The sequence below is a fragment of the Oncorhynchus tshawytscha genome, linkage group LG34 (genome assembly GCF_018296145.1).
Source record: "Oncorhynchus tshawytscha isolate Ot180627B linkage group LG34, Otsh_v2.0, whole genome shotgun sequence".
NCBI lineage: Eukaryota > Metazoa > Chordata > Actinopteri > Salmoniformes > Salmonidae > Oncorhynchus > Oncorhynchus tshawytscha.
In genome coordinates this window covers 12,171,831-12,316,009 of record NC_056462.1, presented here as the reverse complement: position 1 = coordinate 12,316,009, position 144,179 = coordinate 12,171,831, and the positions used below count along the sequence as shown (strand labels likewise).

Below are 144,179 nucleotides of genomic sequence, written 5' to 3'. Positions count from 1 at the left end.
GGGTTTTAGGCTGGGTTTCTGTATAAGCACTGTGTGACATCTGCTGATCTAAAAAGGGCTTTATAAATACATTTCATTTGATTGACACCGATCAGAGATCACAGAGAGTGACGCAGATGAAGCCCGTTGAGATTGTTGGGACTGAGCCATCATCTATATGCTTTCTTATCATTACAGCACGTTGAGTTTCAAACCGACACAGGGCTGATGAACCCCTTTTCAATGAAATGGTAATGGTCTACTGATTAAAACAAGTTGCATGGATTTCATTTGTTAATTCATGAATCATAATGCCGTGACATGACATGATGATAGAATACAACACACTTGACAGATGCTAGAAGCGTATACTGTGGGAAACACACACACACACACACACACACACACACACACACACACACACACCCCACACACACACACACCCCCCACACACACACACACACACACACACACCCCACACACACACACCCCACACACACACCCCCCACACACACACACACCACACACACACACATCACTGTATTCATTAGTGGAGAACCCTGCCTGAAACAGAGCAATCAATCAATTAGCCATTCTACTGTTACCAGCTGCATTAAAATCAGTTAAATGTAACTAAATGTAATTGAAAATGTAATCCATGTAATCCCCACCCCTCCCTTGCTGCGCTACGATGTAAGGATTCCAGACATGTGCTTTGTCAGGGTTCACTGTGACATAGGGTTCAGCCAAGGAGTTGATAGACAGTCAGATGAGCGAATGAAATGGTAGGAGGGACATCCCATCTTCAAGTGGTTTCAGATTTCACATCCTGTGTCACACAGGCTCACAGATCGATCCATAAGCAGAAATATTGGTGGGAACCGGTACCAGAACCACGCAGGTCCCTTAAACAGGGGACATTACATCTAAGAGTTTGATTAATTAAGAGTCGTAGTGCCCTTACTCCATTTCTGCTCTCACACAACACTAAACCACCAGAAGCTCTCTTCTCTTCCAAGATCACAGGCATGGAACATGTATTATAGATGAATGTCAAATAGACAGGGAGTATTATTCCCAAAGTCTCAGCGGGTGGATGGGGAGGGAAGCCAGCCAAGGCATCAACAATAAGCCATTTTGGGCACAGGTCGGAGTTGGTGAGCTGCTCTTTCTGTCTTCTCAGCCAAGCTCTTTAACAGTGTGATACATTTCTGTGGCACCCCCCCCTCCCTGAACAGCTTGCAAAATTCAGAGCAATGCAATGTGAGTGAGGAAGAAAGTAGGGAGAAGTGGCTGAGCACATGTGAGCGTTAGTGTGAGAGACACAAGGGCTTTTGTCAGCCAGGAGAAATGGGATTACCAGCCAACAGTATGGTCCCACTGGAGAGAGAGAGAGGAGCTCCAGAGAGAGAGAGAGAGCTGCTGTGTGTTTGTCTGAGTGAAAGAGAGTGAAGTGAGTGAGAGAGTGAAGAGTGTGAGCAAGACTCCCTATGCATAAAATATAGGTCAGAGATTACCTATAAGAGAGAGAGAGATTGTTCAGCATGATACAATATCATGCCAAGCAGTAGTCATATGCTTAATTATCCGGAGTGCAATTATAGTACTTAGCTTTAAAGTGGGGTAGGGGGAAGGGAGAGAGATGGGGGTGAGATGTAGCAGGAGAGGAAGTGAAGGAGAGGGATAAAGAAAAACAGGGAGATAGGGAATGGGGAAGAAAGTGAACACTGAGCGATTGAGAGAAAGGGAGGTGGTGTGAGGACTCCCAGTAGAAGGGATAGAACCAGAGAACCAGAGGGGAGAAATTGAAAATGTCTGGAGATTTCACTCAACCCTGGCGCTCCCTAATATGATTCCACATGAGCTGACGTGTGCAGAGATGAGGAGGAGAAGAAGTGACTGGACTCCTGAAAAGCAGCAGACTCACTCACCCTCCACTGCTGACTAACACGTCTCGATCACTGAAAACAGACTAACACCTCCAGATCACTGACAACAGACTAACACCTCCAGATCACTGACAACAGACTAACACCTCCAGATCACTGACAACAGACTGACACCTCCAGATTACTGAAAACAGACTAACACGTCCAGATCACTGACAACAGAGTGACACCTCCAGATCACTGACAACAGACTAACACCTCCAGATCACTGACAACAGACTAACACCTCCAGATCACTGACAACAGACTGACACCTCCAGATTACTGAAAACAGACTAACACGTCCAGATCACTGACAACAGAGTGACACCTCCAGATCACTGACAACAGACTAACACCTCCAGATCACTGACAACAGACTAACACATCCAGATCACTGAAAACAGACTAACACCTCCAGATTACTGACAACAGACTAACACATCCAGATCACTGAAAACAGAATAAATCATCAAATCAAATCAAATTTTATTTGTCACATACACATGGTTAGCAGATGTTAATGCGAGTGTAGCGAAATGCTTGTGCTTCTAGTTCCGACAATGCAGTAATAACCAACCAGTAATCTAACTAACAATTCCAAAACTACTGTCTTATACACAGTGTAAGGGGATAAAGAATATGTACATAAGGATATATGAATGAGTGATGGTACAGAGCAGCATAGGCAAGATACAGTAGATGGTATCGAGTACAGTATATACATATGAGATGAGTATGTAAACAAAGTGGCATAGTTAAAGTGGCTAGTGATACATGTATTACATAAGGATGCAGTCGATGATATAGAGTACAGTATGTACGTATGCATATGAGATGAATAATGTAGGGTAAGTAACATTATATAAGGTAGCATTGTTTAAAGTGGCTAGTGATATATTTACAACATTTCCCATCAATTCCCACTATTAAAGTGGCTGGAGTTGAGTCAGTGTCAGTGTCAGTGTGTTGGCAGCAGCCACTCAATGTTAGTGGTGGCTGTTTAACAGTCTGATGGCCTTGAGATAGAAGCTGTTTTTCCGTCTCTCGGTCCCAGCTTTGATGCACCTGTACTGACCTCGCCTTCTGGATGATAGCGGGGTGAACAGGCAGTGGCTCGGGTGGTTGATGTCCTTGATGATCTTTATGGCCTTCCTGTAACATCGGGTGGTGTAGGTGTCCTGGAGGGCAGGTAGTTTGCCCCGGTGATGCGTTGTGCAGACCTCACTACCCTCTGGAGAGCCTTACGGTTGTGGGCGGAGCAGTTGCCGTACCAGGCGGTGATACAGCCCGCCAGGATGCTCTCGATTGTGCATCTGTAGAAGTTTGTGAGTGCTTTTGGTGACAAGCCGACTTCAGCCTCCTGAGGTTGAAGAGGCGCTGCTGCGCCTTCTTCACGATGCTGTCTGTGTGAGTGGACCAATTCAGTTTGTCTGTGATGTGTATGCCGAGGAACTTAAAACTTGCTACCCTCTCCACTACTGTTCCATCGATGTGGATAGGGGGGTGTTCCCTCTGCTGTTTCCTGAAGTCCACAATCATCTCCTTAGTTTTGTTGACGTTGAGTGTGAGGTTATTTTCCTGACACCACACTCCGAGGGCCCTCACCTCCTCCCTGTAGGCCGTCTCGTCGTTGTCGGTAATCAAGCCTACCACTGTTCTGTCGTCCGCAAACTTGATGATTGAGTTGGAGGCGTGCATGGCCACGCAGTCGTGGGTGAACAGGGAGTACAGGAGAGGGCTCAGAACACACCCTTGTGGGGCCCCAGTGTTGAGGATCAGCGGGGTGGAGATGTTGTTTCCTACCCTCACCACCTGGGGGCGGCCCGTACAGGAAGTCCAGTACCCAGTTGCACAGGGCGGGGTCGAGACCCAGGGTCTCGAGCTTGATGACGAGCTTGGAGGGTACTATGGTGTTGAATGCCGAGCTGTAGTCGATGAACAGCATTCTCACATAGGTATTCCTCTTGTCCAGATGGGTTAGGGCAGTGTGCTGTGTGGTTGAGATTGCATCGTCTGTGGACCTATTTGGGCGGTAAACAAATTGGAGTGGGTCTAGGGTGTCAGGTAGGGTGGAGGTGATATGGTCCTTGACTAGTCTCTCAAAGCACTTCATGATGACAGAAGTGAGTGCTACGGGGCGGTAGTCGTTTAGCTCAGTTACCTTAGCTTTCTTGGGAACAGGAACAATGGTGGCCCTCTTGAAGCATGTGGGAACAGCAGACTGGTATAGGGATTGATTGAATATGTCCGTAAACACACCGGCCAGCTGGTCAGCGCATGCTCTGAGGGCGCGGCTGGGGATGCCGTCTGGGCCTGCAGCCTTGCGAGGGTTAGCACGTTTAAATGTCTTACTCACCTCGGCTGCAGTGAAGGAGAGTCCGCATGTTTTCGTTGCAGGCCGTGTCAGTGGCACTGTATTGTCCTCAAAGCGGGCAAAAAAGTTATTTAGTCTGCCTGGGAGCAAGACATCCTGGTCCGTGACTGGGCTGGATTTCTTCTTGTAGTCCGTGATTGACTGTAGACCCTGCCACATGCCTCTTGTGTCTGAGCCGTTGAATTGAGATTCTACTTTGTCTTTGTACTGACGCTTAGCTTGTTTGATAGCCTTGCGGAGGGAATAGCTGCACTGTTTGTATTCGGTCATGTTACCAGTCACCTTGCCCTGATTAAAAGCAGTGGTTCGCGCTTTCAGTTTCACGCGAATGCTGCCATCAATCCACGGTTTCTGGTTAGGGAATGTTTTAATCATTGCTATGGGAACGACATCTTCATAAATAACACCTCCAACACCTCCAGATCACTGACAACAGACTAACACGTCCAGATCACTGACAACAGACTAACACGTCCAGATCACTGACAACAGACTAACACGTCCAGATCACTGACAACAGACTAACACGTCCAGATCACTGACAACAGACTAACACCTCCAGATTACTGACAACAGGCTAACACGTCCAGATCACTGACAACAGACGAACACCTCCAGATCGCTGACAACAGGGGCGACAGCAAAATGCATGTCTCATCCAATACAGTCTCGAGTCAATTTGTGAGTTTAATAAAGGTCTCTCTCTCTCTGAGTTGAGGGTGGCCTATTTTCAATGTCATTATTCAGGTTAATTCAATCTCCACACAAATATGTGTGTGTGAACGTGGGAGAGAATGTGCATGCACCCTTTGCCATCCTTTCTCCTAGATAGCAGAGTGTCACATGGGCCTCAAGTTAATCTAATCAGCCAATAGGAGCACAGATGGGGCCGGGCACCCGATAGAAATGAGAATGACTGCATCTTGGTTTGCAGAGCTGGGAGACATGAAGCGCTCATCATTACTACTGAGCTACAGCTCAGCTGCCGGTGGTAGCTAGCTTTCCACCAAAGCTATTCTTCATGGTGCACAGCAATACATTTCTCTCTGTCTCATCAGAGCATTACACACAGCAATACATTTCTCTCTGTCTCATCAGAGCATTACACACAGCATACATGCTCTTTCAACAATCCATCTTGGGTAGGTATCAGCTCCAAGGCATACGGCATTTGAAGCAGCCCTTTGAAATAAACTGCTATTTTCTTGAGACTTTCTGAGAACTGGTTTTCTTAGAACTTTCCAATGAAATTCTCGCCTGAAAAAGGTCTTCAAACTCCAGCAGCCAATGTAATGTAAGGGATATAGGACCCAAAGTTGACATAATCAATCTGGGACAGACACATTACAAGGCCAGTTAGATGAGTCTTCTTTAAAATCCTGTGAGGAAAACATTTGACCTTTACCCAGCACCGGTCAAACCTGACCATCCACGACCAACTGAGCCGTAACTGATCCCAAATGGAGACATTTTCCTCTAAAACCCCACTGTGAAAGGTGTAATAGAGAGGTCACAGAGCCCGATCATGGAGCTGATGACAGCTACCAACCAACCGGCTGACATTCTCAACAATGATATACTAGGGAAGACAGTTACTCCATTCCAAATGTGTGTGTGTGTGTGTGTGTGTGTGTGTGTGTGTGTGTGTGTGTGTGTGTGTGTGTGTGTGTGTGTGTGTTGTGATAAGTATGTGATTTCCATTATTATAACAAATGTAATTGCATTGTCATAGTTTTGGCACATGGAACAAACAACGTTCCTTTATTCTGTGTAGAGCAGACACGTTCTGCCTAGGCACCAGGTAAGCACTAGACAACTTCCACATAGTCTAGAGGTCTTATTAACCAACTCTGGGACAACAGGAGAAAGCATGTCTCACACATTCAGTCTGAAACCACAGCCCCCAGCTGAGGAAAGAACAAAGAGAGAGAGAGAGAGAGAGAGAGAGAGAGAGAGAGAGAGAGAGTGTGTGAGTGAGTTAGTGAATGAGTGAGTGTGTGTGTTTCACTTTAATATGATTATGACCCATTAATAACAGGGCAATGGAAATAACAGGGAAAACATTACGTATAATAGCAAATCTGGAGACCTGAAAAGGGAATTGAGTTGTAATCCTATGTATCTTTCATAAGCCGGGGCAAACTTCCAGATTTTGACAGGGAGGCATTCAACAACTGAGCCTTGTGTTATTTATAATAAATGATAGAATCATATTTATAGCTGCTCTCTCTCTCCCCCCCTCTCCCTTCTTTATTCTTGGGTTATTCAAAGTGCTTGCATAATAAATGGCGGAGTCTTGATCTTTTAAAAAATTCAAATGGCCGATGTAAGATGCATTTCACAACCTCCGAAAACCACATGCGATTTGAAACAAGGCCTGCCAACGGAGAGACCGATGCCTTCACATCAAAGCAGCGAGAACAATCAGGGTGGGCCTCTCTGCCTTTTGCTCATTACCCATGATCAGAAAGCAACACGGACAGGATAGAGCTCTTGAAAGGGAGAAACGGGTCTAGTGAGAAAATGAATTATAATAGATTCTACATTAAACATATTCACATTTGAGAGTGTTGTGTTGTTCTCTTTAGACTAAGAATATAATATCTAGATTACATTACAATCAAGCCACATGTATCGAGACATGAGTAGAGGATGGTTGGAACTCACCAGGGATGCTGGGAAATGGCACCATTTTGTAAGTTCAATAGAGTTATCTGGCTAAAATGGTTATGTTATATTTCACAGATCAATAGGATTGGAATGAGCTAATTTGTCTCTTCCGTTGGTCTTGCCATTGTTCAACCCGATGTTTTCACAATCCAAGGAGGTGATTGTAATGGAAGTGCCTTTAAACACACAACACTACTGCCACCCACAAATGTATTTGATGCAATTTCTCGTGTCTGTTTGCCACATTAAATCAAATCAAGACGTAGAGAGGTGAAGTTGACTATAGAGACAGCAAAGACGCAAGCAAAAGAACATTTCCCCCTCACTAGGGCCTCACGAACGGTTTCCATGGATATACCCTCACCTGCTCTGTTTATTAAAACAAATGATTCTGATTGAAACCGTTGTTACCACACCTGCCATATCTCCTCTAGTAACAAACAGCAATTACCTCCAGAGGCTAGAATCGTTTACAAAACCTGTCAATAGGGAATGGGGAAACTGAATGCATTTATCCGAAATGTGTCTTCCGCATTTAACCCAACCCCTCTACAATATGTTATGGTTAGAGATAACTGTTATTGGTTCCCTCCCTGATTACGAGACGACGGGTAGGCTACATTGGATTATATGGAGCAGATCCCAGGTGGTACCAGGTGTTAGCCTTATCAGGCTTGTCACCAAAGATTACTTTCCCGTTTCCTCATATTCGGGATGAGCACATATGTTTGGCCAAGCAGGGAGTGGAGATGGTGTACAATACGCAATGTGTCATAACAGGATATCTGTTTATTTGAAGTTTTGCAGGATGAAATCTCTTGTTTTCAAGAGTGTAAATAAAACATGTTAATCGAAAATCAACAAGAATAATATAGTGATGGGTTCTGACCTATAAACGTCAAACATCCTTAATCATGTCGCAGAGGGAGAGAGAGGAAAGCAGGACGTGTAAATACTGCCAGAACATGTTATTGTTCGACGTCAGGGACCCTATGGGTGAGGAGTGAGGAATGTGGGGCTGAGGTCAGGTCAGATGACGTGAGAAAGAACAGTTATCACTAAAGTTCTGGATAGCAACAGAGGTGTGTTGGCTGTTCAGATGTGTGAGGGGCTCAATATAGGAGAAAGGGTTAAATACCCGTGCTTGTTTGAATATGTTCCTTGTCTTATGCAGCTGAATGACCCAGCAGGGTCTGGGCTTGGTTTAAGCTTTAATAAGCGTCCGTGAGTTTTTTACTCTATTTATTTACAACCTAACAATGGTAACTACTATCTTATAATTATATTAATAATAATAAAAATGACATAATAATAATACAAAAAGAAAATGTACATTAACAGTATAAAAAACTACTAATAGTCCTACAACTAATACAAACTATTGCTGCAACTACTAATACAACTAATAGAACTACTGCTAGAACTACTAATACAACTAATATAACTACTGCTAGAACTACTAATACAACTAATATAATTACTGCTAGAACTACTAATACAACTAATATAACTACTGCTAGAACTACTAATACAACTAATATAACTACTGCTAGAACTACTAATACAACTAATATAATTACTGCTAGAACTACTAATACAACTAATATAACTACTGCTACAACTACTAATACAACTAATATAATTACTGCTAGAACTACTAATACAACTGATAAAAAATACTGCCACAACTACTAATACAACTAATATAACTACTGCTAGAACTACTAATACAACTAATATAATTACTGCTAGAACTACTAATACAACTAATATAACTACTGCTACAACTACTAATACAACTAATATAATTACTGCTAGAACTACTAATACAACTGATAAAAAATACTGCCACAACTACTAATACAACTAATAAAATCAACTGTTACAACTACTAATATAACTAATACAAAATACAGCTACAACTACTAATGCAACTAATAAAGACTACTACTACAACCATTCAAGTTGGAAGTACAGAATCGTCTAGAATGTCATTGTATGCTGTAGTGTTAAGATTTCTCTTCACTGGAACTAAGGGGCCCGAACCACGGAAAACAGCCCCAGACCATTATTCCTACTCCACCAAACTTTACTTCTGGCAATATGCAATGGGGCAGGTAGCGCTCTCCTGGCGTTCACCAAACCCAGATTCGTCCGTCGGACTGCCAGATGGTGAAGCATGATTCATCGTTTCCACTGCCCCAGAGTCCAATGAAGGTGAGATTTACACCATTCCAGCTTATGCTTGGATTTGCGCATGGTGATCTTAGGCTTGTGTGCGGCTGCTCGGCCATGGAAACAATGACATTCCTTCCAGAGGCAGTTTGGAACTCGGTAGTGAGGACAGGGGTCCTGTTCTATGAGCGTGTGTGGCCTACCACTTCACGGCTGAGCTGTTAGAGCTCTTAGATTTTTTTCACTTCACAATAACAACACTTACAGTTGACTGGGGCATCTCCTAGCAGGGCAGAAATTTGAGGAACTGACTCGATGGAAAGTTGGCATCCTATGACGGTGCCACGTTGAAAGTCACTGAGCAGTCTTCCATCAAGGCATTTGCATTTGGAGTCACACATGTTGTCCTCTGTCCGCTGCTCTGGCTGTGTGCTGCTGTTGTGGGTGTCTGGAGTGATCAGTGGTGACCCGTCATTCAGATTAGCATGAATGAATACGTGTCACATATCAGTTTGCAAACATGCAGGTATTTCAGGCTAGCTCAGTGCTATCTGTGGTGGTAGGGCAGTCAATGGAAAATACAGAGTGTAGGGGTTGGTAATGTTCTCTAGTTTCACCGTAATTGGCTCTGTGTTCTGTCACTCATGAGTACACTACGCCACCAAAAACTCTACAGGGAAAGCTCAAAAATTCAAGCCTCTTGGGTGCTGCCATAGATTTACATTAGAAGTGCCCATCCAAGAAGGCTCATGGTCATTGGCCACAGATAAAATGACGTCAAACTGGGAAAATACGTTTTGAACGGTCATCCAACTGGGAATTCCAAGTCGGGGAACTCGGGCCTCTTTCTAGAGCTCCGACCTGAAGAACACTGACGTCATGATTCAACCTTGTTTTTTTACGAGTTCCCAGTTGTATTGAAAGCACCATAAATCCAGAAAATGCCAGACTTCAATGACAAAGTTTCATGACAAAATTTGCCCACCAGAAGGACCGAGAAGGACCACCCACAAGAAGGACCACCCACAAGAAGGACCACCCACAAGAAGGACCACCCACAAGAAGGACCACCTTCCTGTTCAAGTGAGCACAGCACAACAAGGTGAGTCCAATAATGTCTTGTATGCTGCTGCATAAAGGATGTAATATGCCAGGGAGAAATGTATACTGTAGCTAAGAAAGTAATGTTAAGTGTATATTGTGTAGTAAGCTGTAAGTAGCCCATGTGCCTCACCCTAATAATTGGCTTCCCTTTCCCCCCCTCATAACTTAGCCTACTGTTCTGACTTGGTGGTGCACATGTAGCCTACAGCCTGTTTTAAAGAAATGCAATCATCGAATACTGTAAGAGCTTTCATTGTCTGCTTATATGACCCTTTTATTTATCCTACAGTTCTGACTTGATGTAGTGCCGAACAAATAGTTAAATTGACTACGTCCGTCTTAACGCGCTCATTAATGTCTTAATCAAAATTACAGATGGCCTCTTATCCGCTCATCGTTCCCTTATGCCATAGTTTGTACATCTCAGTTGTCAGTAGAAACCACATTATTTTAAGCAAGTCAGCCATAGCAGCTATGTTTTTCATTTAAGGCAGTAAATGAGGCTGAATGAATAACCAGGTGTAGCAGTGGTAAGGGTTCACTCCATGGTGCAGAAAAGAAAGCTCTGCTGTTGGGACAGCTCTATGTTGGCCCTAACAGTTTGTGGGCCCTGCTCACCATTATAGTGCAATTCATTTATTGTTTATTTTTGTGTAGTGGCTTTGCTGGCATGCATACACATGTTTTTTTTTTTTTTTGGGGGGGGGTTATCCCCAAGAGCTACATGCTAAAAATGCTCTCCATGGGGCAGGGGTTGAGTATATGTGTTAGTGCTGGGGATGTTGGGTGTGTGGTTGGCAATGCAGGGTGTGTCAGTGGTATGTATGATGTTTGTATGATTGTTAGTGTCAGGAATGGTGTGTGTTTTGGAGAGGTTGTTGGTTTGTGTGCCAGTAGTGTGTGTGTGTGTGTGTGGATGTCTGTCTTCAGGGTGGAGAGGACGATGGTCCTCATCTCCTCCAGCTGTCTCTCCAGGGACTGGCTGTAGTGCTCTCTCCTGAAGAATTCCTCCTTCATGCGGTTCATCTCCATCCGCAGATCCTGGTTTGCCTCTTTAACCTGCCTTACAGCACAGCACGACTGTTGTATCTGTGCTGTTAGCTGGATGCAGGTCAGTGGGTCAGGTTTGGTCTGTTTGCTGGAGACGCTGCAGAAGGCCTTTTCATTAAAGACGGTGTAGTCTCCCTGTTTTATCTGTTCCTATGTCCATACTGGTGTAGCACTGAGAAATAACAAAGTATGGGCATGCATTCTAAGTGATACACTGCTGTGGATTTCTGAATGATTGTGGACTACAGGCGGGCCGAACAGGCCACCATTAAAATCGACGGGGCTGTACTGGAGCGGGTCGAGAGTTTCAAGTTCCTTGGTGTCCACGTCACCAACAAACTATCATGGTCCAAACATACCAAGACAGTCGTGAAGAGGGCACGACAAAACCTTTTCCCCCCAGGAGACTGAAAAGATTTGGCATGGGTCCTCAGATCTTCTAAATGTTCTGCAGCTGCACCATCGAAAGCATCACCGCCTGGTATGGCAACTGCTCAGCATCTAACCACAAGGCGCTACAGCGGGTAGTGCGAATGGCCCAGTACATCACTGGGGCCAAGCTCCCTGCCATCCAGGACCTATATAATAGGCGGTGTCAGAGACTCCAGTCACCCAAGTTATAGACTGTTTTCTCTGCTACCACACGGCAAGCGGTGCCGGAGCGCCAAGTCTAGGACCAAAAGGCTCCTCAACAGCTTCTACCCCCAATGCCATAAGACTGCTGAACAATTCATAAAATCACCACCGGACAATTTACATTGACCCCCCCTCCCTTTTGTACACTGCTGCTACTCCCTGTTTGTTTGTTACCTATACATGGTCACTTCGCCCCCACCTACATGTATAGATTACCTCAACTAGCCTGTACCCCGCACACTGACTCGGTCCTTCTCCTTCTTCTTGAACTGCACTGTTGGTCAAGGGCTTGTAAAGTAAGCATTTCACTCTAAAGTCTATACTTGTTGTATTCGGCGCATGTGACAAATAAAGTTTGATTTGATTTGATTTAGAGTATATGTTTTATTTTCTAGTCAATTATTCAGCACCTGGGATTGAGAGAATCATTGCTGAGTGGCAAAGTTCAATAAAACGAGTGGTAATGAAAACAGTAGACCTGAAACCAATAACAACAATATCCATACACCTGCAAGAATCCCCTTCCCAGACTGAACGGTTGGATGGATTAATAAAAACACAGCCCTCAGGGTCGAAACACTGCACATGGAACCGCCGGAACATTCAACACTGTGTGGTTACCTTTCTTACTGTAATGAAAATATAAACCTTGGACCAAAGGGATGGTGATGGTCACTGCATTGTCTCTGATTTCCTCCTCTCCCATTGGTGAACGGACTTTGGCCTTGCTACCCCACAGCACAGCATCAGCGATATATCTAATGAATGGCAGTCTGTATGACAACATGGGAATTAGCCCAGACTGGTGACCAATAGTAGCCGACTGAATGGTCAATTGATCCTAAATAGAGAGATGGACAGAAGCATGTGCACGCGCTCGTGTGCATGCGCACACGCACACTGATCCACATCAATTATTGGCCATTCCATTATGCCACAGCATGGAGACGCACTGAGCCCGTTACGCCCATCTGGGCGTTTATCTAGCATCCTATTGGATGTCGTCTTAAGCATCTCAGCAAACGGGGTGTGTAATAGGGCAGTGTGTTGGAGTGTGTTATAGTGGAGTGTGTTGGAGTATGTAATATGGCAGTGTGTTGGAGTGTGTTATAGGGGAGGTTTTTGGTCGGTAGACTGGACTGGCATTATCATGTCCACTGCACTGTATACTGAGAGATTCCGTGGAATTTAATTGTGTAGACTAGATGGAATTAAGTCAATCAAGGGAATGAGGATACAAGGGAGGATTGGGCTGACTCCCCACACATCTGATGACTTATTATCATCCTCCAATTAGTCAAATGTTATTCCATAACATTCTGACATTAAAAACATTCTACTGCAATAGATAACCATTAAGTTTCTGTGTCTGTGTGTGTGTGTAAGTTTGTCTCTGTCTCAGTGTGTGTGTCAGTGTGTATGTGGTCCTAGGCAGGGTGTCATGTCTGCTTGTGATTCCTGACACGCACCCGCCGCGATGCCTTAAGTGTGGCTGAGAGATTCTTATCCCTAGAGCTACCTCTTCTCTTCATCCCTTCTTCTCTTTCCCTCTCTCACCTCTTTAGTTCTCATCACACTCTCCTCCTTTAGGGGAGAGAAGGAGAGAGGGAGATGAAGAGAGCAAAAGAGAGAGAGAGAGCCTGATAAAGAATGGATAGGATATACAGTATATCAGCAGGATAGGCCCCTTTATGCCTTAGGAATGGTAAAATGAGAAATGGCAACCCACTGCCTGTACAATGGGCCAGTAAACTGGTCCCTAACAGGTCCTACTGGCCCAAAGCCAGATCCTCTGATCTTCTGATCCTACATCAGACTTGAATTTTTCAACGGTTGTCGAAGCCCAGAGAATAAAACAGAGAGTCGGCAATTTACGGCCTGATATTTCTGTTGTTAATCACTACCAAAGAGCTTGTTTCATGTCCAAATAGATGGATATTAGCAATGTAATGACCAGAAGCTAAGTTCACCATGGCGGCTTCGCCTTTGCTTTGTCTTTCTTTTTTAACCTGTCTAGGTCAGCACGTTCCCTCTGTTAGCCTATAGGTTTAGCAGTTCATTTAATCTGAGCTGACTTTCTTCCCCTTTAGGGACTCTTGCCTGATTTATGAGTGGAAGGTAATAGTCTATCCGCTTCCTTAATGTGTTCCGCTGTTAGACGGGTCATGGATTTAGCCTTGTGCCTTTGTCCCTATAGCAATAACCTGATGTTATTATGGAGTCGGACAAAATGTCATTTTCACCTTGATAAAATGTCGACATATAGCTAGCTACATTAGATCCTGTTCTGCGCTAGCATATGGTGATATTATATTGGAAGTTATCCCCCACAAGAAAATGTATGTACTAAACCTGCTGATTTCCAAAGGATTAATCCAAATTTGAAAACTATAAAATGTGGGAGATTTCAAATGCTTGCGGATACCTGGCTAGAGTAAACATGTAGGATTTAGCTGTGGGAGTCTGTCAGTTCCATATGCTTGACAGCATTATGTTCACTGTTACAGAGTGAGAACTATAGCCGTGAGTGGAGGTAGAGCCTCGCGTGTCTTTCTGACTATGGTATATGTACAATATCAATGCATTAATATACAGTACAGCATAGATGTGATGTATCTAACCAGTGGCGCGGCTAAAAGCATTGTTGGAGGGAGGAAGTAAACGTGGGATAGCAGGAAGCCTATATGGCTGTAATAAGAAGTGGCATTTTGACTCTGTGATGTTCCTCTCTCCTGTGTTTGACTCACGCACTTCGTGCAGTCAGGCAGCAGGAGAATCTAGGTCGCTTTAAAATACTATTTGTTTCAAATGCTTCGTTTCTCCCTCTGAAGATCTGATGTGCGACTTGAAAAAGTTAGAACTCGTCGGGAACTTCTCAACCTACATTCTTTCAGATCATTTTTTTGGAGGGTGCTTTCAAATCTCAACTATTTGATTATTAATTGAATCGTCTATGGTAACGGGCATCTGCTGCTGTAAGGTCAATTTGAGGGGTTTTCTAGACAAAGTCCATGATTCTGCATACCAGCAGAGAACATAAGCAACTCATTACCGACGAACAGAAATAGTCCCAAATTTAAAACAACCTGCTAACAAGTCATTACAAAACATGAAACAAACAACCCAGTCATAAACTCAACATGAAACCGTACGGACTACACAGCTTAGCGACACAGGAACACAGCAGGAGAGGAGGATGAGAGACAAAGCTGAGGCAGTGCCACTGCAGACTAATGATCTGCTCAGGGATTTTCATCTGCAGCTTCAACAGGCTCTGGGAGAGAGAGAGAGAGAGAGAGAGAGAGAAGAGGAGGAGATGACAGGAGGAGGGGGAGGAGGGGACCTCCCATGGGACCAACCACCTCCAACCCTCCTCTCTTTCTAACCCCCTTTGTTTGTTGCTCACTCATTCCCACTCGAGCACTGCGGTATGAGGAGAGAAGGGATAGAATATCCCCCTCTCTTGTAGAGGAGGGAGGGTTATTGAGAGTTCCATATAGAAAAGCTCTGGGATAATTTCATTTTGGAAATTCATAAGGTTGTGAGAGAAAGGTAGAGAGATAGTGACAGGTGTATACAGAAAGTGATTTCAGAAAGTATTCATGCCCCTTGACCACATGTTGTTGCTCTACAGCCTGAATTCAAAATGTATTCAATATTTTAAAAATTCTCACCCATCTACACACAATACCCCATAGCGACAAAGTGAGAACATGTTTTTAGAAGTGTTTGCAAATGTAATGAAATAATATAGAAATATCTCATTTCTAAACAGTACCAGTCAAAACTTTGGACACACCTACTCATCCAGGGTTTTTCTTTATTTGTACTATAAGACATCAAAACTATGAAATAACATATGGAATCAACTAGCAACCAAAAAAGTGTTTAACAAACCAACCATAGATTTGAGATTTGTGATTCTTCAAAGTAGCCACTCTTTCCACACTCTTGGCATTCTCTCAACAAGCTTCATGAGGTACTGTAGTCACCTGGAAGGCATTTCATTTAACAGGTTTTCCTTGTTAAAAGTTAATTGTGGAATTTCTGTCCTTTTTAATGCGTTCGAGCCAGTCAGTTGTGAGTTGACAAGGTATACAGAAGATAGCTCTATTTGGTAAAAGTCCATATTATGGCAAGAACAGCTCAAATAAGCAAAGAGAAACGACAGTTCATCATTACTTTAAGACATGAAGGTCAGTCAATGCCTTAATGACAGCTTTGCAAACTCTTGGCATTGTCTCATCTAGCTTCACCTGGAATGCTTTTCCAACAGTCTTGAAGGAGTTCTCACATATGCTGAGCACTTGTTGGCTGCCTTTCCTTCACTCTGCGGTCCAACTCATCCCAACACCATCTCAATTGGGTTGAGGTCAGGTCTTCTGATGCACTACTCCATCACTCTCCTTCTTGATCAAATAGCCCTTACACAGCCTGGAGGTGTGTTGGGTCATTGTTTTTTATTTCTCTATTTGGTTAGGTCAGGGTGTGATTTGGGGTGGGCATTCTATGTTGTGTATTTCTATGTTGGCCTGATATGGTTCCCAATCAGAGATAGCTGTTTATCGTTGTCTCTGATTGGGGATCATATTTAGGCAGCCCTTTTTCCCACTTTCTGGTGTGGGATCTTGTCTACATTTAGTTGCCTGAGTGCACAGCAGTAGCTTAATGTTTCGTTTGGTTGTTTGTTGTTTTTGTTCAGTGAGTTTCGGTTTATTAAAATTATGTGGAACTCTACTCACGCTGCGTCTTGGTATCATTACTATGAACGTGACACTGTATGTGTTGGGTACAAAGAATAAGTAGTCATTGAGTACTTTGACTCAAGACATTTCAGCTTTTCATTTTTGTATTAATTAGCACAAATGTCTACATTTCATAATCTCACTTTAACATTATGGGGCATTGTGTGTGGGCCAGTGACAATTGAATCCATTGTAAATTCAGGCTATAACACAACAACATGTGGAAAAAGTCAAGTGTGTAGCACCTGTATATGCAGATGCCATGCTTAAGAAGAGGTGTGTATCCGTGCCAATGAGTGCGCATGTGTGTATGCAAGTGTGTGTATGCAAGTATGTGTACAGTATGTGTGTGTGTGTGTGTGCCATCCCCTGTGATTTTCATGAAGGATGGGTCTCAGAGTTGTGTGAAAGTATGGACAGATCTGACCACATTAAAACACACACAGGAAGCTATTAGGTCTCCAGAGATCCTCAGGGATATTTCTGCTAAGTAAATCACATACTGTACGGTATAGTACGGTACATCCGTTAGCAAAAGGCCAAGGGGGATCTTACGTGATAATAATGTTCTATGTGTTTTATTAACAAGGCCATTAACGTCAGACCCAGAATGAAAGTATTTTAGAAAGAAGGCAATAGTTGTGTAAAATCAACATTGATACTCAATAAATACGTAGAAAAGGCTTCTATGCCTCAATCAAATTTGCGTACATAATTATAAACAAAGTGTAGGGTCAAAACTCATACACAGATTGCATCATAAAAACTCCTGTTTGACGAGTTTATGAAAAGTAATTAATGCAGAATGAAAACAAGGTCTCTCTCTCCTTCTCTCGCTCTCTCCCTCTTCTAAGTGAGTTCACAAATGATGATTATTTGGCAATTTTCTGTGTCAGTTCACCCCGTTCACCCGTTCACTGTGTCGGTTCACCCCGTTCACTGTGTCGGTTCACCCCGTTCTCTGTGTCGGTTCACCCCGTTCACTGTGTCGGTTCACCCCGTTCTCTGTGTCGGTTCACCCCGTTCACTGTGTCGGTTCACCGGTTCACCCCGGTCACTGTGTCGGTTCACCCGGTCACTGTGTCGGTTCACCCGGTCACTGTGTCGGTTCACCCCGGTCACTGTGTCGGTTCACCCCGGTCACTGTGTCGGTTCACCCCGGTCACTGTGTCGGTTCACCCCGGTCACTGTGTCGGTTGTCGTCACTGTGTCGGTTCACCCCATTCACTGTGTCGGTTCACCCCATTCACTGTGTCGGTTCACCCCGGTCACTGTGTCGGTTCGGTCACTGTGTCGGTTCACCCCATTCACTGTGTCGGTTCACCCCATTCACTGTGTCAGTTCACCCCGGTCACTGTGTCGGTTCACCCGGTCACTGTGTCGGTTCACCCCATTCACTGTGTCAGTTCACCCCATTCACTGTGTCAGTTCACCTCATTCACTGTGTCAGTTCACCCCATTCACTGTGTCGGTTCTCCGTTCACCAGTTCATTCACTGTGTCAGTTCACCCCATTCACTGTGTCAGTTCACCCCGGTCACCGGTCACTGTGTTCACTGTGTCGGTTCACCCCATTCACTGTGTCAGTTCACCCCATTCACTGTGTCGGTTCACCCCGGTCACTGTGTCACTGTGTCGGTTCACCCCATTCACCAGTTCACCCCATTCACTGTGTCGGTTCACCCATTCATTCACTGTGTCGGTTCACCCCATTCACTGTGTCGGTTCACCCCATTCACTGTGTCGGTTCACCCCATTCACTGTGTCAGTTCACCCCATTCACTGTGTCAGTTCACCCCCATTCACTGTGTCAGTTCACCCCATTCACTGTGTCAGTTCACCCCATTCACTGTGTCAGTTCACCCCATTCACTGTGTCAGTTCACCCCATTCACTGTGTCAGTTCACCCCATTCACTGTGTCAGTTCACCCCATTCACTGTGTCAGTTCACCCCATTCACTGTGTCAGTTCACCCCATTCACTGTGTCAGTTCACCCCATTCACTGTGTCGGTTCAGTTCACCCCATTCACTGTGTCAGTTCACCCCATTCACTGTGTCAGTTCACCCCATTCACTGTGTCAGTTCACCCCATTCACTGTGTCAGTTCACCCCATTCACTGTGTCAGTTCACCCCGTTCACTGTGTCAGTTCATTCACTGTGTCGGTTGTTCACTGTGTCGGTTCACCCCGTTCACTGTGTCGGTTTACTCCGTTCTCGGTCTGTGTCGGTTCACCCCGTTCACTGTGTCGGTTTACTCCGTTCACTGTGTCGGTCCGTTCACTGTGTCGGTTTACTCCGTTCTCTGTGTCGGTTCACCCGTTCTCTGTGTCGGTTCACCCCGGTCACTGTGTCGGTTCACCCCGTTCCCGTTCTCTGTGTCGGTTCACCGGTCACTGTGTCGGTTCACCCCGGTCACTGTGTCGGTTCACCCCGGTCACTGTGTCGGTTCACTGTCACTGTGTCGGTCACGGTTCACCCCATTCACTGTGTCAGTTCACCCCATTCACTGTGTCAGTTCACCCCATTCATTGTGTCAGTTTACTCCATTCACTGTGTCAGTTCACCCCATTCACTGTGTCACTGTCCAGTTCACTGTGTCGGTTCACCCCATTCACTGTGTCAGTTCACCCCATTCACTGTGTCAGTTCACCCCATTCACTGTGTCAGTTCACCTCATTCACTGTGTCAGTTCACCCCATTCACTGTGTCAGTTCACCCCATTCACTGTGTCAGTTCACCCCATTCACTGTGTCAGTTCACCCCATTCACTGTGTCAGTTCACCCCATTCACTGTGTCAGTTCACCCCATTCACTGTGTCAGTTCACCCCATTCACTGTGTCAGTTCACCCCATTCACTGTGTCACCCCAGTTCACCATTCACTGTGTCAGTTCACCCCATTCACTGTGTCAGTTCACCCCATTCACTGTGTCAGTTCACCCCATTCACTGTGTCAGTTCACCCCATTCACTGTGTCAGTTCACCCCATTCACTGTGTCAGTTCACCCCATTCACTGTGTCAGTTCACCCCATTCACTGTTCACCCCATTCACTGTGTCAGTTCACCCCATTCACTGTGTCAGTTCACCCCATTCCTGTGTCAGTTCACCCCACTGTGTCAGTTCACCCCATTCACTGTTTCAGTTCACCCCATTCACTGTGTCAGTTCACCCCATTCACTGTGTCAGTTCACCCCATTCACTGTGTCAGTTCACCCCATTCACTGTGTCAGTTCACCCCATTCACTGTGTCAGTTCACCCCATTCACTGTGTCAGTTCACCCCATTCACTGTTCACCCATTCACTGTTCAGTTCACCCCATTCACTGTGTCAGTTCACCCCATTCACTGTGTCAGTTCACCCCATTCACTGTGTCAGTTCACCCCATTCACTGTGTCAGTTCACCCCATTCACTGTGTCAGTTCATTCACCCATTCACTGTGTCAGTTCACCCCATTCACTGTGTCAGTTCACCCCATTCACTGTGTCAGTTCACCCCATTCACTGTTCACCCCAGTTCACCCCACTGTGTCAGTTCACCCCATTCACTGTGTCAGTTCACCCCATTCACTGTGTCAGTTCACCCCATTCACTGTGTCAGTTCACCCCATTCACTGTGTCAGTTCACCCCATTCACTGTGTCAGTTCACCCCATTCACTGTCAGTTCACCCCAGTTCACCCCAGTTCACCCCACTGTGTCGGTTCTCCCCATTCACTGTGTCAGTTCACCCCATTCACTGTGTCAGTTCACCCCATTCACTGTGTCAGTTCACCCCATTCACTGTGTCAGTTCACCCCATTCACTGTGTCAGTTCACCTCATTCACTGTGTCAGTTCACCCCATTCAGTTTTCCACACTACTTTACCATTACACAAAAAAAGTTTAATGTCAAAATAGTTTTTTAAGTCAACCCTTTGTCTTACCTTGAAAACTATTGAGAAACCCAATTACGGAAATGTCAAGGCGTATCTCTTACGCTTGTCAAGTACATCCCTGGCCCATTAATAATTTAACATGCAGCCCTTTATAACATGGCTCTTGCATTTGCAGAGGATGAGATTTCTTCAAAACAAGCACAACACCTCCCTTCTTTAAACACAAGAAGACAAGAGCAGTGTAGTGGAGGCAGAGCTGTGTAAGACAAACAAAGTCAATTGGGAAGCCAATCATGCAGCCAGATTTTTCCCGGTGCATCCAAGATAACAAGACTGTTAGAGGAATGGAGTGTAAAGACAAAAACAAACGCCTCACATATCTTGTCCAACTTGTTTAAGAAGAGGACTTTGTTTCTTAACCTTGGGTACCTGGCCTTGCCACACGGGGTACTTGGAAAACCCCATAAGTTCACAAGCCTAATGATCAGTTGCACATGAGCGGGGACAGGGTGTATAGTGACCAAAACAACTTGAGAACCACTGCTCTACGCTGTACCATCTGCCTCTGAGCCGGCCATTTTCCGGCCCAGTCTCTCCCATCTGCCCTCTCTATCTTCTGGCAGGAACAGTCCTGCTGAGCTGAGCGAGGAACAAACTGCGACTGGCAACGAGTCACTCTGAGAGACTCCAAGCCTCTGGAGGGTTGAAAGACCGTTTGTTCATCGGCTCCCGTGACTCCCCTCTCAAAACAGAAAAGCATCTGAGTCATGCAAATGTCGCTATGTGGAACTTCCTTTTGCTGAGTCTCTGATTCACGGGGGCACGCTTGCTTTTCTGTGAAGTCAAACTGCACTCCTCTCTCCGGATCAGAGTCACGCAAAGGGGATAGTAGAGCATTGGATGGAGAGCATAGTAAGCAAAAAGGACAGTAATGCAAAAGAAAAAGAGAGGACGTTGGTTCATAAGGGAGGTTGAGCTCAGAGGGGAATATGGCTTGAAAGGCGCAGCAGAGTGGATGGGAGGAAGGGGTGTACTTGAAATTATTACTAGCGTCATTTTTCATTTTGGGGGGTATCTGTATTTTACTTTACTATTCATATTTTTGTACTACTTTTACTTCCCTAGATTTTACTTCACTACATAATTATGTCGTTTTTACTCCATACATTTTCCCTGACACTCAAAAGTACTCGTTAGATTTTGAATGGCTAGCCGGATATGACATCTCTGGTCATCCCTATTGCCTCTGATCTGGCGGACTAAATGATGTTTGAGTGTTGGAGCCCCTGGCTATCGGTACATTTAAAGAGAAAAGAAAATGGTACTGCCTGGTTTGCTTCATATTAGGAATTTGAAAACGTGTATACTTTTACTTTTGAATACTTAAGTATATTTGAGCAATTACACTTAGTTTTGATACTTAAGTATATTTAAAACCAAATACTTTTAGACTTTTACTCAAGTAGTATTTTACTAGGTGAATTTCACTTTTACTTGAGTCATTTTCTATTAATTCTATTAAGGTATCTATACTTTTACTCAAGTATGAGAATTGAGTACATTTTCCACAACTGGATGACGGGAGGGAGGATGGAGGAATGGAGAATGAGATGAAGGTGAAGGAGACAGAGGTCTGAGGCACTGCATCTCAGTGATAGAGGCGTCACTACAGACACCCTGGTTTGATTCCAGGCTGTATCTCAACCAGCCGTGATTGGGAGTCCCATAGGGCGGCACACAATTGGCCCAGCGTTGTCCGGGTTTAGCTGTTGTAGGCCGTCATTGTAAATAAGAATCTGTTCTTAACTGACTTGCCTACTTCAAAAAAGGTTATAGAATTTATTTTTTATTTGAATAATTTTTACAACAAAAAAACGGTATTGATCCCAACAGCCCTGTTGATCAAAGATCAAAAACTGCAATTCTACAGTATATACCCCAACAATGAAAATAACATTTTTTTAACAAAAAAACAACTAATGGAATGAAAAGTAACTTCATCCCTAGGTCTGACGATATTGATAAATTATATAAATTGTGCTTGGTACTCCCAACCTTTTAGTTAATGATTCATAAAGGTGTTCTCAGTCTCCATACAGCATTAAAATTTATAATGTCTACTTTTTTAACCTTTAATCAGGCCAGAATTACCTTATTTAGCCTTTTACTTAATTTAAATCAAATCAAATATTAATTGGTCACATACACATGCTTAGCATATGTTATTGCGAGGGTAGCGAAATGCTTGTGCTTCTAGTTCCGACAGTGCAGCAACATCTAACAAGTAATCAAACAATTCCACAACAGCTACCTAATACACACAAATCTAAGTAAAGGAATGGAATAAGAATATATACATATATATATATGGATGAGCAATGAACGAGTGGAATAGGCAAGATGCAACAGATGGTATAAAATACAATATATACTGTTGAAGTCGGAAGTTTACATACACCTTCGCCAAGTAAATTTAACCTCAGTTTTTCACAATTTCGCCACAACTTTGGAAGTATACTTGGGGTCATTGTCCATTTGGAAGACCCATTTGCGACCAAGCTTTAACTTCCTGACTGATGTCTTGAGATGTTGCTTCAATATATCCACATAATTTCCCCACCTCATGATGCCATCTATTTTGTGAAGTGCACCAGTCCCTCCTGCAGCAAAGCACCCCCACAACATCAAGCTGCCACCCCTGTGCTTCACAGTTGGGATGGTTTTCTTCGGCTTGCAAGCCTCCCCATTTTTCCTCCAAACATAACAATGGTCATTATGCCCAAACAGTTCTATTTTTGTTTCATCAGACCAGAGAACATTTCTCCAAAAAGTACGATCTTTGTCCCCATGTGCAGTTGCAATCCGTAGTCTGGCTTTTATATGGCTGTTTTGGAGCAGTGGCTTCTTCCTTGCTGAGCGGCCTTTCAAGTTATGTCGATATAGGACTCGTTTTACTGTGGATATAGATACTTTTGTACCTGTTTCCTCCAGCATCTTCACAAGGTCCTTTGCTGTTGTTCTGGGATTGATTTGCACTTTTCGCACCAAAGTACGTTCATCACTAGGAGACAGAACGTGTCTCCTTCCTGTGCGGTATGACGGCTGCGTGGTCCCATGGTGTTTATACTTGCGTACTATTGTTTGTACAGATGAACGTGGTATCTTCAGGCATTTGGAATTTGCTCCCAAGGATGAACCAGACTTGTGGAGGTCTACAATTTTTTTTCTGAGGTCTTGGCTGATTTCTTTTCATTTTCCCATGATGTCAAGGCACTGAGTTTGAAGGTAGGCCTTGAAGTACATCCACAGGTACATCTCCAATTGACTCAAATTATGTCAATTAGCCAATCGGAAGCTTCTAAAGCCATGATATAATTTTCTGGGATTTTCCAAGCTGTTTAAAGGCACAGTCAACTTAGTGTATGTAAACATCTGACCCACTGGAATTGTAATACAGTGAAATATAAGTGAAATAATCTGTCTGTAAACAATTGCTGGAAAAAGTACTTGCGTCATCGCCAAAGTAGATGTCCTAACTAACTTGCCAAAACTATAGTTTGTTAAACAAGAAATTTGTGGAGTGGTTGAAAAAGGAGTTTTAATGACTCCAACCTATGTGTATGTTAACTTCCAACTTCAACTGAACATATGAGATGAGTAATGCAAGATATGTAAACATTCTTAAAGTGGCATTTGTTATGTATAACTATTGTATTATATTTCATTTGATTAGGTGTCATTATATTTACAATTTCTGTATTATTTTAACCTAATGTAGTCTTCTATTTTTGATGTCCTAAGTGTAGAAGGAGTCTAAGTGATGAGGTCACCCCTGGGATGTGTTAAACTGCCAAACTGCGCTGCAGAGGACAACTTAACAGTTATGACCGTAGTCAGCCATTTGTTTATCTATCGCTTAATAATAACTTGATGTAAAATGTATGCTCTGTTTCATGTATCTCAACATTTACTTTATGTGAAGCAGATTTACTGCTACTAGATATATCTCAACATTTACTTCTACATCAGAAAATGGATTCCCTAAATGCCTGTTGACTTTAAAAGCCGGTTTGATGGAGTCTTGCGACTCGCACACAGGAGATGGAAAACTGGACATTTATTGGACATGATTCATGATGATCAGGGTCCAATGCATTGCCCTGAGGCCTAGACGCTTTGCTAACCTGGACTCACTGCATGCTAACGCTCGCTCGAATGGAAACAAGCTCTCTGGGCGAAGAGTGAACTTATTAGCGTCCAACGCTAGGTGATCATGTCACTGCCGATTTGTCAGTTGGTTTGGATTCTATTCACCAAGGGCATTCCCAGTCAATACAACAAACGCAAAGTGGTGGAGGACGCGAGGTCAAGTTCTATGGACAAATGCAAACAGACGGGTTACCACGGAGATGGGAGTTGTCTCCTTGGAAACAAGAAACAAACAAGGTTTCGAACAAGCGCAACAATGGATTTTGGTCACTGATATCAAGGCGGACGACTAGATGCGCACACCTCAGGCAAGTGGCTGAGTCAGTCACGTCCAATACGGTCTGCTTCTGCTCTATGGTACTGATTGGACGGGAAATCAAAAGACAGGAAATGCCTTTTCACTAAGTCAAGTAGAGAAAACAAGATGAAGAGGGAGATGAATGGACGTTCTTGTCCTCTAGCGAATGTCTATCAGTGAGACCTTTTTAAGGATCCCTGGATTTTTTCATTCCATTTAGCAGACAGCTAGACAATGGATGGGAACAATCCCCTGTATATAATGTTGTGAGCTATCCTTGGTTTGTAGAGGATACAATGCACACATCAGAGGCCTGGCATGAGACGTCAAAATGTAATATATTTTTTTGGGGGGTGGGCATCAGATAACCGGAGAGCAACCAGATAAAGGCGTCTTTATGAAATGCTTATGTACTGCTTAGGTGTTATACAAGGGTTATGAAATTGTTATGAAGTGAAATAAAGTGTTACCCCAACCAGTAACCAACCTGACCCTTACACGTCAAGAAACCTCATTACAACAACTTTTCCCAAATGTGCCCCTATCTTCAGTGTGTACTGTATCTGCCTATAAAGATACGAATACAACTCACTGTGGAATGTACACTCAAGTACACTTCCAGTGGAAAATACACACACAGAGACAGAGACAGAGTCAAATCTCCATGCTCTACATTCACACACACTACATTTTCATAAGAATATGTGGGCTGGTTTCCCTCAGAAAAACTAACTGGGCTGACAGTAACTCGAACTGCCAGACAATATCAATATCTAGGAGGCAGGGAAATGTATCAGCCCCAGTGTTACCCAGTGAGTTAAAGACTGAAAATCTACTCTGCATCAATATTTAATCACTCATGTCGCAAGTGACTCATACGAATAGCAGTGGGAAATAAATATGGAACGGAATCTTGGAAAGTTCCAGAATGTTGAAGAGTTACACTACTGCTTTCACCTGGGAGTAATTGGATGCTACACAAATTGCATTATATTACAGTTGTCCCCAGGAGCCACAATCAAGGAGGAACAGGCTTCCAATCCATGTAGATCTAACACAAATATGGATACACAATACACAAGAAATCCCCAGTCTTCTGCTACACGGATTCCACTCAGCTGTCAGTCAGGCAAGCAACTCCTTGGAGTAAAGGCACAGAAGAGCAGTGCCTCCAGAAAGTATTCAGACCACTTGACTTTTTCCACATTTTGTTGTGTTCCAGCCCAAATTTTTTTATTATTTTTTTTTGTGATTTTGTGTCACTGATCAATACACAATACCCCATAATGTCAAAGCGGAATTATGTTTTAGACATTTTGGGAAATTAACAGAAAATGTAAAGCTGAAATGTCTTGAGTCAGTAAGTATTCAACCACTTTGTCATGTCAAGCATAAATAAGTTCAGTAGTAAACATTTGCTAAACAAGTCACATAATAGGTTGCATGGAATCCCTCTGTGTGCAATAATAGTGTTTAACGTCATTTTTGAATGAACCACCTCATCTTTCCCACACATACAGTATGTGTGGGAAAGGTCCCTCAGTCAAACAGTGAATTTCAAACACAGATTCAACTACAAAGACCAGGAAGGTTTTCCAATGCCTTGTAAAGATGAGCCCCTATTAGTAGATGGGTAACAAAATAAATCATAATAATTGAATATTCCTTTGAAAATGGTGATGTTATTAATTACACTTTGGATGGTGTACAGTATCAATACATCCAGTCACTACAAAGATAAAGTTGTCCTTCCTAACTCAGTTGCCGAAGAGGAAGGAAACCACTCAGTATTTCACCAATAGAGATTTTATAACAGTTACTGAGTTTAAGGGATGTGGTAGGAGAAAACGGAGGATGGATCAACAACATTGTAGTTACTCCACAATACTAACCCAATTGACAGAGTGAAGGACGTCTGTACAGAATATTCCAAAACATGCATCCTGTTTGCAACAACGCACTAAAGTAATACTGCAAAATATGTGGCAAGGCAAATGTACTTTTTTCCCTGATACAATGTAACAGTCTTCTTCCTCCTCTGACGAGGAGCAGTAGGAAGGATTGGAGGACCAATGTGCAGCGTGGTAAAGTGTTCATGATACTTCTAATAGAACACAGAAAAATACAAAATAACAACGTGAAAATAACAAAAACCGAAACAGTTCAGTGTGGAACACACAGACACAGAAAATAATCACCCACAAATCAAGGGTGAAAACAGGCTGCCTAAGTATGGTTCTCCATCAGGGACACGATTCACAGCTGCCTCTGATTGAGAACCATACCAGGCCAAACACAGAAATACCAACTCATAGAAAACAAACATAGACAATCCACCCAACTCACGCCCTGATCATACTAAAACAAAGAAATAACAAAAGAACTAAGGTCAGAACGTGACATACAAAGTGTTATGCTTAGTGCAAGTCCAATACAACACATTCCTGAGTACTACTATCCATATTTTGAAGCATATATTGGTGGCTGCATCATGATATTGGAGGATGTATGGCAGAGTTCCTCTTATTTTGGTTGTTGCTTTGTCCCAGAGCAGTTTCTTTCAGTTTCCTAGAAAACACATTGACTCCCTGTTTGTTCAAGTGTACTAGGTCGTACATCAGCCGGGGGTGAATGTCACAGTGGTTCGATAGGTAAACATTGTCCAAGAGAGCACAGCCTCTAGACAGCTCAGTGTTGTTGCTCTGAATAATGTGGAAGGGCACATCTCCATATGGCAACAGGTTGGACATAGTGATTTTGGTGTTAGGAAACCTCTCTGCATCTCTGGCTGCCACTTGCTGCATTGCAGTAGCTACAGTACATGTCCTCTCCTTGCCATCAAATCATTAGTACCTGCGTGGATTATAATACGTTTCACCCTGCTTAATTTGTTGCTTGACAGACTAAGGTACTTGATGTTGTTGGGCTCCATAGCTTTCACACTGACATGCCAGGGAATAGCAGTTTCTCTCTGATAAATTTCTCTTCGGAGTTACATAAAATGAAGGCTTTAGCGTACTCAGCCTGTGTGCTGCTGTTGTGGGCTGTGGTGTCTGGAGCGATGCTCTTTGGCTGGGGACAGTAGCTGGCCTTTCCTTGTCTTCCTCTGTCCTGAGGGTCCCAGCATGGCTCCTCTGGTGCTGGTGCTCTGGGGCTGGGATGTGAGGATCTTGGGGAGGTCTGGCCAGACCTTTCTGGCAAGAGGAATGTGCTGGTGTGGGAGGAGGAGTTGTACTGGGTCTGGTCACTGACCTCGTCTGCTGAGTCTGTGTGAGTACCGGAGGTTCACTATGAGAAGCAGTGGTACTGCCGATGAGGGAATGTGAGGGTGTGGTGGTGAGGGTTGTGGTAGGCTCCAGTTGTTCTCTTAGAGTGGGGATGGTGGTGTCTCTGCGTTCTAGCCCTTCTATGACTTCTGACAACTCCCCTTGTAGCTCCTCCCTGATGTCTACTACCTTGATACTCTCGATCGTTGCCCGTATCTCTCTCAGCTCTTCCTTGTCCTGCCTCAGAACTGTCCCTCACCACCAAGCTCAGGGAGAAACCAAAGGCCAGGGACAGGTTGTCTCTCTCTATGTCTGCTAGGGTGGCTTCGTTAGATGAGGGTGGGGGGACTCAAACAATCTGTATTTTCTGATTGAAGTGTAGCAGTTAGAGTGCCGTTATCTTTCAAGGTGTCTGCTAGCTCTTTCAGTGATGTAAACTCATGTATATAGAGGACAAGGGCCTTGAATCACTACGTGCCATTGTTGTAGGTGTTAATGGTGAAGGGTCGATAATCAGGCTCCTGTTCATCAAATACCAAGATCTGTGGACCATTAGTGATTCCTCTCTTTCTGACATGGCCAAGGTACCTACATGGGGGAGGGGGAGGGCAAGCTCTTGATACTTCTGCCATTGTTATTTTTTAAATAAAGCATTCCCTTTATAATAAAAATATAAAAGCTTTCAATATGTAATTTAGTGTAACTGACACTGTACACATCAATTACGATGTCCAGAACAATCCTAACTCACATTTATGTGCTTTTGTTTGTTTGTTTCCTTTCCAATGCCTTGTACTGTTCCTCCTGAAATCCTCCAGAAATCCTCCAGAAATCCTCCAAATCAATTCCTGCCACTCTGGATCATTACACCGGATCATTACTCTGGATCATCGCAGAGCTAACTAGCTAGCTGCAAACGAGTGGCTACTGTTAGCTAACCTTTATTAACGCCTCTGTCCTGAAGCAAGCACCAGCTAGCAATGAGCTAGCCTCGAGCTATTACCATATACCAGGTAATTCTTTCCATCTACGTAACATTGCAAAAATCAGAAACTTTCTGTCCAAAAATGATGCAGAAAAATTAATCCATGCTTTTGTCACTTCTAGGTTAGACTACTGCAATGCTCTACTTTCCGGCTACCCGGATAAAGCACTAAATAAACTTCAGTTAGTCCTAAATACGGCTGCTAGAATCCTGACTAGAACCAAAAAATTTGATCATATTACTCCCGTGCTAGCCTCCGTAGACTGGCTTCCTGTCAAGGCAAGGGCTGATTTCAAGGTTTTACTGCTAACCTACAAAGCATTACATGGGCTTGCTCCTACCTATCTCTCTGATTTGGTCCTGCCGTACATACCTACACGTACGCTACGGTCACAAGACGTTGCATTGCAGTAGTCTAACCTAGAAGTAACAAAAGCATGGATTCATTTTTGGACAGAAAATGTCTGATTTTTGCAATGTTACTTAGATGGAAAAAAGCTGTCCTTGAAACAGTCTTGATTTGTTCGTCAAAAGAGAGATCAGGGTCCAGAGTAACACTGAGGTCCTTCACAGTTTTATTTGAGACGACTGTACAACCATCAGGATTAATCGTCAGATTCAACAGAAGATCTCTTTGTTTCTTGGGACCTAGAACAAGCATCTCTGTCTTGTCCTAGTTTAAAAGTAGAACGTTTGCAGCCATCCACTTCCTTATGTCTGAAACACAGGCTTCCAGCGTGGGCAATTTTGGGGCTTCACCATGTTTCATCGAAATGTACAGCTGTGTGTCATCCGCATAGCAGGGAAAGTTTACATGATGTTTTCGAATGACAACCCCAAGAGGTAAAATATACTGTATAGTGAAACAATAGTGGTCCTAAAACAGAAATAATCTAGATCCAATAATAGTTGTTTGGGCTGCAATACAGTCAATACATATCAAACACGTAAAGTACATCCTCTACAGGTTGTGTTTCGTTCCCTCTCACATTGACGTTAAAATGCCTGTGCAATTAAGGCTGTTGAAACATTTACATAATATTGTGTGTATATTAAAAACCTGGAGTTACCAGACTTATTTTCAACTGTCTCACTCCCCCGCGTTTCCTTGGAACAACATTAAATATGGATAAAGTTTGAAAAACTTTTTTTTTTTTAAACGGTTTTGGAAATTGCACTTGGATTGATTGTGTGCAGCTGTGAAATGTTACGCGAGTTAGAAAAGGTATTTTAGTGAAATTGGTTTCCTTGATGAGCTCCTAACAGTTTAAAAAGATTCATTTGGAATTCATCTTTTTAAGCGGGATTATCTCTTCTCAGCCTGCGGCATGGTGGGATTATTGTAGTAGAACTGCTAGTTTCCTCACAATGATGAACGTAGATAAACACACTTATTTTAGTATGGGTAGATTTCAACCCAGAACATTTCTAGTCCAAACTGTCAGTTTTACTAAAGAAAGAGAAACTTATGTAGGACATTTAAAACAAACGGTTTTCAACAATAAGATAACTAGCAGAAACAACAGGCTTACCTACTGGGGACACACGGCTAATATCCATCTAGGCTCATTATGAAGGACTAAAGGTCGTAGCAGTTTAGTAGTGTCTGGACCTTTGGTAGTAGCCTTTTTGCATGCATGATTACAATAGTCATTTCAAAATTGCTGCAGCTAATAGAACAGACATATGTATTATCACCCCCATAATGTTGAACCTCACAAAAGGTCCCACCTGTCACATATTTTGTTTGCGATAATCTACCAGAACTGCTATGACCGATATTACATAATTGAGCAGGCATTGTGCAGGCTCCATATTTTGGGAGCTTTACCTGACATGCCTCCCTGGCTTCCGCAGACTGTCCATCCCCAAAGGCACCCTATTCCCTATATAGTGCAATACTTTTGAGCAGGGTAGGAGTGCACTAGGTTGCCATTTAAGACACAGCCAGTGTACAGATGTAGGATCTTAATTCGTGCCAATTTGCTACAGCAGGAAAATAATCCTGCGCAACGGGAAATGTGAATTATTAAATGGCCATTTTGGTAGGGGCTGATACATTTTTCATTATGGAAAATCATGTCTGGATTTTCAAAGTGGAAATGACAAACTTTAGAAGCCTTTTTAAACATAAATACACTACAAGTTATGTGAGGAGACATTTGCAGCCTGAACAAGGAGCAAAAAAACATTTTTTTCAGGGGAGTGAAAAGAGAAAAGTGCATTTGGGTACTGAAGTGAGCAGAATGAGAATCATCCCCTCCCCCACACTTAGCTGTCACGTTCGATCCTGTTCCTCCCTGGTAAAAAGGTTTTTTTAAATGGGAGAACTTCCTTGTAACCCCACAATAACCCCATCCCATTTGGGTTGTGTCCCCCACCAGAAGGAAACCCTCTGGTGATAATAGCATGTGAAGCATCCTCCAGCTAGCTTCCTGTTATGGTTCCTTGTACACTAATTTTAACAGTGTCATGGGCCACATACGGAATACTTGTTGACAGTTCTGTAAATCGCTTTGGATAAAAGTCTGTTACTGTGAATACCTTATCCTTTCAACAGCCCATAAGAGGCCCAACTCTTATGAGGTGGGCCTTTTATGGCCTGTTGAAAGGATAAGAAAGAATAAGGATAAGGAATTATGAGTCAATAGACCCAGAGTAACCCATGGGTCTGGTCTTTTTCTCAGCATGGGCAAACTGCACTACAGGGGAGAGATGGAGAAGGAAAACAGAATTGATACTGAGGAGAATCGATTTGTTGCCCAGTGAGAGACCTATGAGGAAGAGAGACAAAGCCCTTTGAACAATTTGGCAAAGCGATACTATCACCTCCGTGAGCTGCATTACCATTTACTGTCTTATTAAGTCACTGTCTCTTTAACAGCTTTCTCAGAGATAGCCCACTGAGTCCCAGCCACGTAGGCCTATCACCAAAGACTACTCCTTCTCCCGAGATACAGTATATTCTCATTCAGAATATTGCATTCATTTTTAGAAGGTACAGTAGTTATACTGGAAGGTAAAGTTAGGAGTACACACTAGAAACGGAAATCACAGTCGCGGTTGTCGTCAAAGAGCAGGACTAGTGTTTGCTACAGTGTCAGTAATTCCACCACTAAACAGACGCTCCAGTTTGTTTGATTGTTAACATGAGTGGGCAAGAAACGTGTCTAAAGCCTGGGACTGGCCAGACCTCTGTGCTCCAGTGAAGCAGAACTCTTGCTTGGTGTCACTCTGTGGTGCATATACTAAATAATGCATGCTGTTATAACAGCGAATTCATCCACTCTCCCTCCAGAGGGTGATGACATAACGATGCGCTGCTAACTGCTAGACTTCTATCTCTCTGCGCCTTTCGCTCAGCGTGCACACACACACGCACGCACACACACACACACACTTTCTGAGTTCAAAAGAGTCATGATATCAGTCTAATGGGCCTTGCACTTATTTTCTTTCCGACGACGGAGGCGCTCCGGTTGTTGTTTTTTTAGGGCTGGCGTCTATTCTTCATCCTCACAGTGACGTCCAGCCGTTCTGCAGTCCAGTTGCTGCTGAAATTGGGTCATGAATTTGTGTCTGAAAACATTACACACACACACACACACAACTCAATACAGTACCTCTCATTCCCTAGGAGCCAGGCACCAGCGAACCTGTCAGTAAATCTGTAGACTCATTGGATGTCTGTTCCCCTCGCCGACGCCTGTTGAACGGACATGTGCTGTTGTTGTCATTAAGTGTTTTCATCATTCATCAATACTGCCTTTTTTAGCCTTCATCTTTCCCAGACTACAACATATTATATGAAATTACATGGTCATGTTTTTTAGTTGTGGTATTCCATTTTTTTATTTGATTTATATATATATATATATATATATATACACTGTACCACACACACACCTGCTTGTTAATATATTAAATATTGTAGTTCAAAATATGTGATACATATTTCATTATGGTACTACACGTAAATACATCACTGTAAGATGACTAGTAGAGAGAATACTACAGACACAGTGGAATCATTGAACAAAATCTGAAGTTGATTGATGAAATACAATAAAATCACAACATAGGTTTCTTTGAATCACAGCAAAAATAATTAGCTACAAAAAAGAAAAAAACTGCAGTAAAACATCAACTGCAGTGTTCCTCACCTGGCTTACTGTAAAAAGCAAAACAAAGGATTCATTACTGTACTTCTATATTTCCATCAACCTTGTCTTGTGGATTTGGCCATAGGTTCTCATCCACATTTTCATTAGCCAAACATCTTGTGAAGAATCTTCAGGCATGGCGAATCCAGGCCTGATGCTGGTCTGCCGTGATGTCATTGCATGTGTCATCCATAGCCTGGAGAAGGGTGGCCTGTTCGTGAGGACACCTATCATATGCCTCAATTGGGTTAACGAAAGGAGAGTATGGGGGTAGGTGCAGGGTGGTAAATTGTGGATGGGCCTGAAAACATTCTTTCACCATTTGAACATGGTGGAACCTGACATTATCCCACACAATAACATAGGTCACCCCATCAGCTCTACAGACCTGATTTAGCTCATCAAGGAAGATTACAAGGAGAGCTGCATTATATGATCCAATATGAGGTCTGCGTCCCACCACACCATCTTCCGATATAGCCGCACACATGGTGATGATGGCCCCACGTTGGCCAGGTACTTGGATGGTTGCCCGCTGGCCAATTAAATTCCGATTAAATCTCCTCCTTGTCTTGGCCAGGTTGAAGCCTGCCTTGGTTTCCGTTAGCATCCAGCTCCATAACCCTCTAAAAGTACTTTTTGAAAAGAGAATTACTGATTAAAATGGAGGATTTCGGGAGAATTTTTCACAACAGGCATCTTGAAACTGAACATACCTGAACATACTCAGTCCTCAGTTGCTTCACTCTGTCTGCATTTCTTTCAAAAGGCCCACGGTATAGCTGGTTTAGAGACACCTGGTGCCTTTTCAGCATGCGTGCAACAGTCGGCTAACTTATGGCTTCCACATTGTTCAACATGTCGTAATTGTCCAAGATGTGCTGCCGAATTCTGTAAGGGAACTTCATTTCTGACCTGAACCAAATTGACCACAGCCTGCTCTTGTTGGTCAGTCACAATTTTGCCTCTGCCTCTTCTATGTGGCCTAGTCTCAATTCTGCAGGGGAAATTACAGTAACAACACATTTAGTCACATCACCTACTCTGTGGTGCACATTGGCATGCAGTATACAGTCATTTGACAATTGAGTGTAGCCTAATGTTTAATGCATGCTGAAGACTTACCGGTTCTCATTGCAGAAAGTTCTGATGAGGCCAAGGTTGATCTTCTGAGGTTTGGTTGAATCATTGTAGTTGCCTCAGTCATTGTCATGCCATGATTTACGACATGGTCTACAACTATTGCTCAGATTGCATTGGACACTCTTTGTTGTTGCTGCCGCTGTCTTGGTCCGTGGCCTTGTCCTCTACCACGTTCCCCCATACCTCTCAAACGAGGCCCACGACCACCTCTCAGAAGGGGTGCTTGTCCCCTGCCCTTCCTTTGATCACCACGTCTTCCTCCTCCCACTGCTTGGCCTCTATTGTGACCTGGATCACCTGACGGTTCCATGTCATCTCTGTGTTGTTGTAGGTGGATACCACTCATTTCACTATATACTCAGACCACAATGTGAAATCAATCATCAGTAACGAGTTGGCAGTATTGGAAAAGCAATGACAAGGACCTGTATACATACACTCACCACTTTATTAGGTACACCTGCTTGTTAAGGCAAAGAGCCTGCTCCTTCGAATAACGAATCATGTGGCTGCCTGCAACTCAATATATAGACTATATAGAGTAAATAGCTTTAGTTGTTGTTCGACCAAACATTAGAACGGGCAAGATGTGTAATCTAAGCAAATTTGACGGTGGTATGATTGTTGGTGCCACACATGGTGGTTCCAGCATCTCAGAAACCGCTACCCTACTGGGATTTTTACACACTACAGGCTCTAGAGTTTACAGAAAATTATGCGATAAACAAAACACATTCAGTGAGCTGTGGGCAAAAACACCCTGTTAATGAGAGAGGTCAGAGGAGAATGTCCAGACTCATTCAAGCTAACAGAAAGGCCACAAATGCTTAAATAACAACCTTTTAAAACAGAGGTGTGCAGAAGGGCATCTCTTAACGTACAACACTGTTAATAATTCAGGCTGTTGTGGAGGCAAAAGGGGGTCCTACCTAGTACTAGATAGGTGTACCTAATAAAGTGACTGGTGAGTGTACAGTAATGTCAAATCTGAAAACATGGTTTGGAAAAGTGGTACATGGGACCATAGAAACGGTGTCTGATAAAGAATGATGATGAAATATTACATCCATAGATAATGTAGTCCAATTGGTTCATATTCCACGGTAATTGGTGTCAATGGATCTCGTTATCCTGAAACTTTCATGATCTAAACATGGAATCAGTTTCCATAAAACTATGCATTAAGAGTAATGCAACAGTTACTTCTCATTTTGAGCAGTTGTATCAATTGATAGTTAGATCATTGTAATGAAATTAATAGACAGTCATCTCAGACGTAATGTGTGAATTGCATTTTGAAATGGTAATACTTTTGATGTTAAGTCATTTTGAACAGGTCATTTTAGTTCAATGAACAAATGATCTTAGCTTTATGTGTATTGTATCCAAGCAATTGGAAAAAGTGTTGTGTTTAGAAAAATGTGCATTTTGATCATTGGTTGTGAGTGTTGTGTCTAGAGTTTTGAAAAATGCCATCAATGTTCTGAATAGTGCCATAGTGATAGTAAAACACTGTAGTATGCAGACTGAGCTGTTTCCCTCCATATTAGCATTGCCTATGGTGGCTGATCATTGCCCTCTACGCAACTTCAGTTTAGACTTGGTTGTAATCTGTCGACATGATGTACTACGATCAACAGGGTGAGATTTTGGAAATGTTCATTGTACTTAGCCTTTTCATATAGCCGCCATATTGATTTAAACGTCTATTAGGCTTGACTGCGGTTGTGTGTATATGTGTGTGAGTGTGTGTGAGTGTGTGTATGTGTGTGTGAGTGTGTGTGTGTGTGTGTGTGTGTGTACATGAGTGTATGTGTGTTTGAGTGTGTGTGTGTGTGTGTGTGTGTGTGTGTGTGTGTGTGTGTGCGCATGTTTGTCATCTTTTTCTTCTTACAAAATGTGTAGATTTCAAAAGGGATTTTGACTAAGACACAGTAAACTCAGAAAATCCTTCAGGCAGATCACTCCCATTTCACTTACTGGTGCATATCCTTGCTCAAGACAGGTAACAATTTTTCTTTCTGGTTGTTCCATTGCCCTCTGGCATTGTTTTGGCCTTTTAAGTCACAGCTTCTCAAACATTCCCTGTGATGTCCTGCGCTGCAGGATTTAATCTGACAGCCCGGCTTGTGATCTCTCAAATTACCACAAAAAACACTCCATTCTCCTCAGTGAGAAACCAGTCTAGATAAACCAGGCAAGATTCAAATACTTTCCCTTATCTGCAGCGAAAAAAGAAACAGGCTAGAGATAACAGGCTAGACTTAACAATGTTTCAAGTTTCAAACTTTATTCACCACAAGCACAGGACAAACAGGTGTAAAACAGTACAGTGACATTCTAACCTTGAGGTTTTTCCAAACAATGCAGGGATAATAATAGAAAATCGAATATTTAAAAAAAAAAGGAATAAAAACCACACAAGAACTACAAAGAATCCATGTACTGTACAGCAGCCTGCGAAAATATTCACCGCCCTTGGCGTTTTTTCCTGTTTTGTTGCTGTAACAACCTGGAATTAAAATAGATTTACGCAACATGCCTACCACTTTGAAGATGCAAAATATTTTTGTGATACAAACAAGAAATAAGACAAAAAAACAGAAAACTTGAGCGTGCATTACTATTCACCCCCCCAAAAATCAATACTTTGTAGAGCCACCTTTTGCAGCAATTAGAGCTGTGAGTTTCTTGGAGTATGTCTCTATAAGCTTGGCACATCTAGCCACTGGGATTTTTGCCCATTCTTCAAGGCAAAACGGCTCCAGCTCCTTCAAGTTGGATGGGTTCCTCTGGTGTACAGCTATCTTTAAGTCATACTACAGATTCTCAATTGGATTGAGGTCTGGGCTTTGACTAGGCCATTCCAAGACATTTCCTCTTAAACCACTCGAGTGTTGCTTTATCAGTATGCTTAGGGTCATTGTCCTGCTGGAAGGTGAACCTCCGTCCCAGTCTCAAATCTCTGGAAGACTGAAACAGGTTTCCCTCAAGAATTTCCCTGTATTCCCAGCACAGGGATGGTGTTCTCAGGGTGATGAGAGGTGTTGTGTTTGCACCAGACATAATGTTTTCCTTGATGGCCAAAAAGCTACATTTTTGTCTCATCTGACCAGAGTACCTTCTTCCATATGTTTGGGGAGTCTCCCACATGTCTTTTGGCGAACACCAGACGTGTTTGCAATGTTTTTTTCTGGCTACTCATCCGTAAAGCCATCTTCCAATCTCCGTTGTGGAGCTTTGCAGCTCCTTCAGGGTTATCTTTGGTCTCTTTGTTGCCTCTCTGATTAATGCCCTCCTTGCCTGGTCCGTGAGTTTTGGTGGGTGGCCCTCTCATGGCAGGTTTGTTATGGTGCCATATTCTTTCCATTTTTTAATAATAGATTTAATGGTCACGGTCGTCATATGGAGGAGACCAAGGCGCAGCGTGGTAGGCGTACATACTTCTTTAGTAGAGAAAGAACACTGAACAAAACTAACTAAACGAATCGTGAAGCAAATATGAGTAGTGCAGACTGGCAACTAAACATAGAATAAGAACCCACAAAACACCCAAGGAATATGGCTACCTAAATATGGTCCCCAATCAGAGACAACGTTAAACAGCTGCCTCTGATTGAGAACCAATCTAGGCAACCATAGACATAAACACCTAGACTTACAAAAAAATATATATACAAAAACTAAACAAACCACCCTCGTCACACCCTGACCTAAGCAAAATAATAAAGAAAACAAAGATAACTAAGGTCAGGGCGTGACACCTTGGGATGTTCAAAGTTTCAGATATTCTTTTATAACTCAACCCTGATCTGTACTTCTCCACAACTTTGTCCCAGACCTGTTTGGAGAGCTTGGTCTTCATGGTACCGCTTGCTTGGTGGTGCCCCTTGATTAGTGGTGTTACAGACTCTGGGGCCTTTCAGAACAGGTGTATGGATATATACTGAGATCATGTGACACTTAAATGAAGTCCCCCTGTGTGCAATCTAACTCATTATGTGACTTCTGAAGGTAATTGGTTGCACCAGATCTTATTTAGGGGCTTCATAGCAAAGGGGGTGAATACATATACATGCACCACTTTTCCATTCTTCATTTTTTTTTTTAATTTCACTTGACCAATTTGGACTATTTTGTGTATGTCCATTACATGAAATCCAAATAAAAACACATTTAATTTACAGGTTGTAATGTAACAAAATAGGAAAAACACCAAAGGAGATGAATACTTTTGCAAGGCACTGTATATACCGGTCATTGCTAGTACCTTATTTAATGTGCAGGGGTACTAGAGTGGTTATATACATAAAAAGTATCTGGTATCAGAGGTATCAGATTAAAAGACTAGCCTTTCACAGAGGAGAACAGACAAACGTTACTGCTGATTATGCAGACTGTCTGGACAGTATGGGGTCCAAATGTTCTAGACAGCGCATATAAACATGACATTTACCCAGGGGGCAATGGGGCGATCTAACACCCACAGCTTCCCTTAAACTCCTCCTGAACTTGATGAGCCCCCTCCGTTGAGATTTGAACTCCACCATAATTTGCACAAGGTAACATTTACACTACATTGCCCCCTTCGCTCATGTGGTGTGTGGTTGGTTCCTCCTAATCCAAAAATAATCTTGTTTCTGGAAAGGTTTTGTTAGATTGAATCCTGCAACAGTGTTTATTTGTCACATACACCAAATAGGTGCAGTGTTGTTTTACAGGGTCAGCCATAGTAGTACATCACCCCTGGAGTAAATGATGGTCAAGTGCCTTGCTCAAGGGCACATAAACCGATTTCTTGGGTATTTGAATAAGCAACCTTGTGAATACTGGCCCAACTCTCTAACCACTACACTACCCGCCACCCCACTCTGTTGGGTAACTCTGTTGGGTGAGAGGTCTGGTCCATCAAACAAACTCACACTTTCCATGTTTAAATCAAATCAAATCAAATTTTATTTGTCACATACACATGGTTAGCAGATGTTAATGCGAGTGTAGCGAAATGCTTGTGCTTCTAGTTCCGACAATGCAGTAATAACGAACAAGTAATCTAACTAACAATTCCAAAAAAACTACTGTCTTATACACAGTGTAAGGGGATAAAGAATATGTACATAAGGATATATGAATGAGTGATGGTACAGAGCAGCATAGGCAAGATACAGTAGATGATATCGAGTACAGTATATACATATGAGATGAGTATGTAAACCAAGTGGCATAGTTAAAGTGGCTAGTGATACATGTATTACATAAGGATGCAGTCGATGATATAGAGTACAGTATCTACGTATGCATATGAGATGAATAATGTAGGGTAAGTAACATTTTATATAAGGTAGCATTGTTTAAAGTGGCTAGTGATATATTTACATCATTTCCCATCAATTCCCATTATTAAAGTGGCTGGAGTAGAGTCAGTGTCATTGACAGTGTGTTGGCAGTAGCCACTCAATGTTAGTGGTGGCTGTTTAACAGTCTGATGGCCTTGAGATAGAAGCTGTTTTTCAGTCTCTCGGTCCCAGCTTTGATGCACCTGTACTGACCTCGCCTTCTGGATGACAGCGGGGTGAACAGGCAGTGGCTCGGGTGGTTGATGTTTTGTATTTCTAACATATAGTATGCTGGTGACTGCACTAAATCATGGATGAACATTTGTGAGGATTGCGAATACAATTTAGATACAGAATGAGCCTTTGGTTCCTAGAATGATAACATATGAAAAGTAATGTTTGACTGATAGGAAATCATTTATTGAATCAATGCAAAAATAGCAGTTAGCAATCCTTTGTTTAAACAAACTAAACCGATCTAAAGTGCTGTCTGAGTGGACATAGAACGTAATCCAATATCTATACGGATGTGTATGGCTCAGTTGGTAGAGCATGGCGCTAGCACCACTAAGGTTGTGGGTTTGATTCTCAGGGCCAATCATACGAATGTATGCACGCATTACAATAAGTCACTTTGGATGACAGTGTCTGCTAAATGGCATACATTACTATAGTAATGCTGATCTATGTAGATGAAGCCTAACCTAGCTGTGACCCAATGAACATTTCCATATCAGTGACCTTATATCCTGTGTCACCAGTTTTATTTTTTTATTTCACCAGGTAGGCTAGTTGAGAACAAGTTCTCATTTGCAACTGTGACCTGGCCAAGATAAAGCATAGCAGTTCGACACATAAAACACAGAGTTACACATGGAATAAACAAATATACAGTCAATAATACAGTAGAAAAAGTCTATATACAGTATGTGCAAATGAGGTAGAATAAGGTAGGTAAGGCAATAAATAGGCCTGGTGGTGAAGTAATTACAATATAGCAATTAAACATTGGAATGGTAGATGTGCAGAAGATGAATGTGCAAGTAGAGATACTCGGGTGCAAAGGAGCAAGATAAATAAATACATACAGTATGGGGATGAGGTAGTTGGATGGGCTACTTACAGATGGGCTATGTACAGGTGCAGTGATCTGTGAGCTGCTCTGACAACTGGTGCTTAAAGCTAGTGAGGGAGATATGAGTCTCCAACTTCAGCGATTTTTGCAATTCGTTCCAGTCATTGGAAGCAGAGAACTGGAAGGAAAAGCGGCCAAAGGAAGAATTGGCTTTGGGGGTGACCAGTGAGATATACCTGCTGGAGCGCGTGCTACAGGGTGCTGCTATGGTGACCAGTGAGCTGAGATAAGGCGGGGCTTTACCTAGCAGAGACTTGTAGATGACCTGGAGCCAGTGGGTTTGGCGACGAGTATGAAGCAAGGGCCAGCCAACGAGAGCGTACAGGTCGCAGTGGTGGTGTAACGGTCGTCGTTGCATGAAGGATCGGACCAAAGCGCAGCGTGGTAAGTGTTCATGATTTTATTGGATCAACAAACACTCTGAACAAAATAAACCAAGAGGGAAAACCGAAACAGTCCTGTCAGGTGCAGAACACTAAACAGAAAACAACTACCCACAAAACACAGGTGGGAAAAGGCTACCTAAGTATGGTTCCCAATCAGAGACAACAATAGACAGCTGTCCCTGAGAACCATACCCGGCCAAAACAAAGAAATACAAAACACAAATAAAGAAACTAGAATGCCCACCCTAGTCACACCCTGGCCTAACCAAAATAGAGAATAAATACCTCTCTATGGACAGAGCGTGACAGGTGAGTAGTATATGGGGCTTTGGTGACAAAACAGATGGCACTGTGATAGACTGCATCCAATTTGTTGGGTAGAGTGTTGGAGGCTATTTTGTAAATGACATTGCCAAAGTCGAGGATCGGTAGGATGGTCAGTTTTACGAAGACATGTTTGGCAGCACGAGTGAAGGATGCCTTGTTGCAAAATAGGAAGCCGATTCTAGATTTAATTTTAGATTGGAGATGATTAATGTGAGTCTGGAAGAGTTTACAGTCTAACCAGACACCTAGGTTTTTGTAGTTGTCCACATATTCAAAGTCAGAACCGTCCAGCATCACTACACTACGCGGGCAGGTGAGGGCAGCGATCGGTTGAAGAGCATGCATTTAGTTTTACTTGCATTTAAGAGCAGTAAGGAGAGTTGTATGGCATTGAAGCTCATCTGGAGGTTTGTTAACACAGTGTCCAAAGAAGGGCCAGAGGCATACAGAATGGTGTCATCTGCGTAGAGGTGGATCAGAGAATCAACAGCAGCAAGAGCGACATCATTGATGTATACAGAGAAGAGAGTCGGCCCGAGAATTGAACTCCCATAGAGTCCCCCATAGAGTCTTCCAGAGGTTCGGACAACAGCCCTCCGATTTGACCCACTGAACTCTATCAGAGAAGTAGTTGGTGAATCAGGCGAGGAAATCATTTGAGAAACCAAGGCTGTTGAGTCTGCCGATGAGAATGTGGTGATTGACAGAGTTGAAAGCCTTGGCCAGGTCGATGAATACGGCTGCACAGTAATGTCTCTTATTGATGGTGGTTATGATATCATTTAGGACCTTGAGCGTGGCTGACGTGAAACCATGGCCAGCTCTGAAACCAGATTGCATAGCGGAGAACGTACGATGGGATTCGAAATGGTCGGAAATCTGTTTGTTAACTTGGCTTTCTAAGACCTTAGAAAGGCAGAGTAGGATAGATATAGGTCTGTAGCAGTTTGGGTCTAGAGTGTCTTCCCATTTGAAAAGGGGGATGACCACGTCAGCTTTCCAATCTTTGGGACTCTCAGACGATACGAAAGAGAGGTTGAACAGGCTAGTAATAGGGGTTGCAACAATTTTGGCAGATCATTTTAGAAAGAGAGGGTCCAGATTGTCTAGCCCAGCTGATTTGTAGGGGTCCAGATTTTGCAGCTCTTTCACAACATCAACTATCTAACTATTTTGGTGAAAGATAAATGGGGAGGCTTGGGCGAATTGCTGTGGGGGTGGATGGCTGTTGATCGGGGTAGGGGTAGCCAGGTGGAAAGCATGGCCTGCATTAGACAAATGCTATTGAAATTCTCAATTATAGTGGATTTATCGGTGGTGACAGTGTTTCCTAGCCTCAGTGCAGTAGGCAGCTGGGAGGAGGTGCTCTTATTCTCCATGGACTACAGTGTCCCAGAACTTTTTTGAGTTTGTGCTACAGGATGCAAACTTCTGCTTGAAAAAGCTAGCCTTAGCTTTCCTAATTGCCTGTATATATTGGTTCCTAACTTCCCTGAAAAGTTGCATATCACAGGGGCTATTCGATGCTAATGCAGAACGCCATAGGATGTTTTTGTGTTGGTCAAGGGCAGTCAGGTCTGGGGAGAACCAAGGGCTACATCTGTTCCTGGTTCTACATTTTTTGAATTGGGCATGCTTATTTAAGATGGTGAGGAAGGGACTTTTAAAGAATAACCAGGCATCCTCTACTGACGGGATGAGGTCAATATCCTTCCAGGATACCCGGGCCAGGACGATTAGAAAGGCCTGCTCGCTGAGGTGCTTTAGGGTGCGTTTGACAGTGATGAGTGGAGGTCGTTTGACAGCAGACCCATTACAGATGCAAGCAATAAGGCAGTGATCGCTGAGATCTTGGTTGAAAACAGCAGAGATGTATTTGGAGGGCAAGTTGGTTAGGATGATATCTATGAGGGTGCCCGTGTTTACGGATTTGGGGTTGTACCTGGTGGGTTCATTGATAATTTGTGTGAGATTGAGGGCATCAAGCTTAGATTGTAGGATGGCCGGGGTGTTAAGCATATCCCAGTTTAGGTCACCTAGCAGCACGAGCTCTGAAGATAGATGGGGGGCAATCAATTCACATATGGTGTCCAGGGCCCAGCTGGGGGCAAAGGGTGGTCTATAGCACGTGGCAATGGTGAGAGACTTGTTTCTGGAAAGGTGGATTTTTAAAAGTAGAAGCTTGAATTGTTTGGGTACAGACCTGGATAGTAAGACAGAACTCTGCAGTAGATTGCAACACCGCCCCCTTTGGCAGTTCTATCTTGTCAGAAAATGTTATAGTTAGGGATGGAAATTTCATGGATTTTGGTGGTCTTCCTAAACCAGGATTCAGACAGGGCTAGTACATCCGGGTTGGCAGAGTGTGCTAAAGCAGTGAATAAAACAAACTTAGGGAGGAGGCTTCTAATGTTAACATGCATGAAACCAAGACTTTTACGGTTACAGAAGTCAACAAATGAGAGCACCTGGGGAGTGGGAGTGGAGCTAGGCACTGCAGGGCCTGGATTAACCTCTACATCACCAGAGGAGGAGTAGGATAAGGTTACGGCTGAAGGCTATCAGATCTGGTTGTCTAGTACGTTCGGGAACAGAGAGTAAAAGGAGCAGGTTTCTGGGCGCGATAGAATAGATTCAAGGCATAATGTACAGACAAATGTATGGTAGGATGTGAGTACATTGGAGGTAAATCTAGGCATTGAGTAATGATGAGAGCGATATTGTCTTTGGAGACGTTTAAACCAGGTGATGTCACCGTGTTTGTGGGAGGTGGAACTAATTGGTTGGTTAAGGCATATTGAGCAGGGCTAGAGGCTCTACAGTGAAATAAGACAATAATCACTAACCAGGATAGTAATTGACAAGGCATATTGATAATAGGGAGAGGCATGCATAGCCAGGTGATCATAGGGGTCCAGTGAGTGGATGGGCTGGCTGGAGACACGGTGATTCAGACAGCTAGCAGGTCCTGGCTAGCAAGCTAGCAAAAGGGTCTTAGAGGGACGTCGCGATGGAGGAAAGTCTGTTTTAGCCTCCGCGTGTGGTGACGTCAATAGACCAGTCGTGATGGATTAGTGGGGTTCCAAGTAGCAGAGGGGTCCAAGTCCAATTGGCAAAATGGGTATAGTGGCCCAAGAAATTGGCCGATGGATCTATTCAGCTAACAGTCCAATATGCTCTAGACAGCTAGCGGGCCGCTGCTAGCAGGCCGCAGCTAACAGGCTAGCAGATGGGCATTCAGGGGCGTAGTGGCCAGTTGAGTACCCCCTCGAGCAGATTACGTCGTGGTCCATTCGTGATGCATCGGCGGGGTTCTGTGCCCCGTACCAGCAGTAGAAGGGGTCCGGATATTGCAGCCAACGAGTGGCTGATGGACCTCTTCAGCTAGCCGGGAGAATGGGCCTAGCATGAGCTAGCTCCAGGCTAATTGGTGCTTGCTTCGGGACAGACGTTAGCCAGGAGTAATCACTTGGATAGCAGCTAGCTAGCTGCGATAATCCAGGTGAAAGGTTCAGAGCTTTTCGGGGATATGGAGAGAAAATAGGTCCGGTATGCTCTGGTTTGAGTAGCGTTGTACAAACTGGCGAGAGCTTTCTGAGCTAAAGGTTAGCTGATGACCGCTAGCAGTGGTTAGCTGACTACTAGCTAGTATCTAGTGAGCTGGCTAGCTTCTGTTGAGGGATTCCGGTTCAGAGGTAAATAAAAATACTTTAGAAAAAACAGATCCACACCATATTGGGTGAGGCGGGTTGCAGGAGAGCATTTTGAAGTTGAGGTTTAGAAAAATCTAAAAAGGATGTGCGAAGAAAAATATATAAAAATCTATATACCTGGGAATCTACAAGACGAAGGACAAAGACATCTGACTGCTACGCCATCTTGGATATAGCGATTGAATGATTGAATGATTTCAAGGGTAGCACTTTATATCCATTAGTTTAACCCTTCTTTTATGATTTTGCCTTTCCTTCTATATTCAGGACAACCTGTTTACCTCCTAGCTTACTGGGCATATTTGGCATTCATACAGCTAGCTATGTTAATGGGACTAATACACGCTAAGTGCTTTGCCAAACAAGAACACTTGGAAATCCAACAATGTAAAATATAAACGTGATATCCTCTTAAATGAAGTAACCTATAGCTTCATGTCTTCAACTACTACACTGTTAGACCTCCCCAGTATCTATACATATGCATTTCCCTGTTTTGTTCCTGAACTTTCCCATGTGCATCAATACCTATACTTCCAGAATCAGTTATGGAATCCAACAATGTAATTATTTTTGAAACACAACTGCCCACATAACCATTACATAAAACAAAGAAATACCCATAAATAACCAGAAATATGCCTCTTTGGTCCCTGGACCTTTCCCTGTGCATCAATACCTGTGAAGAAGTTGAGAAGAAGACATTGTTTTGCCATGCGACTGACTCTAATGAAGCAGGCAGGATGTTACATCATAGCTGCTTCCTCTTGAATGGCTGACCTTCCGAGGCAGTGAAGTTAAACACACTGCATCTATTAGCTTTCTGTTTCTATTTTTTTGTTCCCCTCTCTTTATTTGAGTCACTCCCGGTTCCCTGGGGGTAAGGGAGAAACTGTCAACCCGGAGAGTCAGCACACTCCTCCTCCTCACCACCCACAGACGTGCCTCCTCCTAGATCGATGCTCATTCAACAGCGGGAGTCTCCCAGTGCGCCGGGCGAAAATCCTGTACATGCACACAGACACACACACAAAATTCATGCTGAGGCCCTCCAGGTCTCTCCTGGGTCATACATGTTACAGTGCAGTTCTCTCTGCTCTCTCCCTTCCAGAGACAAAGGAAAACCCTGAATTATGTCAAAATTATTAACATTTTCATTAAAATACCTTGAGCTGATCACAGGCGTGGAAGTAATACCTTGTCAACTTTGGGGGCAGATTTGCACTAACGTTTCTTGCCAGCTTCACCCATAAATGTGTACATTAACTGACATTTTACTTTGCTGCGTTGTTTTGCCTATAGGAGTACACTGTAGCTAGCTGAGTGCAGCTTTCACTGACAGAAGAACACTGCAGAGCGATTTGTGTGACATTAAGGCTAATTGTGCTTGACTGAGGGAACTTGTAAATAGAAATGGGTGACAAGGGTCATCCTTGTCGAGTCCCTCCCTGTCGATCCTAAAGCTAGCGCTGTCTTCTGCTGGATCTGTCTCAAGTCTGTTTCTGCTGACTGCTACGTGGTGTGTCAGCTTCTCAAAACTCTTTTGGTCACCAGCAGGTTTTAAAATGAGAACTGATGCTCTGTCAGTGTCAACTGAGCAACATTGTCTTACAATGCCTTATAACATAGTTGTAGAAAGGTAAGAAGCCTAGCTTAACATGACGCAACTCTTAATGACAACAAATCTTTTGCTTATGACAGCTGACATAACACTGCATATGTTGGATCTTAAATGGATCTACAATGCAGAAAATGTAAAAACTTGTAATGTATTTGATGTTTAAAAAGGCTTCTGAAGTTTGTAATTTACACTTTAAAATTTTAGACTTGATTTTCCATTACGAAAAATATATCAACCCCTACAAAATGTCCATTAGTTATAATCCACATAATAATTCACATTTGTTGTTGCTGCAGGATTATTTTCTTGCTGTAGCAAGCGGACTCAAATTATGATCCTACATCTGTATAGGAGAGATGGTGTAGATAGCCGTTATAGGATATATTAAGCCATTTTGGTGAGTGACATGTATCCCGGCAGTATGTCTTAGCATTATCTCACTGATATGACATGGTTTTAAATCCATTATGATACTACACAGCAGGTTAAGTACGACTATCAGTATACACTATCACATTAACAACTACATCTCCGATACTAATACTGTAACGTCTGCTTCCAGCTCACACTCTCAAACACCTAGATCCCCTGAACGCAACTCACTCTCCAGATCCCAATCACCCAAATTCTAATCACCAGTTCACACACCTGTATGTCATTATCACACACTATTTAGTTCAGTTCTTTGCACCCCATCATTGTGAGGTATTGTTTGTTTTTTGACACACGTCTTTCGGAACTCTGTTTATCCCGTGATTTACTCCTCCTATGTATGATAGCTTTTGCCTGCCCCACGAACGGCGCCTTTTGCCTATTCCCTGCCTGTACTTTAGCCTCGGATTTCCTGTTACCTACCTATTGCCTGATCTCCCGGACTACGTTACTAGCCTTTTCCCTGCCTGTACTGTTTCCCTTTTGGACCCCCTGTGTATGACCTTCTGCCTGCCCCTGGACCCAGCTACCTGCCTCCTCCTGTGGTCCTTTTCTATAAACACCTGCTGCGCCCTGCGCTTGAAACCAGCTCTCTGTCTCCCCTCGTGTTCATTACAAATACATTATCACATTATCAACTAAATCTCCCATACTATTACAGTATCACATTAACAACTATATCTCCCATACTAATACATCTATCACATTAACAACTACATCTATCACACTTAACAACTACATCTCCCATACTAATACATCTATCACATTAACAAAAAAAGTATTTGATCCCCTGCTGATTTTGTACATTTGCCCACTGACAAAGAAATGACCAGTCTATAATTTTAATGGTAGGTTTATTTGAACAGTGAGAGGCAGAATAACAAAAGAATCCAGAAAAACGCATATCAAAAATGTCATAAATTGATTTGCATTGTAATGAGGGAAATAAGTATTTGACCCCCTCTCAATCAGAAAGATTTCGGCTCCCAGGTGTCTTTTATACAGGTAACGAGCTGAGATTAGGAGCACACTCTTAAAGGGAGTGCTCCTAATCTCAGTTTGTTACCTGTATAAAAGACACCTGTCCACAGAAGCAATCAATCAGACTCCACACTCTCCAACATGGACAAGACCAAAGAGCTCTCCAATGATGTCAGGGACAAGATTGTAGACCTACACAAGGCTGGAATGGGCTACAAGACCATCGCCAAGCAGCTTGGTGAGAAGGTGACAACAGTTAGTGCAATTATTCGCAAATGGAAGAAACACAAAAGAACTGTCAATCTCCCTCGGCCTGGGGCTCTATGCAAGATCTCACCTCGTGGAGTTGCAATGAACATGAGAATGGTGAGGAATCAGCCCAGAGCTACACGGGAGGATGTTGTCAATGATCTCAAGGCAGCCGGGACCATAGTAACCAAGAAAACAATTGGTAACACACTACGCCGTGAAGGACTGAAATCCTGCAGCGCCTGCAAGGTCCCTTGCTCAAGAAAGCACATATACATGCCTGTCTTTAGTTTGCCAATGAACATCTGAATGATTCAGAGGACAACTAGGTGAAAGTGTTGTGGTCAGATGATACCAAAATGGAGCTATTTGGCATCAACTCAACTCGCCGTGTTTGGAGGAGGAGGAATGCTGCCTATGACCCCAAGAACAGCATCCGCACCATCAAACATGAGGTGGAAACATTATGCTTTGGGGGTGTTTTTCTGCTAAGGGGACAGGACAACTTCACCGCATCAAAGGGACGATGGACGGGGCCATGTACCGTCAAATCTTGGGTGAGAACCTCCTTCCCTCAGCCAGGGCATTGAAAATGGGTCGTGGATGGGTATTCCAGCATGACAATGACCCAAAACACACAGCCAAGGAAACAAAGGAGTGGCTCAAGAAGAAGCACATTAAGGTCCTGGAGTGGCCTAGCCAGTCTCCAGACCTTCATCTCATAGAAGATCTGTGGAGGGAGCTGAAGGTTCGAGTTGCCAAATGTCAGCCTCGAAACCTTAATGACTTGGAGAAGATCTTCAAAGAGGAGTGGGACAAAATCCCTCCTGAGATGTGTGCAAATCTGGTAGCCAACTACAAGAAACGTCTGACCTCTGTGATTGCCAACAAGGGTTTTGCCACCAAGTACTAAGTCATGTTTTGCAGAGGGGTCAAATACTTATTTCCCTCATTAAAATGCAAATCAATTTATAACATTTTTGACATGCATTTTTCTGGATTTTTTTGTTGTTATTCTGTCTCTCACTGTTCAGATAAACACACTAAAATTATAGACTGATAATTTCTTTGTCAGTGGGCAAACATACAATATCAGCAGGGGATCAAATACTTGTTTCCCTCACTGTACATCTATCACATTAACAACTACATCTTCCAAACTAATACATTATCACATTTAATTCAGTAAAATACAATGCAAAATGTATTTAATTCAATCAAATAGATGCTTATAAAAAGAAAAGACTGATCCATATGACAGGGTTGTTCCAATTTGCCTCGAGGAATTCAAACAGACTTGTGTATTAAGATGGCGATGCCTCCAAACAAACAAACAAAAACACAACGCTTAAACGGTGCCTTCGGGAAAGTATTCAGACCCCTTGAATTTTTCCACATTGTTACATTACAGCCTTATTCTAAAATGTATTAAATCTTTTTTCCCCTCACAATCTATACACAATACCCCATAATGACAAAGCAAAAACAGGGTTTTAGAAATTACTGCAAATGTATTAAAAATAAAAACCGGAAATATCAGATCTACATAACTATTAACATAACTATAGACCCTTTACTCCGTACTTTGTTGAAGCACCTTTGGCAGTGATTACAGCCTCATGTCTTCTTGGGTATGACGTTACAAGCTTGGCACACCTGCATTTCGGGAGTTTCTCTCATTCTTCTCTGCAGATCCTCTCTATCTCTGTCAGGTTGGATGGGTAGCTTCACTCCACAGCTATTTTCAGATCTCTCCAGAGACCTGGCTGGACAACTCAAGGACACTGTCCCGAAGCCACTTCTGCATTGTCTTGGCTGTGTGCTTAGAGTTGTTGCCCTGTTGCAAGGTGAACCTTCGCCCCCAGTCTGAGGTCCTGAGGTCCGCTCTAGAGCAGGTTTTCATCAAGGATCTCTCAGTACTTTACCCCATACATTTTTCCCTTGATCCTGACTAGTCTCCCAGTCCATGTCACTGAAAGACATCCCCACAGCATGTTTCTACCACTACCATGCTTCACTGTAGGAATGGTGTCAGGTTTCCTCCAGACGTGACGCTTGGCATTCAGGAAAAATAGTTCAATCTTGGTTTCATCAGGGGCCTTTTGGCAAAGCTTTTACTGAGGTGTGGCTTCCGCCTGGCCACTCTACCATAAAGGCCTGATTGGTGGAGTGCTGCAGAGATGGTTGTCCTTCTGGAAGGTTCTCCCATCTCCACAGAGTAACTCTGGAGCTCTGTCAGAGTGACCATCGGGTTCTTGATCATCTACCTGATCAAGCCCTTGTCCCCGATTGTTCAGTTTGTCCGGGTAGCCAGCTTTAGGAAGAGTCTTGGTGGTTCCAAACTTCTTCCATTTAAGAATGATGGAGACCACTGTGTTCTTGGGGACCTTCAACACTGCAGAAATGTTTTGGTCCCCTTCCCCAGATCTGTGCCTCAACACAATCCTGTCTCGGAGCTCTACGGACAATTCCTTCGACCTCATGGCTTGGTTTTTGCTCTGACATACACTGTCAACTGTGGGACCTTATATAGACAGGTGTGTGTCTTTCTAAATCATGTCCAATCAATTGAATTTACCACAGGTGGACTCTAATCAAGTTGTAGAAACATCTCAAGGATGATCAATGGAAACAGGATGCACCTGAGGTCAATTTTGAGTCTCATGGCAAAGGGTCTGAATACGTGTAAATAAGGTATTTCTGTTTTTTTATGAATGTGCAAAAATGCATTAAAGCCTGTTTTTTATTGAATCCATTTTAGGATAAGTATGCAACGTAACGTGGAAAAGTCAAGGGGTGTGAATACTTTCTGAAGGCACCGCATGATGAATGCTGATGATGCCCTCTTACCTTTCTCACATTTGCATGTCTGAATCGTGTTGTAGTAAGTATACGTTTAGCATGTTAATCACAAGGTGTCGGTGTGTGGGTGCTCTCCATGAAGTCTGAATGTGGGAGTCTACAGGGAATGGGCTCAGCTGTAAAGCTGTCTTGACTTGTGTAGCACATGTTCAGCATGTCAATCATGGCTGTTATAAGATGTGTACTACTTCTGTATGGAAGAGTAGGGTACAGTCGTAGACAGTTGGGTTCTGTGAAGCCTCAGTGTGCTTGTCTATTGGAAAAAGTCTCAGGAGTGAAGCTTAGGTGCGTCTTGACTATTGAGTTGTACATGTTAAGCAGAATAGCTGTTATGCGATGTGTATAACTGAAGTCTCCACGTGATTGTCTACAGGGAATGGCTCAGGTGGTGTGAGTTCTGTGGGGCCTATTCTTAGAGTCAGTGGTAAGCTGGATTTCATTTTACCGTCTGAGTTCGAGTCGCTGGGGCGGTAACAAAGGTGACGGTGCATTCAGATATCCTGGTGTGTGTGTGTGTCCTATCTTAGCTTCCAAGCACGGGTTCATTTATTCTAATTAATAAACCCGTGATGCGTGCACATGCTGGTAAATGTGAGTTAGAGGGACGGAACCCCAACGTTACCACATTAATAACAAATCAGAGGAAGAGTTGTTGAACACACACACACAGACAGACCCCCCCCCCCAGGTCTTCCTCCTACATCCTAGGAGATTGCAACAACAAAATGGTATTCTCCTGATGCAAAGCGAAGTGGAAAATATTACTAACATCACGCAAAACTTGATACATTACAGACGACATGGCCGTGAGCTGATTTGTTAATAGGCTGTTAGTAGCTAATATACAGTGTTTCATATGGATTTATCAGCAAAACTGCTGGGGGGGGGGGACAATGCCTTTTCCCCCATTTGTTCTCAAAATTACATTACACAGCTTGCTCATAGATCAACCTTTATTAAATATCCATATTATGCTACAATATATTGAATACAGTCATCACAAATTAACCACATCTGTACATGCCGTATCTGCCACTCAAAATGAATATGTCCTTTTAACCCCAACAGTCGATTTACCGCAGCCCCTCAAATCTAATTAGGATAATAATAGAAAAACATTAAAAACCGTCATTTTAAGCGAGATATCTGTTTTTTTGCATTGAATGTGTCTCAATACATCGCATCCGCCGATGTCGCACTTCCGCATCTGTGGTGAAAGGAGACCGAGCTGGAGCGGTGTTTGTCAGACCATGAGACATCTGTGGTGAAAGGAGACCGAGCTGGAGCGGTGTTTGTCAGACCATGAGACATCTGTGGTGAAAGGAGACCGAGCTGGAGCGGTGTTTGTCAGACCATGAGAGATCACGAAAATCCGTCTTTTCACTAAATTGTTTGCCCTACAAAGAGTTCTGACCCCTCTATGGAAAGATGAGACTCTCACAGCCATACAAAATTAATATGTCCTTTCAAATCACTAACTCCCATTGAATACTGTTTCAAATCACCAACTCCCATTGAATACTGTTTCAAATCACCAACTCCCATTGTATACTGTTTTAAATCACCAACTCCCATTGCATACTGTTTTAAATCACCAACTCCCATTGCATACTGTTTTAAATCACCAACTCCCATTGCATACTGTTTTAAATCACCAACTCCCATTGCATACTGTTTTAAATCACCAACTCCCATTGCATACTGTTTTAAATCACCAACTCCCATTGCATACTGTTTTAAATCACCAACTCCCATTGCATACTGTTTTAAATCACCAACTCCCATTGCATACTGTTTTAAATCACTAACTCCCATTGCATACTGTTTTAAATCACTAACTCCCATTGCATACTGTTTCTTCTTCTCTCTTTATTTTACATGAAGATTATATTTTCCATAAAATCCTTAAGAGTCTATAGACACACCCATGCGTCAATCTGAGTAACAATTTTTAAAAATCCCCATCAAAAGCCGTCAGTTCAAGCTAGAGAAATCAGTTTTTAGCGTGAACAGCGTCTCAAACCACCGCAACCACTTATGTCGGCCTTCCGCATCTGTAGTGGAAGGTGGCTAAGCTACAGCGGTGTTTGTTAGACCATGAGACATCCTGAAAATCAGTCTTCTCACGAATACGTCTGTAGCTTCAGAACCTTTTGGCCTGCAAACTAACATGACCCCACTGTGGAAAGGGGAGACTCAAGAACACGATGGTGTTCTCCGATGTTGTTCTTTGCCCGACGACCCCAACAAATGTCACAAGATTCGTCTGAAGGTAACGGATACAAATGAATGGAATTATGGAGGTAGTTTTGTGCAAACAAAAATAAAAAGGGGTTAAATATGTGTAAAAAATATATCTATATTTCCCGAGCTTTCTTATATCCTAGGTTAACCTCTAAGCTAACATATGGAATTGTTTAAGATGGTGTCACGTCCTGACCATAGAGAGCCTTTATTTTCTATGGTGGAGTAGGTCAGGGCGTGACTGGGGGGTTAGTCTAGTTTATATTTTCTATGTAGGGTTCTAGTTTTGTTTTCTATGTTGGTGATTGGTATGATTCCCAATTAGAGGCAGCTGATAATCGTTGTCTCTAATTGGGGATCATATTTAGGAAGCCTTTTCCCACCTGTGTTTATGGGATATTGTTTTGAGTTAGTGCATGTAGCACCTCTGTAGTCACTGTTCGTTGTTAGTTTATTGTTTAGTTTTGCTAAGTTTCACTTTCTAATAAATGAAATTGAATCAACATCTGCTGCGCCTTGGTCCGTCTCTACAAACGATCGTGACAGATGGTCATTCTATGGATCATTTAGCTATTTGATTATGAATTTTAGGACCCCTTATGTTATGTAAAAACATATTTAGAAATTCTTTAATAAACTATTGAATTTGGCCTTTACTATTATTATTGCCCATAGAAACACATTGAATAACACATTCAGAAACGGAAAGAAAGACATAAGAAATAAGGTTTTGAAGTGTCTGTCCAATATCTAGGAGATATAAGAAAGCTTAAGAAATATATTTGTTTTTTTGTACACATATTTAACCCCTTATTTATGTTGGCACAAAATGACCTCCATACTTCCATTCGCGGCCTATGCCCATGATATCTCTAGCTTAAACTGATGGATTTTGATGGGTATTTTATTACGTTACTTAAACTCAATTAACTCGTAAGGATTTTTTTTAAACAGTGTCTTTTCCTTAAACAGTCTTTTCCTTAAAACGTGTATTTTCCTTAAAACGTGTATTTTCCTTAAACAGTGTCTTTTCCTTAAACAGTGTCTTTTCCTTAAACAGTGTCTTTTCCTTAATCAGTGTCTTTTCCTTAAACAGTGTCTTTTCCTTAAACAGTGTCTTTTCCTTAAACAGTGTCTTTTCCTTAAACAGTGTCTTTTCCTTAAACAGTGTCTTTTCCTTAAACAGTGTCTTTTCCTTAAACAGTGTCTTTTCCTTAAACAGTGTCTTTTCCTTAAACAGTGTCTTTTCCTTAAACAGTCTTTTCCTTAAAAAGTGTCTTTTCCTTAATCAGTGTCTTTTCCTTAAACAGTGTCTTTTCCTTAAACAGTGTCTTTTCCTTAAACAGTGTCTTTTCCTTAAACAGTGTCTTTTCCTTAAACAGTGTCTTTTCCTTAAACAGTCTTTTCCTTAAAAAGTGTCTTTTCCTTAATCAGTGTCTTTTCCTTAAACAGTGTCTTTTCCTTAAACAGTGTCTTTTCCTTAAACAGTGTCTTTTCCTTAAACAGTGTCTTTTCCTTAAACAGTGTCTTTTCCTTAAACAGTGTCTTTTCCTTAAACAGTGTCTTTTCCTTAAACAGTGTCTTTTCCTTAAACAGTGTCTTTTCCATAAACAGTGTCTTTTCCTTAAACAGTGTCTTTCCTCTTCTCTTTCCTCTGCTCTAGTCTCATCCTCACAGTTGTTAATGTATTGGTCTATTAACTGTTTACTAAGCACCCTTGTCGACAGACAGGACAATTATAGCCCCCCCTCTCACTGCCAGTGCTTAGAGGTTAGAGGTTAAATCTCTGTAATGAGATGTGCAATGCCACGCTGTTCTTATTTATATCACGTCGTGGAGGTGCACCACTAAGCCCTGATACCCAGAATGCACTAAAACTATCCTGTCTCCCCTCTCTCCCTGCCTCGCCATGGAAAGCAGAGCCGTTGCTGAGCAGGGGTGAGCGGGTGAAGGAGTCGGTGGGGGGGTTAATGGAGAGGTAAAGTGAAGCTGAGCACAGACAGAGGTTCCCCCCCCCAACCCAAGGCCAAACACCATGCTATCAACAGAAATGAGGACAGTAAACGCCATCTGCCTCAGCTCCCACCCCCATCAATAGTACTACCTCATCACTGAGCATTCCATTCTGCTCCACCCTTTCAATAACCCTTCATTCCTGAACGATCCACCACTCTCCCTCCCCACCTCAATCAATAACCTACTCCATCAGGCCCTGAGAACAATCAGGCCCCCTCCCCCCAACACCCTGACTGTCACCTTCAACCCCTAAGCACTGCCACTGAACACACACCTTCCAGCAATCCCACCAGGCTAGTGAAGCGGCACTGAACACCTTCCAGCAATCCCACCAGGCTAGTGAAGCGGCACTGAACACCTTCCAGCAATCCCACCAGGCTAGTGAAGCGGCACTGAACATCTTCCAACAATCCCACCAGGCTAGTGAAGCGGCACTGAACACACACCTTCCAGCAATCCCACCAGGCTAGTGAAGCGGCACTGAACACACACCTTCCAGCAATCCCACCAGGCTAGTGAAGCGGCACTGAACACACACCTTCCAGCATTCCCACCAGGCTAGTGAAGCGGCACTGAACACACACCTTCCAACAATCCCACCAGGCTAGTGAAGCGGCACTGAACACACACCTTCCAGCAATCCCACCAGGCTAGTGAAGTGGCACTGAACACACACCTTCCAACAATCCCACCAGGCTAGTGAAGCGGCACTGAACACACACCTTCCAGCAATCCCACCAGGCTAGTGAAGCGGCACTGAACACACACCTTCCAACAATCCCACCAGGCTAGTGAAGCGGCACTGAACACCTTCTAACAATCCCACCAGGCTAGTGAAGCGGCACTGAACACCTTCTAACAATCCCACCAGGCTAGTGAAGCGGCACTGAACACCTTCTAACAATCCCACCAGGCTAGTGAAGCGGCACTGAACACCTTCCAACAATCCCACCAGGCTAGTGAAGCGGCACTGAACACACACCTTCCAACAATCCCACCAGGCTAGTGAAGCGGCACTGAACACCTTCCAACAATCCCACCAGGCTAGTGAAGCGGCACTGAACACCTTCCAACAATCCCACCAGGCTAGTGAAGCGGCACTGAACACACACCTTCCAGCAATCCCACCAGGCTAGTGAAGCGGCACTGAACACACACCTTCCAACAATCCCACCAGGCTAGTGAAGCGGCACTGAACACACACCTTCCAGCAATCCCACCAGGCTAGTGAAGCGGCACTGAACACACACCTTCCAACAATCCCACCAGGCTAGTGAAGCGGCACTGAACACACACCTTCCAGCAATCCCACCAGGCTAGTGAAGCTGCACTGAACACACACCTTCCAGCAATCCCACCAGGCTAGTGAAGCTGCACTGAACAACACCTTCCAACAATCCCACCAGGCTAGTGAAGCGGCACTGAACACCTTCTAACAATCCCACCAGGCTAGTGAAGCGGCACTGAACACCTTCCAACAATCCCACCAGGCTAGTGAAGCGGCACTGAACACCTTCCAACAATCCCACCAGGCTAGTGAAGCGGCACTGAACACACCTTCCAACAATCCCACCAGGCTAGTGAAGCGGCACTGAACACCTTCCAACAATCCCACCAGGCTAGTGAAGCGGCACTGAACACACACCTTCCAACAATCCCACCAGGCTAGTGAAGCGGCACTGAACACACACCTTCCAGCAATCCCACCAGGCTAGTGAAGCGGCACTGAACACACACCTTCCAACAATCCCACCAGGCTAGTGAAGCGGCACTGAACACACACCTTCCAGCAATCCCACCAGGCTAGTGAAGCGGCACTGAACACACACCTTCCAGCAATCCCACCAGGCTAGTGAAGCGGCACTGAACACACACCTTCCAGCAATCCCACCAGGCTAGTGAAGCGGCACTGAACACACACCTTCCAACAATCCCACCAGGCTAGTGAAGCGGCACTGAACACACACCTTCCAGCAATCCCACCAGGCTAGTGAAGCGGCACTGAACACACACCTTCCAACAATCCCACCAGGCTAGTGAAGCGCCACTGAACACACCCTTCCAACAATCCCACCAGGCTAGTGAAGCGGCACTGAACACCTTCTAACAATCCCACCAGGCTAGTGAAGCGGCACTGAACACCTTCTAACAATCCCACCAGGCTAGTGAAGCGGCACTGGGAAACACGTTATCCTCAAACGTCACGTCCGTCAAAGAATAAGTGAAGTGCAGTCAAAGAAGTGGACATACTGCAGCAAACACTACATACTCAATTCCCTTCTCTCAGCAGCTGTAGCCAGTTACTGTCAGGGCCAGACAGAACCCCACTGACATTCTTACATCATAAAAGTGGGCCCAACAAACAAGGCATCATTAGAAATAAACACAGTGTGTCACCTATGCATTCAATGCCCTTCTCTCAGGAGCTGCATGTCGCTAGTCACTGACAGGGCTAGGTGTTCTGAGGACCGCCCACGCTCTGTGTCGACCCCATTCCCCCCCGCCTTCCCATCAGGCCGCACCGCAGTTGCTCTGGCGGTGTTTGCTCGGGCAGTGGCAGGTACCTGCAGTGTGTCCGTGACGCCACCCGCCTTTGCTCCTGTCCGAACACATTTTCTGTGACACACACACCCTGTGACACCGGTGTCTCGAGTTCTCTAACACTCTGGGCAAAGAGCAGGAGAGAAGATGCCCAACTCACGTTGTCGACCTGAGTTAATGTTTACCGTATAGTCTCAAACTGACTTTGTGTGACTAGTGAATCACCGACTGATATGAATGAACAAGGTATTCACGTGTACAGTGATACTACACTAGCTATGAAAGTATCCTGGGGTGTAGATATGGATTTATATAGGGAGCATATATTAAATGAATCTGGTTATATGTTCAAGGCTTGTAAGCCCTTTTCCTATGGCACATAACAGCATCATTCATTTGTGTCAGTTACATAACAATATCAGTGGAATGTCAGTAGAATGGCATCACATTCCATAATGTTACCCATTATCCCATTATAATATCCATAGGCCTCAGGGTGTCTGAAAGGCACCCTATTCCCAATGGAGTGCCTAGGGAATAGGGTACCATTTCAGATGCACTTCTAGGGTGTGATTGCTGCCAGCAAATTAACCCGAAGCCATTTGCAGTATCCTAGCATCTGCAGATACACGTAGCGCAGATGTCTCAAGCACAGCGAGTGTCTTAGTTAGTGATTAACCTTTCACATTCAACATGGAGAAATCAGGGAGGTAGTTTGATTCAGCTCAGTATAATCAGGGTCTTGCTGTTGGGCGGGGGGGCTTGGAAGGACACAGCCGAGATGCTCCCACAGTCTAAATATCATGCTGTTTATAGTGACTAATCAAGCTTCAATGTGGTGTTTATTTCAACTGTCAGGCCTTTTATGTTTGTTTGTGTACAAGCGCTTTGAGTGAAGTAAGATACCAGAGTAGAGTAGTCTGTGCGTATGTACACGGTTTCATTCTACCTCTCTGCGTCCTCTCTCTCCCTCTCTCCACCATTCTGTCTCTTCAGTCCTCCCTCCCTCCCTCCCTCCACCAGTCTGTCTCTTCAGTTCTCCCTCCCTCCCTCCCTCCCTCCCTCCACCAGTCTGTCTCTTCAGTTCTCCCTCCCTCCCTCCCTCCCTCCCTCCCTCCCTCCCTCCCTCCCTCCCTCCCTCCCTCCCTCCCTCCCTCCACCAGTCTGTCTCTTCAATTCTCCCTCCCTCCCTCCCTCCCTCCCTCCCTCCCTCCCTCCCTCCCTCCCTCCCTCCCTCCCTCCACCAGTCTGTCTCTTCAGTTCTCCCTCCCTCCCTCCCTCCCCCTCCCTCCCTCCACCAGTCTGTCTCTTCAATTCTCCCTCCCTCTCTCCCTCCCTCCACCAGTCAGTTCTCTCTCCTTCCTTTCTCCCCCCCATCGCTCTGTGTGACTAGAGTCATTAGCATTACAGCGGACACTTTCTTCTCAATTAACCATGTCGGTAAATCAAGCAAAACACCCTAGCAACACATGCCCATCCTGCATAGCAACGCATACTCTAAGAACAAAGTGTATCATAACGGGGGGTTATAAAAACAATAAAAGGCATTTTCCGTAGGAGCCCCTGTTCTAATCCGCCTGAATGAAAGACAAGTTGTTTCCTTTATAACCGTCTAAATGGGAATACGATCCCAAACGAGCCAACTCTGCCACCGAAGTGAGTGAACCTGGAGAGTGGTCAGCTCTCTGTAACGATCTGGGTGTAGTGGGTGCGAAGTCAGGTGCAGGAAGCAGAGAGTTCAGGGTAGTGCTATTTAATACACAAACGGTGAACATAAGCCACCCCACGAAACACAGGGCGCACACGAAACAAATGCCCCAAACACGGGGACTTAAACAGTCCAGCAAAAACCAGTCACACAGTCACACAAACAATCCCGCACAAAGAGCAGGCGGGCCGGCTGGTTAACATAGCCCGACTAATCAGCCTAAAGACAAAACAGGTGAAACCAATAAACAGAAAGGGGGAAAAGGAATCAGTGGCAGCTAGTAGGCCGGATGACGACGACCGCCGAGCGCCACCCGAACAGGAAGGGGAGCCGCCTTCGGTAGGAGTCGTGACACTCTCGTAATTAACTTTCTGTGCCAGGCACGGTTTCCAGTGCGCACACACACACGCACACACACACAGCTTGCCTTAGATAACATATTGCCATTCAGTACAAGGAAATATGGTAGATTATATTTTCCCCTACGAAAGACAATTATCCTACAAAATGAAAAACTGGATTCATATTCTGTTATGTTTTATGTATGATAAACCTGGGGCCAATGGAGCAAGCATGTATTGAATTCCAGTATATATATGGGTCTTGCCTAACAGCAATTTTGTTTATCATAGTTTCATATTTATGAAGGCATAAACAGCCGTTAGTGCTGATAGAAATATCTCATAAAACAATATTGTCTAAATATGGAATGACGATATCATGAACAATTTGTATGCACCGTTCGTGCGAAGTCAAGCAGTGAACATTCAGTCCAGGAAGACTATTTACTCTCTTCAAAGAACATTCTCTCTCCAGAACATTCTCTCTCCATCTTCTCCCACAAAATTCCACATATCTAATAATGGAATAACTTTGTGGAACCTTTGAATGGCTGGTCATTTGCATGAGTTTTGTGATGTCCATGGAAAGGTGGCCTATTGTACGGTTCAGTAAAGGTTCCCTGGGTTGGACAGAAACCTTATTTCCAGAGGAGTTCTGCTTGAGAGAACCCATCTCCTCTTGTCCTCATCGTCCTCCACCCCCTCCATTTCCCTCCTTGTGCTGTCCTCAAATCCACCTTTCCTCCCTCTCTTCCTACCGCACCTCCACCGCTCCTCCTCCTCTACTCTCACCTGCTCCCTCTCTCATCCCATCCACCGTCACCACGGAGGCCCCAGGTCCGTGAGATGGGACCTCCACTCGTCACCCGTGGCTGGAGATGGAACGGTCCATCTGTGCTGACCACATGGCAGGGGACAGGCCAACTTAAGTATGGACAGGTCTCTGAGGGTGGGAAGGGGCCATATGGGTGTATAAATTGTAATGAGAGCCCTGGTGGATGCATTTCCACACATACATACTATGTCTGTTGTTTCAAAAAGAGATCGGAACAATTCCCATTCCAGGATTCAAATTGGTCGTAAAATGCAAAACAGTCCATCTAAAATGTTACTAAAGCATTTCATAGTTTGTATTCAATATCAAACTCAATGTAGAAGCTACATTAGAAATGACCCTAAGGCTGGTACAAATCTCCATCCCATGTATATGGTCAGAAGCAAAACCAATAACCCAGACGTATTGACTATACATCACAACATCATATGTTATTCAAAGCACCATCCAGAAAAAGAATCATCCTTAAACCCGAGCAGACTTCAGAGTGGCTGGAAGCTCGTCTGTAAACCCAGAGCATCATATTACCCACATCCAGACACGGATGGTCTTGGGATTGACTGGAGGCACCCGTAGCAACCCATTAGGTTGTAACTTGGTGTGTGTCTCAAATGGCACTCAATACCCTACATGGTGCACTACTTTGACCCAAAGAAGTGCACTATGTAGGGACTAGGGTGCCGATTGAGACACATTCTTGGTAATGGCGTAAACATATAGTGAACTGTGGCAGTTATCTAAACGGGGATGTCAACTCTAGTGCGCTCATTTAAAGAGCGGTGATAGTCCGTAATGAGCGCGGCTACGCACTTTTCAACCCTACTGGCACCGGCGCTGTCCGTTTAGATTCGTTAATGTTGCATTGTTAAAATGTGCTACCTCGTCTTCTTAAAAATGTATTATGCGAGTCACACTACAAAGTCATACAGCCACAAAAGTTAAATGTTATGTTATAAAATGTTATTTACTAAAAAGGGACATGCTGTAGCACATATTGACTTAAGCTATGGAAAGTGGGTCATTATTATTTGCCCCACACAGTATCTTTCTTTCTTTTATTTAACCTTTATTTAACCTTTATTTAACCAGGCAAGTCAATTATGAACACATTCTTATTTATAATGATTACCTAGCAAGAGTCAAAAAGCCTCCTGTGGGTACGTGGGCTGGGATTAAAATAAATCAAAAATAGGACAAAAACACACATCGTGACAAAAGAGACACCACAACACTACATAAAGAGAGATCTAAGACAGCAACACAACATGACAGCAACACAACATGCTAGTAGCACAACACGACAACAACACACCATGGCAGCAACATGACAACACAACATTCTCTTAGCACAAGACAACAACACAACATGGTAGCAACACAACATGACAACACAACATGGTAGCAGCACAACATGACAACACAACATGGTAGCAGCACAACATGACAACATGTTAGCAGCACAATATGACAACATGGTAGCAGCACAATATGACAACAACACAGCATGATAGCAACACAACATGACACCACAAAGCAAGTACTGCAGGCTCTAGTTTTATCTGATCTCGATTATTTTGATTATTTTTGGCAGGGTAGACTAGTGGTTAGAGCGTTGGACTAGTAACCGGAAGTTTGCAAGTTCAAACCCCCGAGCTGACAAGGTACAAATCTGTCGTTCTGCCCCTGAACAGGCAGTTAACCCACTGTTCCTTGGCTGTCATTGAAAATAAGAATTTGTTCTTAACTGACTTGCCTAGTTAAATAAAAGGTAAAATACATTTAAAAAAATTATCAAGAAGAAAGACCTAGTTAAGCTGCAGCTGGCCCAGAACAGAGCAGCACATCTTGCTCTTCAGTTGAGGAAAGACTGACTGCATAACTTCTTGTTTTTATAAGAAACAATGTGTTGGAAATTCCTAATTGTTTGCACAGTCAACTTATACACAGCACTGACAAACACACTTGCCCCACCAGACATGCCACCAGGGGTCTTTTCACAGTCACCAGGTCCAGAACAAATGAAAGGAAACATACAGTATTATACACAGCCATGAGTGCATGGAACTCCCTTCCATCTTATATAGCATAAGTGAACAGCAAACCTGGTTTCAAAACACAAATAAAGCAACACCTCACAGCACAACACCTCTCCCCCATGTGACCTACCTGTTGTGTGTATGAACTGACATATGTGTAACTAATAGATGCACACACAAACTACTTGTGAATGGTTTTAAATGTATGTCAATTGTAAACTCCTTTGTCTGTAATGTCTTTTTCGTTATATGTCGGACACCAGTAAGACTAGCTGTCACCATTGTCGTTGACTAGTGGGGATCCTAATGAATAAAATCAAACATGGTAGCAACACAACATTACAAAAACATATCATGGTAGCAACACTACATGACAACAACACATCATGGTAGCAACACTACATGACAACAACACATCACGGTAGCAACACTACATGACAACAACACATCATGGTAGCAACACAACATTACAAAAACATATCACGGTAGCAACACAACATGACAACAACACATCACGGTAGCAACACAACATGACAACAACACATCACGGTAGCAACACTTCATGACAACAACACATCATGGTAGCAACACTACATGACAACAACACATCATGGTAGCAACACTTCATGACAACAACACATCATGGTAGCAACACTACATGACAACAACACATCATGGTAGCAACACTACATGACAACAACACATCATGTAGTAGCACACACTACATGACAACAACACATCATGGTAGCAACACTACATGACAACAACACATCATGGTAGCAACACTACATGACAACAACACATCATGGTAGCAACACTACATGACAACAACACATCACGGTAGCAACACTTCATGACAACAACACATCATGGTAGCAACACTACATGACAACAACACATCATGGTAGCAACACTTCATGACAACAACACATCATGGTAGCAACACTACATGACAACAACACATCATGGTAGCAACACTACATGACAACAACACATCATGGTAGCAACACTACATGACAACAACACATCATGGTAGCAACACTACATGACAACAACACATCATGGTAGCAACACTACATGGCAGAAGCATAACATGTCAGCAGCAAAAACATTGTTAGGCACAGACAACAGCACAAATAAAAAAAATCCACAAAAAATGCATCACACGAACCAGCCACAAGTGTCATTAAGAGTCCATGATTGAGTTTTTGAGTTTAGAGATGGAAATAAAACTGTCCAGTTTGAGTGTTTTTTTGCAGCTTGTTCCAGTTGCTAGCTGCAGTGAACTGAAAAGAGGAGTGACCAAGGGAAGTGGGTGCTTTGGTGATTTTTAACAGAATGTGACTGGCAGAACGGGTGCTGTATGTGGAGGATGGGGGTTGCAGTAGGTATCTCAGATAGGGAGGAGTGAGGCCTAAGAGGGTTTTATAAATAAGCATCAACCAGTGGGTCTTGCGCCGGGTATACAGAGATGGCCAGTTTACAGAGGAGTATAGAGTGCAGTGATGTGTCCTATAAAGAACATTGGTGGCAAATCTGCCTCTCGAGAGCCCCCTCACCTACTAATGTATAAATTACATCTCCGTAATCTAGTATGGGTAGAATGGTCCTTTGAATCAGAGTGAGGAAACCAAGTCTAGATTTAACCTTTGCCTGCAGCTTGGATATGTGCTGAGAGACGGACAGTGTACTGTATATCCATACTCCCAAGTACTTGTATGAGGAGACTAACTCAAGCTCTAAACCCTCAGAGGTAGTCATCACACCAAATCACATGACCTTTGTTTTGGAGGTGTTCAGAACAAGGTTTAGGGCACAGAACGCTTGCTGGGCACTAAAAAACCTGTTGTAAAGTGTTAAACACAAACATTTCAGTAATCATCTGCATATAAGTGGATGAGAGTGATTCGTAGAGCCTGAACTTTGTTGTTGATTTAAATTGAGAAGAGCGTGGGGCCTAGGCTTGAGTCCTTGGTGACAGGCAGTGGCTGAGACAGCAGATAGGTGAGACAGATGAGAGAGGTAGTTAGCAAACCAGGCCAAAGACCCTCAGAGACACCAATAGTCCTTAGCCGACCCACAAGAATGGAATGGTCTACCCGTATCAAAAGCTTTGGCCAAGTCAATAAAAATAACAGCACAAGACTGCTTAGAGTCAATGGCAGAAGTGACATAATTTGTAGTATCCATAATCAAAGCAGAAACCAGATTGCGTAACAGAGAGAATACTAGACATCAAGAATGCCAGTCAGTTGATTATTGACAAGTTTTCCCAACATGGGGTGGCAGGGTAGCCTAGTGGTTAGAGCGTTGGACTAGTAACCAAAAGGTTGCAAGTTCAAATCCCCGAGCTGACAATGTACAAATCTGTCGTTCTGCCCCTGAACAGGCAGTTAACCCACTGTTCCTAGTCTGTCATTGAAAATAAGAATTTGTTCCTAACTGACTTGCCTAGTTAAATAAAGGTTAAAAAAAAGCAGGGCAAGATAGAAATCGGCCTATAACAGAAAGCTTGATCTCCCCCTTTAAATAAACGACACACCATGGCTGCCTTCCAAGCACTGGGAACCTCCCCAGAGAGGAGAGACAGGTTAAAAAGGTGAGAGATGGGCTCGGTGATGATAAGGGCTTCAACCTTAAAGAAGAAAGGGTCTGACCCAGATGTTTTTTTGGGGTCAAGCTTAAGGAGCTTCTTTAGCACCTCAGACTGCAGGGAGAAGCTGTGTAGGGCGGCAGGGAAAAAAGAGGGAGGAGCATCAGGGCTAGTCGAATTAGAAGGGCTGGGAGATGAAGTGTTGGACGGGCAAGGAGGCAAATAGGATTCTTGACTTAATGAAGTGGTGATTAGTCTAGGTCTAAAAGGCTTCTTAACAGCTTCTACCCCAAGCCATAAGACTCCTGAACAGCTAATCAAATGGCTACCCAGACAATTTGCAGGTCATGAAGGAAGGTTTGCTCATTAAAAGTTTTCAGCAAGCGCCTATAATAAATAAGGACAGGTTGTTTAACTCAGCATTACAAACACAAGCCTTCAAACAGTGATCACTAAGGTCATTACAGAAAACACCAGACTGATACCTATCAGGATTATATGTGAGGATAACAGCAAGGAGAGTAGCCTTTTCTGGGTGTTTGGGGTCACACCTGCAATGGATAGCCAATTCAGATTTTTTGTTGTTGGGTTTTTTCAATATTTTTTGTTACATCATGTTTCTGCCATCTTCCTACTACTGAAAAGAGTGATAACTAACCTGGTTTTTGATGAACATTTCTACTTCGTCAAGTTGGAGGCGCAGGATATACTGCTCACCCTGGACCGTGCCCTAATCCCCGAGAGTCGGAAAAGAAAAAGGTGGCTTAAGAGAGGTCAACGTGCTGGCACCCTGATGAGTTCATGAACAGCTTGTACCCTCCGTTCTATTGGCAAATGTACAATCATTGGAGGACAAACTGGACAAGCTCTGTTTGAGACTATCCTATCAACGGGACCTGAAGAACTTTAACATATCCTATGTTACTCCGAGTCATGACTGAACAAGGACATAATATACATCTTGCTAGATTTTCTATGTATCGGGAGTACAGAACGGCAGAGATGGGTAAGCTCAAGGGGGGAGGTGAGTGTCTCTTTGACTTAGAATACCTCATGAGAAGCTTTAGATCATACAATTTACCAAGAGGGTTTTAATCTATATTTTTTGTAGCCGCCTATTTACCACCACAAACCGATGCTGGCACGAACAAGAAATGGACAAGAAAATGGACAAGTGGACAAGAAAATGGACAAGAAAATGCTCATCCAGAGGCGTCACTCCTAGTGGCCAGTGATTTTAACGCAGGGAAACTGAAATCTGTCTTACCCTAATAACTACAGCCAAAAAAGCTATACATCACCTTCATTCTCCCTCACCCTCCATTTGGCAAATCTGACCATAACTATATCCACTTGATTCCTGCTTACAAGCAAAAACTCAAACAGAAAGTACCAGTGACACTCTCAACACGGAAGTGGTCCGAGGAAGTGGCTACTAAGTTACAGGTTCGCTTGCACAGACTGGAATATGTTCTGGGATTCATCCGATGGCATTGAGGAGTTTACCACATCAGTCACCAGCTTCATTAACAAGTGCATCGATGACGTCATCCCAACAGTGATCATACTTACATATCCCAACCAGAAACCATGGATTACAGGCAACATTTGTGCTGAGATAAAGGCTAGAGCTGCCACATTTAAGGAGTGGGACACTAATCAGGGTGCTTATAAGAAATCCCCCTATGATTTCCGACCAACAATTAAACCGACAAAGCATCAACACAAAACTAAGATCAAATCCTACAGCACCAGCTCTGAAGCTCGTCAGATGTGGCAGGGCTGGCAAACTATCATGGATTACAAAGGGAAACCCAGCCGCGAGGTGCCCAGTGACAAGAGCCTACCAGATGAGCTAAATGCATTCAATTCTCACTTTGAAGCAAGCAAAACTGAATCATGCATGAGAGCACCAGCTGTTCCAGACAACTGTGTGATAATGCTCTCTGTAGCCAATATGAGTAAGACCTTTAAACAGGTTAACATTCACAAGGCTGCAGGGCCAGACGGATTACCAGGGCATGTACTGACCATCTGGCAAGTGTCTTAACAAACATTTTCAACCTCTCACTGACCTTGTCAGAAATACCTACATGTTTCAAGCAGACCACCATAGTCCCTGTGCCCAAGAACGTCAAAGTAACCTGTGTAATTGACTATTGTTCCGTAACACTCACATCTGTAGCAATGAAATGCTTTGAAAGGCTAGTCATGGCTCACACCATCACCCAGACACACTGGACCCACTCCAACTCACATATCTCCCCAACAGATCCACAGATGACACAATCTCCATTACACTTCACACTGCCCAGTGTAGTTATGTACATAGACATCTACCTCAATGACCTCGTACCCCTGCACATCCACTCAGTACTGCTGCCCAGTGTATAGAGCAATCGCTGCTCATTGTGTATTTATGATTACTTTTATTATCACAGGTTTTACTTTTCTATTATTTCTCTATTTTCTTTCTCTCTGCGTTGTTGGGAAGGGCCCGTAAGAACACAGTCTACACCTGTTGTTTACGGAGCATGTGACGAATAACATTTGATTTGATTTGATACCTCGTGGGATTGGTAATGATCTGAGATAGATATAGGGAGTCCCGTGATTTTTAGGATCCTTATGGGCCCTGGTCAAATGTAGTAGGCTAAAAAGGGAGCCATTGGGACACAAACACACATTGTCTCAGTGTGGTAACTAATCGGTGTCTACGGTGGCGATCAACTCTCTCTCTGACTCAGTTCTTCTCTGTCACCGGGCCCTATTATCCTCCTGTACATAGAAGGAAGGGAGCTATAGAATTCTCCTGCAACTCTCCAACAGTTCCATTTAGAATTCTGGAGCCCGGCAGCGAAGCCAAGGGCAAGTCTCACGGCTGCTTGTGTTCCTCAAGAGTATATGTGTGTTTTTTGTTTGCTATACGTGTGTGTCTGCTGTGTGGTTGTATGTGTGTGTGTGTTTTACTGCGTGTGTATGCACACACAAGTAGTTGTGTATGTGTGTGTGTGTACAACTGCATCTTAATTCCAATGTAATCACCCCCATCATCCACTCCAAATGGAGAAGTGAATCTCAGTGGAGTGAGGGAGCGGAGTGGAGGAGAGGCGTAGAGAGAGGCTTTGGAATCTGTTTATGATATTATTGAGACAAAGCCACCTCTGCATAATTCATGACACGAGGGAGCGAGATAAGGGGATGAGGCGTGCGAATCAGTCCCGTGTGATGCTTTCATCATAACAGACCAAGTGCAGGCTGACAACTTGGTGGTGGGTCTGTGTCGTGTGTGTCGTGTGTGTGTGTCGTGTGTGTGTGTGTTGCCTTTGTGTTCATGCCTGCATATACAGAGGGGAATTGGCGATTGGAGTTGACAGCAGAGTGGATTATATCTGCTCTGCCTGGGTATTGCTGCTCCACTGCGTCACTGAAACACACTTTACCATAGGGATACGCTTTGTATTAAGCTCCGGTGTTAAGTCGACATCGGCTGCTGGAGGCAAGGACACGTGACAAAATCAATGTTGTTTCTCTCTCCCTACACTTCCTCAAGGTCGTGTCTTTACTCAGCAGTGAACACAATACAATACTCTGACTATCATCACTGACTGATAGGGAGCCTGAAGAATGTAAACTCTTCTATTTTCAGACCGGAGACCAGACACTTCTGGCCCTGAGCTAAGTAACAAACTTTCATCACTCAAAGATTGCATCTTAAATGGCACCCTATTTCCTGTATAGTGCACCACTTTTGACAAGATGGTCCTGGTTCAAAGTAGTGCACTATATAGGGGGCTTGTCTACTTAATATTTTCTATTTTGGGACCAGGCAATTCTGGTCGTCAGCAGAGACACTGTGCTGTCACACTGACTAGCATTTGAATGGAACCCTCACTCAAAGGTAGAGGCTATTGAGGCCATAGAGACATACGGTACACTATAAAATGTTTCATTGGCACATAGGGATGTCTGTCTCAGGCCATTCTAAAGGTTTGATGACTCTGAGCCTTCTTGTCGCTGTTGATGACCTTTGAGGATACTTTCTTTTTTTGTCTTCTACATTCCTTCACATTTTCTCCTTTGTTATGATTGCCAGTTCAGCCCGTTTTTGGTAGGTGACAGCACCTCAGACTAGAGGCAGCAACAACTTCAGCTATGTTGACGATGCTTTCCGTCTGAACATAGATCTGTGCCCCAGCAAATGTCAATGTAAGTGCCCACCCTCCCTCTCCAGTGTATTGAACGTGAACAATAGTAAGCACTTTACCCTCCCTTTAGTTTCCAAAGTGACCCAACACATAGCCAGACACCACGGGGGAGAAAAGCATAGCAGTACTATGCATGTCCTTAAACCACCCTTTGACCTCAAACTCCAGTCACTATGGAGCTCTCTATGATTTCAGCACTCTCCTGTGAAACAAGATGGCACACCTGTCAAAACATAACAAACTCAGCGCGATAATGCAGTCAAATGTCTGACCTGTACATGCAACCAGACAGCTGTGGACTTTACATTCAACAGCAACACAAACGATGACTGTGGAAGAACTGAAGATGAAGAAGAAAAGCATCCGATTTTCAACCTTTTTTTTAACCTTCCTACCTACAGTACTGGGGCTGGTTAGGATTGTTACGGAGGTCAGCGGCGCTGCATGGGGCAGAATGGTATACATGTTGAGGCCGGGTGCTATTCTTAAATCGCTCAGGAATGAAGCTGAACTTTTGGGATGCTTGACCTATGGCACGTTTGTGTTACTTTTCACATCGATACTTTTCACAATGAGTCCCAGTATGCCTTGACTCAGAGTGAATTTAGCAATACATAGGGGCAGTACAGTGTGGTACACCTACTGTGCTCTTCTACCTGCTTTCCTGTCCATCTCTCCATCCCCTGATGTCTCCCTAATGATGAGTGGGTGGAGAACAGTAGCACTGAAGAGTCGCACTACACACACAAACACACACACATGCACGCACACACACATATTACCATTCACAGTCACATCTCTTAAAACATCCATTTATCCCAAAAGCTCCTGCTCCAAAACCAGCCAATGAAAGCTCACGCTCATAATTCATGCAATAAAAGGAGGGCTTAGTCTTCCATTTATTTCCTGAATAGTTTTGTTAGTTTTCAATGCATCACTGTCAGTATTGATAGAGTGTGTTTGGAAGCGTGTCTTTTGGTGCTTCGCCAGAGCCACCCAGATCAATTGTTCATCGACAGTTGAGATGAGCTTTCATTGTTCAGAGAAGTTAAGTCTTACACAGGCTGTTACTGCCACCAACTGGTTAGAGCTAGTATTGCACACACTTTCTGTCATCCACAAAACAATTGTCAGCATCAACTAGATGTTGTTACTCTTACTCACGAACACAAAACTACACTGAAAACCAAGTTTCCAAAGGAGACAACAATAAAAGTTCTACATTATAAACTGGGGGAACTAACTTGAGTCTCTGCAGTCTCCAGTCTGTGATCTCGTCCCTTGGTTCCCCAAGGTGTTGTTCAGTAGATGGTCCTGGCAGGTCTGGGTTGTATCCAGCTGCCAGTTTATATTAGTTTCCTCACCAGCTAGCTACAGATTGTAACACCAGATAATGTGATTTAACCATTTTTTGGGGTAACCATTATACTGGGAGTTACATGCTTGCCTATACAAAATGTCGGCAGAGATTTTTCAACTAAGCTGGTTGGTATTGGCGATACTATCTTTGTCCTCAATTTGTGGAAACTAGAGTCTCGAAATGTCCGTGTCCAGTTGCAGGGGTCAGTTTGAATTTAGAAAATGCTCCGTTATTAAAATAAATGTTTTTCCCTACATGAAGCAACTCAACAACGTGTATGCTGCCATCTTGTCTTTTTGTAATCTTCTCTAACTGATTGAGACAGGTGGGTCCACCACAAAGTGCTGCATGTCATGATGACAGACACCTGTCTCGATCAATGAGAGAAGAGCAGTTGTTGTGGGGGGTGCTTTGCTCAAGAGCACAAATGCAGGCATCTAGGATTTGATATCAGTTGCTAGCTCACTTCTGCAGACTGACAGACCCAAGACTCAAACTGGCAACCACACAACTTTGCCCTCAGAACAGCCTCAATTCGGTGGGGCATGGCCTCTACAAGGTGTCGAGAGTGTTCCACAGGGATGATGGCCCATGTTGACTCCAATGCTTCACACAGTTGTGTGAAGTTGGCTGGATGTCCTTCGGGTGGTAGACCATTCTTGATACACACAGGAAACTGCTGAGCGTGAAAAACCCATCAGCATTGTAGACCTATTAAACGCGGATACCTTCACTCCCCTTTAAGACCTATTAAACACAGATACCTTCACTCCCCTGTAACACCTATTAAACACGGATACCTTCACTCCCCTTTAAGACCTATTAAACACGGATACCTTCACTCCCCTTTAAGACCTATTAAACACGGATACCTTCACTCCCCTTTAAGACCTATTAAACACGGATACCTTCACACCCTTTAAGACCTATTAAACACGGACTCCCCTATTAAGACCTATTAAACACGGATACCTTCACTCCCCTTTAAGACCTATTAAACACGGATACCTTCACTCCCCTGTAAGACCTATTAAACACGGATACCTTCACTCCGCTTTAAGACCTATTAAACACGGATACCTTCACTCCCCTTTAAGACCTACTAAACATGGATACCTTCACTCCCCTTTAAGACCTATTAAACATGGATACCTTCACTCCCCTTTAAGACCTATTAAACACGGATACTTCACTCCCCTTTAAGACCTATTGAACACAGATACCTTCACTCCCCTTTAAGACCTATTAAACACGGATACCTTCACTCCCCTTTAAGACCTATTAAACACGGATACCTTCACTCCGCTTTAAGACCTATTAAACACGGATACCTTCACTCCCCTTTAAGACCTATTAAACACGGATACCTTCACTCCGCTTTAAGACCTATTAAACACGGATACCTTCACTCCGCTTTAAGACCTATTAAACACGGATACCTTACCTTAAGACCTATTAAACACGGATACCTTCACTCCCCTTTAAGACCTATTAAACACGGATACCTTCACTCCGCTTTAAGACCTATTAAACACGGATACCTTCACTCCCCTTTAAGACCTACTAAACATGGATACCTTCACTCCCCTTTAAGACCTATTAAACACGGATACCTTCACTCCCCTTTAAGACCTATTAAACACGGATACCTTCACTCCCCTTTAAGACCTATTAAACACAGATACCTTCACCACCACCAATGCGGCAAACTGTTAAATGTGCTGAAGTCATGTGTGCAAATTAGGGGATAAGACACACACATGTACGTTACATGTCACATATGTCTGATTCAAAGGATGTGATCCTCTGGTATACACTGCAATGATCCCAAAATGGCACCCTAATCCCTAGTGCACTATTTTTGACTAGAGCCCTAGTGAAAAGTACTGCACTGTATAGGGAATAGGGTGCCATTTCAGACGCACCCTCGGTCTAGCCTTTCTGTGACATGGTGAATGTCATCTAAGCTGCTCTAGTCTATATCTGATCGAGGCTTGTTTCTCTTCGCACACTACCTTAAGGTCAGACTCTGGCTGTCTTTGATTGGCCCAAGGGCTTCAGTCTATCTGCTCAGGATGAGAAGTTCACTAGGGTTAGTTAAGAGTTTGCTGAACATGTTTTCATTTGGTACACTGTATCCACAAATGTAATATGCTATTTAAATGCCACGGGTAAAGGTTAGCCAGTATAGAGAGAGCATGCATAATGTTGCCCCAGGCCGGTGAATGTTTGTGATATGATATCAGGCACTCTTCTTCAAGCCAACCTATCTGGTATAGTGGGGTATAGTAAGGCCATTCTATTTGTGTGGATGGATGGAAACTGCCTTAGGTGATGTGTGTGTTTTGGACAGTCTTCAAACACACCTGCATTGCATAAATGGGTTCAGAAAGATATTTGCAAGAGCTATAACATCATCATCATTATGCAAGGTCCACTTTCTTCTTCTGCTAATAATGTAAATCTATTTCCATTCCATGCACATTGCCAGAGGTGTGTATAAACGGAATCCTTGTAGGCATGTACATACCCACTGGGCAAAATCTGGTTGAATCAATGTTGTTTCCACATAATAAAATAAAAAAAATGTGATGATGTTGAATCAACGTGGAAAACTGATTGGATTCGCAAAAAGTCATCAACGTAAGTCATCAACGTAAGTCACCAACGTAAGTCACCAACGTAAGTCACCAACGTAAGTCATCAACGTAAGTCATCAACGTAAGTCACCAACGTAAGTCATCAACGTAAGTCATCAACGTAAGTCACCAACGTAAGTCACCAACGTAAGTCACCAACGTAAGTCATCAACGTAAGTCACCAACGTAAGTCATCAACGTAAGTCACCAACGTAAGTCATCAACGTAAGTCATCAACGTAAGTCATCAACGTAAGTCATCAACGTAAGTCATCAACGTAAGTCACCAACGTAAGTCATCAACGTAAGTCATCAACGTAAGTCACCAACGTAAGTCATCAACGTAAGTCATCAACGTAAGTCACCAACGTAAGTCACCAACGTAAGTCACCAACGTAAGTCACCAAAGTAAGTCACCAACGTAAGTCATCAACGTAAGTCATCAACGTAAGTCATCAACGTAAGTCACCAACGTAAGTCACCAACGTAAGTCACCAACGTAAGTCACCAAAGTAAGTCATCAACGTAAGTCACCAACGTAAGTCACCAACGTAAGTCACCAACGTAAGTCACCAACGTAAGTCATCAACGTAAGTCATCAACGTAAGTCACCAACGTAAGTCACCAACGTAAGTCACCAACGTAAGTCATCAACGTAAGTCACCAACGTAAGTCATCAATGTAAGTCATCAACGTAAGTCATCAACGTAAGTCACCAACGTAAGTCATCAACGTAAGTCATCAACGTAAGTCATCAACGTAAGTCATCAACGTAAGTCATCAATGTAAGTCATCAACGTAAGTCATCAACGTAAGTCATCAACGTAAGGGAATTGACTCCTTTTTCACCCAACTCTAAACCTAAATCCAATGACATGGTAACGTTTTTTGTTGATTTCACATTGAATTCAGGTCAATCAGAACTAGACGTTGAAATGACGTGTGCCCAGTGGGTATACAGGTATATACATAAACAGCTCTGACATAAATACAGAAATAAAGAAATGGACTCGGGGGTTTAATTATTAACAAGTACACAAGTGTATTTTATTTAACGCAAGCAAGTTTGTTCCTACAGTTTAAAAAAAAAGCCACTGTTTAAGCCGTTGGCACATGTATGTACAAAACAGATTATGAAGAATCGTACAGCCTGCTACAAAGCATTCTTAGTGAAAGTACAAAAGACTAATATGGGAGGAGAAAGCGGAAAGCATTGTCAGGTTAATACTGAAGAAGTGAATACGCAACATCAGAACAAGTAGTATCTGTTTTATAAGACAGGGCTTTCAAAAATGAATATGACAAACCAAAGGAGGAAGGGAAACAAAATCATTCACGACAACCTAATAGGCTATTTGTTTACTTAGCATAATACTGTTAGCGTAGGAACCACAATGCTGCACATATAAGAAATCAGTTGACTCAGATAGTCCAAGCGTAAAAATTAGAAATGAAAATTATGAAGAGAGAGGATTTTTAAAAACGTTTTGAATCAGTTAAAAACTATTACCACTGAATGCATAACCATGCCACAAATAACACCTAGATTCACGGTTCTTTTTAACTAGATAATAGAAGTAATTTTTTTCTTGGTTAATAACCAAACGTTGCATGACTACAGTACAGAGATTCAGCTTCAAATCCAAACGCACGTAACACCAAGAAAGAGCTCACGATGGTTGAATAAGTGCACCAAGACATTTTTGTTCTTTTTTTTGTTAGCAACGGAATGATGAAACGCTGTACTGCAAAACTAGAGTAGTAGAAAGAGTTAAGACAAAGTTTGGTCCATACTCAAGAGTAATATAGTTTTAATTGTTTTATTGACATTTCATGTTTTTTAGTATAGCTTCACAGACAGTCAGGGTTTGGGTCAGTTTTTTTTCAATTCAGTAAATTCTGCAAAAAATGTCAGTTTATTTCCTGAATTGACAGGACATAAATGGAATTGAACCCAACCCTGCAGACGGTTAAGTTATCTCTCAATGTGATATTCAACTGTTTCCACGTGTAGCAATACGGCCGTTTCAGGCCTAAAGCTTGTTCATCCTCTTGTCGTCTAGATTCTGTTACCATATTTATTTCACTGGAATCTCTGAAATGGACGTTCACAAGAATATCACCAAACTTTGACCAATGAAATGAATGACCTGAAATTGAAGTGACTCACCTATATGTATATATTTATATACCGTAGATATATATACAGAGCAGAATACTGACAAAAAAAAACATCTCGTAATTTTTTCTTCTGATAACTTTCTTCTAAAAACATATACAAATGAAACCTGTAAAATGTTATTTTGCATGTGAGTTATGGCCTTGTGATGAATGAGAAAAGTGGTTTTCTACAGAGTTTCCCCCACGGCAAGATCCTGAAAGGCCATTCTATCAGATGGATTTCTACGTCATGTCATTCCCACCAGCCTCTTCTTCTTCCTCCTTATACTACATATCATCATCATCATCATCTTCATCACTCTGCTGACTTGCCACTCAAACAACTGTTTTCTTTTCACAGTTTCAGAACACTATTATTATTGACAGACAATTTCAATGACTAGGCTACTAAACAAAGCCAGCATACGTTTCTGACAGGCCAAGCTACAGTTATAGCAATATGTAAAAAGTCACGTGAAGGTACTTTGTTCTGTTTGAGAATCCCTGGCACTCCCAACCAATAAAGAATTTTCTGAAAAAAAGATTCTGTACATAGTTTTTATACCGGCGATGCTTACTGTTTCGGAAGCTTATTATGCTGTAATTTACCTGTAAATGATACAAGTTCGGTCCCATTTTGGTCTTGTTAAGTGGATATGGTGAAATAAAAATGGATTTTAAAACCTATGTATGATTGGAGCTCCGTTGGATGACGAGGGTTTAGGAACGTATAAATATATATTACGTGTAAATGTGAATTAAAAAGCGATAAAAACTCAACAGCCCCCGGCCTGACCCCTCCTAAAACCAAACATAAATAAATGGAAGCACTATATCTCCACGTGGAGATATAGAACAACACATGGCAAAGAGCAATGACACATTGTAAAAAGGATGTGCTACTACTAATATACAAAATGCAAATGGGAAAAAGAAGAGGGGAAGAGGTAGAAGAGGAGAAAGAGGAGAAAGGGGAGAAAGGGTAGGGTATGAGAAGAAGAAACGGGACAGGAAAGGGAGGAGTAAAGAAATACAAAGGAAATCTTAATACAGGAAAGAAGGGTTGGTCAGAGAAACACCCGGTATCCCATAGGAACGACTTGTCTCATCACACCCGTAAGCTTAGTGAAGTCGAAACCACCCACAACACGACACCACAACCCCCCCCCCCTTACACTTGTGCCCCTACGAACATAAACACCAGACATTGAATAGCTTGTGTGGTTTCTGTGTGTGTTCTGCTGCGTGTGTGTCATGGACGTGTGTGTGTGTGTGTGTGTTGGAGAGGGAGGGAAGGATAGGGGGACGGGACGGGACGGGACGGGTCGTGTGCTTTAGGTGTAGGCATTGAGACGCTCTTTAGAGCGAGTGGAGTGGATGTCGTGGAGCTCCTGCTCCTCCTTGGACTTGATGTCCTCGTACTTCTGCATCCGACATGCGTCCTTCACGTAGGCCCAGTTAGCAGACAGTACCATTAGGTAGTGGACCTGTATTAGAGGGACACATGGGTTACAGGGATGTTAGTGGGAGGATTGTTAATGAATTAGGCTGAAACAGAGTTAGTTAGATGATTAGACAAAGCTGTAACCAAAAACCCAAAGCAGATTGTTTAGTGGCACTGTGCCTTCACTGGTTTCAAACCGAAAACAAACCAACCAAACTTTATGGGATGGATTAGTTGATCAACCTTATTCTTTAGTGAGCTCTGTGTCTGTTACGGCTGTGTCAGCAGTTGTGCTAGTCAGGTGAACGGGGCGTGACAGGAGAGCCCGGTTATCAATATACCCATCGATAGCAACCAGAGGGGCTTGGTTATTATGATCAGTGGTGCCAGCAAAGCATATTTTAGTGAATAATAACAGAATCATGTGACGTGACCGATGACAGAGCTGGCGATGCTTTGGGGGCGACCCCTAAGCTCCGAGGTTCAGAGTTCAGTTCGGCCATGTTGATATCGAGGCGGTCGGCTCCTCTCAGCTCCTGACGGCGTACAGTGATGTCACTGAGACCACTGAGGTCAGGGGTAAAGGTGATGGGCCAACCGATAGGCCCCCGTCAGAAGCGGGTGCAGTATTTGCCCAGACTCTGAGACGTCAGGAGGACATTGTTACGGATAAGGACCGTGGCAGCTGACGCCTGTTCCTCATCAGACCAGAGAGGAAGAGAAAAGGAGAGAAGCAGTTATTGGACTCTGGGTCGCGTTCATTAGGCACCAAATGGAAGAAGAAGGACTGAAACAGGCGGCGACTGCGTTGAGCGCCCGACCCTGATGTGTTTCTGCAGTAACTCTTTTCTCCACTAGGTGGCAGTGAGGTGTCAGTGATCAGCCAACCAGAGCATCTGCTGCAGAGGTTCTGAAGAAGAAGTTATGAGGTAATTAAATAAAGAAAAACACCTGCACTCCTCTGGTCCAGTGTATGACATTTATCTATTGATGATATTGTATTGTAATGATGATGTGAAGATTAACATGCCTAACGAATTCCCTAAGCTTCCCTAAGCTAATGACATGACCCAAACTCATCATGAATAAACAGACTCACCAAGATAGATCCAAGTTGGAGATACAGACAGTACTTCCTTCATACAATCTCAGAATGATCTAAGATAATTTATCACAGAAAATATTGGACGAGAAGATGGTACATCAATACTGTCTATGCAAATTGATTTCTTACCCGTTTTCTAAACCTTAGCTCTCGGTGAGAACTAACACGAACACACTTAGGTGAGTCATCCCCTTGTGTATTACCATAGACATCCACTGGGTGGCCAAAGAGCACACAGTTGGGCCACAGACACAGACTTTGTGTTGTCAAGAGCCACTCCCGCCCAAATTGATTACCATTTCATTTACTCTTGGCTTTTATAGTCCTCAGACAACACAGCAACAATGACCTATTTTGTAGATTTAAAACATTACGTCATGGGTCTAAGGACTGGAAATGTATGACGTTGTTTATATTTTGTGCTAACAGGAAGCTGTTAGGGACATATCTAGTTGATGACAACCAAACCATAAGAATCTGGTGTCATTGATGTTTCGACAAAACATTTCTCTGTTATTTTCACTGTGAACATATGTTTTTGTTTAAAAAGGAACTAGATACCGAATAACAGCCTTCATTAAATGTGTATCCTTCCACCCTGGCTACAGACGCAGCAGTTTTCTCCAGTGAAGATGGTTGCTCCAGTCCTCACCATCACTTAGCTGCTCTCAACAAGCCCCTTTCTTCTTCCCCAGTTTCCATGGCAACTGCGCCCTGTGCTTCTCCATCGCTAGGGTAACACCTCCCTCTAATCAACAGCTCTCGCTCTCTCTCTCGTCCTCTCGAGCTTTCTCTCTGTCTCTCTCTCTCACTCTCTCTCTCTCTCTCTCTCTCTCTCTTTCTCACTCTCTGTCGCTATGTCTTACTCTCTGTGTGTGTCTCTCTCTCTCTCTCTCTCTCTCTCTCACTCTCTGTCGCTATGTCTTACTCTCTGTGTGTTTCTCTCTCTCTCTCTCTCTCTCTCTCTCAATCACTCAATGTCTCTCTCTGTCTGTCTATCACTCGATCACTCTGTCTCTGTTTTGCACTTTCTCGATCTGCCTCGCTCTTAACACTGGGAGGACCTCTTTCAAAGGCAGCAGCCTAAAAAACAGTCCCTTTGTCACGACTTCTACCGAAGTCGTTGCCTCTCCTTGTTCGGGCGGTGCTCGGCGTTCGACGTCACCGGTCTTCTAGCCATCATTGATCCATTTTTCATTTTCCATTGGTTTTGTCTTGTCTTCCCACACTCCTGTTTTCAATCCCATTCATTACCTGTTGTGTATTTAACCCTCTGTTTCCCCTCATGTCTTTGTCAGAGATTATTTATTGTCAGTGTAGTGTTTTTTGTATAGGTGCGCGACGGGTCTTCGAACCCATATTTGTTTAGATTCATTTTTCTATTTAGTGTCATGGAGCATGTTACTTGGACATATATTTAAAGACTCCATTTTACACTCCGTTTGACTCTCCTGCGCCTGATTTCCCTGCCACCTATACACATATCTCTGACACCCTTTTCCTCCCGATTACCAATCTCTTGAATCCCTAGCAGTATAACCTTTGGTATGTCCCCACACAACAAGACAATCCTCTCCCACTGAGGTGTACCCTGCCTGCCTAGCTTTATGTGTTCAGACAGAGGGGAGGGAACAGAGTGGCGATGCTATCAACAGACATTTAAGGACCAATAGGCAGGTCACTCAACCCTCAGACATAAAGTAGAGCTGTCATTGTCTCACCATGGCGATGACTGCAGCCCCAGCCCCGGCCAGGGCACAGACGAACAAGTGGAACGTCATGTCCAGCTGAAAGACAATCAGACCCCATACAGCTTTATTAGTCACCAGGAAATGAAGACAACTAACAACATCGGTGCTTGTTTTGTTGGTATTCAAAATGAGACACAAAGCATCGTTCCAACTTGTCATGTCTGTGTTTACAATATTTCCAGGTCATGTTGAGATTAAAAAACTGAATCACAGAGCGGTTGCTTTGAGAGTGAGATGGGGCAAGACGTATTAAGATTTGTCCCAGTGCAACATTAGCTCACTTTTTCAAAGGGAATTAAACGGAGGTAGGACAAAAGGATAAAGGAGGATAAAGGTTCGACAGAAAGACAGGCTAATCTTTGTTAAGCTAAGTTTTTTTGTTCCCTTTCCACAAGAGGTTAAAGTTCAAACCCCATAGAAATCTGGTAGCGCCACTACACTCATCACACTCACACAAACCACCATTTAAAAAGACAGAGGAACCCGACAGCAGTGTTCCCAATCCTAGTCCTGGGGTCCCAAAGTGGTGCACGTGTTGTGTTTCTGGACCTAACACTGACACACCTAACTCAAATCAAAGGCATGACGATGACTTGATTGGTTGAATCAAGTGTGTGAGCGTTAGGGCAAAAACCAAAAAGTGCATTTAGTTCCCCAGAGCCAGGATCAGGAAACACTTTCCTAAAGCATTTATGATTTGAGAAAACTTATTCCAGCTCTATGGACAGACAGCCTTCAATGTGAGAGAGGAGCCTAACCCCTGAGGTGCGGCGATCACTAAAGTTCACAGCCAACAGAACCTCGCCTCCCCCCTTCATCGCTCCCCAGCCACACGCACACATCCTTACCTCGTTAGACTCACACATCTTAAAGAACTTCTCGGAGCCCGTGCACACCTTCCTCTCCTCCCCGATAGTTACCATGCCTGCGAGAAAAAACAACAATCCAGTTCACATTTACATTTCAAGTGACTTAGCTTGGCAGGCGCTTCGATCCACAGAGACCTAACAACAGCTACTGCGGCGAGTTACAACAAACACTCATGTTAAAGGGCTGTAAAATAGATCTCCTTCAGGAGCATTAAATAACTGCAATGAAATGTAAAGAATACTGATTGAATTGTGTGCCCGCGATGTGAGAAGACTAAACGACACACTATTCAGTATAGTATGCTCTATAGGTCATCTTCTTGTCAGATCTTATCCACATTCATGATAGAACACAAACAAACAACTGGAAATAAACCACCAAAGCCCTGGTTAACCACTGCCAGTGTCAGTGACTGTGTACGTATACTGTGAATGGCAACAGTGGTGTGAATGGATGGCGGCGCCACCCGGGCCCGCCCCTTACCAAACTGGCGCAAGTCCAGGCAGAGGTTGGCCCCCTCCACCACAGTGGTGTTCTGACAGAGGGTCCAGATGTTGAAGTACATGAAGACGGGCAGCGAGGTGAAGGCTGTCACACCCAACCAGGCCAGGAAGAAGATATAGGTCAACATAATGAACTGCGGGAAGAAACGGAGGACACAAGAGGGAATGGTTCATTAGAGACAGAGGGAAAGTGAGAATGTAAGAGAAGAGCACAGAAGGAAATGAGGGAGGGGAATAAAGAGAGGGAAGAGAAGAGAGTGAGGAAGGAGGAGAAGGACAGTCCATTAGAAAGAGAGAGGGAGGGGAAGAGAAGAGAGTGAGGAAGGAGGAGAAGGACAGTCCATTAGAAAGAGAGAGGGAGGGGAAGAGAGAGAGGAAGGAGGAGAAGGAAGAGAAGGACAGTCCATTAGAAAGAGAGAGGGAGGGGAAGAGAAGAGAGTGAGGAAGGAGGAGAAGGACAGTCCATTAGAAAGAGAGAGGGAGGGGAAGAGAGAGAGGAAGGAGGAGAAGGAAGAGAAGGACAGTCCATTAGAAAGAGAGAGGGAGGGGAAGAGAAGAGAGTGAGGAAGGAGGAGAAGGACAGTCCATTAGAAAGAGAGAGGGAGGGGAAGAGAGAGAGGAAGGAGGAGAAGGAAGAGAAGGACAGTCCATTAGAAAGAGAGAGGGAGGGGAAGAGAGAGAGGAAGGAGGAGAAGGAAGAGAAGGACAGTCCATTAGAAAGAGAGAGGGAGGGGAAGAGAGAGAGGAAGGAGGAGAAGGAAGAGAAGGACGGTCCATTAGGAAGAGAGGAGGGAAAGAGAGAGAGGAAGGAGGAGAAGGAAGAGAAGGACAGTCCATTAGAAAGAGAGAGGAGGGGAAGTGAGAGAGGAAGGAGGAGAAGGAAGAGAAGGACAGTCCATTAGAAAGAGAGAGGAGGGGAAGAGAGAGAGGAAGGAGGAGAAGGAAGAGAAGGACGGTCCATTAGGAAGAGAGAGGGAGGGGAAGAGTTAGAGGAAGGAGGAGAAGGAAGAGAAGGACAGTCCATTAGAAAGAGAGAGGGAGGGAAAGAGAGAGAGGAAGGAGGAGAAGGAAGAGAAGGACAGTCCATTAGAAAGAGAGAGGAAGGGAAAGAGAGAGAGGAAGGAGGAGAAGGAAGAGAAGGACAGTCCATTAGGAAGAGAGAGGAGGGGAAGAGAGAGAGGAAGGAGGAGAAGGAAGAGAAGAACAGTCCATTAGGAAGAGAGAGGGAGGGAAAGAGAGAGAGGAAGGAGGAGAAGGAAGAGAAGGACGGTCCATTAGAAAGAGAGAGGAGGGGAAGAGAGAGAGGAAGGAGGAGAAGGAAGAGAAGGACGGTCCATTCGAAAGAGAGAGGGAGGGAAAGAGAGAGAGGAAGGAGGAGAAGGAAGAGAAGGACGGTCCATTAGGAAGAGAGAGGAGGGGAAGAGAGAGAGGAAGGATGAGAAGAGGGAGAAGGACAGTCCATTAGAAAGAGTGAGGGAGGGAAAGAGAGAGGGAGGGGAAGAGTTAGAGGAAGGAGGAGAAGGAAGAGAAGGACGGTCCATTAGGAAGAGAGAGGAGGGGAAGAGAGAGAGGAAGGAGGAGAAGGAAGAGAAGGACGGTCCATTAGAAAGAGAGAGGAGGGAAAGAGAGAGGAAGGAGGAGAAGGAAGAGAAGGACAGTCCATTAGAAAGAGAGAGGAGGGAAAGAGAGAGGAAGGAGGAGAAGGAAGAGAAGGACGGTCCATTAGGAAGAGAGAGGAGGGAAAGAGAGAGGAAGGAGGAGAAGGAAGAGAAGGACGGTCCATTAGAAAGAGAGAGGAGGGAAAGAGAGAGAGGAAGGAGGAGAAGGACAGTCCATTAGAAAGAGAGAGGGAGGGAAAGAGAGAGAGGAAGGAGGAGAAGGAAGAGAAGGACGGTCCATTAGAAAGAGAGAGGAGGGGAAGAGAAGAGAGTGAGGAAGGAGGAGAAGGACAGTCCATTAGAAAGAGAGAGGGAGGGAAAGAGAGAGAGGAAGGAGGAGAAGGAAGAGAAGGACGGTCCATTAGAAAGAGAGAGGGAGGGGAAGAGAGAGAGGAAGGAGGAGAAGGAAGAGAAGGACAGTCCATTAGAAAGAGAGAGGGAGGGGAAGAGAAGAGAGTGAGGAAGGAGGAGAAGGACAGTCCATTAGAAAGAGAGAGGGAGGGGAAGAGAGAGAGGAAGGAGGAGAAGGAAGAGAAGGACAGTCCATTAGAAAGAGAGAGGGAGGGGAAGAGAGAGAGGAAGGAGGAGAAGGAAGAGAAGGACAGTCCATTAGAAAGAGAGAGGGAGGGGAAGAGAGAGAGGAAGGAGGAGAAGGAAGAGAAGGACGGTCCATTAGGAAGAGAGGAGGGAAAGAGAGAGAGGAAGGAGGAGAAGGAAGAGAAGGACAGTCCATTAGAAAGAGAGAGGGAGGGGAAGAGTTAAAGGAAGGAGGAGAAGGAAGAGAAGGACAGTCCATTAGAAAGAGAGAGGAGGGGAAGTGAGAGAGGAAGGAGGAGAAGGAAGAGAAGGACAGTCCATTAGAAAGAGAGAGGAGGGGAAGAGAGAGAGGAAGGAGGAGAAGGAAGAGAAGGACGGTCCATTAGGAAGAGAGAGGGAGGGGAAGAGTTAGAGGAAGGAGGAGAAGGAAGAGAAGGACAGTCCATTAGAAAGAGAGAGGGAGGGAAAGAGAGAGAGGAAGGAGGAGAAGGAAGAGAAGGACAGTCCATTAGAAAGAGAGAGGAAGGGAAAGAGAGAGAGGAAGGAGGAGAAGGAAGAGAAGGACAGTCCATTAGGAAGAGAGAGGAGGGGAAGAGAGAGAGGAAGGAGGAGAAGGAAGAGAAGAACAGTCCATTAGGAAGAGAGAGGGAGGGAAAGAGAGAGAGGAAGGAGGAGAAGGAAGAGAAGGACAGTCCATTAGAAAGAGAGAGGAGGGGAAGAGAGAGAGGAAGGAGGAGAAGGAAGAGAAGGACAGTCCATTAGAAAGAGAGAGGAGGGGAAGAGAGAGAGGAAGGAGGAGAAGGAAGAGAAGGACAGTCCATTAGGAAGAGAGAGGAGGGGAAGAGAGAGAGAGGAAGGAGGAGAAGGAAGAGATGGACGGTCCATTCGAAAGAGAGAGGGAAGGAAAGAGAGAGAGGAAGGAGGAGAAGGAAGAGAAGGACGGTCCATTAGGAAGAGAGAGGAGGGGAAGAGAGAGAGGAAGGAGGAGAAGAGGGAGAAGGACAGTCCATTAGAAAGAGTGAGGGAGGGAAAGAGAGAGGGAGGGGAAGAGTTAGAGGAAGGAGGAGAAGGAAGAGAAGGACGGTCCATTAGGAAGAGAGAGGAGGGGAAGAGAGAGAGGAAGGAGGAGAAGGAAGAGAAGGACAGTCCATTAGAAAGAGAGAGGAGGGAAAGAGAGAGGAAGGAGGAGAAGGAAGAGAAGGACGGTCTATTAGAAAGAGAGAGGAGGGAAAGAGAGAGGAAGGAGGAGAAGGAAGAGAAGGACGGTCCATTAGGAAGAGAGAGGAGGGAAAGAGAGAGGGAGGGGAAGAGAGAGAGGAAGGAGGAGAAGGAAGAGAAGGACAGTCCATTAGGAAGAGAGAGGAGGGGAAGAGAGAGAGGAAGGAGGAGAAGGAAGAGAAGGACAGTCCATTAGGAAGAGAGAGGAGGGGAAGAGAGAGAGGAAGGAGGAGAAGGAAGAGAAGGACAGTCCATTAGAAAGAGAGAGGGAGGGAAAGAGAGAGAGGAAGGAGGAGAAGGAAGAGAAGGACAGTCCATTAGAAAGAGAGAGGAAGGGAAAGAGAGAGAGGAAGGAGGAGAAGGAAGAGAAGGACAGTCCATTAGGAAGAGAGAGGAGGGGAAGAGAGAGAGGAAGGAGGAGAAGGAAGAGAAGGACAGTCCATTAGGAAGAGAGAGGAGGGGAAGAGAGAGAGAGGAAGGAGGAGAAGGAAGAGAAGGACGGTCCATTCGAAAGAGAGAGGGAAGGAAAGAGAGAGAGGAAGGAGGAGAAGGAAGAGAAGGACGGTCCATTAGGAAGAGAGAGGAGGGGAAGAGAGAGAGGAAGGAGGAGAAGAGGGAGAAGGACAGTCCATTAGAAAGAGTGAGGGAGGGAAAGAGAGAGGGAGGGGAAGAGTTAGAGGAAGGAGGAGAAGGAAGAGAAGGACGGTCCATTAGGAAGAGAGAGGAGGGGAAGAGAGAGAGGAAGGAGGAGAAGGAAGAGAAGGACAGTCCATTAGAAAGAGAGAGGAGGGAAAGAGAGAGGAAGGAGGAGAAGGAAGAGAAGGACGGTCTATTAGAAAGAGAGAGGGAGGGGAAGAGAGAGAGGAAGGAGGAGAAGGAAGAGAAGGACAGTCCATTAGGAAGAGAGAGGAGGGGAAGAGAGAGAGGAAGGAGGAGAAGGAAGAGAAGGACAGTCCATTAGAAAGAGAGAGGGAGGGAAAGAGAGAGAGGAAGGAGGAGAAGGAAGAGAAGGACAGTCCATTAGGAAGAGAGCGGAGGGGAAGAGAAGAGAGTGAGGAAGGAGGAGAAGGACAGTCCATTAGGAAGAGAGAGGAGGGAAAGAGAGAGAGGAAGGAGGAGAAGGAAGAGAAGGACAGTCCATTAGAAAGAGAGGAGGGAAAGAGAGAGGAAGGAGGAGAAGGAAGAGAAGGACAGTTCATTAGAAAGAGAGAGGGAGGGGAAGAAAGGGAGGAAGGAGGAGAAGGAAGAGAAGGACGGTCCATTAGAAAGAGAGAGGAGGGAAAGAGAGAGAGGAAGGAGGAGAAGGAAGAGAAGGACGGTCCCTTAGGAAGAGAGGAGGGAAAGAGAGAGAGGAAGGAGGAGAAGGAAGAGAAGGACAGTCCATTAGAAAGAGAGAGGAGGGGAAGAGAGAGAGGAAGGAGAAGGAAGAGAAGGACGGTTAATAAGAAAGAGAGAGGGAGGGAAAGAAAGGGAGGAAGGAGGAGAAGGAAGAGAAGGACAGTCCATTAGAAAGAGAGAGGGAGGGGAAGAAAGAGAGGAAGGAGGAGAAGGAAGAGAAGGACGGTCCATTAGAAAGAGAGAGGAGGGGAAGAGAGAGAGGAAGGAGGAGAAGGAAGAGAAGGACAGTCCATTAGGAAGAGAGAGGAGGGAAAGAGAGAGAGGAAGGATGAGAAGGAAGAGAAGGACGGTCCATTAGAAAGAGAGAGGAGGGGAAGAGAGAGAGGAAGGAGGAGAAGGAAGAGAAGGACAGTCCATTAGGAAGAGAGAGGAGGGAAAGAGAGAGAGGAAGGATGAGAAGGAAGAGAAGGACAGTCCATTAGAAAGAGAGAGGGAGGGAAAGAGAGAGGGAGGGGAAGAGTTAGAGGAAGGAGGAGAAGGAAGAGAAGGACGGTCCATTAGAAAGAGAGAGGAGGGAAAGAGAGAGAGGAAGGAGGAGAAGGAAGAGAAGGACAGTCCATTAGGAAGAGAGAGGAGGGAAAGAGAGAGAGGAAGGAGGAGAAGGAAGAGAAGGACGGTCCATTAGGAAGAGAGAGGAGGGAAAGAGAGAGAGGAAGGAGGAGAAGGAAGAGAAGGACGGTCCATTAGGAAGAGAGAGGAGGGGAAGAGAAGAGAGTGAGGAAGGAGGAGAAGGACAGTCCATTAGGAAGAGAGAGGAGGGAAAGAGAGAGAGGAAGGAGGAGAAGGAAGAGAAGGACAGTCCATTAGAAAGAGAGGAGGGAAAGAGAGAGGAAGGAGGAGAAGGAAGAGAAGGACAGTTCATTAGAAAGAGAGAGGGAGGGGAAGAGTTAGAGGAAGGAGGAGAAGGAAGAGAAGGACAGTCCATTAGAAAGAGAGAGGGAGGGAAAGAGAGAGAGGAAGGAGGAGAAGGAAGAGAAGGACAGTCCATTAGAAAGAGAGAGGAAGGGAAAGAGAGAGAGGAAGGAGGAGAAGGAAGAGAAGGACAGTCCATTAGGAAGAGAGAGGAGGGGAAGAGAGAGAGGAAGGAGGAGAAGGAAGAGAAGAACAGTCCATTAGGAAGAGAGAGGGAGGGAAAGAGAGAGAGGAAGGAGGAGAAGGAAGAGAAGGACAGTCCATTAGAAAGAGAGAGGAGGGGAAGAGAGAGAGGAAGGAGGAGAAGGAAGAGAAGGACAGTCCATTAGAAAGAGAGAGGAGGGGAAGAGAGAGAGGAAGGAGGAGAAGGAAGAGAAGGACAGTCCATTAGGAAGAGAGAGGAGGGGAAGAGAGAGAGAGGAAGGAGGAGAAGGAAGAGATGGACGGTCCATTCGAAAGAGAGAGGGAAGGAAAGAGAGAGAGGAAGGAGGAGAAGGAAGAGAAGGACGGTCCATTAGGAAGAGAGAGGAGGGGAAGAGAGAGAGGAAGGAGGAGAAGAGGGAGAAGGACAGTCCATTAGAAAGAGTGAGGGAGGGAAAGAGAGAGGGAGGGGAAGAGTTAGAGGAAGGAGGAGAAGGAAGAGAAGGACGGTCCATTAGGAAGAGAGAGGAGGGGAAGAGAGAGAGGAAGGAGGAGAAGGAAGAGAAGGACAGTCCATTAGAAAGAGAGAGGAGGGAAAGAGAGAGGAAGGAGGAGAAGGAAGAGAAGGACGGTCCATTAGAAAGAGAGAGGAGGGAAAGAGAGGAAGGAGGAGAAGGAAGAGAAGGAGTCCATTAGGAAGAGAGAGGAGAAAGAGAGAGGAGGGGAAGAGAGAGAGGAAGGAGGAGAAAGGAAGAGAGAGGAGGGGAAGAGAGAGAGGAAGGAGGAGAAGGAAGAGAAGGACAGTCCATTAGGAAGAGAGAGGAGGGGAAGAGAGAGAGGAAGGAGGAGAAGGAAGAGAAGGACAGTCCATTAGAAAGAGAGAGGGAGGGAAAGAGAGAGAGGAAGGAGGAGAAGGAAGAGAAGGACAGTCCATTAGAAAGAGAGAGGAGGGAAAGAGAGAGAGGAAGGAGGAGAAGGAAGAGAAGGACAGTCCATTAGGAGGGGAAAGAGAGAGAGGAGAAGGGAGAAGAACAGTCCAAGAAGAGAGAGGAGGGGAAAGGAGGAGAAGGAAGAGAAAGGACAGTCCATTAGGAGGGGAGAAGAGAGAGGGAAGGGAAAGAGAGAGAGGGGAAGGAGGAGAAGGAAGAGAAGGACAGTCCATTAGAAAGAGAGAGGGAGGGAGGGGAAGGGGAAGAGAGAGGAAGGAGGAGAAGGAAGAGAAGGACGGGAAAGAGAGAGGGGAGGGGAAGAGAGAGAGGAAGGAGGAGAAGGAAGAGAAGGACAGTCCATTAGAAAGAGAGAGGAGGGGAAGAGAGAGAGGAAGGAGGAGAAGGAAGAGAAGGAGTCCATTAGAAAGAGAGAGGAGGAAAGAGAGAGGAAGGAGGAGAAGGAAGAGAAGGACAGTCCATTAGAAGAGAGAGGAGGGGAAGAGAGAAAGAGAGAGAAGAGAAGGAAATTAGAAAGAGAGAGAGGAAGGAGGAGAAGGAAGAGAAGGACAGTCCATTAGAAAGAGAGGAGGGAAAGAGAGAGAGGAAGGAGGAGAAGAAGAGAAGGACAGTCCATTAGAAGAGAGAGGAGGGAGAGAGGAGAGGAAGAGAAGGAGTCCATTAGAAGAGAGAGGAGGGAAAGAGAGAGAAGGAGGAGAAGGAAGAGAAGGACAGTCCATTAGAAAGAGAGAGGAGGGAAGAGAGGAGGAAGGAGGAGAAGGAAGAGAAGGACAGTCCATTAGAAAGAGAGAGGAGGGAAGAGAGAGAGGAAGGAGGAGAAGGAAGAGAAGGACGGTCCATTAGGAAGAGAGAAGGAGGGAAAGAGAGAGAGGAAGGAGGAGAAGGAAGAGAAGGACAGTCCATTAGAAAGAGAGAGGAGGGGAAGAGAGAGAGGAAGGAGAAGGAAGAGAAGGACGGTTAATAAGAAAAGAGAGGGAAAGGGAGAGGAAAGAAAGGGAGGAAGGAGGAGAAGGAAGAGAAGGACAGTCCATTAGAAAGAGAGAGGGAGGGAAGAAAGAGAGGAAGGAGGAGAAGGAAGAGAAGGACGGTCCATTAGAAAGAGAGAGGAGGGGAAGAGAGAGAGGAAGGAGGAGAAGGAAGAGAAGGACAGTCCATTAGGAAAGAGAGAGGAGGGAAAGAGAGAGAGGAAGGATGAGAAGGAAGAGAAGGACGGTCCATTAGAAAGAGAGAGGAGGGGAAGAGAGAGAGGAAGGAGGAGAAGGAAGAGAAGGACAGTCCATTAGGAAGAGAGAGGAGGGAAAGAGAGAGAGGAAGGATGAGAAGGAAGAGAAGGACAGTCCATTAGAAAGAGAGAGGGAGGGAAAGAGAGAGGGAGGGGAAGAGTTAGAGGAAGGAGGAGAAGGAAGAGAAGGACGGTCCATTAGAAAGAGAGAGGAGGGAAAGAGAGAGAGGAAGGAGGAGAAGGAAGAGAAGGACAGTCCATTAGGAAGAGAGAGGAGGGAAAGAGAGAGAGGAAGGAGGAGAAGGAAGAGAAGGACGGTCCATTAGGAAGAGAGAGGGAGGGAAAGAGAGAGAGGAAGGAGGAGAAGGAAGAGAAGGACAGTTCATTAGAAAGAGAGAGGAGGGAAAGAGAGAGAGGAAGGAGGAGAAGGAAGAGAAGGACGGTCCATTAGGAAGAGAGAGGAGGGAAAGAGAGAGAGGAAGGAGGAGAAGGAAGAGAAGGACGGTCCATTAGGAAGAGAGAGGAGGGGAAGAGAAGAGAGTGAGGAAGGAGGAGAAGGACAGTCCATTAGGAAGAGAGAGGAGGGAAAGAGAGAGAGGAAGGAGGAGAAGGAAGAGAAGGACAGTCCATTAGAAAGAGAGGAGGGAAAGAGAGAGGAAGGAGGAGAAGGAAGAGAAGGACAGTTCATTAGAAAGAGAGAGGGAGGGGAAGAAAGGGAGGAAGGAGGAGAAGGAAGAGAAGGACGGTCCATTAGAAAGAGAGAGGAGGGAAAGAGAGAGAGGAAGGAGGAGAAGGAAGAGAAGGACGGTCCCTTAGGAAGAGAGGAGGGAAAGAGAGAGAGGAAGGAGGAGAAGGAAGAGAAGGACAGTCCATTAGAAAGAGAGAGGAGGGGAAGAGAGAGAGGAAGGAGAAGGAAGAGAAGGACGGTTAATAAGAAAGAGAGAGGGAGGGAAAGAAAGGGAGGAAGGAGGAGAAGGAAGAGAAGGACAGTCCATTAGAAAGAGAGAGGGAGGGGAAGAAAGAGAGGAAGGAGGAGAAGGAAGAGAAGGACGGTCCATTAGAAAGAGAGAGGAGGGGAAGAGAGAGAGGAAGGAGGAGAAGGAAGAGAAGGACAGTCCATTAGGAAGAGAGAGGAGGGAAAGAGAGAGAGGAAGGATGAGAAGGAAGAGAAGGACGGTCCATTAGAAAGAGAGAGGAGGGGAAGAGAGAGAGGAAGGAGGAGAAGGAAGAGAAGGACAGTCCATTAGGAAGAGAGAGGAGGGAAAGAGAGAGAGGAAGGATGAGAAGGAAGAGAAGGACAGTCCATTAGAAAGAGAGAGGGAGGGAAAGAGAGAGGGAGGGGAAGAGTTAGAGGAAGGAGGAGAAGGAAGAGAAGGACGGTCCATTAGAAAGAGAGAGGAGGGAAAGAGAGAGAGGAAGGAGGAGAAGGAAGAGAAGGACAGTCCATTAGGAAGAGAGAGGAGGGAAAGAGAGAGAGGAAGGAGGAGAAGGAAGAGAAGGACGGTCCATTAGGAAGAGAGAGGGAGGGAAAGAGAGAGAGGAAGGAGGAGAAGGAAGAGAAGGACAGTTCATTAGAAAGAGAGAGGAGGGAAAGAGAGAGAGGAAGGAGGAGAAGGAAGAGAAGGACGGTCCATTAGGAAGAGAGAGGAGGGAAAGAGAGAGAGGAAGGAGGAGAAGGAAGAGAAGGACAGTCCATTAGAAAGAGAGGTGGGAAAGAGAGAGGAAGGAAGGAGGAGAAGGAAGAGAAGGACAGTCCATTAGAAAGAGAGAGGGAGGGAAAGAGAGAGAGGAAGGAGGAGAAGGAAGAGAAGGACAGTCCATTAGAAAGAGAGGAGGGAAAGAGAGAGGAAGGAGGAGAAGGAAGAGAAGGACAGTTAATTAGAAAGAGAGAGGGAGGGGAAGAAAGGGAGGAAGGAGGAGAAGGAAGAGAAGGACGGTCCATTAGAAAGAGAGAGGAGGGAAAGAGAGAGAGGAAGGAGGAGAAGGAAGAGAAGGACGGTCCATTAGGAAGAGAGGAGGGAAAGAGAGAGAGGAAGGAGGAGAAGGAAGAGAAGGACAGTCCATTAGAAAGAGAGAGGGAGGGGAAGAGAGAGAGGAAGGAGGAGAAGGAAGAGAAGGACGGTTAATAAGAAAGAGAGAGGGAGGGAAAGAAAGGGAGGAAGGAGGAGAAGGAAGTGAGGGATAGGCCCATTAGAGAGAGAGAGAGAGAAAATGACAGTTATAAGTCAGTAGAAGGCTGACTGGCTCATCAGCTGTCATTAGCATTGGGCCATAATTCAAAGAAGAGACATCTTAAGCTGTAAATTCTCCATCACCAGATCTCTAATCCCGTCTCTCGGGTACTTCCTCCAGAAAGATGTGTCCCAATTGTCTACCCTTATACTTATTATACCTATCCAACGCCTTCAGAAATAAAGGGAGCGGATAGGGCGCAGAGGATAGGGGTTGATTTAAGTGTGTTTCTTACCCAGGCGGAGACGCACCGTCCGCAGGCGGTGATCTTGAAGTCTCCGTACAGGTCCCTGATGGCGCCGGTGGTGAAGAAGCCCTCCACCATCAGCAGGATGCCGTAGACGAAGAATGCCGCCGCCACGCCGTAGATGACATACTTCAAGATGTCAATCCTGCGGAGGACGACAGAGAGACAGGAGCAGAGCGATGGGATCACTCAGTTGGTGTGGCTAGCACACCAAGACTAGGGATTTCATTCCCAGGAACCATAGAATTAGGAATTAGAATACTAATGAAATATTAATTTAATAGGATCTCTATGACAGGAATTTACAAAGATACAATTGCTAAACAATACAGGTGTGTGCATTGAGTGTTTTTTAGGCCCAGCAGCCCCATTTGTAGTCCAAGTGCATTGGACTACAAATTATATTACTTCCAGCAGTGACAGACAGTATTCTGACTGTATACTGCAGTCAGTTTGCTTCCACAGTCATTCTGCATTTTTCCCTTGGACTAGTGGATAAGCTCTCATTTAGCCAATGACTGTGTGTTTAATTCTGTAGGGTTATGTAAAAAAGCTCTAATGTCCCAGAATGAACCTGGGTAGGAAAGTTAGGGTTAGCACCATACCTCCAGGTTAGGAAAAGATTTAGGAGATAGTATTAGACAAACACAATGGGTTGATTTCACAAGCTTTCCTCTGATAAAGATGATGTTATAGTGGTGTAAAGTGTATTTTTTGTACCCTCAATCTGAAGTGAATTTCACACCTAGTACAGCACACACCACATATTAGTGGCCTCGAAAGTGTATAGAAAGCACAGTTACATCAGTATAGAAAGCCCAGTTACATCAGTATAGAAAGCCCAGTTACATCAGTATAGAAAGCCCAGTTACATCAGTAAAAAAAGCCCAGTTAAATCAGTATAACAAGCACAGTTACATCAGCATAGAAAGCCCAGTTACATCAGTACAGAAAGCCCAGTTACATCCGTATAGAAAGCCTAGTTACATCATCATAGAAAGCCGAGTTACATCAGTATAGAAAGCCCAGTTACATCAGTATAGAAAGCCCAGTTACATCAGTATAAAAAGCCCAGTTAAATCAGTATAGAAAGCCCAGTTACATCAGTACAGAAAGCCCAGTTACATCCGTATAGAAAGCCTAGTTACATCATCATAGAAAGCCCAGTTACATCATCATAGAAAGCCCAGTTACATCAGTATAGAAAGCCCAGTTACATCAGTATAGAAAGCCCAGTTACATCAGTATAAAAAGCCCAGTTAAATCAGTAAAGAAAGCCCAGTTACATCAGTATAAAACGCCCAGTTACATCAGTAAAAAAAGCCCAGTTAAATCGGTATAGAAAGCCCAGTTACATCATTATAGAAAGCCCAGTTACATCAGTATAGAAAGCCCAGTTACATCAGTATAAAATGCCCAGTTACATCAGTATAGAAAGCCCAGTTACATCAGTATAGAAAGCCCAGTTACATCAGTATAAAATGCCCAGTTACATCAGTATAAAAAGCCCAGTTACATCAGTATAGAAAGCCCAGTTACATCAGTTAGGCCAGGTCTACTGCTCATGTCACAATCTCCCGCCATTTCCAACATCTAGTAGAAGCACACACACACTTGCATTCACTAGCACACACCCCCTCCCTCCCTCTCAGCAGGTGGAGTTCCGGTGAGCAGGTGCGCCCGGGACAACCCAGAGTGATTTCAGAGGGCTTAAATCCCCCAACGGCCCCGTGCCAAGACATCACGCAGACGTACAAACACATACACACACACACACACACACAGGATATTGGAATCCACACAGGAGTGGAAAAATCAATCTCCGTCAGTGTGCTGCGTCAGGGAAAAATCTCCCTCCCTCCCACTCAGACACACATTCATGATCAAACACCTGATAAATACACCTGCCAAGGCAGTAGCTGCTCTTCCTGGGGTCCAGCAAAATGAAAGCAGTTTATACCATTTTAAAAACATTACAATACATTTACAGATTTCACAACACACTGTGTGTCCTCAGGCCCCTACTCCACCACTACCACATATCTACAGTACAGAATCCATGTGTACGTGTGTGTATAGTGCGTATGCTATCGTGTGTGTGTGTGTGTATGCATGTGTCTGTGCCTATGTTTGTGTTGCTTCACAGTCCCCGCTGTTCCATAAGGTTCTTTTTATCTGTTTTTTAAATCTAATTGTAGTCCTTGCGTCAGTTACTTGATGTGGAATAGAGTTCCATGTAGCCATGGCTCTATGTATTACTGTGCACCTCCCATAGTCTGTTCTGGACTTGGGGACTGTGAAGAGACCTCTGGTGGCATGTCTTGTGGGGTATGCATGGGTGTCCGAGCTGTGTGACAGACCTTGGTGCATTCAACATCAATACCTCTTATAAATACAAGTAGTGATGAAGTCAATCTCTCTTCCACTTTGAGCCAGGAGAGATTGATATGCATGTTATTAATATTAGCCCTCTGTGTACAGCCAGGGGCCAGCCGTGCTGCCCTGTTATGAGCCAATTGCAATTTTCCTAAGTCCTTTTTTGTGGCACCTGAACACACGACTGAACAGTAGTCCAGGTGCGACAAAACTAGGGCCTGTAGGACCTGCCTTGTTGACAGTGTTGTTAAGAAGGCAGAGCAGCGCTTTATTATGGACAGACTTCTCCTCATCTTAGCTAATGTTGTATCAATATATTTTGACGGTTTACAATCCAGGGTTACTCCAAGCAGTTTAATCATCTCAACTTGCTCAATTCCCACATGATCTATTACAATATTTAGTTGAAGTTTAGGGTTTAGTGAATGATTTGTCCCAAATACAATGCTTTTAGTTTAAGAAATACTTAGAAGTAACTCATTCCTTGCCACCCACTCTGAAACTAACACTTAACAAAGAGTTGCAGTCATTTCAGTCACTGTATAGTGAGACTCACCCGCGCTTCAACAGTTCTGTAGTTACACTTGATCACAGTTTAGTACTGTTGTGTACTGTTATACTGTTATTCAGTACTGTTATACTGTTGTGTACTGTTATACTGTTATACTGTTATTCAGTACTGTTATACTGTTGTGTACTGTTATACCGTTATACTGTTATTCAGTACTGTTATACTGTTGTGTACTGTTATACTGTTATACTGTTATTCAGTACTGTTATACTGTTGTGTACTGTTATACTGTTATACTGTTATTCAGTACTGTTATACTGTTATACTGTTATTCAGTACTGTTATACTGTTGTGTACTGTTATACTGTTATACTGTTATTCAGTACTGTTATACTGTTGTGTATTGAGATAAGGTAGGGGAGAGTAAGGATAGTGTCACGCCCTGGTCAAAGTATTTTGTGTTCATCTTTATGTATTTGGTCAGGCCAGGGTGTGGCATGGGGTTTTTGTAATTGTGGTGTGTTTGTCTTGGGGTTTTGGTGGTGGTATTGGGATTGTAGCTTAGTGGGTTGTCTAGCAAAGTCTATGGCTGTCTGGAGTGGTTCTCAATCAGAGGCAGATGCTTATCGTTGTCTCTGATTGGGAACCATATTTAGGCAGCCATATTCTTTGAGGGTGTCGTGGGTGATTGTCCTTAGTGTCCTATGTGTACTCGTTGTTAGTTTGCACCAGATAGGCTGTTTCGGTTTCGTTTATTGTTTTTTTATAAGTTCGTGGTTCTTTGTTATATTAAACATGGATCGCAATCGACACGCTGCAGTTTGGTCCGACTCTCTTTCATCACCACTAGAAAACCGTTACAGAATCACCCACCAACCAAGGACCAAGCGGCGTGGTAAACAGAGGCAGCAGCAACAGCAGCAGCAGGAGAAGCGACAGGTGCAGCAGGAGCAACAGCAGCAGCAGCAAAGGCAGCAGCAGGAGCAGAGGCAGCAGCAGGAGAAGCAACAGAGGCAGCAGCAGCATTGGGAGAGGCTGCACTCTTTGGATAAATGGACTTGGGAGGAGATCCTTGACGGACAAGGACCCTGGGCAGAGCCATGGATGGAATTGGAGCTGTCGGCGAAGCAGAGTGCTGAGTCTGAGAGTGTGGAGGATGTATTGGACAGAGTAGAGAGAAAGGTGTGGGCTTGGCATAGCATGCACGGCATACCAGTGCCAGCACCACGCATCAGGCCTACAGTGTGCCTCGCCTGTTCAGCGCAGCCAGCGCTTTTCTCCTCTCCTGCGCTGCTGGAGTCTCCCGCCTGTTTAACGCAGCCAGAGCTTTCCTCCTCTACAGCGCTGCCGGAGCCTCCCGCCTGTTCAGCGCAGCCAGAGCCTTTCTCCTCTACAGCGCTGTCGGAGCCTCCCGCCTGTTCAGCGCAGCCAGAGCCTTCCTCCTCTACAGCGCTGCCGGAGTCTTCCGCCTGTTTAGCGCAGCCAGAGCCTTCCTCCGACACAGCGCTGCAGGAGTCTCCCGCCTGTTCAGCGCAGCCAGAGCTGCCAGTCTGCATGAAGCAGCCAGAGCTGTCAGTCTGCATGGAGCAGTCAGAGCTGTCAGTCTGCATGGAGCAGTCAGAGCTGTCAGTCTGCATGGAGCAGTCAGAGCTGTCAGTCTGCATGGAGCAGCCAGAGCTGTCAGTCTACATGAAGCAGCCCGAGCTGCCAGTCTGCATGAAGCAGCCAGTCTACATGGAGCAGCCAGAGCTGTCAGTCTACATGAAGCAGCCCGAGCCGCCAGTCTGCATGAAGCAGCCAGTCTACATGGAGCAGCCAGAGCTGTCAGTCCGCATGGAGCAGCCAGAGCTGTCAGTCCGCATGGAGCAGCCAGAGCTGTCAGTCTGCATGGAGCAGCCAGAGCTGTCAGTCCGCATGGAGCAGCCAGAGCTGTCAGTCTACATGAAGCAGCCCGAGCTGCCAGTCTGCATGAAGCAGCCAGTCTACATAGAGCAGCCAGAGCTGCCAGTCTGCATGAAGCAGCCAGAGCTGTCAGTCTGCATGGAGCAGTCAGAGCTGTCAGTCTGCATGGAGGAGCCAGAGCTGTCAGTCTACATGAAGCAGCCCGAGCTGCCAGTCTGCATGAAGCAGTCAGTCTACATGGAGCAGCCAGAGCTGTCAGTCCGCATGGAGCAGCCAGAGCTGTCAGTCTACATGAAGCAGCCCGAGCTGCCAGTCTGCATGAAGCAGCCAGTCTACATGGAGCAGCCAGAGCTGTCAGTCTGCATGAAGCAGCCAGAGCTGTCAGTCTGCATGGAGCAGCCAGTCTGCATGGAGCAGCCAGTCTGCACGGAGCTGTCAGTCTGCACGGAGCTGTCAGTCTGCACGGAGCTGTCAGTCTGCAAGGAGCTGCCAGTCTGCAAGGAGCTGCCAGTCTGCAAGGAGCTGCCAGTCAGCACGGAGCCGCCAGAGCGGTCAGTCTGTAAGAAGCCGCCAGAGCTGTCAGCCTATATGGAGCAGCTAGTGCCGCCAGTCTGCCCAGCGCCGCCAGTGCCCCCGTCTGCCCAGCATCGCCAGTCTGCCCAGCGCCATCAGTCTGCCCAGCATCGCCAGTCTGCCCAGCATCGCCAGTCTGCCCAGCATCGCCAGTCTGCCCAGCATCGCCAGTCTGCCCAGCACCGCCAGTCTGCCCAGCGCCGTCAGTCTGCCCAGCATCGCCAGTCTGCCCAGCGTCGCCAGTCTGCCCAGCGCCACCAGTCTGCCCAGCATCGCCAGTCTGCCCAGCATCGCCAGGCTGCCCAGCACTGCCAGTCTGCCTAGCGTCGCCAGTCTGCCCAGCGCCGCCAGGCTGCCCAGCGCCGCCAGATCTGCCAGTCAGCCAGACTCTTCCAGATCTGCCAGTCAGCCAGTCTCTTCCAGATCTGCCAGTCAGCCAGACTCTTCCAGATCTGCCAGTCAACCAGACTCTTCCAGATCTGCCAGTCAACCAGACTCTTCCAGATCTGCCAGTCAGCCAGTCTCTTCCAGATCTGCCAGTCAGCCAGACTCTTCCAGATCTGCCAGTCAACCAGACTCTTCCAGATCTGCCAGTCAACCAGACCCTTCCAGATCTGCCAGTCAACCAGACTCTTCCAGATCTGCCAGTCAACCAGACTCTTCCAGATCTGCCAGTCAACCAGACTCTTCCAGATCCGCCAGTCAGCCGGGATCTGCCAGAACTGCCAGTCGGCCAGGATCCGCCAGTCAGCCAGGATCCGCCAGTCTGCCAGGATCCGCCAGTCTGCCAGGATCCGCCAGAACTGCCAGTCTGCCAGGATCCGCCAGTCTGCCAGGATCCGCCAGAACTGCCAGTCGGCCAGGATCTGCCAGTCGGCCAGGATCTGCCAGTCAGCCAGGATCCGCTAGTCTGCCAGGATCCGCCAGTCTGCCAGGATCCGCCAGTCTGCCAGGATCCGCCAGAACTGCCAGTCTGCCAGGATCCGCCAGTCTGCCAGGATCCGCCAGAACTGCCAGTCGGCCAGGATCTGCCAGTCGGCCAGGATCTGCCAGTCAGCCAGGATCTGCCAGTCGGCCAGGATCTGCCAGTCGGCCAGGATCCGCCAGTCTGCCAGGATCAGTTAGATCCGCCATTCAGCCAGGATCCGCCAGTCTGCCAGGATCCGCCAGTCAGCCAGGATCCGCCAGTCAGCCAGGATCCGCCAGTCAGCCAGGATCCGCCAGTCCATGATCCGCCAGTCAGCCAGGATCCGCCAGTCTTTCAGGATCCGCCAGAAGTGCCAGTCAACCAGGATCCGCCAGTCAGCCAGGATCCGCTAGTCTGCCAGGATCCGCCAGTCTGCCAGGATCCGCCAGTCTGCCAGGATCCGCCAGAACTGCCAGTCGGCCAGGATCTGCCAGTCGGCCAGGATCTGCCAGTCAGCCAGGATCTGCCAGTCGGCCAGGATCTGCCAGTCGGCCAGGATCTGCCAGTCGGCCAGGATCTGCCAGTCGGCCAGGATCTGCCAGTCGGCCAGGATCTGCCAGTCGGCCAGGATCTGCCAGTCGGCCAGGATCCGCCAGTCTGCCAGGATCAGTTAGATCCGCCAGTCTGCCAGGATCCGCCAGTCTGCCAGGATCCGCCAGTCTGCCAGGATCCGCCAGTCTGCCAGGATCCGCCAGTCTGCCAGGATCCGCCAGTCAGCCAGGATCCGCCAGTCAGCCAGGATCCGCCAGTCTCCCAGGACCCACCAGTCAGCCAGGATCCGCCAGAAGTGCCAGTCAGCCAGGATCTGCCGGAACCACCAGCCAGCCAGGATCTGGTAGATCCATCAACCTGCCTGAGCTTCCTCTCACTCCTGAGCTTCCTCTCACTCCTGAGCTTCCTCTCACTCCTGAGCTTCCTCTCACTCCTGAGCTTTCTCTCACTCCCGAGCTTCCCCTCAGTCCCGAGCTGCCTCAGTCCCGAGCTGTCCTTCAGTCCCGATCTGCTCCTCAGTCCAGTGGGGTTCTGGGTGAGGACTACTAGGCCATGGTCGGCGGCGAGGGTGGACTATCCAGGGACGAAGGGAGAGGGGACTAAGACATTAAATGAGTGGGGTCCACGTCCCGCGCCCGAGCCGCCACCATGGACAGACGCCCACCCGGACCCTCCCTATTGTTTTGAGGTGCGTTCGGGAGTCCGCACCTTAGGGGGGTTCTGTCACGCCCTGGTCAAAGTATTTTGTGTTCATCTTTATGTATTTGGTCAGGCCAGGGTGTGGCATGGGGTTTTTGTAATTGTGGTGTGTTTGTCTTGGGGTTTTGGTGGTGGTATTGGGATTGTAGCTTAGTGGGTTGTCTAGCAAAGTCTATGGCTGTCTGGAGTGGTTCTCAATCAGAGGCAGATGCTTATCGTTGTCTCTGATTGGGAACCATATTTAGGCAGCCATATTCTTTGAGGGTGTCGTGGGTGATTGTCCTTAGTGTCCTATGTGTACTCGTTGTTAGTTTGCACCAGATAGGCTGTTTCGGTTTCGTTTATTGTTTTTTTATAAGTTCGTGGTTCTTTGTTATATTAAACATGGATCGCAATCGACACGCTGCAGTTTGGTCCGACTCTCTTTCATCACCACTAGAAAACCGTTACAGATAGTTACACTTGATCACATTTGAAATACTCCTCTTGCTGGGGATATGTATAGATACTGAGTAATAATGTAGGTGTAAGGGAGATTTGCCGACCTCAATGGTTAAACACTTCAGAAGAAAGAAAGAGAAGGAAATGCTCCATGAAGTAACTGTGACTCACTTCCAGTAGAAATCACCAGGGACTGCTTGGGGGACACATTTTACTATCTAGGGCGACCGAGGATACGGCGTCTCGATAAGGTGTTAACTAGGTGTGCCCGTCATAGCACAGGTGAGATTGGAACCATTCCCTTTACAGGTACGGAAGCTTTCAAAATAGGGCACTTTTTTGTGTGTGAGGACACACAGACTGTTGTTTTAACCACACTAACAAGGCTAGTTCCTCAAGGGGTCGAAACAGACAAGGAGTAGGAAGAAGGGAAAATTCCAAGGCAACTTCTCCTCATTGAGTTTCAACACATCTCCAGGCTGCATGTAGGTGTTTTGACAAACCAGGGGGGGACACTGTGACACCCCTCCCACGCAAACACACCCACACTCACATGGTTAAGACGTCCAGGGTTTCCACGGGAGCTCGGACCACCTCGAAGTAGTTCTGCAGGATGGTGGCGGTGCCAGAGAGGGCCTCGTGCCCGCAGCCGCAGAACAGCGCCACCCCAGCGTACAGAAGGATGGTGGCGAAGAGAGAGGCATACGGGAGGACGCCCAGGCATTTGACGCAGCACTCAAAGCATCCTGGACAGAGACAGAGAGGGAAGAGGAGAACGTTTAGACTAAAGACGGTGGTAGAACATCTTAGATATTCACAGGTGCTCTAGTCATGAAATACGGTACATGTCACACTCTATTCACGGCTCGACAGGAATTGAAATACGTTTGACACCAGAACCAAAGGAAATAAAAGCACTGTAACAGCGAGGGAATCGTTGATTCAGAATCAGAAGATCATTAAATCAGCGTTTTTCATTTAACCTTTTATTTTATGACATATATTTTACAACACCAAATCCCACCGCATCTAATTTGAAACGCACAGGGATCAAATTATATCCCATCTATCATCCGATAACAACAAACCACATTTCTCCAGTTGCCCGAGAGCCAATAAATCGCCTGTTGCCATCTCGGGAAGGAAGTTTAATGTCACTCCAGCCAATCATAATCGCTCCCCGGACAGATTTATGGGTTTAATACAAAGAGAGCAAACGGTATTGATCTGTGGATTGCGGATTGCGGCCCTGCAAATGGAATCCCTCCCTTCACCCAGGCTAGAGCAGCTGCTGGATGTATGACTAGTCGTAAACACGGTGAGTGAGTGAGTGAGTGTGAGAGCTACAAAACAGAACACTGATAGCTAGAAGGAGAAGACAGTGAGAGAGGGATAGAAGGAGAGATGCAGTGTAATGGATAATACTGTGTCTGTGAGGGGGCGGGGTATGTTTTATTATCTCAGACTACAGGAAGTATCTATCTGACCATCTCCGATGAAGGAAAAGCGTGTTTGTGATACTTGAGTCTAACGCTCCCATCTATCTTCAACTGGACTGGATAGGCGAGGTTCAGATATCGCTTATCAAACGAATCGGCAAACGTCCAATTGTAATATTGAACTCCTATTTTCCATAGCCTGGTCCCAGATCCATTCGTGCTCTTGCCAATGCCAACAACATTGCTGTTTGACATGACAGTGAATGAAAAGGAGTTGGCATGATAGCTCAAACAGACTGGCACTCAGGCTAGGCTTTCCTTGTAGTATTACTAATGTGCAGTAGGTGACTACAGCACAAATCCCAGTTATGTTCTGACTCTACTGTACATTGGTGCCTCTGGACTTGCTTTAGTTAGAACACTTGGAAGGCATTTAAACTGCAGGGTCCCAGTTGTGTTGGGAATGAATAGCCCTCACACCTACGCTACACCTTGACATCACCTGAAAGCACTCCTGTCTATTTCTGTTATACCCCTCTCTGCATACACAGGATGCTCTGGAGACCATCACTGCTGCAGCCTGGAGAACGTGCGTAACCGTGTGTGTGTGTGTGTGTGTGTGTGCGTGTGCATGTGTGTGTTAGTCAGTTGATGTCAGGTGGTATTGAGTCTACTGTGAGCACAGGGCCAGATTTCAGCCAATAGGAAATCAGACTTAGTTCAGAATCCTCTGCACGTCTCTTTCACTGTCAGTCCTGCTTATTATCCCCTTTAAGGCACAAAGGCGTGTGTGTGTGTGTATGCGTGTGCGCATGTGTGTGTGTGTATGTGTCTGTGCAGTCAGGCGAGAGACAGGAAAGACCGTCAACACACTCCCTATGTCTTCAGCATGCCAAGGCTGACACAGGGAGAGAAGAAACTGACAAAATAATCTGAATCTATACTGTTTCATATCACCATCATCCCATCAGGCCATGTGGTATACTGATTTTAATGTATATTCTTGATGAATACATATTGGTGAATAAATTACAGTGATAATAGTAAGCAAAGGATATATGATCATTTTACGGTACCCTCCTCTTTGTGCATTGAGGGAAGATTACTGTATCATGCAGGGGTATGCAGCAAGATAAAACAAATCTCTGTGTCAAAAAAGTACAGGGTGACCTAGTCATAATCCTAATCATATTAGTAACTTTGATTAACAGAACAGTTTCTAATTGCCCAAATCCTAGTCATATTAGTAACATTGGTTCCTTGGTGTTGGACTGAATCGGCATGCCTATATACGGTGGCCAGTGAATGTCTACACACCCCTTGCACAGTCTTCAACATTTTCTGTGTGTGTGTGTGTGTGTGTGTGTATGAGAGGGAGTGTGTGTGTGTGAGAGGGAGTGTGTGTGTGTGTGAGAGAGGGAGTGTGTGTGTGTGTACCTGTGGCAGACTAGACACAGTAGGGTATTGATTTCTGAGCCCAGTCCATCAGAGCACAATATGGGCAGTGGGCACCTTCATTAATTTACAAACACACCTGATAAATAGGCCAAACGATGGAGTCATAAGTATCTTTGTGATGGCAGCTGATCAATCATTTACAAAGCTGATACGTCATGTGGGTGAGGACTTGGGGAATGATTCAAGCAAGCTGTATAACTTGGAGTAACAGACCAGGGTATTTTCCAATTTCAAGTGATACTGGGTTGATCACATTTCTTGAAAAATCGTACTGCATTTACTAGAGTCAGCTGTAAATACTATAGCTATAACTTCACTATTTCATCTTGTTAATTATATAACTGGTGCAATGAATTGCAAAGATGACACGATTGCACCTCCACTGCTTTCACCGAAGTACGCCTTTCCGTCTTGCCCCAATGCCCAGCTCAGAATACTAACACGAACTGTGCTCTCTCAGTTGAGAAACATTCGAAAGAGTCCATGGATATTCATTGGAAACGGTCGGCCGGATGCCCCCAGGACTGAATCTGGGAAAGCCATTGTCAGCACAAAGTGGGAACAAGCAGCACAGTTCACTTTCTTTCCCAGGAAAAAAATCCTTCATTCTACGAATCTGTTAGCTGATGTGAGTGGGGTGTGTGTGTGTGTGTGTGTGTGTGTGTGTGTGTGTGTGTGTGTGTGTGTGTGTGTGTGTGTGTGTGTGTGTGTGTGCGCACAGTACGCCCGAACACAGCAAAGGCCTGAAAACGGAATAAGACAATGTTTGTTTTCCGTTACCCTCAGCCCAGCAGAGACATGACTGAATAGGGTGGTGGCAGGTTGTAATTACATTGCCCTCCTCTATACAATATGTCAGGCTAGACACTGTGAGGAGGATGTGTCTGTAGCCATGCCCTCCTCTATACAATATGTCAGGCTAGACGCTGTGAGGAGGATGTGTCTGTAGCCATGCCCTCCTCTATACAATATGTCAGGCTAGACACTGTGAGGAGGATGTGTCTGTAGCCATGCCCTCCTCTATACAATATGTCAGGCTAGACACTGTGAGGAGGATGTGTCTGTAGCCATGCCATCCTCTATACAATATGTCAGGCTAGACGCTGTGAGGAGGATGTGTCCGTAGCCATGCCCTCCTCTATACAATATGTCAGGCTAGACACTGTGAGGAGGATGTGTCTGTAGCCATGCCCTCCTCTATACAATATGTCAGGCTAGACACTGTGAGGAGGATGTGTCCGTAGCCATGCCATCCTCTATACAATATGTCAGGCTAGACGCTGTGAGGAGGATGTGTCCGTAGCCATGCCCTCCTCTATACAATATGTCAGGCTAGACGCTGTGAGGAGGATGTGTCCGTAGCCATGCCCTCCTCTATACAATATGTCAGGCTAGACACTGTGAGGAGGATGTGTCTGTAGCCATGCCCTCCTCTATACAATATGTCAGGCTAGACACTGTGAGGAGGATGTGTCGGTAGCCATGCCCTCCTCTATACAATATGTCAGGCTAGACACTGTGAGGAGGATGTGTCCGTAGCCATGCCATCCTCTTCTTCTGCCATGCTGTTACCCACTGTGGGGGAGTGTAGTAGTTGTCTGCATGGCAACATGCCTATGGGGGATACGGCAGGTAGTCTAGTGGTTAGAGCGTTGGGTTAGTGGTTAGACCCTTTCCCTGCATATATGCACACTCACATGTACACGGACACAGGCCGGCAGATAGGCACAGACACAGGCCGGCAGATAGGCACGGACACAGGCCGGCAGATAGGCACGGACACAGGCCGGCAGATAGGCACGGACACAGGCCGGCAGATAGGCACGGACACAGGCCGGCAGATAGGCACGGACACAGGCCGGCAGATAGGCACGGACACAGGCCGGCAGATAGGCACGGACACAGGCCGGCAGATAGGCACGGACACAGGCCGGCAGATAGGCACGGACACAGGCCGGCAGATAGGCACGGACACAGGCCGGCAGATAGGCACGGACACAGGCCGGCAGATAGGCACGGACACAGGCCGGCAGATAGGCACGGACACAGGCCGGCAGATAGGCACGGACACAGGCCGGCAGATAGGCACGGACACAGGCCGGCAGATAGGCACGGACACAGGCCGGCAGATAGGCACGGACACAGGCCGGCAGATAGGCACGGTCACAGGCCGGCAGATAGGCACGGACACAGGCCGGCAGATAGGCACGGACACAGGCCGGCAGATAGGCACGGACACAGGCCGGCAGATAGGCACGGACACAGGCCGGCAGATAGGCACGGACACAGGCCGGCAGATAGGCACGGTCACAGGCCGGCAGATAGGCACGGACACAGGCCGGCAGATAGGCACGGACACAGGCCGGCAGATAGGCACGGACACATGCCGGCAGATAGGCACGGACACAGGCCGGCAGATAGGCACGGACACAGGCCGGCAGATAGGCACGGACACAGGCCGGCAGATAGGCACGGACACAGGCCGGCAGATAGGCACGGACACAGGCCGGCAGATAGGCACGGACACAGGCCGGCAGATAGGCACGGTCACGGGCCGGCAGATAGGCACGGACACGGGCCGGCAGATAGGCACGGACTCAGGCCGGCAGATAGGCACGGACTCAGGCCGGCAGATAGGCATGGACACCCAGAGCCAGCGCCAGCCAGTGGTGGAGAAAGTACCCAATTGTCGTACATGAGGAAAAGTAAAGATACCTTAATAGAAAATTGTAAAAGTGAAAGTCACCCAGTAAAATACTACTAGAGTAAAAGTCTAAAAGTACTTGGTTTAAACGTACTTAACTATCAAAAGTAAATATAATTGCTCAAATATACTTAAGTGTCGAAAGTAAAAGTAAAAGTATACATTATTTCAAATTCCTTATATTAAGCAAATCAGACGGAACCATTTTCTTGTTTTTTTAAAAATTCACGGATAGCCAGGGGCACATTCCAACACTCAGACATAATTTACAAATTAAGCATTTGTGTTTATTGAGTGCCAAATCAGAGGCAGTAGGGATGACCAGGGATGTTCTCTTGATAAGTGCGTGAATTGGACCATTGTCCTGTCCTGCTAAGCATTCAAAATGTAACAAGTACTTTTTTATTTTCCTAGGCAAGTCAGTGAAGAACAAATTCTTATTTTCAACGACGGCCTAGGAACAGTAAGTTAACTGCCTTGTTCAGGGGTAGAACAACAGATTTTTTACCTTGTCAGCTCGCTGATTCGATCTTGCAACCTTTCGGTTACTAGTCCAACACTCTAACCACTAGGCTACCCTACAGCCCCATCACCATTTCCCTGGGTGTCAGGGAAAATGTATGGAGTAAAAAGTACATTTTCTTTTGGAAAATAGTGAAGTAAAAGTTGTCCAAAATATAAATAGTAAAGTACAGAACGCCCCCCAAAAATACTTAAGTAGTACTTTAAAGTATTTTTTACTTAAGTACTTTACACCACTGGCACCAGCCCTAACCCACCCAACCCTCCCTCCCTCACTCCCTCCCTCCACACACGCCCAATAGGATGTCATCAGAAATGATCGAACACCCTACTGACTGCCTGGTTCAGACCCCTCTGTTCAAATACACGTCCAACAATGTCCAACACTCAACACAGTTGCCTGGTGAACAGCCAGCAAGGGGAAGGCTATGTTGGATCATCATTCTTAGCGATACGTCATAGACGCCCACAGGCATGTCAGGAAAAGGATAATTTCGCCAACAGAGAGAGAACTTATGGCGGTGTGTGCATGTTTGAGATCTGGGAAGGAACATATTGTCTTATTGATCTAGCATATTCATGATTGGGATAAACCCATGTATTCATCTAGTCTAATCTATGCTAGGATACAGAATTGATAGATAGCTGACATTTGATTGATAACTAAGCAATAATTACTTTCCGAGTGGATAACACACCACACATCATCTCTACAACGAATGGCACCTGATATGGGATCCATCTGATCCATGACAGTCCTCTAAGGACTCTAATAATAACACAGATCCATGATCTATCTCTCTATGTCCTCCCTATGAACATGAACAGTGCTACATAGATGATTAATAACTGTATGTAAGGCCCAGTAAACGAACAGACACAGAGTAGTCAGTGGGCAAAAACTGGTTGAATCAATGTTGTTTCCACGTCATTTCAACAAAGAAATGCAATGTGATGACATTGAATCAAAGTGGAAAACGGATTGAATTGTCTTGCTTTTCACCTAAACCCAGTGGCATGTTTTGTAGATTTCACTTTCAGTTCATGTTAGTCGAAAACTCAACCAAATATTACATCAAAATGATAAATGACGTCTGTGCCCAGTGGGATGTCCTGTTGATTGATGAGGTAACAGTAGATGAATGGCCTCTTAAAGGTATCTTAAAGGGGATGCGAGTCTCTTAATGGGGAGGCTAGGGGAAATTTACTGTCGTGCTGTGCTGGTCTTAAGTGGTTGTTTTTTCATCTAGATGGATGGTGGCACATGCACACAAACACTCACATTGAATGGTGATGGATAGAGATGCTCGCTTGGCTCAATAGTTCTCTGTCAGCATTATCAACTCCATTTCCCAGGGGGCTTTGGCTTGGATGCCTAATCACCCAGTGAGGGCCTCGTCTGTCTATCTGGTCTGCTCAGCCTTCTACACTACTTATTAAAATGGTAATCTCTTCTCGCCTCCTCCCTGTGCCCTACGGAGGAAAAGTTCCCTTTACTTAAAATAAGATGTTTCAAGGCAACCCCCACGTATGAATTATAATCAAGAAAGCCTAATTCTTGTTTAAAATCCTGGACGGGTGTTTAAGACAGGCTATTTATATTGGGTTAGATACCATGTCTGGTTATGAAGCTTGATAGCCAGGAACAATACCCCACAATTCCCTGTTTCATACTCTCCAGGACACAGATGAAGCCGAGACTAGATACTCTCCATTGAGTTTGCTTTTCAGTCCAGGACTAGGCTTAATCTGTGTCTGGGAAACCAGCCACCCTAGTCATAGACTGTTCTCTCTGCTACCGCACGGCAAGTGGTACCGGAGCACCAAGTCTAGGACCTAGAGGCTTCTAAACAGCTTCTACCCACAAGCCATAAGACTCCTGAACAGCTAATCAAATGACTATTTGCACCCCCCTCTTACTTAAGGGCTTGTAAGTAAGCATTTCACTGTAAGGTCTACCTACCACTGTTATATTCGGTGTGTGTGACAAATAAAATGGGATTTGATTTGAAACCAGCCCTTACAGAAATACTGAGCAGAATGGATTTTAGCCTAGGCTACAGCTCAAGTGCTAATGACATAGAAGTCGCTAATACAAAAGAGCGTAGGCTGTGGCATAAGCATTGATTGGCTTTGTACACTATTATCCCCTGCAGGTGCATAGGCCTCTTCCAGAATGGCTGTCATTACGAAGCAGCCACTCAGACATTTAACAAACGTTAAAGTGAGGCAATAAAAAGAGAGACAGAGGGGAGAAATGGCATCAGTCGGATTGGTATTAAATGATTTTAATAGCTGTGTGATATTCCATTCCAGCTGGCACATTGACCCACCTCTGTGCCCACTCCTTTGAAGGGTATTAGAGATTTAGAGTCGGGGGTTCTGCCCACCCTGCTCTTACTGTCAGTCATTTACCTCATTGGGAATGCACCCAATCAGCTCATACTACTATTGTCAGCATTGACCTTACTTGGAATGCAGCCAATCAGGTCATACTACTAACAGTCAGTCATCGACCTGAGTGAGATCACAGCCAATCAGTTCATAACACTAACAGTCACTCATCGACCTCAGTGGGATCATAGCCAATCAGCTCATACTACTAACAGTCACTCATCGACCTCATTAGGAATGCAGCCAATCAGGTCATACTACTAACAGTCAGTCATCGACCTGAGTGAGATCACAGCCAATCAGCTCATACTACTAACAGTCACTCATCGACTTCAGTGGGATAATAGCCAATCAGCTCATACTACTAACAGTCACTCATCGACCTCATTACGAGACATGACTAAATAGGGTGGTGGCAGGTTGTAATTACATTGCCCTCCTCTATACAATATGTCAGGCTAGACACTGTGAGGAGGATGTGTCTGTAGCCATGCCCTCCTCTATACAATATGTCAGGCTAGACGCTGTGAGGAGGATGTGTCTGTAGCCATGCCCTCCTCTATACAATATGTTAGGCTAGACACTGTGAGGAGGATGTGTCTGTAGCCATGCCCTCCTCTATACAATATGTCAGGCTAGACACTGTGAGGAGGATGTGTCTGTAGCCATGCCCTCCTCTATACAATATGTTAGGCTAGACACTGTGAGGAGGATGTGTCCGTAGCCATGCCCTCCTCTATACAATATGTCAGGCTAGACGCTGTGAGGAGGATGTGTCCGTAGCCATGCCCTCCTCTATACAATATGTCAGGCTAGACACTGTGAGGAGGATGTGTCTGTAGCCATGCCCTCCTCTATACAATATGTCAGGCTAGACGCTGTGAGGAGGATGTGTCCGTAGTCATGCCATCCTCTATACAATATGTCAGGCTAGACGCTGTGAGGAGGATGTGTCCGTAGCCATGCCATCCTCTATACAATATGTCAGGCTAGACACTGTGAGGAGGATGTGTCCGTAGCCATGCCCTCCTCTATACAATATGTTAGGCTAGACGCTGTGAGGAGGATGTGTCCGTAGCCATGCCATCCTCTTCTTCTGCCATGCTGTTACCCACTGTGGGGGAGTGTAGTAGTTGTCTGCATGGCAACATGCCTATGGGGGATACGGCAGGTGGTCTAGTAGTTAGAGCGTTGGGCCAGTAACCGGAAGGTCAAAATCTGTTGTTCTGCCCCTGAGCAAGGCAGTTAACCCACTGTTCCCTGTCTGTTCAGGCTCTTTGTTTTAGCTCATCCAACTGTTAAATGAGCCAATTCAGTTTACCACTGATTCCATCCTGTGTTTGCATACATAGTCTTCGATATAGGCTGTGCAGCCTTGGGCTTAGGGGGACATGTCAATGTCACTGACGACTTCATTTATGCAAAGCCTGGCGTCTGAGCTCTGACGCACAAGGCAGAGAGCATGGGTTTACACATGGTCGCGCTTTTGAACACAAACAAAGGAAATCAAGTTCTTACGTCTAAATATGCGGCATTGTCTATAATTGAGCTCGGAGCTTTACTGAGATAATTCGCTAATTAAACTGGGACTTCTTAAAGACCGCCTTGAGACCTCACATCAAACATCATGGTACACAAAACCTCGTGTGTAACCGTACATTGTTTCCCCCCAGCACCTGTGAGAAGAAGTTTGTGATCAAATTTACTGTCACAGCTACTTCTCACAGCATCGAGTCCTGCTCCTTAAGGCATGACCATTTTGCACGATTCAAATTTCATTTGTAATGGACAGCCGAACCCTAGTGAGATGAGAGGATCAATCATTAGCCTTGCTAGCACGTCCTCACCACCGCCGCCTCCCTCCCTTTCCTCAGACGGACGTACAGACAGCTAGCGGTCGGCGCTATTACCCATCTCTCAGCCAGCCGGCGCGTGTGACTCAGAGGCAGTACTGAGATAAGCTCCGCTGCCTTCCTCCTCCAACTGGACTCCTGACTGGAATAGCAAACAGGCCGAATGGCCCAAAGGCAAATGGATAATGACCTAACCGTCCGTGGGCTACTAGCCGATATATACCACGTCCGTTTCTCACACTGAGGATGACTCTCTGGTCGACAATTTCGGTACAGTCCATGTTTCACACCTCCAGGTTTCTAGGACTGACTGTGACGCCGTCTGAAATGGCCCCCTATTCCCTATATATGCAGACCAAAAGGACGCAGGGGCCGGTTAGGACGCAGCCATTATCTCACATTGCCAGTCTAGTTGATGTTTCACACCCGCCATTTCAGTGTGAACACCAGTGTGATGCGTGATGAGAGGAGCCCGGGTGCCAAAATGGCTGCCTTGGCGTGAGTCCGCCAAGGTGGGTGTTACTCATTAGTGGTGGATGAGGGGGAATTGGGTTATTACTATTATAGGACACAGTGAACCACACACTAGGCCTGCACATCCGTTAAGACTCAGGTTAACTACCTACAACCCAGAGCCTGTGTGTGTGTGTGTGTGTGTATGTGATAAGGGGGGATGAGAGGTATATCTGTTTGTTCAGTGCATTGTTAATGTTGATCGGCGTCCAGTAGAATGCTATGGCAGGTATTGATAGATTACAGAAAGGGACTAGAGCCCTTGCATGTGTATGAAGAGGAGCCATGCTTAATCTATACAGAAGGAGACATCCCAGCTGCCTTGGCAGACAGTATAGCACCCCGTCAATTAGAGGAGTTAAAGAGCTGAGACAAGGGAACGTGAAATTAACCTGAATTTCCTTTGACTGAATGAATTTCCTTTGACTATAATTCTTATTCCAGTCACTTAATACAACGGCAGCGTGGCTACAGGCACACATGCACGCACACTAGAGCTGGGCGATAATGGACAAATGCCTGAATTTATGCGATAACGATAAATAGAAGAATAAGTTTATAATATTAACCTTTTTTTTAATCCCTCGAACTAGTTTGATGGTTGTAACCATCAATTGTCCCATTAACAAACACCCATGTGAGCAAACGTATTTCCTTTCAAACTTCACATTTGTCTAGTATACAGTAGGCTACTTATTGTAGTGAACGATTTCAGCAAAATGCCCGCGATAAGTGATCGGTATGGTTGGTGTCAATAATGTACGATTTATCGTCCCAGCTCTAACACAGAAAGGCAGACAGGCAGGCAGACAGACAGACAGACAGACAGACAGACAGACAGACAGACAGACAGACAGACAGACAGACAGACAGACAGACAGACAGACAGACAGACAGACAGACAGACAGACAGACAGACAGACAGACAGACAGACAGACAGACAGACAGACAGGCAAGCAGGCAGGCAAGCAGGCAGGCAAGCAGGCAGGCAGACAGACAGACCCAAAACCTTGATCCCAATATGATCCGATCAACTATCCTTGACTAACACCACACCCTTCCAGTCCAGCTCACCCTTTCGCAGTCTAGACCAATAGAAACAAGACACCCCATTTAGTCTAGTCACCAGGTCTCATAGGGCAGTAACCGATGTGCCAATGTCACAGGCCACTTCATTCTACTCCATTGTCCCTTCATAATTGAATCAAGCAGCACTGGGATGTCTGTTGGAAGGCTAAGTCAATACCAGACAGTCGATACAGATGCAGTATCTACCTGGAGTACCATCTACTGCCACAGACTAGGGAGAGACAGGCCCCGTACACAGTGTTGGGATAGAAGACGATATCATAAGCAAACGATACAGTATCTACCTACTTTCTATGTCACAATAGGAAGACATGGGAGAATATTGCTTACAGTAACCACATAGAATACCATGTATTCCATTATCCACATGAGCATAGCACTTAAAATGTATGTCCCAATATATTGCTTTAGGTGAAGTGGTATGATAGTGTGGGTATGCTAGTATGGGTATACATACTAGTGTGGATTTTGGCACTGAGCAGATAGTATTCCCTTTGTGTTTCAAGTCAACCCTTTGTCTCATTGCAACTCATGCTCCACCGACAGGTTGCATCCTGGGTAATATCTCCCATGCTGCTCGGCTCCACAGGGGGTGACGATTGGCCTCTTTTTTCCCTCTCTCAGCATTCTATCTGTTAATCTTGTTGCATATTAATCCTTGTTATTGTTATTAGTACAGTTTCTCGGCACGCGAGACCGATAGACAGACATCCTTATCCAAGATGAAACACAGTAAAGAAGTCACAGAACTCACATTTGATTTGACATTCCTTTATGAATTGTAAATGTTTCAGAGCGATGTGACTCAAATCAAACTCGGCGCAATTCAATGACATATAAATGTTTTATAGTTCTCGCAGGCTTAAATGTGTATCTATCTTTAATAAAGAATTGATCTATCTTTAATAAAGAATTGATCGCAAGTGATTTGAAATCCCTGGGTGTGACTGCGGATGTAGTGTGGTAGTATTGTGGTAGTGTTACCACGGAAACCTACAGTGTGACTGTCAGGGACAGTTAGGGAAGCAATGCCCTCAGAGCAGGATGGACATCACAACAATAACACTCTACTTTCCTCAGGCTATAACACGTTAACCACACACCCACACACACACACACACACACACAAACACACAAACGACGAGCTCACAAACACATGAAGGTGTTTTCATCACCATTACCATCAAATCAGATGCAAGGTTTGAAAAAATGCCAGAACATTCAAATGAATGTCAGGTCCGCTCACGAATTAGGTGACCAGTTTCGTGGGGAACGCATTGGAATGATTGGTCAGCACAACTGGTTAATTGTAGTAATGCATGTGTAAAATCAGGTTTGGACTAGCTGTTCTGAATTAATTTCCAGAAGTGGATAAATTATCCCCGTTGGCAGTGAGGCAGGCAAGCTACATGCGTTTTATATGATTAGAGCCTTGTTGCTATGGTACCTACGGGGCATTCTCTTTAAACCATCACTTTTTAAATGATTTATGAAGATGCCGGTATTTAAAATACAGGATAGGCAGACAGACGGAAAGAAAACGGAAAAATTATGAGGAAAGAAGTGTGTGTGTGCGTGTGTGTGGCATAGAAAAAACAAGTGTGGCTCTAGCAGGTGTACATTTCCACTAATAGGATTTAAAGTCAGTATTAAGGGATGGATGCTGCGTTGAAGCATACCCTCCCTCTCTCCATTTCCAAAGTTCAAAGGATGATAGGAGATTTGGGTTGGGGGGGATGACGAGGTATAAAAAAACATGTTTTCTTAATACTGTTAAGAAGGATAACACACATTCTATCTGTCAATCATTGGAGTATTAAAATGAATATTAAAATGTAATATGGCTCAGCCCAGACAACAGAGAGACTAGGAGAGATTGGGAGAAATGGAACCAGGGAGGATCCTTCAGTACAACACCAAGCAACGAAAGAAAAGTAGCTGTTCAAGCCTCTAACACCACAGGAGATGTGAAAGCAGCCTGGTGAATAATTAATATGCATCATTTGCATATCAGTCTAGAGAAGTAGCAGTAAGAGCAGTAACAGGGTCCCAGAGCCCCTACATTAACTGCAGGTGCCGCTTTCTCAGGCGCCTCTCAAAGTGGTCTATACACAGCAAATCATTGTTTTGTTTTATGTTATATGAAAGAGGTGCATCAGCTTCTAGTCTACACACAGAGAGAGGCAGCACCTCATGTTGAGTCTAACTCCTCCTGCCTGAGAACAGAGTGGTGAGGTCAGATACCAGAATTTGATATGACGTTCAGAGGAATCAAAATAAAGAGAAAGAGATAGAGAGAGAAAGAGAGAGCCTCAAAGAGAAAGAGACAGAGACAGAGAGATAAAGAGAGAGACAGAAAGAAAGAGAGACAGAGAGAAAAAGAGAGAAAAAGAGAGAAACAGACTGAGAAACTGCCCTGAGGTGACGCTATGTTGAGAGTTGTCACCAAACCTCCCTCCCTCCCTCCCTCGACACCACTTCAGAGGCGTTCCCCTGGGGACAGGCCGGATAGCCCTAGCAGACAGCCGTCACATGTCACTAGCATCCCTTCAGCTGACAGAGTTCTGGAGCTCACAGTCAAGTCAAACAAGCTGTGTGTGTGTGTGTGTGTTTCCCTGACTATTCCCTTCTCTTTCTCTAGGTAAACCACAACCAGCTTTCCCCCCCTCTTTAAACAGCTTTGATAAAACGGTTCTGAAGTTCTCAGTGATGTCATCTTTAGCAGGTTTCTGAGTCGGTTAGTTGGTTTTGACCTATGGTGTTTGGGGTCATAGGCGGTTATATTCAAGGTTATACCCTGGTCTAGTGTGGCTTACTCGTCTTTAGATAACCCCTTCCACCTTGTGTGGTGAGGTCAGGATGTGGATTTGAACCACAAACTTGAAATCCCTCTCCGATTCAACATAATCTACCATTCAGAAAACTTGTTTGCTTTATCCATATGTCCTATCTTCTTTAGATGGAAATACAAGCATGGCTTTCCAGAAAGCATGTAGGCTATAGGTTATGGCTCTGCCCTAAACCACTCAAATCCCTCTAAAACACATCAATAGGCCTACTGTAACTATCCACCTTTAGTCCTTTGGAACGCTTCATACTGTAGTGCACTGACCACATCAACAAAATCCAACCCTATTGTCCTGTCAGTACAGGTCTATAGGTCTCCTTATAAGGAGGCGATCTGCTCCATCACCTGCAGTTAGATTTTAGCGCGATGCATCTGTCTGGCATGCTAGCATTTAGCCGTAGCGATGATGTTGCCTTGACGGGGCATATGTTAGAGAAGGCTGGACAAATGGAAGAGTGCAGAGGCAGAGGCAGAAAGCTCGGGATGGGAGACAGAGAGGATGCTTCTTCCATTATTTAGGGCTGCTAGCCTGCCAGGGTCATTAATAATGTAGCTAGCATAGCGTCGCGCTGGGATCGCCTTGCTCTGTGCTGCTGCTGCTGTTGTTGTGATGCTGTGGGGAGAATCATTCAGGTGGCCGGGTCTGAGGGAGGACTTATTATTAAGACATAACCAGGATCAGAGGTGTGTGTGTGTGTGTGTGTGTGTGTGTGTGTGTGTGTGTGTGTGTGTGTGTGTGTGTGTGTGTGTGTGTGTGTGTACAGTGCATTGCAGAAGTATTCACCCCCTTGGCGCTTTTCCTATTTTGTTGCATTACAACCTGTAATGTAAATGGATTTTTGGAGGGATTTCATGGACATACACAAAATAATCCAAATTGGTGAAGTGAAATGAAAAAAATGACTGAAAAGTGGTGGGTGCATATGTATTCACCCATTTGCTTTGAAGCCCCTAAATAAGATCTGGTGCAACCAATTACCTTCAGAAGTCACATAATTAGTTAAATAAAGTCCCCCTGTGTGCAATCTAAGTGTCACATGATCTGTCACATGATCTCAGTAAATATACACCTGTTCTGAAAGGCCCCAGAGTCTGCAACACCACTAAGGAAGGGGCACCATCAAGCAAGCGGCACTATGAAGACCAAAGAGCTCTCCAAAAAGGTCAGGGACAAAGTTGTGGAGAACAGATCAGGGTTGGGTTATAAAAAAATATCAGGAACTTTGAACGTCCCACGGAGCACCATTAAATCCATTATAAAAAAATGGAAAGAATATGGCACCACAACAAACCTGTCAAGAGACGGCCGCCCACCACAGACCAGGTAAGGAGGGCATTAATCAGAGAGGCAACAAAGAGACCAAAGATAACCCTGAAGGAGCTGCAAAGCTCCACAGCAGAGATTGGAGTATCTGTCCATAGGACCACTTTAAGCCGTACACTCCACAGAGCTTGGCTTTACGGAAGAGTGTCCAGAGAAAAGCCATTACTTAAAGAAAAAAATAAGCAAACATGTTTGGTGTTCGCCAAAAGGCATGTGGGAGACTCCCCAAACATATGGAAGAAGGTACTCTGGTCAAATGAGACTACAATTAAGCTTTTGGCCATCAAGGAAAATGCTATGTCTGGTCAAACCCAACACCTCCCATCACCCCGAGAATACCATCCCCATAGTGAAGCATGGTGGTGGCAGCATCATGCTGTGGGGATGTTTTTCATCGACAGGGACTGGGGAACTGGTCAGAATTGAAGGAATGATGGATGACGCTAAATACGTGGAAATTCTTGAGGGAAACCGGTTTCAGTCTGCCAGAGATTTGAGACAGAGACGGAGGTTCACCTTCCAGGAGGACAATGACCCTAAGTATACTGATAAAGCAACATCCGAGTGGTTTAAGGGGAAACATTTAAATGTCTTAGAATGGCCTTGTCAAAGCCCAGACCTCAATTCTATTGAGAATCTGTGGTAAGACTTAAGATTGCTGTACACCAGCGGAACCCATCCAACCTGAAGGAGCTGGAGCAGTTTTGCCTTGAAGAATGGGCAAAAATCCCAGTGGCTAGATGTGCCAAGCGTAGAGAGACATACCCCAAAAGAGTTGCAGCTGTAATTGCTGCAAAGGGTGGCTCTACAAAGTATTGACTTTGGAGGGTGAATAGTTATGCACGCTCAAGTTATCTGTTTTTTTGTCTTATTTCTTGTTTGTTTCATAATAAAAAACATATTTAGCAACTTCAAAGTGGTAGGCATGTTGTGTAAATGAAATGATACAAACCCCCCCAAAAATCTATTTTAATTCCAGGTTGTAAGGCAACAAAATAGGAAACATGCCAAGGGGGGTGAATACTTTCGCAAGCCACTGTATGTGTGAGTGGTGTGTGTGCGTGTGTGTGTTTAGGTAATGTCAGTGAAATAAGTATTTGTCCTACAATCACCATAACAATGCCAAAACAAGACAATATCAACCATGACACATTGTTGTCAACAATGACAGTAACATAGGTGAAATACAATTACAATCAGGCAGAACGGCATATAGCATTGACTTTTATGAGAACACACAAAAATGATTGAAGCTTCCTCATTCTGTGGTGTGTTCATACTCAATCCCACACAGTAAATCCATGCTGCATTTTGGACAATAAATATAATATAATAAATATAATATAATACACACACTGCTACAGTACAAGCAACAGAAGGCGTCTCCCTCATGACAAAGAGCCTCCTCTCCTGCCCACCCCCTCGCGCTCCCTCTCACCCCCCACCACCTTTTCAGTCTTTCCATCTGTCAGAGCCCATGTCAAACAGGCACCCCAGGGATTACCCCCCCCTGCCTCCTCCTCCGCCTTTAATCCATACGGGATCAAAGGTCATAATTATCTAATGGTTACCTCCGAGTGGGGAAAAGAATAGAACAGGCATCTTCAATAGAACCCAGGATCTAGTGGGCAATTGGAATACAAGGCAGCATGCCCCCTTTGCCACTCTATCCTTTCTCTGTACAACTATACACCAGCTAATCCGGTGAGGTGAGGGAGGGAACTGGGTAACGAGACAATGGAAGGGGAATTACAACCCGCTACGCGCAGTTTGACTGAACAAAGACACACAAGGGTCATAGACATTAGGCAAAGAAGCTATTGTTAGGGTTAGAAATACTATATACTGTAGTATATAAATCAAAGTGAATTAGCAAATGGGTTTCGTTGATAACGTGGCTATAAGGGACCTTCTTTTGTTCAGAAGGAACAACCCACCTATGTAACAGTGAGGAATAGAGAGGACACCTTCCTCTTTCCTCTTGTTGCGGGTGTGAGGAATAGAGAGGACACCTTCCTCTTTCCTCTTGTTGCGGGTGTGAGGAATAGAGAGGACAGCTTCCTCTTTCCTCTTGTTGCGGGTGTGAGGAATAGAGAGGACAGCTTCCTCTTTCCTCTTGTTGCGGGTGTGAGGAATAGAGAGGACACCTTCCTCTTTCCTCTTGTTGCGGGTGTGAGGAATAGAGAGGACAGCTTCCTCTTTCCTCTTGTTGCGGGTGTGAGGAATAGAGAGGACAGCTTCCTCTTTTCCTCTTCTTGCGGATGTGAGGAATAGAGAAGACAGCTTCCTCTTTCCTCTTCTTGCGGATGTGAGGAATAGAGAGGACAGCTTCCTCTTTCCTCTTCTTGCGGATGTGAGGAATAGAGAGGACAGCTTCCTCTTTCCTCTTCTTGCGGATGTGAGGAATAGAGAAGACAGCTTCCTCTTTCCTCTTCTTGCGGATGTGAGGAATAGAGAAGACAGCTTCCTCTTTTCCTCTTCTTGCGGATGTGAGGAATAGAGAGGACAGCTTCCTCTTTCCTCTTGTTGCGGATGTGAGGAATAGAGAAGACAGCTTCCTCTTTTCCTCTTCTTGCGGATGTGAGGAATAGAGAGGACAGCTTCCTCTTTCCTCTTCTTGCGGATGTGAGGAATAGAGAAGACAGCTTCCTCTTTTCCTCTTCTTGCGGATGTGAGGAATAGAGAGGACAGCTTCCTCTTTCCTCTTCTTGCGGATGTGAGGAATAGAGAGGACAGCTTCCTCTTTCCTCTTCTTGCGGATGTGAGGAATAGAGAGGACACCTTCCTCTTTTCCTCTTCTTGCGGATGTGAGGAATAGAGAGGACAGCTTCCTCTTTCCTCTTCTTGCGGATGTGAGGAATAGAGAGGACAGCTTCCTCTTTCCTCTTGTTGCGGGTGTGAGGAATAGAGAGGACAGCTTCCTCTTTTCCTCTTCTTGCGGATGTGAGGAATAGAGAAGACAGCTTCCTCTTTCCTCTTCTTGCGGATGTGAGGAATAGAGAGGACAGCTTCCTCTTTCCTCTTCTTGCGGATGTGAGGAATAGAGAGGACAGCTTCCTCTTTCCTCTTCTTGCGGATGTGAGGAATAGAGAGGACAGCTTCCTCTTTCCTCTTCTTGCGGATGTGAGGAATAGAGAAGACAGCTTCCTCTTTCCTCTTCTTGCGGATGTGAGGAATAGAGAGGACAGCTTCCTCTTTCCTCTTCTTGCGGATGTGAGGAATAGAGAAGACAGCTTCCTCTTTCCTCTTCTTGCGGATGTGAGGAATAGCTCCCTGTAGCTGTTATCTTTTACACTGTACCAACCTCTCCTCCTCATGCCGGTGTGTATAGGTCTCTACGGCTCCTCCTCCACATCTCCTCTCCGCCCGACTCATGTGCGCATGTTTAATCGACCAGCGTGGTTGCCATGTCGACGGGCGACAGGGAGGGAGAACAGAGCAAATTCGGCTCTAGCACTCAGTGACCCAGTTAACTGTAAAATGTCACAACAGATACACTGGGAATGACAACGTGTGTGTGTGTGTGTGTGTGTGTGTGTGTGTGTGTGTGTGTTGCATATTATGACTTTGGGTTAATTCACATTAAGTAAGGTCTAGGAAGATCTGGTTTAAAGCCACTCACAGTAATCCACTACTATGCCACATCTCCATATTTGGAGATAGTTAAGATGTGGAACAGATGTCAGAATCGACTGAAAGATAAACTTGCAGAGCAGAGTGTGTAATCGACTGAAAGATAAACATGCAGAGCAGAGTGTGTACGTTTCTTTAAACGCTGCTTCCCTGGCTTATATTTACTGCTTTGTACAGATCAAAAGTCGAGTTTCAAATACTGTATTATTCATAGTACGAAGTCTGAAAATCTGTACATTGGGGACAGGAAGGGAAATAAAAGAGAGTACATGTTGACACAGAGTGGAAGGATGCTAGAGAAAGAGACAGTGAGAAAGAGACAGCGAGACAGACGGATAAAGAGAGACTGTCAGAGATAGACAGAGATATATATAGAGAGATAGAGAGAGAGATAGACAGAGAGATAGAGAGAGAGAGAGTTAGACAGAGAGATAGAGAGAGATAGATAGAGAGAGAGACTTAGACAGAGAGAGAGAGAAAGATAGAGAGAGAGAGATAGACAGAGAGAGATAGACAGAGAGATAGAGAGAGAGAGATAGACAGAGAGAGAGAGACAAAGAGAGAAACAGAGAGACAGACACAGAGATTTGAATTTGGAAGTTTACATACACTTAGGTTGGAGTCATTAAAGCTTGTTTTTCAACCACTCCACAAATTTCTTGTTAACAAACTATAGTTTTGGCAAGTCGGTTATGACATCTACTTTGTGCCTGACACAAGTAATTTTTACAACAATTGTTTACAGACAGATTATTTCACTTAGAATTCACTGTATCACAATTCCAGTGGGTCAGAAGTTTACATACACTAAGTTGACTGTGCCTTTAAACAGCTTGGAAAATTCCAGAAAATGATGTCATGGCTTTAGAAGCTTCTGATAGGCTAATTGACATAATTTGAGTCAATTGGAGGTGTACCTGTGGATGTATTTCAAGGCCTACCTTCAAACTCAGTGCCTCTTTGCTTGACATCATGGGAAAATCCAAAGAAATCAGCCAAGACCTCAGAAAGATAATTGTAGACCTCCACAAATCTGGTTCATCCTTGGGAGCAATTTCCAAATGCCTGAAGGTACCACGTTCATCTGTACAAAGAATAGTACGCAAGTATAAACACCATGGGACCACGCAGCCGTCATACCGCTCAGGAAGGAGACGCGTTCTGTCTCCTAGAGATGAACGTACTTTGGTGCAAAAAGTGCAAATCAATCCCAGAACAACAGGAAAGGACCTTGTGAAGATGCTGGAGGAAAAAGGTACAGAATTATAAGGAAGAAGCCACTGCTCCAAAATCTCCATAAAAAAGCCAGACTACAGTTTTCAACTGCACATTTGGACAAAGATCATACTTTTTGGAGAAATGTCCTCTTGTCTGATGAAACAAAAATAGAACTGTTTGGCCATAATGACCATCGTTATGTTTGGAGGAAAAAGGGGGAGGCTTGCAAGCCAAAGAACACCATCCCAACTGTGAAGCACGGGGTGGCAGCATCATTTTGGGGGTGCTTTGCTGCAGGAGGTACTTGTGCACTTAACAAAATAGATGGCATCATGATGAAAATTATGTGGATATATTGAAGCAACAACAGGAAGTTAAATGGGTCTTCCAAATGGACAATGACCCCACGCATTCTTCCAAAGTTGTGGCAAAATGGCTTAAGGACAACAAAATCAAGGAATTTGAGTGGCCATCACAAAGCCCTGACCTCAATCTTATAGAACATTTGTGGGCAGAACTGAAAAAGTGTGTGCGAGTAAGGAGGCCGACAAACCTGACCAGCGCTGTCGGGAGGAATGGGCCAAAATGCACTTATTGTGAGAAGCTTGTGGAAGGCTAACCGAAACGAGTTAAAAAATTTAAAGGCAACGCTACCAAATACTAATTGAGTGTATGTTAACTTCTGACCCACTGGGAATGTGATGAAAGAAATAATAGCTGAAATAAACCATTATCTCTACTATTATTCTGACATTTCACATTCTTAAAATAAAGCGGTGATCCTAACTGACCTAAGACGGAGAATTTGTACTCGGATTAAATGTCAGGAATTGTGAAAAACTGAGTTTAAATGTATTTGGCTAAAGTGTATGTAAACTTCCAACTTCAACTGTAGATAGATAGATAGAGAAAGAGAGAGAGAGAACGAGAGAGAGAGAGAGGGAAAGGCAGAGAATGAGAGAGAGGGAAAGGCAGAGAATGAGAGAGAGAGAGAGAGAGAGAGAGAGATACAGACAGTGAGAGGGATGACCCAGAGAGCTTTGGCGTCTGAGTCCTTGGGCCTGAGCCTGAGGTGTTGTTGACCTGCTCTGAGGGGTATCAGCAGTGTAATGTGGTTAATACGGCTTTAAGGACAGATCCACTACCACTCATCCACTACCAGTCACGTGTTATACTACACAGTAGGGAGAGTACAGCAGGCAGCCTGTCGAGACAATAAATACAATGTTACAATACAATATAATATACAATACAATATAGCTTACTGTAGTATTCCTTCCAAATATTTTAACATTCTCAATATCGGTCTCAAAAGATGCGTCTGTGACAACGCATGAACGATGGTCTATTGTGTATAAATGATATGGTTCAATGTGTCAGTGGTCCAATGTGGTCCAATCATTGACATGCAGTGTGCTTTTCCTTTTCCTTGTTTCCCCTTTTATCAATGCCGTAACTTGGCAACACTATGTTAATTCCCTGACAACCCTTGCATGGCGTTCTTGTGTCCAATCACGAAATAACAATCAGAGTTTCCCCCTTTCATGACTTATTATTGCAGCAATTATTGACGGCAGACAGTTCTGAGCCAGCAGATTTCTGAGCCTGCATTCAGTCTGAATAAGTAAGCCTTGGTAGCTACGGTCGCTAAACCTCTTCAACGGCTGTCAAGTTCTTTGCTTGTTTGGCACACCAAGCTGATTCGTGACTGAAGCTTGACTGGTTGGATAAAAGGAAGGCGCTATGGTATCATTTGTAGAAGCAATTTGGAAGGGGCACACTGCTCTGGTCGTGTCTTTTCGAGGGTCTTTTGTGAGTCGGGACTGATGGTGATTACTGGTATTCACTAACAAATAACAAGCTGACCCGAAGCCCATTATAGAAACTCTGTGTCTGGTCCTGACGTCAACAGGCCAGACTGAATGAATGAGGGGTCTGTGTTCGGGATGTTAGAATGCTCTTTTGTCTTCCACTGATTGGGCTTGTGTTATGTTCCAGTGATGGGGGGGGGGGGTAGACGGGTAGACTGACTAGAAAAACAGAGAGACAGACCGGGCGGTCGGGATCACTGAGGTCAGTGCAGTGAGGACAGGGACTTACTGTAGGTGGTTAAGATAATGGGATTTAGGTGACCTCTATGGTTAAGGTAATGGGAGTTAGGTGACCTCTACGGTTAAGGTAATGGGAGTTAGGTGACCTCTACGGTTAAGGTAATGGGAGTTAGGTGACCTCTATGGTTAAGGTAATGGTTGTTAGGTGACCTCTATGGTTAAGGTAATGGGAGTTAGGTGACCTCTACAGTTATGGTAATGGTTGTTAGGTGACCTCTACGGTTATGGTAATGGTTGTTAGGTGACCTCTACGGTTAAGATACTGGGAGTTAGGTGACCTCTATGGTTAAGGTAATGGGAGTTAGGTGACCTCTATGGTTAAGGTAATGGGAGTTAGGTGACCTCTATGGTTAAGGTAATGGGAGTTAGGTGACCTCTACGGTTAAGGTAATGGGAGTTTGAGGTTCAGAGAGGTTACCAATTTCTCAGTTGATTGCATTGGAGCATGATGACAGCGATATGAGGACTGTGGGTTTGATAACCCCATGGGCCACTTAATTGTATGTTGTCGCAGACAAAGTGAACAAGGTGAATATAATTAATTCAGTATATTAACACCCGTCATGGCAATTAAGATGTTCAAAGGTTTCTGTATTCAATAAGCCATTCATAAAGAACAGGACATGCTATGATGACAGGTTGGGCTGATGGGGTTGAACAAGGACATTAGATGGGAAGGGCCCGAGCTCTGAGGATGCTGTGTTAGCCCACTTGGGGAGGAGGGAGAGCTGAGTCTCACGGCCAAACTCCTGAGGGTTCTGGCTGTCAGGTGGCTATAGCCTGCTGGCTTATTCACACCATGTCCAGCTGGCCTATCTGGCTAGCTAGATTTACATCTACCAGCCTCAGAGAGACAGAGAGAGAGAGAGACATTTTATATACCATATGAAAATGAACATCTCAAAAACCCTCCTGATGATTAGAACCAGAGCACTGTCCCAACACACACACATGCCCAATGGGCCTGTAGGTCATAGAGAAGGGTCTAAATCCTGTGACTGAGCCAGAGCCCAGACAGACTGCAGCTACTGCTCTGAGGGGAGGGGTGACAGCGACACGACAAAACAGCCCAGCCCAGCCTGGGCCATTACCATACAATAGACAACAATAAAGCAGTGGGCCTCAGATTGTACAAAAACAATAACAACGGACCCCTTTGTGCCTGTCGTGTGTTTACTCAACTCTGACATGGAAAACAGCTAGCGACGAGGCAAACATGATATCGTCACTAAATCATGTAAACAACAAAGAACACAAAGGAAAACCAACCTCACTGCAATGATTCCCCCGACTACTTTTGACGCCAATTATCTAGGCTATTACACCAAGATGGCTATCTTTATCAAAATGGCCGCCGGTTTTCCATAGGTTGAATGAACATAGTTTAATATAATGTTATCTTATGGTAATACTGTGCTATTATGAATTGAATGTTCATAAATCACAATTTCTTTCTCCAATTACCCCTATTGTAAGTGTCTGTTTTTACAATGTTACTCTACGTCAGTATCAAATAACCTAAGCGCTCAATGCGGTTCTAGGCTTTATTACAAAACCGTGTTGGCAGCCAAAGGTAGTAAGCAACATTAGGTTTGTAACAGCAGTCCATCTATCAACATGCACTACACTGTGCAGTGCAGAGAGATGCACGAGGATTCAGTGCCAGGGTTTACAGATGTTCCACTTGTTCACTAGATATATAGTCCTGCATCCAAGGCATGTGACGTCTCATAGGACTCAGATCAACTACAGTGTGTAACAGGGATGAGTAACTTTGCCTGGTACCTGAACACTTGTGTTAGCTCCCCAAGCCAACCCATCGGCTTTAGTGGCTAACACTGTCTTGTGGCAGGTTGGAGATCCAGAGGTGGATTTTCAATTGATAGCTCTACGGATTGAGACTTTTAGGCATCCGTTTGTGTCTCATCCATAATGTATGGTGCTGTATAAAGCAGTGAGTCATGGACACAGTGAGAAGTGATGATGAGTGATGGAGGAGTGATGGAGGAGTAATGGGGGAGTAAAGGGGGAGGGATGGAGGAGTGATGGAGCAGGGATGGAGGAGTGATGGTGGAGAGATGGAGGAGGAGAGATGGAGGAGTGATGGAGGAGGAGTAATGGGGGAGGGATGGAGGAGTGATGGAGCAGGGATGGAGGAGTGATGGAGGAGGAGTAATGGGGGAGGGATGGAGCAGTGATGGAGGAGGGATGGAGGAGTGATGGGGAGGGTGGAAGAGTGATGGAGCAGGGATGGAGGAGTGATGGTGGAGAGATGGAGGAGGAGGGGTGGAGGAGGAAGAATGGAGAAGGGATGGAGGAGTGATGGGGGAGTGATGGAGGAGAGATGGAGGAGGAGGGATGAAGGAGTGATGGAAGAGTAATGGGGGAGGGATGGAGGAGTGATGGAGCAGGGATGGAGGAGTGATGGTGGAGGAGGGATGGAGGATGAGTGATGGAGGGGGATGGAGGATGAGTGATGGAGGAGGGATGGAGGAGGGATAGAGGAGGGAGGGAGGAGGGATGGAGGAGAGATGGAGGAGGGAGGATGGAGGAGGGTTGGAGGAGGAGGGATGGAGGAGGGATGGAGGAGGAGGGATGAAGGAGAGATGGAGGAGGAGGGGTGGAGGAGGGATGGAGGAGGAGGGATGGAGTAGGGATGGAGGAGGAGGGATGAAGGAGAGATGGAGGAGGAGGGATGGAGGAGGAGGGATGGAGTAGGGATGGAGGAGGGATGAAGGAGAGATGGAGGAGGAGGGATGGAGGAGGGATGGAGGAGGAGGGATGGAGGAGGATGGGTGGAGGAGGGATGAGGAGGGATGGAGGAGAGATGGAGGAGGAAGGATGGAGGAGGAGGGATGGAGGAGAGATGGAGGAGGAGAGATGGAGGAGGAGGAATGGAGGAGGAGGGATGGAGTAGGGATGGAGGAGGAGGGATGAAGGAGAGATGGAGGAGGAGGGATGGAGGAGGGATGGAGGAGGAGGGATGGAGGAGGATGGATGAGGAGGGATGGAGTAGGGATGGAGGAGGAGGGATGAAGGAGAGATGGAGGAGGAGGGATGGAGGAGGGATGGAGGAGGAGGGATGGAGGAGGATGGATGAGGAGGTGGATGGAGTAGGGATGGAGGAGGAGGGATGAAGGAGAGATGGAGGAGGAGGGATGGAGGAGGGATGGAGGAGGAGGGACGGAGGAGAGATGGAGGAGGAGGGATGGAGGAGTGATGGAGGAGGGATGGAGGAGGGATGGGGGAGAGATGGAGGAGGAGGGACGGAGGAGAGATGGAGGAGGAGGGATGGGGGAGGAGGGATGGAGGAGTGATGGAAATAACAGGAGAGGGATTTGATGGGCACAGGGGAGAGGTGAGGATACACTCTTAGAAAAAAAGGTGCTAGAACCTTAGAGTGTTTCGGCTGTCCCCATAGGAGAACCCTTTGAATAACCCTTTTTGGTTGCAGGTAGAAGCCTTTCGGGTTCCATGTAGAACTCTTTATACAGAGCATTCTACATGTCACCATTAAGAGTTCTACTATGGAGACAGCCGAAGAACCCTTTTGGAACCCTTTCCACCGTAGAGGTCACTGTATAGTTCCATAATACCTCTTTCAATTCAATTCAATGTTAATGTTTTATTCTTTATCCCAGAGGGGGTAATTGCGCAGGCAAGGTGGGAAAATGTATATTCTCCTCTCTACTGTTCCTCCATTCCTGCACCTTGGTTGGAGAGATCGTGTTCATTTCCTTATGCACGGACACTAGCAGTGTGTCACTCCTCTTCCTCTGGCAGTAGCAGGTTCTTGGTCCTTGACGCTCTTCTACAAAAGGATAATCAGAGTGATGCTCCAGAGAGGTCATGCACTGTACTGCCTGGGGAATGGTATGTGATAGCAGCTGTCACTGGCTACATTACAAGCCTCCCCAAAACAATTCTTCCAGCCTTCACTCAAGCCCTGGTCCGGCGTTTTCTCTCCTCCTCTTCAACACTCCCATTGTATTATTTACAGTTCCTCTGACCTCCACTACAGTGAGCAGTGGTGTAAAGTACTTAAAGTAAAAAACTACTTTAAAGTACTACTTAAGTCGTTTTGGGGGGTATCTGTACTTTACTTTTCTATTTATATTTTTGACAACTTTTACTTCATTACATTCCTAAAGAAAGTTATTTACATTTTCCCTGACACCCAAAAGTACTCGTTACATTTTGAATGCTTAGCAGGGCAGAAAATGGTCCAATTCAGTGCCAGGTTCATACTGCCTCTGATTTGCTGGACTCACTAAACACAAATGCCTTGTTTGTAAATTGGAGTGTGACCCTGGCTATCTGTTAAAAATAATAATAATTATAATCTTGTGCTCTCTGGCTTGTTTAATATAAGGAATTTTAAATTATTTGTACGTTTACTTTTGATACATAAGTATATTTTAGCAACCACATTTACTTTTGATACTTAAGCATATATAAGTCCAAATACTTTTAGACTTTTACTCAAGTAGCATTTTACTGGGTGACTTTCACTTTTACTTGAGTCATTTTCTATTAAGCTATCTTTACTTTAACTCAAGTATGAGAATTGAGTACTTTTTCCACCACTGACAGTGAGACTGAAAACACAACCCAAGCCCAGAGACATCGATGCTCTCAGGTCTTTATAAAGCAATATGTTGTGTGTGTGGTGTGTGTGTGTGTGTGTGTGTGTGTGTGTGTGTGTGTGTTTAACTATTCAAGTGGGGACATTTTGCCGGTCCCTAAAAGGAAAAATACTATTTTAGGCTTAAGGGTTAGGGTTAGGGTTAAAATTAGGGTTAGGGTTAGAATTAAGGTTAGGGTTTAGAGATTAGGTTTAAAGTTAGGGCTAGGTTAAGGTTTAGGTTTAGGGGTTAAGGAAAAAATGATTTTGAAAGGGAATACATTTTCTGGTTCCTACAAGGATTATAAAACTGTGTGTGTGTGTGTGTAAAAACGACACATCAAAACATCTCACACCACACACAGAGAGGACTAACCAAAATCACAAAACAAACAATCAAACCATAATAACCTAAGTTCCTTTGTCAATAATTGTCTCAAACGTCACTGCTAAAATGTAATGATGAATACAAACAAAAAGCTGTTGATCTAAACACCTAATACGATGACCATCCCTCCATGTCAAACAGCAAAGGATTGAATCTACACAAGGTGAATGAAAACAAAAGACCTTGACTATAATTGCCTTTGTAGTGGGAGCGTATGATTCTAGCTGACAGCATCTCCCCCCGCCGCTAAAAGCAATCCTCAACTGTCAATCATCCGGTTGCTAAGAGACAGACTCAGATTAATACAAAGAGGATACAGTGGAGGAGAGAAGAGAGGGGTGGTGGGGGGACCGGATGATATTAAAGCCGCTTCACGTACCAAGGAAAGGTTCATTTAAAACGCCCTGCCATGGTGATGAACGTCTTAACCCATCGTGTTTTTTGGCGGTCAGAGAAAATTTAAATCTAGTAGATTTGGATGAGAAACTAACTGTTTTGAGTCTGGTGGAGAAAGATAAACGTTTCTGAATGTGTGGTGACGTACACCGTTTGACTGCAGAGGTGTTTCATTTTGGCTCTGCAATACGGCCATTAGCCATTCACATAGAATTACATATAGAATTGTATAGGATCTCCATGGCCATACAGTATTTGATCCTCATGTAGCCTATAGACAGACTACAGTGATGGAAATAAACACAGACATCCTGGCTGTACCACCACAGGGCTCACAGCATCACCAAGCTGTTTCCACAACAACCCAACTGGATTGCTCTGCGGCTATATGACCAACCAATCCCGTAGCACTCAGGTCTGTAGCCATAAAGTGCTTTGAAAGACTGGTCATGGCTCACATCAACACCATCATCCCAGAAATCCTAGACCAACTCCAATTTGCATACCGCCACAACAGATCCACTGATGATGCCATCTCTATTGCACTCCACACGACCCTTTCCCACCTGGACAAAAGGAACACCTATGTGAGAATGCTGTTCATTGACTGCAGCTCAGCGTTCAACACCATAGTGCCCACGAAGCTCATCAATAAGCTAAGGACCCTGGGACTAAACACCTTCCTCTGCAACTGTTTCCTGGACTTCTTGATGGGTCGCCCCACAGGTGTTAAGGGTAGGCAACAACACATCTGCCACGCTGATCCTCAACACGGGGGCCCCTCACTGGTAAGTGCTCAGTCCCCTCCTGTACTCCCTGTTCACTTATGACTGCATGGCCAGGCACGACTGTAACACCAGCATCAAGTTTGCCGATAACACCTAAGTGGTAGGCCTGATCACCGACAACGATGAGACAGCCTATAGGGAGGAGGTCAGAGACCTGGCCATGTGGTGCCAGGACAACAGGGCAAAGGAGATGATTGTGGACTATAGGAAGACCGAGCACGCTCCAATTCTTATCGACGGGGCTGCAGTGGAGCAGGTTGAGAGTGATGTGTGTCCACATCACCAACAAACTATCATGGTCCAAACACACTAAAACAGTTGTGAAGAGGGCACTACAAATTCTATTCCCCCCCAGGAGACTCCCCCCAGGAGACTTGGCAAAAGATTTGGCATGTGTCCTCAAATCCTCAAAAGGTTCTACAGCTGCACCATCGAGAGCATGGTTGCTTCACTGGCTGGTATGGCAACTGCTCAGCCTCCGACCACAAGGCACTACAGAGGGTAGTGCGTACGGCCCAGGACATCACTGGGGCCAAGCTTCCATTTCACAGGAAGCTCAAAAGCCCTTCTACATTGTGTGTACTTCACTGGGAAAGTCCTGTGCCAGGCATGTCTGTCAATTAGACCATTAGGCACAGTTTATGCAGATGTAGGATATTTCTGCTTGGCAGGAAATACACATTTTGTAGTGTATTTAAGGCTTCTAAAGTTTCCACTTTGAAATTTCAGATGTGATTTGCTGTAATGAAAAATGTGTCAACCTTTACATGTCACGTTTCTGACCTTAGTTCCTTTATTTTGTCTTTGTGTTAGTTTGGTCAGGGTGTGAGTTGGGGTGGGCAGTCTACGTTCGTTTTTCTAGGTTGTGTTTATGTGTTTGGCCTGGTATGGTTCTCAATCAGAGGCAGGTGTCGTTCGTTGTCTCTGATTGAGAATCATACTTAGGCAGCCTTTTCCCAACTGTGTTTTGTGGGTGAATGTTTTCTGTTTAGTGTATGTCACCTTTCAGAACTGTTTCGCTTCATTCTCCGTTGCTATTTTGTTTAGTGTTCTGTTGAATAAATTAACATGGACACGTACCACGCTGCATATTGGTCCGATCTCTCATACTCCTCCTTAGACGAGGACGACGAATGCTACACTAACAAACATGTCCATTCATTATAATCCACATTATAATTCACATTTCCTGTCGCGGCAAGATTATTTTCCTGCTGTAGCAAACTGGCTGAAATTAAGATCCTACATCTGTAGCTAAACAGAGTCTGGGCTAACTGCTAACAGGATAGGAACAGGTTAAACTACGTATAAATAACTTAAAGCTATTGCTAACAATAGCATCATGGTATAAAGCACATCCTGTTTTTGGGTTGTGTCAGATTAGTGTTTTTGTCTACAATTTAGAAGCACCACTGTTCTCATCCACATAGTGTTGCTCAATTAATTTGCTGTGTGGGGAAAGTGGCCATTTTGTGCGGCTGAAAAGCAGCTCCGTCTTTTAAGTGTTGTCAAATGCATTATTCCATAGCACCATTTTCCACAGGATGACTCATGGTAAATGTATTATTCCTTCACTAGCTTTAATTCTGGGTCCTCTTCTTCTAATATGCATGACCTTTAACCTCTCATGCTACAAAGATGGGCCAAATAAACGTTGTAAAATATCCAAACCTGTATGCTTTTTGGGTAAGACTTTACTTAAAGCCCACCGGTTTAATGCATTATTATTGTATCGTCACTTGTTATAAGCATAAACCTGGGTCTCATACTTTATGTCACTGGGAGTATTAAAGCTTGTCAGGGATCAATTAGATTTAGCCGCAGGCTGATGTTTTTCTTGAGCGGATGGTCTGGGGGCCGGAACATAATTACAAATAAATTGCAGACTGCAAATTGACTGCATGACGCCCATACATATATAATATTTGACTAAAGCGGAATCATTTCAAACCTTGCTTACACGTGTCTCTCTGTTATGCGTGGGAACACTTGGGTACAGATTTCCAACATTAAAACCACTTGGAGCTGATTTCCTGGTGTTTTTTACAGTCCTCTATGTCCAGCAATAAAAATGTGAAAATAAAAAATAAAAATGTGCTCAAAAAACGAATAATGTAACTTTGGGCTAAGTGTTGGGGATGCTACTATAATCAATAGGGGTGTATGGTGTTTCTGTGAGAGCAGAGTAAGTGATGCCCTCCAGTAACAGATACCCTGTAATCACCCCATACGTTCACTGAGCAGGGGCATTAGGGACTGTAGGTTGTGTCATCACATCACTGTGAGAGAGGGGAAAAGATAGCCGCATCCTATCCATTTCCACAGGTTGGTTCCCAACGGCATGCCAACGCATTCCAGTCTCCACATCAATAAACAATTTTATTGTAAACCTGCACAGCAAGAGGAACGCAGTCTTTCATCAAGAGGAACGTCTTTCACGCTCATATGTCTCTCTTCCCTTTGAAGCACTACCTTCCATTGCTCAAAGGCTTTTAGATAGATAGTTTCACTACCACGTCACCCCCGAGAGCTGACAGTAACAAAGCGCATCTCTCTAGCAACTGTGGTAAAGAGAATCGTCTTTGGACGAAACACCCATGGCTGGAAACAGACATCGGTGCCCGTGGCAACCCTTTACCAGTCCAACAACCCAACAGCAACCTTTCCACACGTCTTCCATAATACATGAGGTCTGTGGCTGCTATCAACCAAAAGAGGCATGAAGTAAATAGAAAGGCCTATTTTTACGATGTCAGCGAGGGGTCAGAATACAACACAGGGGTTAAGTGCCTGGGTGCTTCCCTCAAGAGCAGCAGACACAACAACAGAACCCTGACCTCTCCCTTCTGGTCCTGTACTTCATCTTAAATTCTGAATCAACAGAATTTGAACTGCCTCAGTCTGTGGACATGGTACACTCCGCTCCCTACCTCTGCAGTCATTACGCTGGGAGTCTGACAGCTCGGAACGATGTATCACTGCTACCTCATCGTGTGTCTCGTGTGTCTCGCTACACCATTATCCTCTAACGAGACACATTTCAGTTCGGACACAACTGACTAGGTTTCCCCTTTCCCTCCCCTCCCTTCCCTCCCTTCCCTCCCTTTCCCTCCCTCCCCTCCCTTCCCTCCCTTTCCCTCCCCTCCCTCCCCTCCCTTTCCCTCCCCTCCCCCCCTCCCTTCCTCCCCCCTCCCTCCCTCCCTCCCTCCCCTCCCCTCCCTCCCCTCCCCCTTCCCTTCCCTTCCCTTCCCTTCCCTTCCCTTCCCTTCCCTTCCCTTCCCTTCCCTTCCCTCCCCTCCCTTCCCTCCCTCCCCTCCCTCCCTCCCTCCCCTCCCTTCCCTCCCTCCCCTCCCTTCCCTTCCCTCCCTCCCCTCCCTTCCCTCCCTTCCCTCCCTTCCCGCCCCTCCTCAACATCATCCTCCTCCCCATCATTATACTCAATCCCCACTGGTCTCACTTTAAGCCAACAATTCCACAACCATCTCCTAACACCAGCATGACATTGGGGAATGACAAGAGTGTCCATGTATGTGTCCTGCTATAGTGTTACCAACTGGGTTTGATTCATGTTCATTTGCCGGGGGGGACAAACAGGAAGTGCTAAATGATGGTGCTGGTACTAACTGCACTGTAATTAGAGGTCATTCATTAGCCTCCGTGTCAGTACCGGCCCAGGCAGCATCGTAAACCAGGAACACTCGGCAACAGCATTAAACAAAGTGTCTGTTGATGGAGTCCATCCTGCAAGACACCGCCGCACTGCCGATGGCTCTGCTAATGAAATGAAATCACATTTTATTGGTAGTATACACATATTTAGTGGCCTTCCTAGGGAGCTAGCATCTATGGTGCTTTCCTGTTCCATTGCGAAAGACTGACAATGTACAATATAGCCCGAGGGTAACACTTTACACAAGGCAAACAAGTATAATGCATTATAGTATCTAAGGTCTTAGTATCGTCTGATAACTGCAAAATGAAAATGAATTAACTGTTCTTAAGCTGACATCCTTTTATGATGATGACGAGTGGACCGTGGCAGTTTGCTGTCTGGCTGTCTGTCTGCACACAGCGTAACAAAACAAGTCGCTTGACTTCAATAATGCTCTGCCCCATAAACAAAAGGAGAACGCCAAAAATCGATAGAAGACACAGCATCCAATTTTCACCCCGGGGACAAATTCCATTGTACATTTAAAGATGGTCCTTTTAGAACTTCTGGCATGAAAATTCAACCGTAAAAGCGATCATTGTTAAACAACGATTCTCAACACAAATATGTGGCGCAATGTAGGCTACCGGTCGCAAGGACAATGGGATGGGAAATGACAAATCTCAGGCTAGATAATTGCTATTAGCCTGAAACACCACTGACATTGCACCAATCTATAGATTGTATTGTCTATCACTGTGCACTATCAAAGTCCAATGCCTATAACCCTGTCCAGCTAGATTGAGTATGCAGTTCTAGCATGTTCTACTGTGCTCTAGATTGACAGTACACACAGAGTAATTTACTCCAAGCTACATGTTAAATGTGTCATAATCCGTTGATGTTTACTAAATGACAGTAAGTGTTGATGTAATGTCAACAAATGACTGTATTCCTGGCTGGGTTTTGAACCCATGACCTTGGTGTCACACGTCATTTAGCCTAACAGTGGGTTTATACAGTGGCGCCCTGGTAGAGTCTGGTAGAGTAGGCTAATCAACAAAGGCCTTGAAGTAAGCAATTGTACCCATCTGAACAGAGCACAACAAAACAGTTGCTTGACTTCAATACAATTCTGCTCCAAAATACAAGCAAACAACAAACAAATCTAGAAGACTGTAAGAGAAGCTATTGTCCAGTTATAGCCAGTCCAGCGCTAGCCAAAGTCTGCTTTCCCAGAGACCCCAGTCAGAACACTCATCGGACGTAATTGGTGGCGTTGCCCTGGTACCTTGACCTTCCTCTCAGAACTTTAGTCCCCAGGCTCCTCAAGCTGGAACAATGATAGAGCTTGTTAGCATAATTGCAGGCCGTAGATGAGTGGAGCAGACAGAATGGAAGAGAGGGAAGCCCCGGCCGGGTCTTTCTGGCCTAAATAGACTACACAAGGACCATCCAGGCAGGAAGTGTTATGGTTCAGGTCTTATCAGTGCCAAGGCCAGGCTAGCAATCACCCTGGAGCAACGGAACACTACTCCCTGTCTGCCTCCCTCTCTCCCTGCCTCCCTCCCTCTCTCCCTGCCTCCCTCCCTCTCTCCATGCCTCCCTCCCTCTCTCCATGCCTCCCTCCCTCTCTCCATGCCTCCCTCCCTCCCTCTCTCCCTGCCTCCCTCCCTCTCTCCATGCCTCCCTCCCTCTCTCTCTCCCTGCCTGCCTCCTTCTCTGCATGACCCCCACGCCCCACTAACTGCCTCCTGGATACTGAGAGTTATAGATCACTTTCTCTAGGCCAATACCCACTGGTGGGTGAAGGGACGGTGATTTGTAGCTTATAGCTTGCACAGGCACTGTATCAATTAGATTCAGATATCTATCTTGGAACCCACAGTCTGAGTCACAGACCCTCAAGAATGTAATCAAAGAGCCTAGACAAGCCCGAAGGTGAGTTTGTAGTCGGTAGAGTGTGAGGTATTTCTATAGAACTATATCACTGAAAACACTGGTTCAACATTTTATCCACACGCATAGAGAATGAGAGTATTTTTGTTACTGAACCTCAGTTTGAGGGGATCAGTGTCATTTCAGCACCCATTTCACAGCACAGTACATTATCTAACTATGTTTCCAGGCTCAATCACTGATGGAATCCACAGTGGACCAGTAGTCAATTATTTATGTACCAGAGTCAGTAATGTGACAACTCGACTGTTTGTATGAACAGAAAAAAGCTCCACTGTCCTAAATGACAAGCAACATCCAATAACTTTACCCCAAAGTGAAGGAAGACAGCCAATTAGTCATTCAAATTGATCAACGTAAATCTATTAGCCGCGAAAATCCCACACAGCTCGGTTACAGAGCTCCAAGAGAGTGCTAAGGATGGATGTTCATACATTCCTACGTCGGAGTTCTGTTGATAGCAACAGCAGCATGACGCTAGCTGTAGATGGGGGAGTGCAGCCTGGGTATTTCATTTCACTTCCACTGCGGCTTATCACGCCCAGATAAATCAATAGTGCTTCAATATTCAAACTGCCTCAGAGACCGGCTTGATTCTAATTGAATTATATTATAAGCCCTCCATTTTCCAAGCTATGAATGCTTTGCAATGTGGGGAAGTGCTGTACTTCCTGATACAATCAACAGGAGATTGGAGATGGTGGAGGATGACAAGGAATAGTTTATTGAAATCAGGCAGGAGATTTTAGTCAACAAATAGCACTTTTGTCTCAACCAGTCATCACCATAACATTCAGCATCACCGACCCCATAATCAGCACCATAACGCCATCAGAATCATCACCATGTTCGTCAGTACCGTCAACACCGTTATGAGCCTACTTTATGACTCCCCCCCACACACACACACACACACACACACACACACACACACAGTACTTCGTAATGCTCTGTATTTCTAAATCTAAGTGTTTGGGGAGACCAGATATGTTTATGTGTGTGTGTGTGTGTGTGCGTACAGTGATTAATGTCTGTGTAAGTGTGTGTTGCCGCATTGATATATGGGTAGGCAGTATTTGCTTTCTCAAAAATCGACACCATTACCTTGTTAATCTCCATCCTTCCTTCTTCAAACCTACTCCCGCTATCCCTCCCGCTTTCTCCAAAACAGCATCCCTCCATCCATCAGAGAGAGAGAGCGAAAGAGCACCTCCCATCTCTCCGTCGTCACTACCATCGCTGTCGTTTTGTTTCTCCACAGCACATCTCTCCTCACCCAGCTACCTCCCTCCCTCCATCCCTCCTTCTGTCATCCCTTGCCCTCTCCCTCCAATTGTCCCTTCCCTTCGCCTGCTAAAGAGATTTGCATTGATCATTTTTTTCTGTGGGTTCGGCTATATTTGTGGTTAGCCAAGAATGCCGCAATGAAGTATAGGAGAACAGCAGCCGCATAGAGGGAGGTAGAGAGAGAGAGAGAGAGAGAGACTATCAGTATTCTGCTATCCAACACCCCAAGGCATTCATTATTATCTCAAGAAAGCAACAACTGCCTGGACAAATAGTCATAGACCCTCTTTTTTCAGCACCTGACTCTTCAGACTCTAGAGAGTATGGTAATGAAGAGATGACATGCAGGGAAACAACTAATGGAACTTCAAATGGTTCGAGTCCAGCTGTTGAAGATTTGTCCAATGGCCAGAGCTAACACATTTCCTCCCAGAGGTGGGTGGTGCTCACTCAGAAGTAGACAACCATCTAATCCCACCAACCCCTGTCGGTAAACATAGTCAGACTCTGTTGCTGTCAAACTGTGACAGGGAACATTTTGGATTTGGTCACATTGAGTACCATCGCCATATGGTTGTAGTTATTTTGGCATTGGAAGGGAGAGAGAGAGATAGAGAGACAGAGACAAAGAGAGAGAGAAGGGAAGGAGAGAGAAGGGACAGAGACAGAAACAGAGTTGTTAACATATGTTTCCCATGCAAATAAAGCCCATTGAATTGAATTGAATTGAGAGAGAAAGAGAGAGAGAAGAGATGGAGAGAGGTAGAGAGACAGACAAAGACAGAGAGAAAGAGAGACAGAGAGAGAGACAGAGAGAGAGACAGAGAGAGGGAGAGGGAGGATGAGAGATAGAGAGAGACAGAGAGAGGGAGAGGGAGGATGAGAGATAGAGAGAGACAGACAGAGAGAGAGACAGAGAGAGGGAGAGGGAGGATGAGAGATAGAGAGAGGTAGAGAGACAGACAAAGACAGAGAGAAAGAGAGAGAAGAGAGACAGGGAGAGAGACAGAGAGAGAGACAGAGAGAGGGAGAGGGAGGATGAGAGATAGAGAGAGGTAGAGAGACAGACAAAGACAGAGAGAAAGAGAGAGAAGAGAGACAGGGAGAGAGACAGAGAGAGGGAGAGGGAGGATGAGAGATAGAGAGAGGTAGAGAGACAGACAAAGACAGAGAGAAAGAGAGAGAAGAGAGACAGAGAGAGAGACAGAGACAGAGATAGAGACAGAGATAGAGAGGGAGGATGAGAGATAGAGAGAGACAGAGAGAGGGAGAGGGAGGATGAGAGATAGAGAGAGAGGATGAGAGAGAGAGAGAGGATGAGAGATAGAGACAGAGAGAGAGACAGAGAGAGGGAGAGAGAGGATGAGAGATAGAGAGGATGAGAGATAGAGACAGAGAGAGACAGAGAGAGGGAGAGAGAGGATGAGAGATAGAGAGAGAGGATGAGAGACAGAGAGAGAGACAGAGAGAGGGAGAGGGAGGATGAGAGACAGAGACAGAGACAGAGAGAGGGAGAGGGAGGATGAGAGACAGAGACAGAGAGAGAGGGAGAGAGAGGGAGAGGGAGGATGAGAGAGAGATGGAGAGAGAGTGAGAAAAGAAAGCTTATGGGGTCTACAAAAACAAAATGTTATGTTTACGCTGCCCTGTTTTTCTTTCTCTCTCTCCCTCCATCTCCCTCTTTATGCTCTCTCTCCCTCTCTCTCTCTCTATTTCAGAAGTGGGTCAGGACTAATGAGCAGCAGAACAGTTACTTAAAGATGCGCCGGGGACCACTGGAAGGACAATGACCATGGAACCTTCACTCTCTCACTCTCCCTATCTTTCTTTCTCCCCCTTCTCTCTCTCTCTCTCTCTCCCTTCCCCCTCTCTCACTCCCTCTTTCTCATTCTCAATTCAACTCAAGAGGCTTTATTGGCATAGGAAGTGAAATGGATCAACAAAAGTGAAATAAACAATAAAAAGTGAACAGTAAATATTACACTCACACAAGTTCCAAAAGAATGAAGACATTTCAAATGTTATATTATGTCTATATACAGTGTTGTAATGATGTGCAAATAGTTTAAGTATAAAAGGGAAAATAAATAAACATACATATGGGTTGTATTTACAATGGTGCTTGTTCTTCACTGGTTGCCCTTTTCTTGAGGCAACAGGTCACAAATCGTGCTGCTGTGATTGTACACTGTGGTATTTCACCCAGTAGATATGGGAGTTTATCAAAATTGGATTTGTTTTCAAATTCTTTGTGGGTCTATGTAATCTGAGGGAAATATGTGTCTCTAATATGGTCATACATTTGGCAGGAGGTTAGGAAGTGCAGCTCAGTTTCCACCTCATGGGCAGTGAGCACATAGCCTGTCTTCTCGTGAGAGCCAGGTCTGCCTACGGCGGCCTCTCTCAATAGCAAGGCTATGATCACTGAGTCTGTACATAGTCAAAGCTTTCCTTAAGTTTGGGTCAGTTACAGTGGTCAGGTATTCTGCCACTGTTTACTCTCTGTTTAGGGCCAAATAGCATTCTAGTTTGCTCTGTTTTTTTGTTAATTCTTTCCAATGTGTGAAGTAATTATCTTTTTGTTTTCTCAGGATTTGGTTGGGTCTAGTTGTGTTGCTGTCCTGGGGCTCTGTTTGTGTTTGTGAGCAGAGCCCCAGGACCAGCTTGCTTAAGGGGCTCTTCTCCAGGTTCATCTCTCTGTAGGTGATGGCTTTGTTATGGAAGACTATCACTGTTTCTCTCCCCCTCTGTCTCTCTCTCTACACTCCAACCCCAAGTGTTACCTTTTGTAACCTGTTTTTAGTGGAGGGGCGGGGGTATGTGGTTCATATGTGTAAATTGTGTATGTGAAAGCGGTGTGGGGGAGGAGAGGGAGGGGCAGGGAAGGAAGGAAGGGTAGCATCTGCTTGGGCTAAAGATGGGTCCCCATGCTTTGCTCTGATTGGCTAAGAGTGTTCGTCATCTATAAAAACAGTCAAAAATATTCATCCCATCTCCATAACAGACAATGCATTCGCATTTTTCATTCATAATGGGTAAATAGTCTTAGCTAGCGCTGCATACGTGTTCTGTTGTTCCCCCTCGACAAGACAACACCTGACCATCCTCCAGCACAGTGCCGTTAAATGAGATGAATGGTACAGCAGCCAAGCACCCCGCCACTAAACAAACAACTGTTACTGAGACAAAGGGAGGACAGACAGGCGCGCTAATCTGATTTGAGCTGATTTCAGCTTAGATAGCAAAGTAATGGCTGCATTGTTGCCATACCCGGGGAAAATCGGGAGAGTGAGAGAAGGAGGGAGGGATGGAGGGAAGTCAATTCACTTCTCTGCTGTCTCCTGTGAGCCGTCAAGACAAGCGTTCAAGCAGAAGACAAGACAATTCCCATGGACCCCCCCCCTCCAATCCACCACTCAACAAACAAGGGACACCCAAGCACCCGCCTCCTTCTCTCTCTCTCTCTCCCTCCCTCCATCCTCCCCTCCCTCCACCTTTCAAAACAGCATCGCTCAAATCAAAATAAAACCAGCGCAATTCCAATGAACGATGATGACAATCAATAATAATGAAAAAAAATCTCCCCAAAAACACTCAAGTAATTACAATCCATGTGTTTCTTTGTCTGCATCAGTAGCTTATTCTCTGCTTGGCAGCATCCAAATACACGTCTGTGTCAAAGAGAGAGTGTGTAACATCGGCATACAGTACATACAGTTGCAGCAGCAGCAACACAAAGGGAACATGGATTAGCTCCGAGATGTATATATATTATTTAAAGATTTTACACCGTACCTTTTGAATTCTGTCCTTCTTCCATATTCTCTTCCATTGTGTCTGGGTTTGTGTCCACTTCGATTTCAATACACAGAAATTTCACAAAGCCTCTCGGTCACAACTGTATAACTGTATCCTCTCGGCTATGTGTGTGTACAGTGTGAGTGTGTGTTGGGGTGTGTTTTGTCCCCTAGCTGTGAGTTGTGGCGTTGTAGCAGTGAGCAGCTCCTAGGGAAGTCCGCTCTCAGTGTTGTGCCGTCTCTCTCAGACTCTCACTCACACCCCTCCCTCGCTCCTCTCTTTCTCTCTCCGGCACTCACACCCCTCCCTCGTTCCTCTCTCTCTCTCTTTCTCTCTCTCTCTCTCTTTTTCTCTCTCCGGCACTCACACACCTCCCTCTCTTTCAGCTCTCACTCCCTTCCATCTCTCTCGGACTCTCACACCCGTATCTCTCTCTCTCAGAGCGCGGCAGCCCCTGGTCTCATTCCTTCTGAAGACGATCAATTCCTCCTGTCCATGACTAGAAACCACAACACCAGGAAGCACATAACTGGACTGGGAGAGAAAGATCAAACTCCTCTTCCCTTTAAATGTCTTAAGCATCAATATGTTTTTGGAGGAAGGGGTGTAAAGGAGAGACTGATTCCAGGAGGAATGGAAGAGGAAACTCAACTTCCCTGTGAGTTTCTTTAAATGGAAATTGGGAACAATACTGCTGAATTGGAAAGACAGAAAAGGAGGAATGGGCTCGCTACAAGGAGAAAGACATAAGCAGGTGTTCAGCCATAAAAACAAGGGACTGAGGGTTTGTATTAGAAGCAGGATGGTGGAAGCAGCAGCAGCCCGGCACACTGTGAGCAGATGGAGGGGTGTAACCAGCCCAACAGCCACTCTCCCTCTCACCCTCCACTCCCACCAAACCCCCCTGTTTTTTAGAGTAAATGGAAGAGCCCGCCAGTCAGCCTGGGCTTAAGTTATGCTGTACCAACTAGTGAAAGGAAGAGGATATATGTTTTTACCTTCTGATATTTAATAATGCCTTTTTTCATTGCCGTGTTGGGCTTGGATGGAAGCATGTCTGTGTTTTGTCACAAAGATATACAATGCGGGGCCTCCCGGGTGGCGCAGTGCCACCAGAGACTCTGGGTTCGAGCCCAGGCTCTGTCGCAGCCGGCCGCGACCGGGAGGTCCATTGGGCGACGCACAATTGGCCTAGCGTCGTCCGGGTTAGGGAGGGTTTGGCCGGTAGGGATATCCTTGTCTCATCGCGCACTAGCGACTCCTGTGGCGGGCGCGTACGGTGTTTCCTCCGACACATTGGTGCGGCTGGCTTTCGTGTTGGATGCGCGCTGCGTTAAGCAGTGTGGCTTGGTTGGGTTGTGTTTCGGAGGACGCATGGCTCTCGACCTTCGTCTCTCCCGAGCCCGTACGGGAGTTGTAGCGATGAGACAAGACAGTAACTACTTATAATTGGATACCACGAAATTGGGGAGAAAAAGGGGGTTAAAAAAAAACACAAAAAAAGATATACAGTGCTATGGCTCTCGAGGAACCCTTTTCTCTCACACACACACACACACACACACACACACACACACACTAGTGATAGGGGAAAATATCGATACAATTACATATTATTTTGGACATTATTATATCGATACAAACCTTTATAAAGGTTAAATGACAACAATTGATCACTGGTTACACCTAGATCGATTTGAGTTGTGTATCTCCACTCTGCCTCGTTCCCCAGCACCCCAGCCAGTACTACCGAGGGCTACTGTCTGTATGAGGCACTGATTGGTTATGGTTGGCGAGTACAATCAGGGCTGGACACAGCACTAATCAGTCACACTGCTCTGGCCAACAGCCAACACACACACACACACACACATTCAAGCATTGGCACAAAAATGAAGTACTGCGTGTTACTGCTTCGAACACACACACACACACACACACACACACACACACACACACACACACACACACACACACACACACACACACGTGCACATTGAGATAAGACCTGCAGCCAAATCAATGATCTCTCAATCAATCAATATTAGCAATTGGCGTTAAATGATGACAATAGAACGGTGACAAAGAAACACGTTAAAGGTGACGCAACATGATGATAAAAATGATGAAAATACAAATGATGAATCGAGGTCATTATTAGAACACACACAGGTGAAATAAACCATAACCGTCTTTCACTGCTGTGTGAATCTGATCCTGTTCATTGTCTATGCTGTCAGCAGCAGTGGCACGTCCACGTAAAGACAAGTGGGAGACCTGAGCACAACTCTGCTCTGGCTGCAGGAACTGAACGGAGGCAGCGGTACAACAGCCTAGCAACGACAGCACGAGCTGCGCGCCTGGCGACGGCGGTGAGATGTGGTGTGGCGGCCGCCGCCCGAGATGATAATGACTGGCTGCAGTCAGCGAGGTTATTAACAATGTAGCAGCTATAGAAGCGAGGGCCTTTCACGGCTACTAGATAGGAGCGAAGACGACTCTTTCTCAATTCATCTTCCCTTGCATCGTCTCTCCTCGCCTCCTTCTCCAAATGCTTTGGAGGAGAAAGTCCTCCAATACAATTGAGAAGGAAGAGAGGAGATAGAATGCAAGGGATCATGGAATGACAAATTGAGATTGAGCCGCAGACTCCAGAGAAAAGCAGCGCAGCTGATGATAATTGTGTGCAAGTAGTGGCAGAGCAGAGTTTATCTGGGCAGAGGAGGAGTGAGGAGTGACCCTGCATCAGGTGTGGTCTGAGGGGAGTGTAGAGCTCACGTTGATGAAAGACACTGTAGATAGGAATACAGAGTGGATGTGGAATCAGACACGGTTGGGCTTGGGCTGACAGCTGACTGAAGATCTCAGGACTGAATCAGATCGTCCAGATGCACAAGGCAGATACTCTAGACGTATAAGAGATAGAAGAACGATACTGAATGAAATACTGATACTACAGATACTACAGATCTGGAAGTAAGCCAGGTGCTTTTGTGTAGAATTCAAGTGACAGGAATGTAGGTCTACTGCGCCAATGAACAATGACAGATGAAAAAAAAAAAATTTTGTGACACTCACAGTGCAGAACTTTTAGTTATTTTGATACTTATGCTATGAACCAGCCACTTATCTGGCCATTACTATGCTATTAATGTCTCTAATCTCAGCATCTCGCGCATACTAATCAGACAATGGGGAGCTGCGCCATGACAACCTGAGAGACGGGCTGTAATTGGCTAAAATGGCAGAGAGGTTGAGTTTCTGAGAACCTAGGGCCAGGATGGATGACTCATACCACAGGTCTGGAGGTAGGCCCACACACACGCACGCCCACACACACGCACGCCCACACACACTACTGCTTCTGTATCAAAAATAGGTCAAATACAAAAAAGTAACCAAGCAGTATAGTTCTGAACAAGACAGTGTTCCAACGACAAAACAATCTAATCTTCTCTACCATACAAGTTGTAATTTTCTCAAGAGACACATTACTGAAACCAAGACACAGACTCAACATACTGATAGCCTAGAACATGTCATGTAATCATTCTGAATATATGCCATACAGATGAATTATGAACTCATTATTTGGTTAATTGTACATTATTGAACATTGCTTACCTCTAGGACCTAGGTTATTAAATAGCAGCATAATTATTGTTTTAAATGAGGGCTGTAGAAGGTTGACAAACAGTACTATGCAG

At 45.1% G+C, this 144,179-nt stretch overlaps 1 protein-coding gene across 2 annotated transcripts; it reads right to left on the bottom strand.

Moving 5' to 3' along the window:
• Positions 1–75,184: 75,184 nt before the first annotated feature.
• LOC112232018 (neuronal membrane glycoprotein M6-a) lies at positions 75,185–140,744 on the bottom strand. 2 transcript variants are annotated; one of them, XM_042311973.1, is made up of 7 exons: positions 140,470–140,743; positions 101,027–101,219; positions 92,501–92,657; positions 81,981–82,134; positions 81,476–81,552; positions 80,598–80,663; positions 75,185–77,814 (listed from the first exon to the last, which is right to left on the bottom strand). In XM_042311973.1, exons 1-7 carry the CDS (start codon positions 140,504–140,506, stop codon positions 77,662–77,664), a joined length of 837 nt encoding a protein of 278 aa, XP_042167907.1. In that variant the 5' UTR covers positions 140,507–140,743; the 3' UTR covers positions 75,185–77,661. The 2 variants fall into 2 exon arrangements, with proteins under 2 accessions (XP_042167907.1, XP_042167908.1); XM_042311974.1 differs by lacking the exon at positions 75,185–77,814 and adding an exon at positions 77,821–78,463 and having other exon boundaries at positions 140,470–140,744.
• Between the last annotated feature and the right edge of the window lie 3,435 nt (positions 140,745–144,179).

What these genes read in the sequence shown, in the direction of transcription:
- LOC112232018 (XM_042311973.1), bottom strand. Translation starts at nt 140,506, where the DNA reads ATGGAAGAGAATATGGAAGAAGGACAGAATTCAAAAG. An exon ending in ACCCTGGACGTCTTAACCAT is followed by an intron (nt 92,658 to 101,026) that starts GTGAGTGTGGGT and finishes CGTCCTCCGCAG; the next exon opens with GATTGACATCTTGAAGTATG. An exon ending in CCTGGACTTGCGCCAGTTTG is followed by an intron (nt 81,553 to 81,980) that starts GTAAGGGGCGGG and finishes TTTTTCTCGCAG; the next exon opens with GCATGGTAACTATCGGGGAG.